The 144,179-nt window shown below is 44.4% G+C and overlaps 1 protein-coding gene across 2 annotated transcripts; it reads left to right on the top strand.

Moving 5' to 3' along the window:
* Window positions 1–35,711: 35,711 nt before the first annotated feature.
* ARRDC2 (arrestin domain containing 2) lies at window positions 35,712–130,315 on the top strand. Of its 2 annotated transcripts, none has more exons than XM_073596338.1 (8): window positions 35,712–36,135; window positions 121,687–121,753; window positions 122,357–122,504; window positions 124,124–124,226; window positions 124,664–124,920; window positions 125,019–125,181; window positions 126,219–126,373; window positions 127,788–130,315. In XM_073596338.1, exons 1-8 carry the CDS (start codon window positions 35,874–35,876, stop codon window positions 127,839–127,841), a joined length of 1,209 nt encoding a protein of 402 aa, XP_073452439.1. In that variant the 5' UTR covers window positions 35,712–35,873; the 3' UTR covers window positions 127,842–130,315. The 2 variants fall into 2 exon arrangements, with proteins under 2 accessions (XP_073452439.1, XP_073452429.1); XM_073596328.1 differs by lacking the exon at window positions 35,712–36,135 and adding an exon at window positions 116,659–116,975.
* Window positions 130,316–144,179: the final 13,864 nt, after the last annotated feature.

Here is a 144,179-nt window from a genome sequence, read left to right as displayed (position 1 = left end):
GCGGAGCTGAGGAGATGCACGTCCTCACTCCTCCATAGCCAGAACACGCCCCATACAAGTGATGTCTTAATATACAAGTAGCGAGTAAAAAAGAGAAGAGAGTGTAGCAATATGGTTACATTTAATGAAGGTACAACATTTAGAAACTCACATTGTTGATGATTAAAAGAGGCTCATCTAAGTATGCAGGCATCCGGGGTAAAGCTGTCCACAGAGACCATCCTCCGCAACGCCGTTGGCATCATCCCTTCTACGAGCGCTTCAAGCCACGCTTTCAGATCGCTCTACTGCAGGGTAATCTTCCCGGTCACGATTAGACTGACAGCAGTGAGAGCCGGCGGTAAGGAGGACGGTCTATGTGGACAGCTTTACCCCGGATGCCTGCATACTTAGATGAGCCTGTTTTAATCATCAACCATGAGTTGCTAAATGTTGTACCTTCATTAAATGTAACCATATTGCTACACTTAGAAGCGCCTCTCTTCTCTTTTATACTCTGTAGCTCCTGCTGGAATTAGCTTCTATTCCCCTTGTGGAGGCTTCCATTTGTGGATGGACATTTTATGGTTACACAACCTCACATCGCTAGAATCTTTTTTACATGGACTACAAACTGAAGGACTTGTGAATAAATGGTTGTGGAACAAATCATTTGAGTTTCGATTATTTCTTATGGGGAAATTTGCTTTGATATACAAGTGCTTTGGATTACAAGCATGTTTCCGGAACTGATTATACTCGCAATCCAAGGTTTTACTGTACTTACCTGCTTTGTGAAATGGTTTTGCACAGAGCAGCCCAGATCCTCCTCTTCTTGGGTCCCTCTTCGGCACGCTGGCCCCTCCCTCCTGTTGCGTGCCACCACAACAAGCTGCTTGCTATGGGGGCACCCGAGCCAAGTTAGAGCTCCCTATGTCCATTCAGACACAGAGTTGTGGCCTGGCCCCAACCTCTTTCTCTCCCCATTGGCTAACTGACTTTGATTGACAGCAGTGGGAGCCAATGGCGCCGCACTGCTGTCTCAGCCAATGAGGAAGGGAGTCCCGGAGGGCCGAAACAGACCTGCAACATCGCTGGATCTAGACGGGGCTCTGGTAAGTATTAGGGGGGCTGCTGCCTTTACAACCACTTTAAGGATTAACTTTTTAGTTCCACAAAAATACACAGTTCTAAAGAAACCATGTACTTCTCATGTAACACAAAATGTAACTCAAAATTAAGAACATTAATTTAAGAACTCACGGATGAGAATTGCATAGCATGTGAAAACTGTCTTTCTTGTTGCTATAGGACTTTGCATGACCATAATTGCAATCTGCTGTATATACAGTAGAAACCTTTTTGCAATATTTAAAGTAATTCTTAATGTTGCATGCAATTAAGTGTCTTGTGAAACAGTTTTTTTCAAAGTTAAAAATAAATAAATTAGGATTTAAATCTTTGGCTAGGATCTTTTGAGATTCCTTATTTTGCTAAACACACAGAGGGATATCATAAGCACATACTTGTTTTGCTCATTCTTCTGCTTTTTTTTTCAATGTTCTTTAAAGCTGAACTCAAAACAAGGCAATCATTCCAATCCTACTGCTCCTTCCCCTTAGGATAGTAATGTTCTCAGCACACAGTAGTATGAAGGGTAGCAAAACCAGAAATAACTACATTTGAAAGATATTCAAAGCGGTTGACATTTTAGCCCCTAATGTTGTGGATGCAGTTAAAGAGACAGTTAAAGAGTTTAAAGCAGTAGTAGACACCAAACCAGCTTACCAATCATTAGATGTGGTGACTGTACTAGTTTTCTTTTTTAGGCCTGGTGATCTGGCCAGTAACACACCCCTGTATTAAAATGCCTTCACTCTGGATGAAGGAGTACAGGGGGCACATTTTGGACAGCAGCATTCAGTCTGAAGTAGGGAGAGTGTTATATGTACTAACAGTTTAAAATATACGAACACATTGAAGCTAAACTCCACCTTTTACTTTATAAGCAGTTACAGCAAACAGTTTTGTGATTTTTGGGATAAAGGTTCTACATAACTACATAAAAGCTGACCATTTTAAGCACCCCTGTCAGTGGTAATTGGTTTGTCTCATTCCTGAAACTAATACATCTACAGGAGAGCTTGTTCTTTTGAAAAACAGACTTACTGGCTAAATTACCAGATGAAAACAGAGGAAAGAAGACCTAAATAAGCAAACGAATGCAGACACTACATCTAAGATTTGGTAAGTTGCAATATAATAAATGTTTGCTTTTAGGTTTAATACTGCTTTAATAATGCTCTAATTATGCTAAACTCTACATACCTAATGTCAGCATGTTGAGGACTAGGTAATACAATGATTTTAGCACTGTAACATTGGTCATCATCCTAATGCCCCGTGCACACGGTCAGACTTTGTTCGGACATTCCGACAACAAAATCCTAGGATTTTTTCCGACGGATGTTGGCTCAAACTTGTCTTGCATACACACGGTCACACAAAGTTGTCGGAAAATCCGATCGTTCTGAACGCGGTGACGTAAAACACGTACGTCGGAACTATAAACGGGGCAGTGACCAATAGCTTTCATCTCTTTATTTATTCTGAGCATGCGTGGCACTTTGTCCGTCGGATTTGTGTACACACGATAGGAATTTCCGACAACGGATTTTGTTGTCGGAAAATTTTATCTCCTGCTCTCCAACTTTGTGTGTCGGAAAATCCGATGGAAAATGTCCGATGGAGCCCACACACGGTCGGAATTTCCGACAACACGCTCCGATCGGACATTTTCCATCGGAAAATCCGACCGTGTGTACGGGGCATTATAGCGCTTAGTAACTCATCATGCTTAGCAACACTTGCTTGACCAGCTATGGGTGTGTGCAGTCAGCATTCTTTACTGGTATATACATTTTGGATCATGTTCACGAAGCACAAAAATCAGACAGTGTAATTTGTCTAAAAAGAGTTGAATAATTGTGTTCTGAATACTACTTAACTTATATCAACATCCTGAAGACTATGTAATTTAAAGTTTTCAGCTCTGTGCCATTGGCCATTATCATGAGACACTTGCTTGACAAATTACTGTGTGTAATTTTCCAGTACCTGTAATCGGTTTCTTTGCTGTTATACACATTTTGGCTGTTGTTCACTGAGCACAAACATTTGAATGAGATAATTTGTCTGAAAAGATTTGAAATGACTACATGAATAATATCAACATCTTGAGAACTGGGTAATATAATGTTTTGAGCATACAGTGTATATACAAAAGTTCCAAAAGGTAGGAATGCATAGTTACATAAGTTCAGCCAATAGAAGAAAAAACCTCCATAAAACAGTGGGAAATTAACACACCACTATAATGGGGTGTATCCAAATATAGCATCTTTATTATTTTTATAAAAAAAGAAAAAATAATCATCTCCATATAAATAAGATGCCTCGTACACACGATCGGATTGTTGGCCAACAAAACCTTTTTTGGCCGAAGGGCATTGGCTCAAACTTGTCTTGCATACACACGGCCACACAATTGTTGGCCAACAATTCCGAACGTAGTGACATACTAGACGTACTACGTGGTTTTTCAGCTCTTTGGCGCCACCCTTTGGGCTCCTTCTGCTAATTTCGTGTTAGTAAAAGTTTGGTGGGTGTTGATTTGCACTTTTCTTTTCTTTTTCATTTAGCACTTTTCAGTTCGCGCTTTTCATTTCGTGCTTTTCAGTTCATTTCTGAACGGCCGTTCGTCAACCAGCCATGTTGCGGAATCGGAGGAGATAACGTGTTATTTATTATTGGCCTTGGAGTTATTGCTTTGACATTATTTTTTTGGTTGAATAATGATTTGATTTGATATATTTTCTAGATTTTTGGATGCATAGAATGCACTTTTTGGTTAAGTTCTATTGGCAGATAGCATGTCTAATTGTATTTGTTTTCTTTTTTTAATGCACAATAAAAAAATTGTGGAGAATAATACTTGGCTATGTGTTTTACTTCAAATAACAGTTTGGGAGTAGGCAGTTACATTTAAAAAAATACAATGTAAAATTGACAAGGGACACCAACATAGTTGTATCTTTGATCTTAAAAACTACAGGATAATGGTGTTGTGGTAACTTGCCCAAATAAAAATAAAAAAACATAATAATATTATTCTTGATATCACTAGAAAAAAAAAGCCTTTGAAAATCCATTTGTAATAACTCCATCAGTATCACCAGCAAAGCAGCTTCATTATTATCATTATTATCCCATTAAAGAAGAAGAGAATGTGCGCTACATTTTGAGATTTCAGAATTTGCCACGTCACTAATGTTAATTCTCCATTACAACCGCTAGGTTTACAAGACCGACCGCTTCTGCTTTCGAGCATGCGTGTTAGTACTTTGGACTTTTGTCCGACTGACTTGTGTACACACGCTCGGACAATCTGACAACACACATTTGTTGACGGAAAACCTGCTAGCCAACAATTGTTGGCGGAAAGTCCAACAACAATTGTTTGATGGAGCATACACACGATCGGATTTACAGCCAACAGCCTGACATCCAACATTTCACGTTGGAAAGTCCGATCGTGTGTATGGGCCTTAAGACTGTCTCCATGTCTATGTAAATGTCCCACTAATATAACCACCAAGTGCAAACACTAAGGTAAAAACAATGATGTCAAAACAAGTATATTTGCATTAACCCATGGATTATACCTCCAAGGAGATATCCTACTTATAAACCTAGGTTGATAGATAATAAAGAAGGAATTCCTTTAAAAGATGTACAGTAGCAGGAGGCAAATCCAATCCTGAGAATTGAATGATGCAAGTTACGCCTCTACATGAATAGCCACAAAGGGGTCAGTTACAAACCATAGGACAGTGTTGGCGAACCTTTTTGAGCCTGAGTGCCCAAACTGCAACATAAAACCAACTTATTTATTTCAAAGTGCCAACATTCATCGCAATGCAGCACATCGCACATCTCCATCACACTGTAAACTTTTAGCACATATTATGTATTGGCCTTCAGCTCACACCTCTCTGTTGTCCGGCCACATCACATCAGTGAGCTACAGCATATTATACAACGCCATGTAACTCATAGCGCACCTCCTCACCATGCATCACACCCCTCCATTCAGCTCATGGCACACTTTCTTCTCCATCACACATCTGGTCCCCCCTCTGCAACTCACCACCCCCTCTGCTGTGGTACGGCAGTGGTGCAGTGACACTCATGTATCTTGTCTTGCTCCCTCTGCCCATATACACCTCTCCTGCTATCACCATAGCATAGAACATTGTCACGTGGCGCGGCTCATCACCGGCTGCTCCAGCCTTATCCCTGGGCTTTCTCACCAATGGAACGAAGCGGCTGCACACAGGCAACCCCCAGGCAAACCAACACCCACTTCTCCCATGCCAGTCAATTGGCTGTTCATTCCCAGGCTGAGGGAGGTGATTGGCCATCCTCCCTGCCAGTCGGTCCCGCAGCTCTTTCTCCAAAGGGTTGTGCGCTGAGTCAAAGTGCCGTGTGTGATCTGGAGGAGGTAGGCAGTGTGGGGACCCTGAGCTAAAAAAGCATTATTCTTGTATGACTCAATACATAATATCTCCCTGTAATATATGTATGTGCCACCCTAATACACTGTAGTTAACTCTAGAGTGTAAGCTCTAACGAGCAGGGCCCTCTGATCCCTTCTGTATTGATTTGTATTGTAAGTGTATTGTCTGCCCTCATGTTGTATAGCGCTGTGCAAACTGTTGGCGCTATATAAATCCTGTATAATAATGATAATAATAATAATAGTTAACAGATTAAATTGCACAATATCTCTCCCTCTCTAACCAACCAGGGCATGACCTGTGTCTTATTCATACACTCTGGAAGTAACCATTTCCTATGTACAGGTCAATGCAATTGCACTGGATCCACCTAAAACTGAATCTTGATTTTTCATTCCCAGCTGACGCTGACCTGGGAAGCTGTAATGAGCTAGCACCGAAATCAGCAGAGATTGTCATTCGTGCAGGAATAGTACAACTGGAGATCCTTCATAGAATACAGTTGTGCTCATAAGTTTACATACCCTGGCAGAATTTGCGATCGCCCATTTTTCAGAGAATATGAATGATAACACAAAAACGTTTGGCTGAAGCCATTTATTATCAATCAACTGTGTTTACTCTTTTTAAATCATAATCACAACAGAAACTACCCAAATGACCCTGATCAAAAGGTTACTTACCCCAGTTCTTAATACCCTGTATTGCCCCCTTTAACATCAATGACAGCTTGAAGTCTTTTGTGGTATTTATGGATGAGGCTCTTTATCTTCTCAGATGGTAAAGCTGCCCATTCCTCTTGGTAAAAAGCCTCCAGTTCCTGTAAAATCTTGGGCTGTCTTGCATGAACTGCACGCTTGAGATCTCCCCAGAGTGGTTCAACGATATTGAGATCAGGAGACTGAGGTGGCCACTCCAGGTCCTTCACTTTATTCTGCTGTAGCCAATGACAGGTCGACTTGGCCTGTGTTTTGGATCATTGTCATGTTGGAATGTCCAAATACGTTCCATGCTCAGCTTCCTGGCTGATGAATGCAAATGTTCCTCCAGTATTTTTTGATAACATACTGCATTCATCTTGCCATCAATTTTGACCAAATTTCCTGTGCCTTTGTAGCTCACACATCCCCAAAACATCAGTGATCCACCTCCTTGTTTCACAGTAGGAATGGTATACTTTTCATCATAGGCCTTGTTGACTCCTCTCCAAATGTAGCGTTTCTGGTTGTGGCCAAAAAGCTCAATTTTGGTCTCATCACTCCAAATGACTTTGTGCCAGAAGGTTTGAGGCTTGTCTCTGTGCTTTTTGGCATATTGTAAGCGGGATACTTTATGGCATTTGCGTAGTAATGGCTTTCTTCTGGCGACTCGACCATGCAGCCCATCCTTCTTCAAGTGCCTCCTTATTGTGCATCTTGAAACAGCCATACCACATGTTTTCAGAAAGTCCTGTATTTCACCTGAAGTTATTTGTGGGTTTTTCTTTGCATCCTGAACAATTTTCCTGGCAGTTGTGGATGAAATTTTAGTTGGTCTACCTGACCGTGGTGTGGTTTCAACAGAACCCCTCATTTTCTACTTCTTGATTAGCGTTTTAACACTGCTGATTGGCATTCTCAATTCCTTGGATATCTTTTTATATCCCTTTCCTGTTTTATTCAGTTCAACTACCTTTTCCTGCAGATCCTTTGACAATTCTTTTGCTTTCCCCATGACTCAGAATCCAGAAACGTCAGTGCAGCACTGGATGAAAGATGCAAGGGTCTGTCAGGAGTCCAGACATCTTTTGTGTCAACTTGTGTGCATCTTATCAGGCCAAAATCACCAGGGTATGTAAACATTTGGTCAGGGTCATTTTGGTAGTTTCTGTTGTCATTACGATTTCAAAAGAGTAAACACAGTTGATTGATAATAAATGGCTTCAGCCAAAAACTAACCCTGAGTGAAAGAAATGTTTTTGTGTTATCATTCATATTCTCTGAAAAATGGCCAAGAAATCATAAATTCTGCCAGGGTATGTAAACTTATGAGCACAACTCTAATTTTGGGGGTTTACAGAATTTTACATAATTTTACTCTAATCTGCTGGAATATAGTAAAAATATTATTCCAGAAAGGTGGGACACAGTCCTATATGACATTCTCTCCCCCATATCTCCAACAGGTATCTGGGCTAGACAATGTTATTTTATGTAATGTGGAGAAGCATCTGTATCATTTGGTAAGGAGTACAGAGTTGGAATACATAGTAAAAATAAATAAATAAATACTATCAATAAGCGGTTTTAAATTGGCATACAAACATATATTTGAAACAAAATCTTTATTATTTTGTGGAAATAACATGGTGTGGGCGGATTTCTGGCAGTCACAGGCTGTGTCACACCCCTCCAGCCTGTGTCGTACAATAAGAGGGAGGTGAAGCGACCCTTAATCTACATGTAATAGTCTGCCCCCCATTGTGTTTAGCTGGTTAGTGGTCATGGAGGAGGGAGGGAGTGGGCTGTCATTTACCACTGTGTATATGCCCACATGTGTAACTCTATAGTCACATGGGCTGCTCAGATGTGATAGGGGGAAATGCTTAGCATAGAAACTCACTGACTCACTCACAGCTTGAAAATCCCTAGCTGAATTGGGGACATGGACAGAAGGTGGAGATAGAGAACAGCAGCATCAACCAGGTTTTTGCAGAGTACAGAAAACAGCATTTATTGATAGTTTTCTATTATGTGGGTTTAGTGACAGAATATCAGAGAGAGTTTGTTCTTTTTTTGTAATATAGTAAAACCTTGCAAGAAAAAATAAAAAAGGAATAAACTGCAAAGTAACAAGATTACATGGGTCAGCCCATCAAATTGGTAAAGTGTCTCAAAAGGGGTCAAAGATCATGTCTGATGTAGAGAAGCCAAAATTATGAAGTTGGAAATACAGTAAACAATGTCCATCTAATGCAGAAGATGTGGGCAATAAGGATGTTAAAGGTTTCAGTTCCCTACTTCTAAGGCAGATAATACAGGTGAATGGCTCTGGAAGTTCTATAAAAATTGTTTAGTATTATGAATGCCTTGAGGAAAATCTGGGTTCCTGCTACCTCCAAAAGAGCCTCTAAACTGTTCTGTGATTTCTCTGCACACCCGAAGATGACACACCTCACTTACTGACACACTTTGAGGTATTTCAAATAATTTATTAGGCCAAGCATAGCTTAAAAGAAAAGTATAGCCAAAGCTTATTTGGCTATACTTCTCCTTTGGATTACAGGACGATGTCAGAGAGCAGGTCCAGCCCCTGAAAACATCCTGACCATATGGTATGGATCTGCCCAGAAGCCTGGACTGACAGCTGGCTCAACCTCTCATTGAGCCACTAAGAGCCTGAGCCAGCCGCTCCCTCCCCCTCCACAGCCCAGCACTCCAGTGAGCACTGGAGGGGCAAAGCAGAAAGGCAGTGAGTGATAGTCACCGGCTCTCTGTAGGCTGAGGAATGTCAGCTGAGCAATCAGTTCTCGGTCTTAGAGGCGGCGGGGGATAGCTGCAGCTGGGATTGGTGCTGCAGCCATCTAGGTGAGTATTTTTTCGATTCTGATACTTCTCTTTTAAAAGGAGAAATGATTAGCAATATACATATATAACCAGATATGGTTACACAACTGCAGTATTCTGACTAACAGTGCATTTACCTAACAACAGCATATAATGAAGGCCTCTTGAGCCCCCTAGGGAAAGAGAGCCTTGACTGATGGGGGCATGGCAAGGTGTGTGACAAGGGGAACGATTGGTTGGGACATTGGAATGGGATGGGCCTGAGCTCAGGAAATCATGTGCCCCAGGGAATTCTGGGTCTTTCGGAAGAGTCGTTGGAAGAGCTGCTGTGGACCCTGCACCTCTGCTTTGGACACTGAATTTCTGCTGGCCGGGGTCCACGAGCTGGCTCTCCAAGGACATGGTAACTGGTATTCTTACCCCTGAAATGTCCCACCTCCCCCGGGGGCCCCAGTGTGCTTGGCCAGGAGAAGTACCTGTCCCCCCCCATTCTTCCTCATCCCCAGTCCCTCGAGGCCTTCCTCATGTCATAACCCCCTCCCCCTGGAGATCCGGTTTTCCACGGCCCCTGCCCTCTCCCCCCTGCTTCCCCCCGCTTCCGGAGCACCCCCCGGCGGGTCCCCCCTCCCTATCTGTCCGCTCCGTGGGCCAGGATTCCTCTCGCCCGGCCTGTTCCAGGATCCCCAGAGTCACGCAGCGTTTTGTTTGGGCTCCGAAGCCTGTCTCCCCCCCTCTGGCTCCTGCTCATCGGGTCAGGCGGGTGCCGCTGTGCTCCCCGCATCTCATCTCCGGGAGCCACAGTCTGTTGCCATCCCTGGTCCCCCCCCGCTCCACCGGCGATCGGCACGGGGGGGGCGCACGTAGAGTGTCCTGGGGTATCAGATGTTGGGTACGCCAGCCCGGAGCTCTGGCACTAGCCGCCCGTCCTCCTCCTTCCTCCGTGCAGCATTCGGCCAGAGCGTCACAGCGTATCTCCCTGTGCCCAGCAGGGCGGGAGATTCAAATTCAACTCCAGGCATCACAGCCTCTGCCAGGTCCTCTGTGCATCCACATCCCCCTGCACCCGGCTGGGTGGGGGATGGTGGAGCTGCACAGGCCGCTCACACCCCGCTGACCCCTGCCTTCATGCATCCCCCTGCATCCAGCTGGGTGGGGGATGGTGGGTCGACGCATGCTGCTCACCCCTGCCGCTGACCTCTTCTATCCCGCATCCCCCTGCACCCGACTGGGTGGGGGATGGTGGTGCTGCACATGCCGCTCACCCCACAGCTGACCCCTGCCTTTATGCATCCCCCTGCATCCAGCTGGGTCGGGGATGGCGGGTCAGCGCATGCCGCTCACCCCCTACCGCTGACCCCTTACATCCCACATCCCCCTGCACCCGACTGGGTGGGGGATGGCAGTGCTTTTTAAACTTCTCGCCCCCTGCCTTGGACCCCTGCCGTCTCACATCTCTCTGCGCCCGGCTGGGTGGGGGATGGCCGACAGTCGCCGGCTCCCATCCCCATCATCACTGATCTCTAACCATCAGCTGCTCCCTGTGCCCGGCTGGGCTGGAGCTTCCTTCCCGACGCCCACTGCCACAGCCTTGCCCCACCATCTCCCTGCGCCCGGCAGGGCAGCAGATTCACATTGGGGGCCTGCCGATGCGACCTTGCACCTGCCAGCTGCGTGGCACCATCTCCCTGCGCCCGGCAGGTCGGGAGATGCGCACGCCACGCCGAGGATGGGGCTGCGCCCGCTGCAAGCTCTCCATCCTGGGTCTCCGGCTGCTCGGCTGCCGTCCTCGGCCCTTTGGGCTCCTCAAGGTCAGGGGCCGAACCACCCCCGTGGACCTATCCTTCCACCAGCATCCTTCGACCTCGCCAACCGTCAACATTCTTCAAGGTGATGGCCATCGCGGCCTCCTGACGGCTCCTCCCATGGACGATCCTGTACCGGGTGTTCCTCCTGGACCTGCTGTTGGTCGCCATTCTTCAGCTGCACACCCGCGACTCAGTGAGTATGATTGTGATTTGATTTGGGGTAGGTCCAGTGACGCTGCCGTATCGGGTCCACCGGATGAACGCATTGTCACGGTTGTAAAATCGGTCCTGTCTCACATGGGTGTGTCAGGTTCCGCATGTAGTCTGGCCTCTTCCGTGGGTGGTGCTTTGTGGGCGGTTTAGCCTACAGGCATGCACCTGTCAGATGACAATAAGAATAAAATCTGGCAACGCGAATTTATGGATTTCCTCACCTTAGTCCCCCCCGACCGTAAAACGATCGACAAATCCCCTTAGTCCCTCCCCAACCGTGAAACGATCGGAAAATCCCGTCGATTTGACGTGGCAGTGCGAAAAATCCAAGCAGCTTTCTGGACATTCAGGAACGGGCTGCCGGGGTTCTGTGCTTAGGCCGGAGTGCTTTGCGAGCATTTTCCAGAGTTGGTACATCAATTTTTGTTATCTTGATCTCATTTGGGGTGCCTACAAGGCGTACGGGGACCAGTGTTCCACTATAACACGCAGTTTCGCCAAAAAGAGGCTTCAAGGAAGGAGTTCTGCTTTGATTGCCAGGATGGTAGCCTGTGGTTATTGCTTATGCCTTTTCCCGGCCGGGGGCCAAGCTTGACATTTCTAAACCGGAAGACCCCAGTGATCGTCTCAGAGTGCTTCCCTAGTTAGACCGGTACCCCCCCTTTCATAGAGAAGCCTTGACTTTAAGGGATGGTTTAGACCGTGGTTTTTGGACCCCCCCCCCGTACTCCTTCGGGTGTGCCGACCATGGCACCCATTTTTAAACAAACAAACAAAAAAAATCGTCCGTTCTATTCGAGTCCGTGGTGGCCGAAAAACTCCAGAAGGAATTGGACTTGGGCCACATGGCGGGTCCGTTTGGCCTCCCCCCTTCCACATCCTGAGGGTTCCCCCCCCCCCGGTGTGGTCCCCAAGAGGGATAAAAAAAAAAAAATAAAAAAAAATTTTGCCTTATCCACCACTTGTCCTATCCTTCTGGCTCCTCAGTCTATGACGGCATCGACAAGGAGGAATCAAGGGTCCACTATGCCTCATTTGACAAGGTGCTCCACTTAATCAGGATGGCTTGTTCTTCGGCCTTGCTGGCTAAGGCGGTCATTGCGTCCGCCTTCCACCTCCTCCCGGTCCACCTGAAATGCTTCCATCTGCTGGGATGCTACTTTCAGGGAAGCTACTTTTTGCAATGTGCCTTCCCATGGGTTGTACCATTTCTTGTTATTTTTTTGAACTCTTCAGTAGTTTTCTTGAATGGGTAGTTGTCCAGGCGGGTGGATTGCAGTCCGTGTTACACTATTTGGATAATTTCCTCTTCGCAGGCCCATCTGACAGCTGTGAGTGCCATCCCACTGTCAGTGCCATCCCACTGTCAGTGTGACGGTTCTGGCCTTCTTGGGTATTGAAATTGACACCTCGGAGATGGTTTTTTCCAGCTGGCCAGGCTACTCTCCCTGGTGCGCTTGGCAATAGAAAAAAAAAAACTGTAGTTGAAACAACTTCAGTCTTTGCTGGGTCAATTGGTCTTTTCCTGCCGCGTCACCCGCATAGGACGGGCTTTCTGTAGATGTCTGGGATGGTCCACAAAGGAGGTGGCTGCCCTCCCCACCATTATATCCGTATCACCAAGCCCATGACTTGGGGAGGTGGCTGTCCTTCCTCCAGTCCTACAACGGCCAGTCATGTTGGTTGCTGGAGGTGGTACTGAACTCACAGCTGGAGCTATACACTGATGTGGCAGGCTTCTGTGGTTTCGGTGCTTTTTCCAAGGGGAGTGGTCTGCTGAATGTTGGCCGGCCTCATGGGCCCCCATGGATCTTTTGCGCAACCTCACACGGCTGGAGCGCTTTCCGATTATTGTCGCCATTGAGCTGTGTGGCGAGCGGTTGCGCAATCGATATGTGGGTTTTTCTGGTCCGATAACATGAGCATGGTGCAGGTGGTCAGCTGGTTCTGTGGCATAATGGATAGTGCATTGGACTTCTAGCAGTGTTATGATAGCATAGTGGTTAGAGTAACAGGCTTATAGTGTTGCAGGTTGTGGGTTCTAATCCAGTTTAGAGCATATTTTTAACGATGCTCCCTCTCGTTCACAGCTCCATCATTTCCACGCCCTCGCCCCATCGGCTTCCCCGGAGGGCCTCCCCTGTCCGGCCCACTTGTGGAACCTCGTTTTCAAGGTTTGCCAGTCCTCTGGGTGTCGCCTTCCCTTCGGACGTGGGTGTCGTACTGCTGCGTGTGGGACAAATGGGTTCAGGCGTTGGGCGGTCAGTTTGCCATCTCATCTTCACAGGTAATACGCGTGGCTTTATTTTCTTAACTTGTTTATTTACTACAAAAGGTTCTTCGGGTTTCCACGGTTTCGTCGGCCATGCCTTCTTTGTCCTTCTTGGTTTCAGCTCCTTGGGTGGGAGGACATCACAAAAGCGTTTCCGATCCGTCGGGTCCTGCGGGGTTGGAGGTGTGCGACTTATTCCCGGCGTCCGGTTTCCCTCCCTATTCTCTCCGGTATCCTTTCCCTGTTGCCGTCCGTTTGTTTCCCCGTTTGAGACCCTTCTCTTCTGGATCGTGGGAGATTCCTTCATTCACTGGGCCGCACGTCGGGCAGAGGTTCGGAGCTTCGGGAAGAATTGGGGTTTTACCTATGATCTCGACAGGATCCGCTGGCTTGGGCTTCACAGTTTACGCTGGCCTTGGGTCTTTCCAGAGTGTTTACGCATTCGGTCCCACGTGTCTGGCCCCATCATCTTGATTCTTCACGCTGGGGGGAATTATGTGGGTTATACACGTTCTGTGGACTTGATTTCTGCCATCAAGCGGGCCATTGCTCAATGCTATGTAGTTTACACCAATTTGGTGCCCAACTGGTCGCCAAGTTTGTTTGGCAAATAGGGGGGTTTCGTCATCAGTCACAAGGATCTGGAGGGTAATAATGATCAGTTGAGCCGGATGGCGTTCACCTTAATGACATTGGGTTGGATATATTCAACCTTGGCCTGCAGTGAGGTGTGGAACAGGTGCTGGCTGCGGTGGGGCGCTCGTCAGTTATTAACTGACTGACGTTTGGCTTTTTTCTTGACCTTGCCAGCAGTCAAAGTTGCTGTAATGCCGAACTTTTATGGTTTGGGGGGGCGTGGCCAGTGGCGGATGGAGGTGAGAGGAGTGGAGTGAGTGAGCGTGAGAACCCATCCCGCTCCATGAAGCCCAGGAAGCCTTGTGGTTAATTGATCCACCCTGTACCTGCAAGATACCTGCAAGATAGCACTGGACTTCTGTCCCCCCTGCTGGGCTATCCCGATCCCGGGTATACTCTGTGGGATCCCGAATCCTGGTCTGCTGAGACTGCTGGAGCGGCTGCTGGAGCGGCTGCTGGAGCGGCGGACGGGACGTTGTTCGGGACGCCGCTCGGGACGGTGTGGGGTCGAGGAGTGACACGGAGCTTAGCAGTGGCAGCACAAGTACCGCGAGAGATGAGAAAGTGAGTGAGAGCTCGGTCTGGCTGCCAGTGTGAGTGAGGGGACGGAGCCTCAGAGAGACTGCTGCAAGCAAGTAACAGGTACACAGTAAACGTATCCTGATTTGAACTGTGCTGTGGAAGGTTAGCTGAGCACTGATGAGCATTGACGGGGGAACCCTGAAGAAAGCCCCAGAAGTCTCCCCCTAGGCTTGATCTCTGTTTAAAAGTTGGGATTAAGGTTCCCCCCTGTAGTGTGGAAGGGAGGTACTGTGCTGACCCCCCCTGTTGCTTCTTGGGCTGTCCTGTCTTTTTACTGCTGGGTTAACAACAAGAACTGTGAAGGGGTACATTAAGGGACCCTAAGTGGACTGCAGTATAGGAGGGGGACTGTGAGTTCTGGGGGGAGACCTGATATGGTATACAAGAACACTGTATGACTTACTAATATCTGTTACTGAGGGGGTGTGAGGCCAGATACCAGACCAGGACTGTTGATGTGCAACTTTGAGCAAGCTTGATATTTAGTAAACGGCCAGGCTGGTGGAAAGGAGCAATTAAAAAGATATCAACAGCGGCGGCGCAAGTGTACAAGTATACAAGTGGTTTAAAAAGAACAAGATAACCCGGTGAAAATCAATATGACAGGGAGATGAGCACCCCAATCAGGAAAATATGGGAACTCAATCCTTGCGGTCAGCTAAGGACAAGGAGGCGGGGGCAACAGCAGCGGTGGTGGCAGCTTCCGCCAAACTAGAGAAACTGGTCCTTGCAGCGGAACATACCCCAAACAAGGGAGGGCAGCAAGCTCAGACCAAGTCAGCAATAGATAGGAAAAGCCAGGGACATGCGGGTCAGCCTATAGGTATCTCCAGTACAAAGAACTCTACCACGAAAAGCTCAGGAGCCGTCAGCAAGGAATCGGAGGCCTTGGCAGCTAAAATCTCCACGGTGGAAGGAGAACCCTCCCTAAAAGATATCTTTTTGGCAATAAGTGCATGCAACTACTCTTTGGGGGCACTGGGAGAGCAAATGAAGGACATTAAAGAGGAGCTGACCCTAGTACGTCAGGATCTTAAGATGACAACTGAAAGGGTGACGGAAGCGGAAAAGAGAATAAGTCTAATAGAGGATGATCTGCTCCCTATGAAACAAGAAGCAAAGATCTGGAGGGAAAAAATCGATAAGCTTGTGGGGAAATTCGATGAAATGGAAAATAGACTTCGCAGGGACAATGTGAGAGTGGCGGGAGTCCCTGAGGGGAGTGAAGGCCCGGACCCTATTGTATTTTTGGAGAACTGGATGTTGGGGGTATTTGGAGGAGAGACATTTACGCAGCAGTTTTCTATAGAAAGGGCGCATAGAGTTCCGTTTAGGCCCCCCCCACGGGAAACCCCCCAAGACCGTTTCTAGTAAAATTTTTAAACTATAAGGATAAAGTAAAACTCTTATGTAAAGCTCGTGAAATGGGGAAGATCTTATATAAAGATGCTAGGATATCAATATTCCTTGATTTCTCCCCGGACCTTCAGAAACGCAGAGCTGAGTTTCTGGGGGTTAGGCGTAGCCTCCAGAAATGTAATGTTTCATATGCCCTCCTTTACCCAGCTAAGTTACGGATAAATGCTTTAGGGGGTAGCCAGTTTTTTGAGTCCCCTGCTAGTGCGTTAGCATGGCTGGAGGACAAGAAGGATCAATTACCTAAGAAATAGAGGGGATATACTGCTGAAAATTAACATTTATTAACTGGGCATAATTTGAATTAATTAAATTGTATTAACATTTATATAAATGGAGTGGGGATGGTTTGGGGACACGGTAAATGGAAGTAGGTTTGAGATGGAGTGTGTTTATAATAAGGTTTTTTTTTTTTGAGTATAAGGGGGGAGGGAGGGAGAGGGGGTGGGGGAGGGATGGGTGGGGGGGGGAGGTACGGAAGGATAGGCGAATATGGGTCGGCCATTAAAAAAGCCCGGAGGGGTAACCTAGAGTGGTATGGGAAGGTTGGGAGGGAGGAAGGATGGGTAAATAAATTAGCATATGGGAGGGGTGGGGGGGGTGGGGGAGGGGCAGGGAGGGGGGCAGGGGGTAAAGAGCACAGGAAAATTAAAATGCAATACTAGGTACCAAGTAACACATTAAGCATAAGGTATGACACTTTGTATAAAGACACAAAGGACACGGATAATGATATTTGTAATGAGATAACTGATATTACGATTAAGCACCGAGGTAGATTTGATAGGGAATTAAGTATTTTTTCTTTTTTTTTTTTTTTTTTATGGGCACAATTTATTGAATATGGAGAATACTCCCATACTTGGTCATTGGGTGTTTTTTGGGGTTTTTTTCACAGTGATAATCTTACTCGCAAATAGCTAATGGGAATAAAGATTGGCTCATGGAATGTTAGGGGGTTGGGTACCCCCTCAAAAAGAGCGCAGGTATTTGATCTGTTAGACGCACTTAGAGTAGATATTGCTTGTCTGCAGGAAACGCACCTGACCAGGGAGACAAAAACATCTATAAGGAATAAAAAATTTCAGAGTCAGTACCATGCGGTGCACACCTCTTATTCGAGGGGTGTGGTGGTGCTGATTAGGAGGGAGGTTGTGTTTTCCTGCAGACAGAGCAAGATAGATGAAGGGGGCCGATATGTTTTTTTGCACTGTATGATAGGGAATCAGGAATGTATATTAGCAAATATCTATAACCCTCCAGCCTTTAAATTAGAAGTTTTGTATAGTTTGTTGGAGTTTGTTGTTGACAAACCGAGGATCCCTGTTATTGCAGTAGGGGATTTTAACGTTGTAATAAATAAAGAATTAGATAAATTTCCCCCAGGAAAAGCGGGACAGAGTCCGTGTGGGAGTCGAATGGGCCAGTTTCTTGAAGAGACTGGGCTGATGGACCTGTGGAGAGTGAGAAACCCCGGGGTACAACAGTTTTCGTGCCACTCTAGTACCCACTCCTCACTTTCAAGAATAGATTTTATTTTAGGTAATGATATGGCCGGTTTATTGGTCAGAGGTATAACCTATCATCCAAGAGGAATCTCTGATCATTCACCGGTGACAGTTATGATGGATATCGGGATAAGAAAACAATGGGGTATTTGGAAACTGAACCCAGTATGGCTCGAGATTCTTGAGGACCCGAAGGAGATCATAACTAAGTTGAGAGAATTTATAGACCTAAATGAGGACTCAGTAGCAAGAGGGGTGATGTGGGATGCGCTGAAAGCGTATCTGAGGGGAATATTGATCCAGCAGATTTCAAGAGCAAAAAGAGCATCAAAGGTTGAGGAAGAAAATGCTAGGGAGGAGGTCTGAGTAGCAGAAAGGGAGCTTGTGGAAAATCCATCCCCAGAAAGCTATCAAAGGTGGGAAAATAAGCAGTCAACATATAAAGAGGTAATGTTTAGGAAATCTGAAAGTAAAAGAGTATTCCAAAAACAAATAATATTTGGAGAAGGGGAAAGAGTAGGGAAGATATTAGCTCATATTGCTAAAGTAGATGCCCCCCCCCCCCAATAATTCCCGCCATTAGTATCAGGGAAGGTGAGATTACATCCCAACCAGATAAAATTAATGAAACATTCAAGAAATATTATGAAGAATTATATAAATCACAGGGGCCAGTGGTAGGAGAGGTAATGGAAAGATTCTTTAGGAAAATGGAGTTGCCCTCCCTTACGGAGCTGGATATCGAGGTCCTGGAGGCGCCAATTTCATTAGCAGAGGTTAAAACCGCCGCAAAACAACTGGCCAATCAGAAATCTCCGGGTCCTGATGGTCTCCCAGCAGAGATTTATAAAAAATATGGGGAGATACTGCTACCTGAACTTCTCAGGGTGTTTGAGTGGGCATATCAGGAAGGGAGGCTACCCGAATCAATGACTGGGGCCACAATTATAATGATACCTAAAGAGGGGAAAAATCCCTTGGAACCCGGATCGTATAGACCTATCTCTTTATTATGTTCAGACGCAAAAATCCTGGCAAAAATTCTGGCCACTAGGCTTCAAAAAATAATCCATAGCCTAGTCCATTCGGATCAAACAGGTTTTATTCCCCAAAGGTCAACAAGTGAAAATATAAGGAGGCTCTTTCTGAATCTGCAGATTCCAATAGAAAACATGGGTACTAGAGCTGTCATGATGTTGGATGTGGGGAAGGCTTTTGATAGTCTTGAATGGGGATTCATCTGGCAGGTTTTGAAGGTATATGGCTTTGGCCCCTCATTTAGGAGATGGGTGAAAATTCTATACAGTAATCCCATAGCAAGGGTCAGAACTAACAATGTACTCTCTAGTAAGTTTCAGTTGGAGAGAGGCACAAGACAGGGGTGTCCTTTATCACCCCTGATCTTTGCCTTAGCTATGGAACCAGTGGCCGCTGCGGTAAGACAAAATAGGATGGTGGAGGGGTTTCGGAGAAGGACCAGGGAGGAGAAGATCGCGTTATACGCGGATGATGTCCTTATTTTCCTGGGGAATACGGAGGGGTCATTAAGACAGGTGATGGGAGTCTTTTCAGACTTTGGGGAGGTCTCCGGCCTCACCATAAATTGGGAGAAATCTGTCCTGCTACCAATAGACCCCATCAAACAAGGTACTTTTCTGGAAGAAACCCCATTAAAAATAGTGGAGAAAACCAAATATCTAGGAATCCAGGTAACAAGGGATTTAGACCATTTCTTAAATAATAACATGGCTCCATTATTGGAGAAATTTTAAAAAAAGGTTAATATATGGAAAGGACTCCCATTGTCGGTAGCTGGAAGGTGCAACTTGGTTAAAATGCTGTGGATGCCCCAACTATTCACATATCTAATGCCACCAGTTGCCCGTCCACCTAGTGACAGAAGAGAGAAGTGCAGCAATTCCAGACTTAGGGTGAACTCAATTGATCCCCAACAATGAGCCAAGGTAACTACACCTAGCAGGTACATTTAGGAGCAACCCTGCCTAAACACCAGGGTGCTGAACATCTACTTATGTAAACACCTAGTAATAACGGTTAGCCACCTGGAAAAATAATTCAAAATAATTCAATAATTCAAAAGTATAATAGTGCCAGTGGCAGTGCAGAGGTCAGTAGTAATCACAACATAAAGGTTCCTTAATGTTGTGAAATGTTGGCATGAAGCCCTAGTTAGCTCCTCCGCTCCTCAGTCGGATAATTGCACATCCCTTTCACCAAATAGTTCAGATAATCAGAACATTACAGCTGTTCATTCGGCCTTCAAAGTACAGCTCGAGAAGGTCACTCATATAGATACTCATTAAAGTTCAAAGCAACACATAGAGGAAGATGTAAACCGCGGCAAAGATAGAAGCTCAACAAGACAGCAGGATTGGGCAGCCAAGTGATAGTGCTGGTAGCATACTGCTCATAGTCCATACAGTCAAGTAGGGCAAGAATCCTCCGATAAGTCCAATGAAAATGAATACTCTGATGTGGACTTTCTCATTCCAACGTCCAATGTTAAAGCAGTGCTAATGGAGCGGGTACAGTAAAATATATGTATCTCAGAACCATGTCACTCCTCTTACAACTCTCTTCATTCAATCGCTAAGCTTGGCAACCACTCAGGTAATTTTGGGAATTGTGTAGTAGACCGAAGGAATACAACAATTTAGAAAAGTAGTACTTTACAAAAGTAACAAAAGTAACAAAAGTCACTGTTTCTCTAGCTGCCACTTTGCCTTAGACTGGGGGTCAGTTCACAGCGTGGAGGAGAGCATGCGGTGTTGGGTGTAAAGGGGTCGATGACATAGCCCTACTCATTTATGAAAAAAATCTAAAAGGTTAAAAAAAAACATTGTAAGGGCAGGTTCACAGTGGTGTGTAGGCAGGTTGAAATGTGTGTATTTAGTCCAGCAGCTGGCCCGGGCTGTGGAAGGGGAATCATGTTCAGTTCAGTTCCCAGGCTTTTGGTTTTGGTGGGCCCACCTGTTATATATAGAGGGGGACCGCTAAGACCGGGGCCATTCCAGAACCAAAGCCAGGAGTCTGAGTGGAGTACGTAGAGCCAAGGGTATGGAGACCCACCTGTGAGCGATAGACGGCGCTGAAGATAGGAATCGTGGACAGTCATAGACAATGCCTGTATGGACTCTCACCTCATGGAGGTAAGACAAGGAAGAGAAGTGTAGTTGGTATGAGTAACCAAGTAAAGGAACAAGCTACAAGCAACCAGTCATTAAGCATGGTACCTGGTAAGGTGACAGGTCTTCCAGTAGAGAAGGGGTCGGTGTTCCAGCTCCCTCCCTAGCAATCAATCTCCATGGCAACCGGGAACAGACTAGCATTTCGGAGATTCATGGCCTGGTCATGTGGTACGGGAAGGAAAGTGAGAGAACACATGAGATCTGCGCTAGGTGCTTGGCAGGACCCCATTCTGTTACTGGCAGTGAGGTAACAGGGGTAAACTTGACAAGTGGAGTGGGTGCAGGCTCAACATGTCTCTCCCAATGCAAACATACAAGTTAAGTGTGTAATGACATTTATTATTGCACACAGTAAAGACTCATCTCTAAGTTGGAGAACTGCCTTAATGCTAGATGTTTCAGGTGGCCGCAGTCTCCATCTGATCCTGGGCATTAATGAGCGTGCTCCGTGTAAGAGGTGCCCCATGTGCACGGGCGCAGTGGATCCCATCTACAGCATTGCATTGAACATTATCTGCTTATTATTGTTCTCATGTATGCTGACATCTAATGGCTGTTTATGGACACTACAATGTGTTTATTTGTGATTTGGTACATCCCTTTGTTTCTACTCTTCTGTTTAGCGTTAGTTAGAATAGTCCTAGCTAGACCCACCCTGTTTTCTCTCATGTTCCCTTAGAGCCCTTTCACACTGAGGCGCTTCAAAAACGCCCTAAAACGCCTTAGCGTTTTTACCGCGTTTTCACAGCGTTTTTGGGGCACTAGCAGTAAAAGTACAGCAACGCCGGGCGTTTTAACTGCATCTTTCAAGGCGTTATTGAAGCATGGGCGTCTAATAACAACCCCACCTCCCTACATGTAGATGCTCTCTTTTCTGCTTGCATGTTTACCTTTTTGTGAGATCATGTGACTTTTCTACAGCTCAGGGCGGATTATAGGCGCCATTCAGGCATTTTTACAGTGCTTTCAATTCATTTCAATGGAGAGGGGCATTTTTGAAGCGTTTTTTTCAATGCCCAAAAGCTACTCCAAAAATCCTGCTTGCAGGGCTTTTCTCAACGCCCCGCCAGCGCAACGCCTCAGTGTGAAAGGGTCCATTGAGATGCATGGGGAGCGTTTTATGAGCGTTTTAATAGCGTTATTTTTAGCACTAAAACGCTGCAAAAATGCCTCAGTGTGAAAGGGGTCTTAATCAGCTTTAGACCCCTTTAACACTGAGCCGCCTATAGCGTCGGCGGTAAAACGCCGCTATTTTTAGCGGCGTTTTACCGTCGGATGTGCGGCACATTTCGGCCCCTAGCGGGGCACTTTTACCCCCCGCTAGCGGCCGAGAAAGGGTTAAAACCGCCCGCAATGCGCCGTAATAGCCGGCGGTATCCCAGCGCTGCCCCACTAATTTCAATGGGGAGCAGTGGTGGAGGAGCGGCAAACACACCGCTCCTTCACCGCTCCAAAGAAGCCGCTGGCAGGACTTTTCCTGACGTCCTGCCAGCGCACCGCTCCGGTGTGAAAGCCCTCGGGCTTTCACACTGGAAACAATAGAGCAGCTGTTTGAGGGCGGATTGCAGGCGCTATTTTTATCTGCAAAACGCCCTCGGTGTGAAAGGGGTCTTAGTTATTAATTGTAGAAAGCCATTGTCCACACCTGCTACTGCTATCACACTTCTTGGGAACCCTAAGGAGCTTCAGCCACACACACACTTGTGCCATGTTGTTGCTCTCCCCAGCTTTTTTTAAATGCTTTTTATTAAGTTCATTTGCAACACAAAAATATCAAACAACCCACACTTACTATTTTTACACACAGACAAGACAGGAAAAAACAAACTGATGGGAACATATTCAAATAACCCTTTACACCTTATTTAATCCAAGCTTCACTACTTATTGGCCTTTTTTTTTCCTTTTCGATCCCTTACTTTACTTACTAGGTTGATTATTCTTCACCACTTAATTTCTGTCCCCTCATACCCCCCCCCCCCCCCTTTCCCATCTTGTTGCCCACTTACTCACCTCCTCCCTTGTGTTAACCTGTGCCATTTTACAATCATTCCAAAGCCACTTGCACACCACCACGCATGTGCAGCCGCATAGCGGCCATCTTTGATCCGCTGCCGTTTGTCACGTCGGATATAAGCCTGACTCCTTTGCAAGCATGTGAGTGCATTTTTTATGTAATAAAATAACATTGGATTTAATGGTATCACGCTATTGGAATACTTTTATATTTCATATAAAGCTCGGAACAGGTGTGTAAGCAGAGGCGTAACTAGAACCTTCAGGGCCCCGGTGCAAGAAACCATGATGGGCCCTCCTGCCTCCCTTCCATCCGAGCTCCAGGCTTCCAATTTTGGGAGGGTGTCCATGGACATCCTACCAAAACTGTGCTTCCCGCATGACCCCTGGGACGTGCATCCAGCGCAATCACATCGGCCCTTTACCATGTGATCAGCTGATCACATGTAAACAGACTTGCTGCAGCCCTTTCCTCCCACGCTGTGTCTGCGTTAGGAAAGGACTGCCGTTAACTGTCAAGAATGTCAGTAAATTGTTTACACTGATAATTAGTGCCCCAATTATCAGTGCCATCTATCAGTGCCCATCAATGCTGCCTATCAGTGCTCATTAATGCTGCCTATTTGTGCCCATCAATTCTGCCTATCAGCACCACCTATCAGTGCTCAATAATGCCGCCTAACAGCATCCATCAGTGCCACCTATCAGTACTCTTCAATTCTGCACATCAAAGCCCATCAATACTGCCTGAGTTCTGCCTATCAGTGTTCCTCAGTGCCCATTAGTACCACCTATCAGTGCCCATCAATGCCACCTATCAGTGCACATTAGTGCCTCTTATCAGTGCTCATCAATGTGGCCTATCAGTGCTCATCAGTGCCTCCTATCAGTGCCCATTAGTTCCTCCTATCAGTGCCCATTAGTGCCTCCTATCAGTGTCCATCAGTGTCTTCTATCAGTGACCATTAGTGCCTCCTATCAGTGCCCATAAGTGCCTTATATCAGTGCCTTATATCAGTGCCCATTAGTGCCTTCAATCAGTGCCCATCAGTGCCTCCCATCAGTGCTCATTGGTGCCCATAAATTCCTCCTATCAGTGCCCATAAGTGCCTCCTATCAGTGCCCATAAATGCCCCCTATCAGTGCCCATAAATGCCTCCTATCAGTGCCCATAAATGCCTCCTATCAGTGCCCATAAGTGCCTCCTATCAGTGCCCATAAGTGCCTCCTATCAGTGCCCATGCAGGGTGCAGGGGGCGATCGATCGGCCTACACTCACTCGGCCTACACCCAGGACTGCTGCTTCTAGAGCTGACGGCTGTGGGCCCCAGATACCCGCGGCTTACAGCGGATCCGAGGCCTGGGAGGCCTACAAGACTACTGGACCTTGGGACCGCAATCGGAGGCACAGGAGCCATCCAGCAATCCATCCTATACGGTGGACACCCCTCCACTGCCCCAGAGACTAAGGTACAGGCTCTTTTATTATTTGGGGACATCCAGCACTGGCCGCCATCTTGCGACCTAACAGTGAAGTCGGGCCCACACTGTAAAGGGACAAGCCATATCCGGACTGTGCTCTCCTCCATGTGCATCTGCACACACAATATTTAAAAGAGTCACCCGCACTGACAGGGGGAATTGCTGCTTTCTCGGGCCTGCCCCCCCCCCCCAGACCCCCCCTTTTTATATGGAGGAGGGGGCTTTGATAGAGAGCAATAGACCATGGATGGCTGAAGCCGCATAGTGAGACCCGTGCCATCCCGACGGCCACAGGCTGATCCCGCAATACAGCGCACCTGCATTTTACATGGCGGCAGCTAGCTCACACTCTTCGGAACCTACTGACCCTCAACAAGGCACCATACAGAGGTATCTACTTAGAACAGTGCCGACTGATCCCCGAACTCCTAAAGACAAGATGGCGCCTGGCCGCAACCCAGGGAAGACCAAGCCACCCACCGCCACCCCAGTAACAGTTAACACGACTGGGGACGCAAATGAGAAACTCCAAGAACTCCAAGAATCCAGAGGAGAGACATCAGCCTCCTCTACAAGGTCAGTCACATTACAAGACACGGACGCCGGGGAACTATGGGCAACCCCTCACCCCCTGATGGGAGTGCCCATTAGAACGGAAGCTACAGCCCTATTGTCTTCAGAACTGATTTCGAATCTTGGGCAAGCAAGATAGAAGATTCCCTACAAGTAGAGCTGAACGCACTGAGACAAAAAGTTACAGCTAATGATGAAGCGGTATCAGCCTTACATACCGCTCAAGATGACCATGAGGCACGTATAACAGCCCTTGAATCTATATCCGCGACACATCTCCGTCGCCTACGCCAACAGCAGCTTCGCATTGAAGACAGCGAAAACCGCAGTCGCAGGAACAATATTAGACTGCAAGGTCTACCTGAAGCAACATCGGGAGCGGAGCTGAAACCCACTGTCATATCCATCCTCAATAAAGTGCTGGGCAGAGAGGCAACATCACCAATTGAATTGGATCGTGTTCACAGGGTGGGCGGACCGGGGGGAGCCCGGGAGGGTCGCCCCCGTGATGTCCTCTGTCGGGTCCACTATTATACCTTGAAGGAGGAGATCATGCGAAAAGCATGGAACGTGGGCCCAGTGGACTTCTTTGGAGCCTCTATTCATCTATACCCAGACTTGTCTCGCAATACGCTATACATGCGTTGAGTGGTGCGCCCTCTACTAGATCTTATACGACAAGCCGGTGCCTCTTACACATGGGGCCACCCCTTCAGCATCAAAGTGACACGGGGAGATAGCAGGTTCACGCTCTCTGATCCAGATCAACTGCCTGACTTTTTCATATTTCTTGAGCAAGAGCCGGTAGATGTTTTGAACTGGCTAGACCCTCCAGTCGACGGATTGAGACAGTTGGGACTTGGTTCACTCCCACAGCATTGCAGACGACCTAGGTCTAGGTCAGTCTCTTCTGGCCCAGGGATGAGACGACCTACCTCTCCAGAAGATTAACCCAGAAGTTTCCCGAGATCCCTAGATCACTTGGTAAATGATGAAGTGACAGCGGGGGTTGGACCTTCTGGCTCTTTTCCTGCTCTTTGCCAATTCATTATATGGCTGGGGTTCGGGAGAGAAGCCTATGGTCACCTTGAGACTCTCACTAAGAAGGGAGTCAAGTACTGGTACAATACAACAACAGTTTTATATAAAGTGTTTTGCTTCCTGTTAGATTGTTCCCTCTCATCTCCTCTCTCTGTGGCGTGCGTTGGGGGATGTGGGGCGGGAGTGGGGGAACCACACCGGAGGGAGGTTAGGCCACCAGCCTTAATTAACCCCCATTTTGGGAGACTGTAAGTTTAGAAGGCGCCATGCATGATGCGACTGGATGCCTCCCCGGGTGGGCCCCCCGTTTCCCCTTGCGCCCCTATGCGCATACTACAGCTGTGACCAACTGATTTACCTACAAGAGGGAACCAATGTAATTGTATTTTATTTTCTATATGATTCCGGGGTAACTACTTAAACCTACTGTTGATATTTAGTTAATTGTTCTCACCTGTTCTCGTTAAACTGCCTTATGTTTCACATATGTTCCACATACGTTTTACATGATTAGTGTGCCACATATACTATATACATGCCTGATTCACTGTCGGGATCACGGCTCAGGTTCACCCATTTCGACCTTCCCCCCACAGTAGGACAGGCACTGTTTGTGCCTAAAGCATGATATATCACGCAGTGTTTTGCGCTAGCAAACACATTAGTTTTCTGGACATATTTTTAGGTGTCCTTTTACTTACACCTTACCTTTTCTATTATCCTCATACTCTTTTTTCTCCTTTATTTCTTCTCCTTTTCTTTTCTCTTCCTCTTCTCCCACTTCTATATTTCACCTCTTCTCCCCACTCTACCCCGAATCGATCTCTGTATTTTTTTTTTTATATATCCTATTGTTTTTTCCCCTGCACGACCTTTAGCACCCCGACATGGCTCATACTGTAACCTCACGCCCCCAATTGAAATTCTGTTCATACAACGTCAATGGGCTGAACATTGCTTCAAAACGCGGGCAAATACTATATCAGATGCACAAAAGACGAGTTAACGTGCTTTTGTTGCAAGAGACCCACTTCCATTCTGAATCCACCCCTTCTTGCTCCAGTAGATATTTTAATAGATGGATCCACAGTACCAATCCAACACAAAAATCTAAGGGAGTATCTATTGCGTTTCATAAAACACTCCCTATTGAACTGCTTGATCATATGGCAGACCCCCAGGGCAGGTAGGTCTTTGTGAAAATCTCTCTATGGGGGACTAAATTTACAATAGCTAACTTATACTTACCTAACACACACCAAATCCCATCGGCCTTACAGTATTTTAAGATCTTATCGGGTTTCGCGGAGGGTAAGCTCATACTCGGAGGGGACTTCAATACACCTATGGATCCACTTTTGGATTCATCGACATCCCGTTCCTCTATATCCTTCCCTAAAATACGGGCCCTAAAACGTGCCATTTACAATATGCATCTTGTGGATATATGGCGGATATTGTACCCAGAATCACGAAACTACACACACTTTTCCAACGTGCGCCGATCGTACAGTCGTTTAGACTACTTTTTGGTCGACCACAGCTGTCTAGATTGGTCCCCAAATTGCGAAATAGACCCTATGGCTTGGTCCGACCACTCTCCTGTGTTCCTGTCACTTACAGTCCCCTCTACGCCAATAAAAGAATGGACATGGAGGTTGAATGACTCGCTTCTGACTGAGCCAGGGTTCGATACTCAGATAGCGGAGACTATTTCAAATTTTTTTACAGACCACGCCTCTGATGACACCTCACCACCCATTAAATGGGAGGCATTAAAGGCGGTCTTACGGGGTAGTTTCATCCAAATGGGTGCCCGCATGAAGAAAGAACGCTCGGCAGCGATAGCCACGGCTGTACACAAACTCAGGACACTAGAGACTACCCATAAACGCTCCCCGACTGTGGAGGTGCTTGCGGAGGTCTCTTCCGCTCGCTCTCAGCTTAGGGAATTATATGAGGCTTCAGCCCGTACATTTGCGAACAAACTAGCCTTTCACCAGTACAAATTCCGAAATAAATGTGGTAGATCAATAGCTCGCACCCTACATACCAAACAACCCAACACCTTTATACCCCATATACGGGACAGTTCTGGGAAAGTTGTCTCGTCACCCTCTGAGATGGGACAGGTTTTCCGGGACTTCTATCAATCCCTCTATAACATACCTGTAATAAGCCCCACTGATCCCCTTTATTCTAGAGCGGACACGCAAGCCTCATATATCGCACAAAACGCAGTACCTACTCTAGATGACTAAACGATAGAGGACTTGAAAGCTCCGATATCAGAAGATGAGGTTGCCCGTGCCATTGCATCTACCCCATCTGGTAAAAGTCCGGGCCCTGATGGCTTTACCCCGAAATTTTATAAACAATTTGCTCCCCTTCTCACCCCCTTCTTAACAAAAGTATTTAATTCAATCTCTGAGCGATCGGTATTCCCACCGCAAACTCTAGAGGCACATATCACTCTCATCCCAAAACCAAAGACATGACTATTTGTGCTAACTACCGACCCATTTCGCTTATAGGGGTTGATCTGAAAATATATGCGAAGGTGCTAGCTAATAGACTACAACCGTTGCTACCCCGAATCATACACTTAGATCAAGTGGGCTCTGTGAGTGGACGAGAGGCACGAGATAACACCCTGAAAACACTTCTCATTGCAGATTATGCTCGAACCCACAATGTCCCATTGTGCCTTCTCACGGTGGATGCGGAAAAGGCCTTCGACCGTGTCGACTGGCAATTTTTGCATCTATCACTACAACAACTGGGTCTGGGCCAAAATATGCTCTCAAGAATAATGTCCCTTTACACTTCTCCCTCTGGCAGGATTAGACTAAATGGATCTCTAGCTCCAAAATTCACTATCCACAATGGAACGAGACAGGGGTGCCCCTTGTCCCCCATTCTCTATGTTCTTGTTATGGAACACCTAGCCATTGCCCTTAGAAACAACCCGGCTGTCCACGGTGTTAGTATAGGCCCCATACATACTAAACTTGCCCTATTTGCAGATGACTTACTCATCTTTGTGACCCAACCGCAAGTCTCATTACCCTCCATTATGCAGGAGTTTCAGAGATACGGAGATGTTAGTAACTTTAAAGTTAATCACAGTAAGTCAGAAATACTCAACATTTCACTCCCAGAAACAGCTCTTAAACAACTTGCATCTTCCTTCCCTTTTAAGACAAATTCTACGTCTATTCGTTACTTAGGAATTCATATCCCAACAGACGCTTCCCAATTATTCATCAGCAACTTTACCCCCCTACTTCTTAGAACGCAAGCGGATCTGACCACATACGCATCTAAACAGCTCTCTTGGTTGGGTAGGGTGAATGTTTTAAAGATGGATGTCCTCCCACGATTCCTCTATCTTTTCCAAACCTTACCTATTCACATTCCCGCCCCGTTTTTCAAAAAGCTTCGCCAGATTTTTTCTAAATTTATATGGCAAGGAAACCGCCCCAGGATAAAATATGACACAATGATTCTTGGGAAGGCCCGGGGGGGGGGGGGGGGGGGGGGCGGGGGTCCCAGATGCTTCTTTCTACCACAGGGCAGCGGTTCTCACACGTATTGTGGATTGGTTTCACCATTCCTCCTCCAAGATCTGGGTTCAATTGGAGGAACATCTCAATGGAGCTGATCTTTGCGCCCTGCCGTGGACACCTACGGCTCGGCGTAAAGGTGGTACCCTCTCTACTGCCCTTACCCGTCAGACCCTGCAGATATGGGACCGACTGCTATTAACGAGCAAATTATCTAAACCCCGGGGCCCAATGACTCCTCTCTTTGGGACTCTGGCCTTCCCCCCGGCGGAGGTTGAGGAGAGATTTGGACCCTGGAATAGGGATAGTCATAGACGTTTAGCACAGGTACTACGCGCTGACCCATCTTTGAGACCGGACATACCTCCCCAGACGAGCACGGGGCCCCCAACCATGTGGTTACTAAGGAGTCAATTAATATCGTACATACGTACTTTCTCCCCCATCTCAGAAATCCTAGACGACCCGACAGACTTTAATGAGCTGCTCTTACAGTCAGATCCCCCAACACATGTAGTATCACTGATATACTCCCTTCTATTAAATGTATCTACCCCTGACCTTCCAACATACACGCGAAAATGGGAAACAGATCTACAGCATTCCATCTCCCCTGCTGATTGGCAAAAAAGTTTTATTTTAACACATAAGATCTCTTTGGCAACTAAGAATCAAGAAAAGGGATTTAAGCTATTAACAAGATGGTACAGATGCCCGGTGACTATCCAACGATTTAACCCCTCTATCTCAGGTACTTGTTGGAGATGCCTGTCCTCTAGTGGGACAATGCTCCACATATGGTGGGCATGCCCTCCAATTCGGAAATTTTGGCAAAAGGTCTTTGATCTTTACAGCAGGCTGATGGCGACCTCAATTAAGCCCACACCAGAGATAGCCCTACTATCTATGATTCCGGGCCCACTCAAGCTGATTAAAAAGGACATACTGCGCCACTTCTTGACCGCGGTCAGGACAGTGATCCCCAGACATTGGAGAACAATAGATGTGCCTTCCTTGGGAGATTGGGCTGTCGAGGTGGATCGGATAAGAGATCTGGAACGTTTGCTGGCGCAGGAGGCAGGGAAGGAGGAACAGTTCTCCATTACTTGGACCTCATGGTCGACGTTTCGATACTCTGATGACTTCCTTATATGGATCAGAGATGCCCCGTCTTTGCCCGCTGATTAGCCAAGTCGGGGTGCTCCCCAAGTCTGTTGTCATCCCCTATCTTTCCACATGCTCTTACTCATCCCTTTTTTTCTGTTATCTTTCCTTAAGTACTGATCCAGTCACTCAAATTGATATATAAAAGACTGTATTTCCAGAATTGCTCAACAACTTAAATATCTATAACAAATGATTGAATGACCTATACAGCGTATCAGCCCGACAAGGAGGAATTTCCTGATAACACAAACACGCAAAAGTTTAAAGGTGGTTATAGGTTGATTCCCCCACACTTGTTAGTGTACTAATACATTACAAACCACTATATCTAGTGTGCTAATACAACATTTTTCTTGTTATGTATATAATGTATACAATATTATACCATACGGTACTTTATCTTTCTGTTATATCTTTATTTTGAAATAAACTAAGATTGAAAAGAAATGAATGGTCTAGGCAGTGACAAGATCTCTTTAACCCCTTAAATTATAACTAACGGCAAACCTTTTGTTTGGCTATGGGACAGGAAATGAAGGGAAAGCTCCGCAATGGGACACAGATGGTGGGAAAAAGAAATCTGACAGGGGTTATAACCCTCCCTTACTCTATCCAAAATGGAAAAAAAATGTTTTGCTTATAGTTCTGCTTTAATTCTGGCCATATGCATATATATATGGCAGTGGGCTTAAGCCCCTAGCCACCACATATGTCAGCATCCCTTCTTTGTGCTGGGAGTGGGCTCTCTCAACACCTCCAGCACAGTGGCCACACTGTCACCGACAGCTTCTGATCACTATATACAATCAGGAGCCAGTGGGGCGAGATCCCAATCATGTGATCACTGTGACAGCCATTCACAGTGATCACATGACCAGTAAGCCCATGTAATGCATCCGGCATTGAAAACGGAAAATTGGCTAAAACACTTGCATAATTTTGCTTTCCTGACGGCAATCCATGGCTGCACACTTGATATAACTTCACCCCAATATCCATCGACAGGCCGTATAAATTTATAGGAAAAAAAAACAACAAAAAAGTGTAGCGCTAATATGAAAAGTGAAATGACCACATGATATATACCATAAAGATCACTAAATCATCAGATTTTAGAAAACAAAACCAAAAAACAGAAAAAGGACATAAAAAGTGAAATAATTAAAGTCCTCTATGCGTATGTGACTTCATACGTAGATTGTGACAATATACATGTGAAATCTTGAAATCAGAAGAACACCACCACCAACAATAGGGAGGCTTACCGGAAAGTTTGAACCCAAAGGAACATACGTTCGATGGGTCAGACAAGCTTGTGTGATAAGACAGCCGATAGGGTTCTGTGGAAGTTGCAAAGAGATCTAGCGATGATCTGTAAACCGGTGTGTCTCTCAGGAATGATACCCAGATTTCATGGCAGTTAAATTGGATATGAAGGAACAGAAAAAGGCCACATAGAGTGATTCCGTATAAAAATAACAAATTTATTTAAAAAAAGGAATTACACTAACATTGGAATGGATAAAACAGCGCTGTATTAGTAAAAATGGCGGCAGTGGGGTCCTACCCATTTTTACTCATACAGCGCTGTTTTATCCATTCCAATGTGAGTGCATTTCCTTTTTTTTTAATAAATTTGTTATTTTTATACGGAATCACACTATGTGGCCTTTTTCTGTTCTTTATGGTATATATTATGTGGTCATTTCACTTTTCATATTAGCGCTACACTTTCTTGGTTTTTCTCATTTGTGCACATATCCTACTGGCTGTGTTATCCTTTTGGGCAAGCGCAGAATTATTTGTTATACTTTGTCTGTATAAATTTATAAAAGGAAAGTTGGTGCAACCTCCCCCATTCTCTGTGAACTCAGCTGCAGGGCTGTGTCCTTGACATTATGCCCAGAGTCTGCTGGCAAAAACGACGCAAGCTATTGGCTACTGGCTATTGAACTACCTTTTTATAGTCCCGTCATACGTCTTCGCGTTCTAAACTATCAGACTTTGGTGTGATCGTGTGTAGGCAAGTCCGTTTCAGCGGAACTCCATCGGAAAGACCGTCGGAGTCTATTCTGACAAATTCCGGTTGTGTTTACGTGGCATTAGAGAGATCTCAGTGGCAATACCCACAGACATGTTAGTCTGGTATCATGTCCACACCTGTGTGGTACATTTTCTGTGCTTTGCTTTCTATGTGCGTTCTACATTCGTGTTCATGAAAGCACATCACAAAAGGAGCAAGCAGGGTTTTTTTCAATGCAACACCCCTAAAATACACATAAAATGCACAGGTGTGGATGTTGCCTTAGTTATATTTCAAAGCAACACCCTATCAATAAGGATGAGCTCAGGCGTGTTCGCAACCCACACGTGCAGAGCCCACCAGGATGTCGGCACTGCACATCGCTAATCACAGGCAGTGAGACATTTACCCGATCCACGGCTGCAAAGATCGAGAAATGTCAGTGGCCTGTGATTAGCGCTGTGCAGTGCAGAATTCCTGGCGGGCGCTACACGTGCGGGTTGCGAACACACCTGAGCTCATCCTTACCTATCAACAAGGCAGGATGGGGCGATGTAATCTCTGGGAGTTTTTCAGTCAGGCTTCATAAGGTATGTAAATGACCAACAGCTATAGCTAGGGCATTATTCATCTTTGGTCAAAGCTTTTTACCAGCAGGTCCCCTTTATCTGCATAGGCAGTTTTTTGGTAAAAGTGAACTTAAGTTGGGCATAAATTGACCGAAATTCGACTGGTTCAGCAGGGGCCCGGATGAATTTCGATCCATCTATGGCCATTCCCATTTAAGAGGAGTCAGTCTCATGATCAACTCCTCTCGAACGGGACTGCTGATAAATTTTCGTTCGATCGGTGCATGCACAGAATCAACTGCAATGTTGATCAGTGTATTCTGACAGCAGAGGAGTCCTGCTGTCAGAATAGAATAGCTCAGCGGGGAGGACTTCTGCATTCTTCTCGAGTGTGTGGATGGGAGTATGCGCTCAGCTTTTTTTCGATCTAGATGATTGAAAAAAACTGATCAATCTATAGGCAACCTAACCACTTATCTACTGGGCACTTTCACCCCCTTCCTGCCCAGGCCATTTTTCAGCTTTCAGCGCTGTCACACTTTGAATGACAATTGCGCGGTCATGCTACACTGTAACCATGTGAAATTTGTATCATTTTGTTCACACAAATAGAGCTTTCTTTTGGTGGTATTTAATCACTGCTGGGATTTTTATTTTTTTCCTAAAAAAAAAAAATATAAGCCCGAAAATGTTGAAAGAAAAAGTTTTTCTTAGTTTCTGTCAGTAAATTTTGTAAATAAGTAATTTTTCTCCTTCACTGATGTGCGCTGATGAGGCAGCACTGATGGGCACTAAAAGACTGCACTGATGGGCACTGATGAGGCTGCACTTATGGGCACTGATTAGGTGGCACTGATGAGGAGGCACTAATATTCTGCACTTATAGGCACTGATAGGTGGCATTGATGAGCACTGATAGGCAGCACTGATGAGTGGCACTGGTGGGCATTGATAGGTGGCACTGGTGGGCACAGATAGGTGGCAATAACAGGCCCTGATAGCCGGCACTGGTGGGCACTGATAGGCAGCATGGATAAGCGGCACTGATGGATGGCAATAATGGGCACTGCTGGGCATTAATGGGTGGCATTGATGGGCTTTACTGATGGGCATCACTGATAGGCGGAACTGAAAGCCAGCACTGACTGGCATCACTAATGGGCACTGATTTCTGGTTGTGGTGGGCACTGATTGTTGGCACTGGTGGACATTGATTGCTGGCACTGGTTAGCATGACATATTGGCACTGGTGGCGCTCTAATGTAATCAGGACACTGATCATCAGTGCCCTGATTACATCTCTCACTGTCCCCTGCGAGGAAATGCCGCTGATCGGCTCTCCTCACGACACACTCTGTCAGTGTGAGCCTTGTTTACATGTGACCGGCTGTGATTGGACACAGCTGATCACATGATCAAAGAGCCGCATTAGCAGCTCTTTACAGAGATTGGGGTCGCGCCGTGTCCTAGAAACACGGCGCGACCACAATCGCCACGTTGCGTACCCCCATTTGGGTATATGACGTCCACCCAAAACGAGAGCCGCACCGTTCCGCCATCATTTGACGGTGGGCAGGCGGCAAGTTTTTAAAGAGGTTGAAAAGGTGGAAGGTTTTTACCTTCATGTATTCTATGATGGAAGGTAAAAAACCTTCAGTGTGTAGCCCTCCCCCCCCTTCTTATACTCACCTGAGCATGATCCTGTTCCAGCGACGTGCAGAAGAGTAGAAGCTCTCCTGGGTCTCTCCCCCTTCATTGGCTGAGACACAGTCATTGGCTCTCGCTGCTGTCAATCACAGCCAGTGAGGAGGGGGCGGGGCAGAGCTCTGTGTGTCTCATAGACACACAGATTCAGCTCAGGAGCGAGCATGCATAAGTGTCCCCAGAGAAGGCGGCTTGCTATGGGGCACTCGGCAGGGGCCAAAAAGAGGAGGATCGGGGCTGCCCTGTGCAAAATTATTACACAGTGCAGGTAAGTATTGCATGTTTGTTATTTGTATAAAAAAAAATGTGAACCTTTACAAATGATTTAACCCTTTAAAATTCATTTTGTTGCAAGTTTATGAATAAAACAATCCAGTCAAAACTGCTATAACAGTCCTAGAAATGCAGCCCACTTCTCCGGGACAGTAGCAGTTTCTATTTCATTCTTTGACCTTCTCTTAGGAACCCACGAATGATAACAATGCATTGTGAACTATCTGACATTCATGTATATACAGAGCAGACCACGTTTTATTAACAATACAGGATTTTCCAGTTTTTTCTAACGTATGTTTTTTGCATTTTTTTTTTTCAGCAGTTCCAAACCTGCGTTGGCCAATAGCAGAGGAGAAATGTTTAAAGAGCACGCTAGGAAGGGGTGTTTTAGCAGAACCTCCCCTGTCTGGGTGGGTCTAAGACTTAAATTGCACTGCTGTCAGTTGCAGACACTGTGTGCTAGCTCCAGATAAAGCCTGCTAACAGCTGTGTTAATCCATGACTTGGCTTGCAAGTACTGACCCCCCCCCCCCCCCCTCCTATGAGGACTGCTCTTGGATGTCATACTAAATAAATGGTCTAAATAGGAAACTTGTCTCCGAGCTAAACACTCCCATCCCTGTGCTGGAGGAAGTGTTTAGTTGCAATCCACGTCTTGCAGGAAGCTCACAGTCCTGGGTGTAATTCCACAGATCTCTAGCATCGCCTTGAAATGCTGCATTTCAGTAAAATCACAGATTTCAGTGTGGAGTTGTCCCCTAGCTCCTATGGGGTGTACACTGCTGGGGAGCTGCTGAGCGGACAAGTGGTGGTGGAATTGTGCAAAGCCCTGAAGATCTCAGCCCTGGAGGTTTGTGCCAGGGGGCTGGCGACTGTCCACTGGCTGGAGACCCGAAGCATTGGCATGAACACTGTCTACAGCGACTTCACTGCTCATGAGACCTATTTGCGAAAGCGGCACCATTTGATAAGAGGTAGGAGAAGCACCAAGCTGGGCAGTTGGCTGTCCATTTTTTCTAAAGTATTTTTGTTATTTTTTATACCTGTTTGTTCACCTTAACATAGAAACTAAGGCAAAACGTTTAGAGTAAGAGCCCTTTCGCACTGGGGCTGCGGCTGCGTTAGCGCTCATTTGAGTAGGGCTTTAGCGCTGTTTAAGTGGCACTTTTCGGCCAGTAGCGGGTCGCTTTTAACCCCCGCTAGTGGCCAAAGAAGGGATTAAAAACGCAGTGTTGCGGCACTTCCGAAGCGCTTTTAATTTCAATGCTTGCAGGACTTTTTTTTTAACGCCCCGTTAGTGCACCAACCCAGTGTGAAAGCACTTGGGCTTCACATTCAGGCGGCAGGGGAGGCAGTTTTCAGGCACTTTACATGCGCTATTTCTAGTGCTAAAATGCCTCAGTATGAAAGTGGTCTAAGGGAGGGTTAGAACTCCTGACAACTGTGTCCCATTGAGGAGATCACCCTTCACTTCCTGTCCCATAAGCAAAACAGGAGGTGAGAGGAAATCCTGCCAAAGTGAGGGAATCCCTGGTTGTCACCAGAACTAGTGTCTCCCTATTGGAACATTTCCCCTCTATTGCTGTTCTGATGACAAACCAAAATTTGAGATTTTCTTTCTGTTTTGGTGATAACAGTAAACAGGACAAATTAGAGATGTTGAATCTTCCTTACTGGGGCACAAACCACAATAAAAATCAGACACTAATCACACTCCACACCATCCTAAACTTTTTTTTTTTTTTTTAATTTTTATCAATACTGTTAAGCCCCCATTCACACTCGAGGTAAGCATAGCCAGGCGATTCAGTGGTGGTTTTTATTTTTTTCATGTGACTTGTAGTGCAGAATCGTGTGCTTTTGGCCCCATAGACCAAGGGTCTTCAAACTATGGCCCTCCAGTTCAAGAACTACATTTCCCATCATGCCTAGCCATGTCTGTGAATGTCAGAGTTTTACAATGCTTCATGGGATGTGTAGTTCCGCAACAGCTGGAGGGCCGTAGTTTGAGGATCCATGCCATAGACCTAGTGCCTGAAAAACATGCATTAACACCGATATATTTTTTTTCTCCCAATGAAATCTATGAAACCCTAAAATGTGCCACAAATAAGCTCAAGTACTCTTTTTTTCAAGCTTCGTGGGACAGGTGACAAACAATATGATGCTCAGGTGTCAGCAGGCTCATTGAGAGTAATTGGTTTCTGCATCTTGATTGTCGGCATGCGTCGGGCATCATTCAAAAAAACACTGTGAAGATAGGCACTGCACCATTAAAAAGGTGTATGTGAAGAATAATAATAAAAAAAAAAAATTGATAGATATAAATTTGGGGTTTATTGTGTAGAATTATATTAGTGTTTATGTCTGTCACTAGCAATAACAGAGTCGTTTTTCTGATTCCCCTGTAACATACAGTCGGTTTTATTACCTGCGATCCTGCAGGAACATTCACTATTTTTCCAAATTATTTTTAATAGGATGACAACACTGTTTGTTCAGCGGTGAAAATGTGCAGCAGTGTTTTCACCCCGTGGACAGGGTGATCTTAATACAAGCTAAGATTTCCTGCGAGAGATTTCCTGAATGAGAGAAATCGCCAGATTTCCCCCATCCACGCTGAATAGAATAGCTGGATACCTCTGAAGTGCCAGCTATTGTATGCTTTGAGAATACTTGAGCAGTGCTTGCATTTTGATTGGGTGCAGGCGCTGTTCAGCCAAGAATTTACTGCCCTGCCAACAGGATAACTCGTGGAAGGAATTTCAGATAATTCAGCAGGAATTGGCCAAAGATTGATCTGTGTATGGCCAGCTTTAGGTGGACTTAAGGGCCCATGCATTGTAAAATACTGATATCTAGTCCCCATGCACACTGGTGGGTAAGCCCATACAGCATAAAAGCCAGTTGTTTTTGGGTGCTCAGGAGGCACGGTTGCAGCGTACAGCCAGCTAATATATGGGGCGGCTGTAGACCGTTCTTAGAGGTACTCGCTTTTAAGGTCATATGCCCTGATTACATCGTTCTTGAGTTCGGGGAATACATCCCTGAAATTATACTGCCCTAACACAATTACCTCTCAGAACCAGGGCTTTTTTTTTCAACGGGAACGCGGGGGAATGCAGTTCAGCCCTGAATGTATGTAATGGCAAGGGGTGCTGGATTATTTTACAGTGTCTATTGATGCTGGCTGCTGGGGGATTTATTATTACTGGAGGTGATATTTTTTTGCATGCGTTTATTGTTGCTGGGGGGGGGGTCTATTGTTGCTGCTGGGGGACCTATTGTCTCTGGAAGCAAGCAACTTTTGCAGGGGGAGGTCTGTTGTTGGCGGGTGATCTATTTTTGTTGGGGGGGGGGCGGAGGCAGTTGTTGGGCAGGATTTACTGTTGAGGGAGCAGTCTATTGTACCTGGCTGCTGGAGGGTCTATTCATGTTGTCTATGGGGGGAATCTGTTGTTGCTGCTGGGGGTCTATTGTTGCTGGAGGGGGGTATTTTTTGCAGGTGGTCTATTGGTGGCTGCAGGGGATCTTTTTTACTGCTTTTCTTGTTATCATTAACAAATTCCATCCAAATTACTTAGTACCACAAATGTTACTTGGTTCTGTATTTTCTAAAATGAGCAGTATTGGGAAGTGGGTAGGGGGTGGAACCAAGTAATGGTGCTCGGAGGTGGGTAGGAGCAGAGACAAGGGCTAACTCCGAAAGGCAGAGTTCCTGCACCTATTCTCTGAGGGGAAAAAAAGCCCTGCTCAGAACAGCATACAGCTGGCGCATATTTTGACCTGTCTTTATTTTGACAGGTTGCTAGCAGCAGGTTGTATGCTGCACCTCTGCCTGGGTGCAAGTAAACACTAAGATTTTACACTGTGCGAGCTTAGAAAACTATATGCACGAGACCCAAACCATATGAATAAAGCTGATTGTTATAAGCTCCCCTGCCAGTGCTATGACTTGGTCACTTTTGCTGGGCAGCTTGGTTTGCAAAGCACGTGAGTGACGTTCAGAAGGAATGGCAGTGCACCATGCATGCAGCGCAATTGTGTAAAGAGGCCCTTAGACTGGGTTTAAATTGTTACGATGCAGTAACACACAAGAGTGTGTTGGTGTACTGCAGTGCCAGTCATTCTTAATTGCAGATTGCCAACAGATTTGCAATGCACTGCAACACAATACCATGTGTTATGGTGCACTATATTAGAAAAGAAAAGTGCTTACACCTTCCTTGTTGTGTTTTTTTCTTTTTTTTTTTTTTTGTGCACAAAACACTTACCTGAGCCCGAACTCGATCTAGCTCTGTGCCTGAGAGCAGTGGCTCTCTCTGTTCACAGGACACTATAAGGGGCACTCAGTCAAAGAGAAGGAGCCAGGAGTGCTGGTAAGTGCCACTAGAAGAGGAGGATCAGGGCTGCTCTGTGCAAAGCCATTGCTCAGGGAGGTAAGTATGATGTTTATTATTTAAAAAAAAAAAATGAAGATTTAGAATTATTTTAATAAGATCACTGTGCAGTAACTCAAGACAATACATAAGAAATCAGTATACAGGAAGAGGTTTGTTTAATGGGATTTTTGGAGGTGCCTTAGACAAGTTGTATCAGAAAAGGAAGATTTAAAAAAAAAAAAAGCATTTAACACATTTTATTTTAACATCTTTAAAAAGTCGAGCAACATAAAAGTAATTGGCAGGTATATATTTATCACAGGTAGAAGGTAACATGATGTTACTATCCTGACATGTTTCGCCCTGGGCTTCCTCAGGGGATTGATTAACCACTTCAGCCCCAGAAGGATTTCCCCCCTTTCTTACCTGAGCATTTTTTGCGATTTGGCACTGCGTCGCTTTAGCTCACAATTGCATGGTGGTGCGACGTTGTACCCAAACAAAATTGACGTCCTTTTTTTCCCACAAATAGAGATTTCTTTTGGTGGTATTTGATTACCTCCTGTGTTTTTAATTTTTTGCGCTATAAACAAAAAAAGAGTGACAATTTTGAAAAAAAAAAAAGCAATGTTTTTTACTTTTTGCTATAATAAATATCCATAAAAAACGTTTTTTTTTTTTTTTCCTCAGTTTAGGCCGATATGTATTCTTCTACATATTTTTGGTAAAAAAAAAAAAAAAATCGCAATAAGTGTATATTGATTGGTTTGCGCAAAAGTTATAGCGTCTACAAAATGGGGGATAGATTTATGGCATTTTTATTTATTTTTTACTAGTAATGGCGGTGATCTGCGTTTTATTTATTTATATATATATATATATATATTTATTATTATTATTATTATTATTATTATTATTATTATTATTATTATATTTTTTTTTTTTTTTTTTTGTTATCAGGACTGTGACATGTCAGACACTTTTGACACTATTTTTGGGCCATTGTCATTTTATACAGAGATCAGTGCTATAAATAGCCACTGATTACTGTATAAATGACACTGGCAGGTAAGGGGTTAAACACTAGGGGGCGGTTAAGTGCGTCCTGGGGAGTGATGCTAACTGGGGGGGGGGCTACCACTGACATGACAGCACTCACTGCTCCCAATGACAGGGAACAGTAGATCCCTGCCATGTCACTAGGCAGAACAGGGAAATGCCTTGTTTACATAGGCATCTCCCCGTTCTGCCTCTCTCTCATGATCGTGGGCCGCCGGCAAACATCGAGTGTGGCAGGCAAGGTGGAAAATTCAAAGGGACGTACAGGTACACCCATTTGCCTGTACGAGCCATTCTGCCGACGTATATGTGTGCGGCGGTCGGCAAGTGGTTAAAATGTCACTATTTGAAGGATAAAGAAAAATGAGAACCATAATATAATCAACTAATACACAGTTAAGTGCCTAAAACGTGCAAAAACATACAGAAAAAGGGAACAGTTACACAATAGTGAAAACAATAATTATTTATGTACAACATTCGCCATGGACAGCCAGTTAGTAGCTTACCCAATGTGGTCTCTCAAACGTGCCGAGGCACCGCAAGCGACACAGAAAAAGCCGTGCGGCCACAGAGACCAAGCTATAATATGTGAATAGTCCTACATTAATTAGGCAACATCTAGGGGTGAACACCAAAAAAAGTTATATATATATATATATATATATATATATATATATATATATATTACAGTGGGGACGGAAAGTATTCAGACCCCCTTAAATTTTTCACTCTTTGTTATATTGCAGCCATTTGCTAAAATCATTTTAGTTCATTTTTTTTCCTCATTAATGTACACACAACACCCCATATTGACAGAAAAACACAGAATTGTTGACATTTTTGCAGATTTATTAAAAAAGAAAAACTGAAATATCACATGGTCCTAAGTATTCAGACCCTTTGCTCAGTATTTAGTAGAAGCACCGTTTTGATCTAATACAGCCATGAGTCTTTTTGGGAAAGATGCAACAAGTTTTTCACACCTGGATTTGGGGATCCTCTGCCATTCATCCTTGCAGATCCTCTCCAGTTCTGTCAGGTTGGATGGTAAACGTTGGTGGACAGCCATTTTTAGGTCTCTTCAGTGATGCTCCATTGGGTTTAAGTCAGGGCTCTGGCTGGGCCATTCAAGAACAGTCACGGAGTTGTTGTGAAGCCACTCCTTCGTTATTTTAGCTGTGTGCTTAGGGTCATTGTCTTGTTGGAAGGTAAACCTTCGGCCCAGTCTGAGGTCCTGAGCACTCTGGAGAAGGTTTTCGTCCAGGATATCCCTGTACTTGGCCGCATTCACCTTTCCCTCGATCGCAACCATTCGTCCTGTCCTTGCAGCTGAAAAACAGTCCCACAGCATGATGCTGCCACCACCATGCTTCACTGTTGGGACTGTATTGGACAGGTGATGAGCAGTGCCTGGTTTTCTCCACATGTACCGCTTAGAATTAAGGCCAAAAAGTTCTATCTTGGTCTCATCAGACCAGAGAATCTTATTTCTCACCATCTTGGAGTCCTTCAGGTGTTTTTTAGCAAACTCCATGTGGGCTTTCATGTGTTTTGCACTGAGGAGAGCCTTCCGTCGGGCCACTCTGCCATAAAGCCCCGACTGGTGGAGGGCTGCAGTGATGGTTGACTGTCTACAACTCTCTCCCATCTCCCGACTGCATCTCTGGAGCTCAGCCACAGTGATCTTTGGGTTCTTCTTTACCTCTCTCACCAAGGCTCTTCTCCCCCGATAGCTCAGTTTGGCCGGACGGCCAGCCCTAGGAAGGGTTCTGGTCGTCCCAAACGTCTTCCATTTAAGGATTATGGAGGCCACTGTGCTCTTAGGAACCTTAAGTGCAGCAGAATTTTTTTTGTAACCTTGGCCAGATCTGTGCCTTGCCACAATTCTGTCTCTGAGCTCTTTAGGCAGTTCCTTTGATCTCATGATTCTCATTTGCTCTGACATGCACTGTGAGCTGTAAAGTCTTATATAGACAGGTGTGTGGCTTTCCTAATCAAGTCCAATCAGTATAATCAAATACAGCTGGACTTAAATGAAGGTGTAGAACCATCTCAAGGATGATCAGAAGAAATGGACACCACCTGAGTTAAATATGAGTGTCACAGCAAAGGGTCTGAATACTTAGGACCATGTGATATTTCAGTTTTTCTTTTTTAATAAATCTGCAAAAATGTCAACAATTCTGTGTTTTTCTGTCAATATGGGGTGCTGTGTGTACATTGAGGAAAACAAATGAACTTAAATGATTTTAGCAAATGGTTGCAATATAACAGAGTGAAAAATTTAAGGGGGTCTAAATACTTTCCGTCCCCACTGTATGTATATGTGTGTGTGTGTATGTGTATATATATATATATATATGATAGATTTTTTTTTTTTTTTTTTTTTATATTATGTGTATGTATATATATTAATATTATTATGTGTATTATAATATACGAGGCGGAAGGTTTTCAAAGATTTATCATAATCTTTCTGTGCAAAAAAGAAAGATGGCAAACAATAGAAACATTTTTCTTTAAAAGACAGTGATTAAATGAATCGCTGATATCTAGTTTTACTTCCTCCATCAGCTCACCCCCCACAGCTATTACCTTTTGTATCAATGGACCCTTCCTATTTAGATTGTAAGCTCTCATGAGCAGGGCCCTCTGATTCCTCTTGTATCAAATTGTAATGTAACTGTAATGTCTGCCTTTATTTTGTTAAGCGATGCGCAAACTGTTGGCGCTATATAAATCCTGCATAATAATAATAGCAGCACAGTGACATTATGCCAAGATAAGGCTTCCTGTCGGCAGCAGTGTATTACCAAGAGATATGAATGTCCATGTAGTCAAATAAAAGCCCATATCGGGCAAAGCATCTCATAATAGAAAGGTTAATCAGAAACTAGGGTTGCATTGATATCACTTTTTTAATACCGAGTACAAGTACCGATCCTTTTTTTCCAAGTAGTCACCGGTATCGATTACTGTTACTTTTTTTTTTATGTCATGTGATAGTAGCACTGATAGGTGGCACTGCTGAGGTGTGGCCTGTCAGTAGTTTTTTTTTTTATTAATATTATTATTTTATTTTTTACAATTTATATATTTTTTGTTATTTTTGCAATGCTTTCTTTTTTTTTTTTTTTTCTTTTGGGAGGGGCGGGGAGGTTCCGTGTCAGTGTGGTGTGTTTTTTTTGTTTGTTTTGTTTTTTTTTTTTTAATTGCTTAAATATTTATTACAATTATTTTTCCTCTTCTCAAAAACTGAAGCATTGTTAACAGTTTACTCTGCTCAGTTATGAATGGACAGAGTCATTGTGCATTCGGAAAATAAAGCAGCTGAAAGCTGCGGAAGGGTGAGGAGGAAAAGCGACTGTCATCTGCTTTTATTGAAATCTATACAGGGAGATTGGTGCTTGTAACAGCCCCCACCCCAACACCGATCATCCCCCTGACTGCCCAGGTATCGGATTAAGCATCAGAGCATTTGTCCAAGTGCTTGTGCAAATACTAGTATCGGTATCGGTGCAACCCTAGCAGAAACTGACCACCTTCTCCGCGATGGCGAAAGAGTTCCACACATTTTACCATGACCTTTATAATCTTGGCCACTCCCCCGCAGCAGACCCACCTTTGACTGCAGTGTCGGCCAAAACCAGTCTTATATAGCCTCAACGGGTATGCCTCCTGAGGTCAGAGAGGAGCTGGAGGAACCTATTGCAGCAGAGGAGCTAGAGGTGGCTTTGACCAATTCCAAACCTAAAAAGCCCCTGGCCCCGATTAGGCTTACTACAAGACTTTTTATGAGGTTCTGTCCCCACATTTTGTATCCGCATTTAACTCTCTCACAGGGGGCAAGCCTATGCCTCTGGATGCCCTGAGGGAATATATTTCTCTGGTCCCCAAGGATGGGAAAGATCTTTCTCAGTGTGGAAGCTATCGCCCACTTGCTCTTTTAAACGTGGACTTAAAGCTGTTTGCCAAAATGTTGGCGTATAGGCTACTTCCTCACATCCCCCACCTGATTCACCGAGATTAGGCGGGTTTTGTGATTTTTTTTCGCCCATCGTGATTTTCCCCCATCGTGATTTTCCCCCATGAAATAACACCATTCGGATTGTGAACTTGATCCATGCTACCAAAACCGCTTGGCATCCCCTTCTCTTCCTATCTATGGATGCAGAGAAGGCCTGAGCCTTTTTTATGCACAATACAGGGAGATCCTGGAATTACGGGCTACCGAAAGGCTTCCGGGGACCATAAAGTGACCACATTTGCGGACGATCTGATCTTTTTCTTAACGGACCTGCTGGTGTCTTTGCCCAAATTTCTCCAATCATTGCATACGTATGGCTCCCTTTCCTTTTTTTTTAAATTAACTTGTCTAAGTCCTCTGCCCTCTCTATTTCGCTAGATCGGCCCACGGTTGATGGTCTCCGCCCCTCTTTCCCCTTTCGATGGGCGTCCAATGCCATTTATTATTTGGGAGTTTGATATAATTTCAGACCCTGCTGCCCTCTATGTGGCCAATTTCAACCCCCTGCTTCTTTGGTTGCTGACAGATCTACTTCATTGGCACATGCTCACTTTGACCTGGTTTGGTCGTTGCAGTGCTCTCAAGATGACGTTACTGCCCAGGATCCTCTATTTGATGCAGGCTCTCCCTATCCACTTGCCCACCTCTTTCTTCAAATGCATAAACGCCCTGTTTTAAGAAATGATATGGTCCCATCGGGGGCCGCATCTTCAACTTCAGCTTCTTCATCTCCCTAAAATTCGGTAAGGGGTAGGCCTTCTAGATGTGCAGGGTTATTATAGAGCAGCTCACCTCACCAGGCTGGTTGACTGGCATTGTCATGCTGAGGGGCAAAGCATCGGGTGGCCATGGAGATTAAGGACTCGGGCGGCACGGCAAGGAGCTGGCTGTGGATTGCCTCCCCTCTGCTGAAGGCACTCAGTGATCATCCTACCATGGGAAGTACCTTACTAGTGACTAGGGATGCCTTCCGCTGCTTCTTGATCTCCCCATTGCCTTCCCCCATGGTCCCTATTTTGGGTAATCTAGAATTTGAGCCTGAACCCCCAGTTTCTCTGCTTGGTGTCGGGCAGCCGTCTTCATCTTTGGGACTTCCTGGGGTCAGATGCGCCGTGGGGCCCCCCCCCCCCCAGACTTCTTGAGTGGTCTGCAGCTCTGGCACTTTCTTCGCCAGTGCTCCTATACCCTGGGTATCTTTCTTCAGTTCACGGAGCCGGAGAGTATGTGCCATAAGAGGGAACCAATTCGCCACAGTCTCTCTACCATATACGCTGCCCTGATTCAGCCAGCGTCAGATTTTACCCCCTCTTTCGTTCCGCGGTGGGAATCCGATCTTGCTATGCAGTTTACTGACTCTCAAAAGGAGAAGATTTTCCACTTTGCCCAGAAATCTTCCATAACCACTAAGGTCCAAGGGACCAGTTACAATATCCTGACAAGGTGGTATAGGGTGCACCAGTGGACTTGTCATGGGGCTCTGGGTCAGAGAACTCGCTTCTCTGGTTCTTAGTTTTGCTTAACAGCCTTTCTTGTTACTTCCATTCTTCTTTTACTTTGTGCTTGCGCCCCCAATTCGTTTTCTGCTATGTGTGTCTCCCTTTTCCCTTTCTTGTTCCTCTTTCCCATTTCCTCCCATTCTACTGTTTCCCTTTTATATGTCACAGCATTCAGTTTGGAAATTTATTCCTGCAGTTTTCTTTTTACTGCTATAATATACTTCATCAGATCTTTTAGACTCTATACCCTTTTTGGGTTATACTGGCCACCAGTGATCTCTTTTCACCCCGGTATTTTTACTTTCTATATCCCATAAGGTTGCATTACTAAGTTGGGGCTCCTCTATTTATGTTGGGATTCTTAGAGATGTTTTTTCCACTGCGCTCTGAGTTATGTTTACAGCTGTCCAACTTAGAACTTGTTGTCTTGTATATGAACTGTTGGGGTCCAAAAAAGGGGGGACGCCGAACCCCGGTTATCTTTGATCTCTTACATGTTGTTCAGGTAGAAGGATAAGTTCACCTTTCATTAACATGTTACACCTATATTCAGGGCGTAATATGTTATGACTGCATCAGTCCCTGCGCCATACCCCCCTCCCCCCCCATCAATCCCCGGTCACATCACTCATTCACAGTCCTCTGTAAATAACGCTGTGTTCGTTCATTGAGTCTTCCTGTCAGAATGTATCGGCTTGTTTACTGCCAGATCTGCAGGAGACCTGCATGACACCAGCGATCTGCTAGTGTAATGCTTTAGAGGCTCCTGGCAACAAAAAGTAATACATTTTTTTTTTTTTTTTTACCCTCAAGAAAATGTGCATGTATTTTATTTTTTTTAAAGTGAACTTATTTAAGAAAGTTATGGCTTTAGATACATGTTTGCCTTAAAAAAAAAAAAAAAAAAAAAAGTGTAAACAGGAAGGGTTTTTTTTTTTTTTTTTTTTTTTTTTTTAAATTCCAGAGGATACTTCCAACAATAACATCTTAACTTCCAGCTTACAAACTGCTTTAGAGTGTATGCTGATATGAGCATACACAGCTCAGTGTACATTCTCAGCATGCCCTATGCTGGGATCAGTTAACTTCCACACACATTTTAGCTAAGATCTGATTGCACCATTTGTGTGGGGAAAATTGACTGGTATCATGAAGTTCACTAATTTGTTTAGGAAGGGATGTGCTTCTGCATGGGTCTGATGCACAGATCACAACACAGACAGATTGTGTTCTGATCCATGCATTGGACCTGCACAGATAGGTACTCCGGGATGCACATGGAGATCCTTGCAACCGACTGCCTGTCATTGATTTTAACAGGATGTCTGCATGGGTCTGCACAGAAAACCTGTGCATCCTGCGTGGGTGAAGACATTCCCTTCACGTGGGTGTCTGTATCTGCACGCCCTTGCGAATGAGGCCTAAGTAGTGCACAGTACAGGGGTCAGTAGTAAGTAACAGAGTTTAAAGGCCAGTAGTAAGTAATGCAAGTAACAAAGATTCTGTTTTACTGAAATGGGCATGCACATAACTGTCTCTCAATGCAAATATTTGTATTAGTACAAAAAGAAGTTCCAGTCAGGTTTGGCAGCTAATATAAATAATACATAGTTAATAGTGGCTGAGCCAGCTCCTGGCTCCATGTATTGTTTCCTCTGCTGGCATATCATCATTGTCATGTATACACAGTGACTGGTATGACAGCACTAGTAATACCTTATGCTCCTCCATAGACATGGGCTGATCGGTCCTTACTAGAGCTGGGTGCCGCACATAAGAGGTGACAGCACCTCTCCTCCGCCACATCTGGGGGAGCTACCAATGACACTTCAGGAGCCAGGGGTTTCCACAGCAACACTTATCCCCTATGCGATAGGCAGACACTATACCTAGCAGGGCATGCAGAAAGGAGTCAAACTAATAAAGGGATGAATTGGTGAGATGCATGGTTGGGGACAGCTGCGATCTGCTCACTTGGACTTCTGGTAGCTCCAACACATAGTTCCGAACAAACCTCCATCCCAATGGGCACATGGCTGCAGAGCTGCTGTCCTGCACACAATGTGTTGGCTCCTGCTCATTGGGGGTGAGCAGGGGGTTTGTGAGGGCACGCAACAATATGGTTAAATTTGTCCTCGATCAGCTCGGCCTGAGTAGTGGAGCCCGAAGCCCTCAAAGCAAAGTAAGCAACCCAGTTGCCACTTATACTGTATATAGCAAACCGAACACAGCTTCAGTTTCTGTATATCAGTTTATGTCCAAGTGACAATAACTTATTTTTTATGTCCAGCTTCAAAAAAATGTAACTGAAGTGCAACTTTTATTAACCAATGTCTCTGGGGACCATATGAGGGCCACTTCCTGGGACCCCTCCAAAATTGGGACTGCCCTGGGGTACCTGGGATGAATGGCACCATTACACTAATCTGCTTTAGTACAATGCTCAGATTGGCTGGCCTTAGTCCATGTTTGAAAATTTTTTAATCCTGTTGTATACTGGATTTATTTCAGAGAAGGAGGAATGACTGAAAACCGCAAAGAACATGTATAGTGGCAATGTTGTTTCCGTGTGATATTTTTTATCATACAAATTTTATATAGCACCAGCAGTTTGTGCAGCGCATTACAAAATGAAGGCAGACAATACAGTTACAATACAATTCAACACAAGAGGAACCAGAGGGCCTTGCTCGTTAGAGCTTGCAATCTAAAAGGAAGTGTCAAGTAATACAAAAGTTAATAACCGTGGATAATGAGTTGATGGAGAAAGTAAAAGTTCAGTTAGAGGCAGGATAGACCTCTCTGAAGAGATGGATTCTTAGGGATTGCCTAAAAGTTGGATAGAGTAGTAGTAGACAGATTGGGTAGGGAGTTTCAGAGGATGAGAGAGGGTCTCAAGACATCCTGGAAGTGAGCAAAGGAGGAGGAGACAAGGGAGCTAGAGAGCAGTAGTTCTTGGAAGGTGCGAAGAACTGTTTGGCTGAGAGGAAGCCAGTGGATAGATTAGCAGAGAGGGGTATCAAACAAAAGTAATAGTGGGCTCCCTATTTTATTTGCCAGATATAAAGGGATATCTGGGAAGGGAGATGTTGGTTACTGCAGAAAGATTATTATTATTGTTCTACTTTCTCTTTCATTACTCTTCTCTAGTCTTCAGTTCAAAATTAATACTAAACTATTGTAGTATATTTTGTAAAGGAAACCCGTACTGACAGAAATTTTTAGGATGCTATTCTTGACTTCATCTTTGCAAAATGCTATTTGACTTTGATTGCATACTTGTTCCAAGTCAGTACTGAAACCATGGGGCCAAACTTGATGCCCAGTTCCAGCTTGGGTGACACACATAATATGTGGCCCCCCAGCAGTTTATAAAAAAAATAAAGCAGCTCTGGCTGATATACTTGTATAGAAAAAAAAAACACAGGCTTTGGCACTGTCCCCCACAAAATCAGTGATCCAGCAATGCTGCGCAGCCCTTCTTCCAGGTTGAATATTACCCAAAGTTGTTTAGCCCATTTCCTACAAGCTCAGGGCTTCAAGGCTCCACCTCCTGCCCTGGACGCATAGGAACAATACAATTTGTCAACAGCTGGAGGAAGATGGATGTGTACAGGATTGTTATTAAACTGGTACTGGGGTGCACCAAAGAGAATAGGGACTAGAAGTGGGATCCCGAACCAGAAATTGAACCTTATTGGACACTGTCTTCATTGTCAGAGCAGTGAAAGCAGAATACCAAGAATAGTGCTGGTATTACACCTGTGCAACTTTTTATACCACTTTTGTTGTATTTTATTGATTCCATTGATTTTATTGTATACGGATCATTGTAATCCTATTTCACAACTGTGCATGTTACATTGTACAAGGAAATGCTATGTTGTTTTGTTTGTTTTTTTTTTTGTTTTTTTTGTTTTTTCCTGATCTATCTTTTTTTCATAAGTTTTGCTTACTCATACTGGTAGCACTTATTACCTTTTGTAGAGATTACATTTTAACTGATGACTCTTGCACACCTAGAAATTTTTCCACTTTAGATTCTTATAGGTTGAGGTTCAGCATAAAGTCTCGTTGGCATTTTTAAGAGAAAATATACAGTACTAAACTACACTGTTCTTGGCAAAACTGCTTCCAAAATTGCATTACCTTGATAAGTTTTTATGACTAGCATGACAGTTGAGCTGGCTGCATTTCAGGACCACTAGAGATGTCAAACTTTTGAAGTCCTTGGGCTTTGCTCATTACAAGGCCCTGTGACTTACAAACATTTCTGTTTTAGAAGAGGAGTAGGAAGAGGGCTTAATGTTCCCCTTCAGTTCTAGAGGAAACTGGAAAACAGAGATGATAAACCGTGCCAATATAATGTTCTTGCCAGAGGAGATGACATTTATGCTAGACTTTTTATAAGACTCTTTAGATCTCTTCATGATATGCATAAGGTTTGCAGGAAAAAAAAAAATAATGGACACTTCTTGTTCATCAGAAGTGAACCTGCCCTGTGTCCATGTACTGTAAACAACTATGCACTAGCATATCCATACCAACTTTTTGGGATGGGAATGAGGGACACCTATTAGTAAAAGTATGTAGGCATAGGACAACACCTGTGTGACTCTTTTGACCCTCTTGTTCCCCACATTCTTAGTGGGGATCACTTTATGTTTATATATGCCTTCTGGGTCAGAGTGACACTACCACACATGGTTAACAGTGTAGTTAATAGGTCATTTTCACATGCTTAATTGCTTTTTCCCTCAATTCTTTGTGTGTACATAGGACAACACCCCCTGACATTCAGCCTTAAAGGAGAAATGTACAAAAACATTATTCAACCCACAAGTGCACTTTTTTTTAACCACAAATATTACTTTATACTGGCTTTTGAAATTTAAATAGTGCATTTTATAAACGATATAGATTAGACCAAAATTAAGAACAAATAAGGAGGAACGCAGGACAGAGGGACTTTGTTCCAAATCGGGGACAGTCCCTCGAAATCAGGGACAGTTTGGAGCTGTGGCATATCCCAAATGCGGCAGTGTGTGCTGTGCACATGGGCCTCAAGGAGGATGGGGGCCACTGTACACTCACTGCACACAATTCCAGCTCTGTTATTGGCTGACTGGAGTAGCAATAGCATTATTCTGTCAGCTATAAGTGGGAAGCTGGCACTATGGAGAAATAAAATGCTGGGATGAGGTACAGGGTGTATGTTCTTCAGTTCCTCCCTCTGATCAGCCTAGCATCCAGCAGCTCCCCACGCTTGTCCTTTCGCAACATGCTGGCTACCATGTTAGTGTTGATTCTCCACCTCTACTGCCTCTGGGGCAGCAGCAGGGTCACTCCAGAGGGGCCTCACTGCCCACTGTTGCGCCATTTACCTTTGCTGCACCCTATGCACTCTGCTGTGTGACACTGCTCCCCAGGACGTTACCTGAGCCAGAACACCCCAGACAGGTAAACACCTGCCAGGGCCACTCATGGATTTCTCAGCCCTTTTAGTCTAACTGAATGGGTTCTAAATATTGGTACAGCCCAGTAGGCACCTTGGGGTTGGGGCGGGGTAAACTGAACACAACGATTTGGTTGCACAGCAAGGCTTCTTATATGTTTGGAAGTGAAAGGGGGGTAGTCTGTGAGTATATCAAAAAGACAAATAATATCCTTCTGTTTTTTTTATAGATAAATGTATCAGTGGTTTTGATCTCGGGTTTTTCCCATTACTGAGAGGCCTTCAGTTGCTGACATTATAGTAGTGTCTCATTACTGAGATATGCCAACTGCTGACAATATAGTAGACAACGCTGTATCCTGGCCTAGGCCGACAAGGCCCAGGCCTAGAGCAGCACTTTGCAGGGGGGCAGCATGGAAAGAGTCCCCACCAGCTTGCGCTACACTGTAAGTGAAGCGCCAATCTTATGGGGCGGACTGGGCTGGGAGGCAAATTAGTCTAGCACCCCCATAAAGTGGCAGCACTGCTTCCGGTATGTTGGCGGCCGGCTTTCTGCAACTATTGGCAAATGGTAAACTATTTTATAAGCATATTTTCCTCAAATTATATATGCAGTGTATGTGTTTATGGAATGGTTTGTGATATATACATTATTTCTCACATTTCGTCCATGAGATAAAAAAAAAAAAAAAAAAAAAGATACCTCTTAGAATTTTTGGAGATATGACTACCAAATGGTATGAAGATAGAGAGAAAAAAACAGAATGCAGGGGTCAGGAGTGCGCTACATAAAGAATGCAGGGCTCAGGAGTGCCCATCAATGCAGCCTCACCAGTGCCCATCAATGCAGCCTCACCAGTGCAGGGGATCAGAGAGGAGAGGAAAAGGAGATCTGGCCGGATCATCACACAGCTGGCGTTGCACACTTACCCCATTCACAATCACGGCCTCTGCTTTTCACGGTGGCCGAGAAGGAGGGGAGCAGCCAGGTGGCCAGAGCCAGGCCGTGGCACGTTTTAATGACAGAAATCACCATCTTTCTTCTCCCAGTTCAGCTGCACAACGTCACTGCCGCAGGCTGCATGCTCATTGGCTCCTGCCAGCGCCCTCCTCCTCCGCTCCTCTACTCCTCCTCTCTGGCCAACCACCACGCACACATCACACAATTCGGTGGGCACTGTGCCCTGAGCCCACCCTTTTTTTAATCCATTCAGAGCCTCGGGCTCTAATCATGTGCATCAAAAAAACCCTCGTTGAAATCCATGTGTCTGGCGCCCTGCATGTAAATTAGGGGGGTGGCGCCCCTTATGCAGCAGCCGCCACTGGATAAGCCATAGTCTCATTGCAGAGGTTAGACCTACTATATAGCTCAGCAATCGGCAAAGCTTCATGCTCTCTGCTGATTGGTAAGCTCTGACGTTGACTCGACAGGGGCGTTAGACCTCAGGAAGTAGTGATCTCTTTTTAAAAAGAAGGCAAAGGTCCCACTCAGCGCCATGAGACAGGCTTTTCTACTTGGACTGTGGCTGATTTTTTTAGTCCGAAGTCACACTTTTGTGTCGTGGTTCATTTTAAATGGGTGCTCATTTAACACGTGCACTTTATTGTATCACAACTCACGCAGGGTGGATTTGATTTAAATCAAGTCGATTTTAAATCACGATTTAAATCGGGAATTAAATCACTAGTAAAAAGGCTTGATTTAAATCAACTCGATTTAAATCATAATTTCTAAAGAGGAACTGTTATCTCTGTCCTGCACGGCTCCTCCTCTGATTCGCTGTTGACTCACCAACAGTCTCATTCACTTTAATGGGACGGCTGGTGATGCAGCAATGACGCAACAAGGTGAGGGAACGTGGCGGCAGCAGGTGAGTGGATGCCCACTAACAGGCGCTGCCGTGATGAATATGAAATGACAGGTGCTCTTTAAATGTAAGGACTTATTTTTGCTGGTAGTTAGAATCTTTAAGGCCCCTTTCACACTGGGGAGGGGCGGCGGTAAAGCGTTGCTATTTTTAGCAGCGCTTTACCGTCGGTATTTGGCCGCTAAAGGCTGAGAAAGGGTTAAAAACCACAGCAAAGCAGAGGCGCTATGCCGGCGGTATAGCCGCGCTGTCCCACACCGCTCCGAAGATGCTGCTAGCAGGACTTTTTTTCCCATCCTGCTAGCGCACCGCTCCAGTGTGAAAGCCCCTGAGGCTTTCACACTGGAGAGAGAGCAGTGGCTGTTTCGGGTCAGTTTTTTAGCGCAATAGCGCCTGCAAACTGCCCCAGTGTGAAAGGGGCCTAATATTTACAAACAAAATGAAGGTTTCCTATTTAGAATAATAAGCTGTCAGGCTGTTGGCGATATCAGAACCGATTCAGTCATACAGTTTGTACAATGGGATAAAGGAATATCTTATGGTTTATCTCATGGTTACTGTGAAATTGTGTGACTGCATCAATGTTGTGCATGTTATCTCCGCTTGCAGAGTTTGGATTCACTTAAATTAGTTTACCAAAAATGAAAATATTGCAGAATATACAGCCTCATGCTACATAACTAAGCTCCATTTCATGCTGAATAAACTAAATTATTAATGTATCTCAATAGAAAACCATCTTTAGATTTTTACTCCAAAAGCATTTTATTAAAATAAATGTAATAAAAAAAATCTTCACTTCCTGATTCCCTTACTGAAGATGCCGGCGCCTGCACCCTGGGAGCCGAGGGACATATCTGCTTTGGGTGAGGACATCGTGGGCGCCCTAGACAGGTAAGTGTCCTAATAATAATAAAAGTCAGCAGCTGCAGTATTTGTAGCTGCTGACTTTATAATTTTTTTTCGGCAGGACTCTGCTTTAACGAATTAAAGCATAATATTCACTTTAAAGGGGTTGTAAAGCCTAATTTTTTTTTTCACCTTAATGCATTCTATGTATTAGTGAAAAACCGCCTGTTTTACCAGCAACGAGGATGAGCACACCAGCTCCAGCCGGTGTCTCGTGTCCAGATTGGATAGATTGATAGCAACGCAGCCATTGGCTACCGCTGCTGTCAATCCAATGACGCGGAAGCCGGGGGCGGGGCCGAGTCCTGCTGTCTGTGTCAATGGACGCAGCAGCAGGCCATGGGAGCACGTCCGCAAGAGTGCCTCGAGGAAGAGCGGCTCTCCAACAGGGGGCACTCGAGAAGGGGAGGAGCCAGGAGCGCCACTGAGGGACCCCAGAAGAAGAGGGTCGGGGCATTTCTAAACCCAAAAGCAAAAACTTTATATAATTTGCAGTGTACCAAACCTTATATGTGGTAACTGCATGAGTTCTCCTTTTTTTTTCACCTGGTAAAACTGTGAATAACAGAATTCCTGTATTGGGAGGTTAGGTTACCTTAACCACTTCAATACCAGGCAGTTTCGCCCCTTCCTGCCCAGGACAATTTTCAGCTTTCAGCGCTGTCGCACTTTGAATGGCAATTGCGCGGTCATACTACACTGTACCCAAACTAAATTATTATCATTTTCTTCCCACAAATAGAGCTTTCTTTTAGTGGTATTTTGATCACCTCTGTGGTTTTTATTTAAACAAACTAAAAAAGACCGAAATTTTTGAAAAAAAAAAAGTTTTTCTTAGTTTTGGTTATAAAATATTTTGTTTTCTCCTTCACTGATGGGCACTGATGAGTTGGCACTGATATGTAGGATGGATGGGCACTGATAGGCGGTACTGATTGGCACTGATGGGCAGCACTGATGAGGTACTGATAGGTGTTACTGTAGGGCACTGACTGGCACTGTGGTGGGCACTAATTGGCACTATGGGCACTGGCACTGTGATGGGCACCTACAGCTGTTTCTGATGGGGCACTGACTGGCAGCTGATGGGGACCTTTTTGGCAGGTGTGGTGGCACATCTGATGGGGCTGTGCTGATAATTTTGGGTGGAACCCTGCTTTAATTACTCTACTGCATCTATGAAGGGAGCCATGGTTGCCACCCATTCCAGACTTCAAACATATTTTTCTCTCTTTATCCCCAATACAAAGGGGGTGGAGGGATTAGTATGTTACAGAAGGAAGATGACGTGTTTTCAGGTTGATCTCCTGATAGGTGTTACTGTACTGTAAGATCAAGAAGTATTTTCTGTACTTGCTGAGAATGTACTTTAAAATGGTTATAAACCCTCACATATACCCAGTAAAGTGACTGGCCTCAGGTGATACACAGAGATGAAACCAATCCTCCTATATAAGTTTTACCTGTTTATCTGCAGCCTTCTCTTCTCTACATCTGTTCAAAGTCCAGAATTTAAAAAAGCTTGTCTGAGGTGTCTGAAAATGAAGCGGGGAACTGAAGTAATGCATTGGAGAGCTCTGAGTGTTGATTGGATGGGTGGCACATACTCCCTGCACACAGGAACCGAGCCCAAACTGTCAATCGCAGGCTGTGTGCTGGAGGTCCCTCCCATGTCACCTTTTTTTTCTCTTTGTGTCAGACATGATTCATGCTGATAGCAGAGGAACAAAGCAGCAGACAGAAATTACACTTAGTGCTCTTAATTGTGACAAGTACACACTATAGAGGGATATGCTTTGCTCATATTTCATGTCTGAAGTTTACAACTACTTTAACCTGAAAAATAAAAAGAAATGCAACGCCACATCTAAAGACCGGTAGGCTGCAGTATCCACTTGACGACCGAATTAAGTACATATACGTTGCGGTTTTATGGGGCTATGGCTGAAAAGGTATGTGATGTGTATTCATAACCCCCGGTTTTTATTTTTATTTTTTTCTGCCGGTGAGTAGCTTTCTCATGAAAGTTGTCCGAGTGGCTAATTGGCCTGCCCGCTGATGTTTCTCGGTTTTACCGGTGCACCGTCTTTGAGGACCAGAGCGATGTCACTTCCCGCCTAGGGTGGAAGTAAATCAAATACATGTTTTGCTTTTAAAGGTAGAGGAGAGATTTGGGGTCTTATTGACCCCCAGATCTATACATAAAGATATTTCTATTACAAGGGATTTTTATATTCCTTGTACTAAGAATAAAAGTGATCAAAAGTGATATGTAAACAGTGTTCGCACCACAAGTGAGGTATTGCTGCGAACATTAGCACAACAACAATAATTCTAGTGCTAGACTGCCTCAGTAACTCTCTAAACAGGTAACCTGTAACCATTTTTAAAGTGTCGCCTACGTAGATTTTTACATATTGTAGTTTGTTGACATTCCACGAGCGTGCGCAATTTTAAAACGTGACATGTTAGGTATCAATTTATTTGGCATAACATCATCTTTTATATTTTATAATTGTGGTGATCTTTGCATTAAAACTCATTAAAGTGCATTTTTTTTCCCCAAAAAATTGCATTTGAAAAACCACTGCGCAAATATCGTATGGCATAAAATATTGCAACATTTGCCATTTTATTCTCTAGAGTCTCTACTAAAAATATATTTTAATATATAATGTTTGGGGGTTCTTAGTAATTTTCTAGCAAAAAATACTGATTTAAACTTGTACACAAAAAGTACAGAAAATACTTGGTCGGCAAGTGGCTATATTACATTTTTCTCCTAGGGTATAGATGTTCATTGCTACTTTTTCCTTATTAGTGTGTAAAAAAAAAAAAATAAATAAATAAATAAAAATGCAGTAATCCTATAGGATAGATGAAAAGCATAGTGGTTATGATAATAAACACTTCCTAAAGAAAGAAATAGTGGCAACAGATGCAAGAACAATGTCCAATTTATGCTGGGATTGTTGACTACAGAAGTCTGTATACGTACTCCTGTCTATCACAGGGTGGCACAGTGACATAGACATCTGTGATACACATTTTGTTTTTTAACTGCGACATAAACAGAAGACTTTCAGTTTGTGCTTCATTGCACATCAGTGTCATCAATCTTCCCCAGACAGCTGCAAGTAATCTGACAGTTCTTTACTAGATTGCACCACCAAGTCAAATCTCATAATGAATGCACAACTCGATTTAATTAAAGAGACAGGTTTTAAATGCCTAGAAACTTATTATAAGTTTATTTTTCAATGCTTTTATGTATGTTTACTTGGAAAAACATTCTAGTTTACAAAGCCCTTAGGTTAGATTAAATCTTTGTACTCTTTGTACCCCCAGCTGTTCTTTTGGCTTCTTGCATTAGCCTGACAAAAATAGCATAGCAGCTTAAATATGTGTGATAACAACTATTGAAGGGAACCTGTCCATAGGAGAAAGAACTGAGCTGCCATTCCCGGTGTTCTGTTCGGTGCATAAGGACCCCCCTCTACTGCGCAGGCGCAGCGATTGCACAGTAGGAACAACAAGGGAGCCACCGAAAAGAGCCGAAGCTGAACACCTTAATCAGCTGTACACGGCGCCTACGTGCGAACGCTATTTTAATAAAAACAAATTATAACAGGCCCCTTGCGGGATCGCTACGCTCGCCACGCTTCGGGCACGGCCTCGCTGTGCTCGGCATATTATTATTCTAACTCTATGTCCACTTGGATGGTGGGGCTTTAACATGGACATAGGGTAGAATGTAGTGCGCAGGCGCTGTGTACAGCTGACTCAGGTGTTCAGCTTCGGCTCTTTTCGGCGGCTCCCTTGTTCCTACTGCGCAGCGCTGCGCCTGCGCAGTCGAGGAGGGGTCCTTATCCGCCGGGGGAACTTTCTCGGCAAGACACCGGCCCATTTTGGAAAATGCTTGGTGTTCATTCTGATCCTTAGTTTTAAGCAAGTCACTGACCTGAAGCAAGTATACAACTGGTGAAACAGAAATTCCCAAACTTTGTTCTCATTCTAAATTCCTAACTAAGCAGGACTAATAAAAGAACTAGCTTCCATTTGAAACATTGGCTGGAATGGCAGCCCATGCATCTTTCATTGTCTTATGACCTTGAATTTTAGATGATGTTATTGGTTGTATCATTTCATGTTTGTAGATCTGATTATTAAAGAGAACCTGTTTTGAGGGAGAAAATGAAAATAATGGAGCTCTGCAGTGTAGTGCTCATTGATGTCCTGTGAACAAAAAAAGTTAATTGTGAAATCACCGCACACACAAAAATGATCAAGGGTGCCTTGGCCAACTTCCAAAGAGGAAGGGGCTCAATCTTTGAAACCACCGGGCTAAGGCTTTTGAAAAGGTATGCTAATCCACCTGGCTGAAACCAGACAAACTCTGCTCATTAAAGGAGAAGTCCAGCCTAAACTGATTTGGCTGTACTTCTCCTATGTATCATAGGAGTGCAATTCGTTTTGCACTCCTGTGACCCATTTTCAGCAGAAAGCGGGCTGGAGTTGGCTCTTTGCTGACATCACAGAAGTCGGTCCAGGCTCTGAGTCTTCGACAATGGAGTCTGGATCCACCAGATGCCTGGACTGACACCCGGCTCAGCCTCTCAGTGCGCTGGGAGGCTGAGCCGGCTGCCCCGCCTCCTCCACAGCCCAGCCCTCCAATAAGCGAGGAGAGAGCATAGCAGAGAGCTGTGACTGATAGTCAGCAGCTCTCTGCTCAGTGACCTGTCAGAACCGAGTGATCGGCAGTGTTCGATTGCTCGGTTCTCAGTGCAGAGGCACCGGCGTCCGATGCTGCATCCACCTAGGTAAGTATTAATCTAAAACGAAGCCCAAACCCATACTTCTTTTAAGCCCAGTACATGCCACCAGTTTTTTTTTTTTATCCTTCCACCCAGCAAAAAACTGACAGCTCGGGTCGGAATCGTTGTACTAACAATCCGATGTCCGTACATCGATCCCCCCCACTGAGTAGTTGTCGTCAGCCCCCCCACCAGAACGCTCCAGTCAGCGCTCTCAGTCATTGGCTGAGAGTGCTAATTGGAAGGTGGTCGGCTGCTGGTTTTCCAGCATGCACATCCTACAGAAGCCAGCCAAACGACCGGCTTCTGATGGACCGCCTGCCATACACATGGGCCAAATGTTTGCTGATTTTTATTGAACTGGCCGATGTCACCCGACATTTGGCCTGTGTGTAGTGTGCTAACCTACCTAAGTTAGTCTGTCAAATACTTGGCAAGGGCTCTCCTGAAAAGAGACAATAGCCATAGCAGACCAAGTAGGGGCTCTTGAGTAAACCTAGAAAACCTGTGTGCGTGTAAAGATCCCATAAATCCAGTACGGTAAAAGGCCAGTCACCAAACTAGTGTGAATTGGTCCTTTAAACTTATAGTTAGTGTTCAAGGTACAGTATTATTGACTTTGTTTCCGTTTCCTTCACCTTTCTTGTTACCACTCCCCATTCTCAAATCCAAGCTCTATCTCGCATCACACCTTCTACTATGGAAACTTTCACTCACTCATACTTTCTGCTAATCTTTTAAAGAAAACAAAAAAAAACATACCAGGTATAAAGTGCAGAGATTTCTTCACTGCAGTCCTTGGCCTGATCTAGCATAGTACTGCTCTTTTTTTATTTTTATTTTGCTGGTTGTAATGAAGTTTGCCCACCCTCTTTTGTCTCGCACACATTCCTGCTGGCAAGTAAGCCAGGCCATCACATTGGCATGCAAGTAAACATGTCTGCACTTTATACCTGGAATCATTTTTAATTTTTTTAAGTGACGGTCACTTTTATATTTTAGAGTGCTCAATAAAAACACAACTCAATGGAGAAATATCATATTCTGCATTGCTGATGTGAATGTTTGTTTGTTTCGGACTTGCATATTATGTTCATGCTACATAAATGTGGGTAAACCAAGAAAATGGTATCCATCATTACTGGGTACTGTTGCCTGTGGTCTTTCTTTCAAAGTAAACCTCAGTGCCAAAAGTCTTGCGGGTTGTTTTTGTTTGTACCCTTGCCATGGGTAAATGTAGCGCTTTACGAATCTCCCTAGTTACTCATTGCACTTTCATCGTTTAAATGCACTGATTTTTCAGTTCAGCCTGGCATATTTCCAAAAAGAATTCAGTGGGTACATGTTACATTCATACATTCATGGGTTACAGCAAGCATCTCTACCAACTGGAGAAGAGATGTTGGTCAATGTTACTTACCTCGTATAATGTGCTTTACAAATAGTAAAATATGTCTCCTGGCTTTATTTAACATGGCAAAATAAAGCAGCCCCTAGTAATCAGACAATGTCCTTCTATGAATCAGAAATCTGACTGGCTGCCATGGCTTTCTGCCCCACACTTCAATTTTGCACGTCCTCCATGAATAATCCAAACACGTTATTATCAGAAATCACTATAACATTTTACTGTGAATGATATGTAAAATTAATGTTTTGTATAAAAAGGTACCTGCACTAGCTAGCTAAATATTTTTGGACTTATGCACATGGTAGGGTTGCCATCTGTTCGGGATTCACCCGGACAGTCCGGGTTTTGAATCATGTGTTCGGGTTTCAGGCAGACTGAAACACGGGCACTTTATTCAGATTGGGCTGTGACTCCCCAAGTAACCAAGATAGTCGCACACAAATCTGTTGCCACCAGGGAGCTGCGAGCAGCTGTCAAAGGGCAGGTTTGGGATCACTGGGGGGGGGGGGGCAGGGCAATGATGTCAGCAACAGAAATTTGGCCACACCCACTGTTCGCTGCAGCACGCTATGCGCACCACATTGCTACTCTCCTTGGGCCACTCAAAGGTGTCCGCTAAAGTGTTCGGGTTTGGCTTGAAGAAAAGGTGGCAACCCTAGCACATAGGCATCTGGGGTCGTAAAAAACAAGTGCTGGTTACAGCTATCCATAAATATCAATGGCTGTACATGGGTATACATCAGTACTGGCATAAACATGTGCATGGGTACAAACATACACTCCTGGATGCAGACTCTTTGTACAAACAAACATAATCCTGAATGCATAAGGAATTCTAGCAACTACGTGGAAAACCACATTCTGATGGCTGTTTATTTCCGTTCTTTATGGATTATTGATGTCCTAGCAATGAATTATTCCCAACATTGCATTTGTACATTGAAAACATTTCACTCTAAACCCTATATGTAAAACACGTAATTGAAGTTTATTTGCTCACATCCTATGTTGTGAAAACCTTGTGAGAAATATAACATATGTCCATTTTGCGTTGGCGAAAAAAAGCTTTATTTTCTGGGTGAGTTCAGTGTCGGTTCACACTGCTGCGCTGCGAATTTGTTCTGTTTTTTTGTCCTGTGTGAGGTGCGATTTTACCGCGAATTTACCGCGATTTTAACGCGATTTTACCGCAAATTTCAGGAGTTGGTCATAGCTGCGATTGATGTTCTAGCCAATGGAATCATAATGGAAAAAGAAAAAAGGTGTTAACTTCCTGTGTATTTCCTGGTTTTTGTGGAGAGTAGTGTGGTGGAATTCGCACATATCTGAACCAACAATGCGATTCCAGAACGATTTACATTGATGTCTATGGAGGCTAAATTTGCAACGCAACGCAGTAAACTCGCACAAGACCCTTTTTTTTATCGCATCGCATTCGTAGGGGAATCGCAACGCATGTATGTGAACGACGGTCATTGAAAACAATGACTTTATGGATGACATGCGAATTTAGAATGTTTTTGACGCATCAAATTCGTCATGAACTCGCATCAGTGTGAACCGGCACTTAAGGTACAAGGCAAGGTTTTGTTGTAACAGAATTAAGGACCAGATCCTAATTACAGGATTTTACAATTTTTATTGAGAAACAATGCATGTGGTTAACGCAAATAGAGTTGACTTGAACCTGTAGTAAAAACATAAGGGTTGTTCGATACTTTTTAAACCTGATCATAAAAGACTGAAAATTACACTTCGATAGCCCATCTGAAATCATCACTAAAGAAAACCTATACTGCACAAAACAGCTCTTCAAAAAAGACAATGAACATGCAGATTGGTGAGACATTGAACTTTGTCAACAACAGTTGATTGTATTCTGGAAGAACATCTGTTGACAACCTTTGTTAAATGTTAAGTCCCAAAGCTTATGACACTTGAGCAATTGCTGATCAGACGGAATTGCCAAACAACAATCTTTTACTATTTGAATCCAAACCAGACAAATTTCTGCAATTTTATACCAGTGAAAAAAAGTGTGGGTTCTTTAGCTTACCCAATAGTCAAAACATTGGAAGCTTGCTTGCTACTTACCCACATAACATGAAATCTGTTGGAAAGGTGGTGGCAAAAGTTTTGTGAGATATGCATGGCCCCTGCTTACACGCATCTTGTATTTTTGCGACCAAGATAGGTTTAGCACTGGGAAACCCATTTTGAAAGATAAATAGTGCATTTTATATACAACTATATAGATCAGACCAAGATGAGGAACAAAGGAGGAAAGAGAGACAGAAAGACTTTGTTCCAAATCGGGGACAGTCCCTCAAAATCAGGAACAGTTGGGAGCTATGCCCTTAGTGCTGGTGGGAGACCTTTAACATGGTCCTTCCCCTGACCTGGATAGATTTTGTACCGACTCTAGCTGTTCCTCTCCTTTGGCTAATTGTGTGCTAAAATATAACTTGGTAGATTGTTGGCACTCGAAGTACCCTCATATCCGAGAATATTCTTGCTACTTCCCCAGCTACAATTCCCTTTCCCGTCTGGATATGTGTCTGATGTCTCCTGATCTTCTTCACCCGGGTAGTGGTAAAGTTAAAATTAGCCTTTTGGCCTCTATAGGATATACTCTGATGGGTATATGTAGCCCTTTGCTTAGAAACTTTTGAGATCCCTATTCTAACCCTTTCCCACACTACCTAAAACTGAAAAAAAGTTGAACTTTGAAGGCTTCTTCTCCTTTTTGTTTTTTTAAACATTTTTAAAAATTCCCCTATAGGAGATCGCTCCCACCCACCTCTGCGCATACATACAATCAATGTCGAGGAACAACATTCTCACTGAATACACAGCCTTAGATCCATCAACTATGTAGTGCAAGAGCCTGTGTGTTCGGATACAGTGTGATTTGATAGATGGTGTGTCCTCCTATTATATAGTTTTGGTAAATCTAAAGGAGATTATACAATTAGATTGTATAGTGTATGGACACCTTTTAGACACCTAAAATGAACTAGTTGCGCTTTTGGTGCTATTAACCACTTCAGCCCGGAAGTTTTGGCTGCTGAATGACCAGGCTATTTTTTGCGATTCGGCACTGCGTCGCTTTAACCGACAATTGCGTGGTTGTGCGGCGCTGCACCCAAACAAAATTGACGTCCTTTTTTTTTTTTTTTCCCACAAACAGAGCTTTCTTTTGGTGGTATTTGATCCATCTCTGCGGTTTTTATTTCTTTGCGCTATAAACAAAAAAAGAGCGACAATTTTGAAAGAAAAACCCACAATATTTTGTACTTTTTTCTATAATAAATATCCCAATTTAAAAAAAAAAAAATGCTAATTTTTTCTTAGTCTAGGCCCATATGTATTCTTCTACATATTTTTGGTAATAAAAATCGCAATAAGCGTATATTGATTGGTTTGCGCAAAAGTTATAGCGTCTACAAAATAGGGGATAGATTTATAGCATTTTTATTATTAATTTTTTTTATTTTACTAGTAATGGCGATCTGCAGTTTTCGGGACTGCGACATTATGGCGGACACATATTTGGGACCATTGGCATTTATACAGCGATCAGTGCTATAAAAATGCACTGATTACTGTAAAAATGTCACTGGCAGGGAAGGGGTTAACACTAGGGGGCGATCAAGGGGTTAATTGTATTCCCTGTGTGTGTTTCTAACTGTGGGGTAAGGGGACTGACCTAGTGGAAATGACAGAGATCGTGATTCCTAGCTATTAGGAACTCACGATCTGTCTCTCCTCACAGAACAGGGATTTGTGTGTTTACACACACACGTCCCTGTTCTGCTTCTCGTGCCCACGATTGCTCGTGGCAAGTGGTCATTGTGACCATCAGCCACGAGCTTCGGCACCCCCGCAGTGCAGCGGGCGCATGCTAACCCGCTTAAAGGAGCCGACGTTTAGCTACGATGGCTCGCCGGATCGTGCCGACCTGCCGCAGTATAATGATGGGGGCTGGTCGGCAAGTGGTTAACTGTTAATGGCACCCCAAATGCAGAGGCAAACGCATATTTTGCCACATGAAAAAAAGGCATGCATGAAAGCCTTTTGAAAGCTCAAAATTGTCCTGGGCAGGAAGGGGCGAAAGTGCCTGGTATTGAAGTGGGTTAATTAAGGCTTGACTCTTGTACAGTATAGGATTTCATGCCATCTGTGCCCAGTCTTGCCACAAAGAGTTAATCCAGCTCTGAGCAGTCCTCTTATCTTTTTTTCAGTGCAATAAAAACCGACAGAGAAATAGGAGTCCCTTTCTCCTCCTCCTTGCTGTGAGTGATAGGGGATTTACATATCTCATGCTCTGTGTACTTCAGATCCCTTCTTCCTTTCTTCTCCAGCTCTCCCAGGATTGGCTGCGCCACACCTCAGCATGATTGGGCATGCTGAAGTCATGTGGTGACTTTTCTGGGTTTTGACTGGATGTTAGAGATCATAGCAGAAGTTCAGTGTAAGAAATACACAGGAGAAATGCATATTGACAAGGGGAGTGTAGAGGTGGGCGGGGAGTCTACTGACATCACGACTCCACCCACCGAGCTCCAGACAACAGACCCACCCACAGAATATGCAGTTTTTCGGGTCTAATAACAGACAGAGGGGAGACATTTGACAGGTAAAGATACATGCAGGAGGCACGTATATCCTTATAGATAACCACTATGGAAGTAATTTAGAAAGGATGACTTTGGGTTTACATCCATTTTAAGTACAAATTTTAGGAACTGCAACCATTTTTATACACAGGGGCTCCAATGTAATTGTACATATGAATATAATCATAAATGTTCATTTTTAATATTTTGTTGAGAATCCTTTACAGACGATGACTGCCTGAAGTCTGGAACCCATGGACTGGGTTTCCTCCTTTCCGATGCTTTGCCAGGCTCTAACTGCAGCTGTCTTGAGTTGTTCTTTCTTTGTTTATGGGTCTTTCAGCCTTCATTTTTGCCATCAGCAAGTGAAATGCATGCTCAATTGTGTTGAGATCAGGTGATTGCCTCGGCCATTGCAGAATATTCCACTTCTTTTTTTTCAAAAGCTCCTGGGTTGCTTTTGCAGTGTGTTTTTTGAATCATTGTCCATCTGTACTGTGAAGTGCCGTCCAATCATCTTTGCTGCATTTGGATAAATCTGGGCTGACAGTATATCTCTAAACACTGCAGAATTCATCCGACTGCTTCTGTCTTCTGTCACATCATTGATAAACACCAATGCCCCTGTGCCACTGGAAGACATGCATGCCCATGCCATCACACTGCCTCCACCATGCTTTACAGATGACGTTGTGTGCTTTGGATTATGAGCTGTTCCAAGCCTTCTAAACACTGTTTTTTCTTCCCGTCATTCTGGTACGGATTAATCTTAGTTTCATCCATCCAAAGAATGCTTTTGCAGAACTGGTCTGGCTTTTTTAGATGTTTTTTGGCAAAGTCTAATCTGACTTTTCTATTCTTCAGGCTTATGAATGGTTTGCACCTTGTGGTGAACCCTCTGTATTTGCTCTTGTAAAGTCTTCTCTTGATTTGTAGACTTTGACAATGATACGCCCACCTCCTGGAGAATGTCCTTCACTTGTCTGGATGTTGTGAATGGGTTTTTCTTTACCATAGAGAGGATCCTGCGATCATCCACCACTGTTATCTTCCGTGGATGTCTAGGCCTTTTTGTGTTGCTAAACTCCCCAGTGCATTCTTCTTTCCTCAGAATGTACCAAACTGTTTATTTTAGCCACTCCTAATGTTGCTTCTATCTCTGATATATTTGTTTCATTTTTGAAGCCTTACAATGGCCTGTTTTACTTGCATGGACAGCTCCTTTGAACCCATGATGTAGGTTCACAGAAATAGATTCCAAATTGAAATACCACACTTAGAATCAACGCCAGACCTTTTACCTGCTTAATTGATGATGAAATAACAATGTAGTAGCCCATGCCTGGCCATGAAACAGCTTTTGATTCAATTGACCAATTACTTTTGGGAGGGATAGCTATTCTTAAGAGCTGTAATTTCTAAACCGTCCTCCGATTTGGATGTACATTGAGCAGGCAGGTGACAGGTCTGTGTCTGCTCTGCTTATGCAAAGCAGACAAGGTCAAAGTCCGCTCTCCTCTATTGGCAGTTGGATATAAATGGACCACCTGTGCGTTTACACCCGACTGCCATCCAATCCGCTGAACAGAAGGGGAACTGATGCTCTTCCATCTGTTTAGCGGATCAGAACAGATGTCGGTGGGTGTAAACACACAGCTTCATAGTGGAGACTGGAGGTCCTGATCGGGTCCGCCTAAACACAGGCGGACCTGATCGGAACGTTCGTGTGAAAGGGGCCTAAATCTTGGAAGACCATGTATTAGGGTGATAATGCAGGCACACAATTTGACCTTTATATGAGATTTTAGTGATTTAGGTTTACATACATTTCAACAAACTTGCACACAACAGCTTGCATTACAATTGATTTTAAAGGTTTTAAAGACCAGTCATTTGCTTGAAAAATACAAATTGGACATGGTAAAAACACAAGTCATTTTTGTTGACCATTCAGTGATGTTACTGTTCTAGTAGATAAATGATTCCAGACTGCCTGTGAATCCCTGGTGTACTGCCAGAAGTGGAGCGTAGCACTATGTATGCTGAGGTCAATGAGTTTGTTACAAAAAAAAAAAAGTGAAATTCCGCAAGCTGTCAACTTTATGTATATGTGTGGGTTGGTTTAAAGTAGTTCCCAGCTGCACTGAAAAGCAGAAAACAGAGGAGGGGAGCATGGGAGGAAAGAGAAATGTTTGTGCAGTCTTGTGAAATGACAGGAATGTTTTCCTGACTTGCCAGTTCTTCCTTTTTTATTATCCTCTTGGGACGTTCTGAAAGGAAAAAAAAAGTTGGAAAATGTGACAAAAACATGTTTATTATATGTGATGTCTGCTGAAGCAAACAGTTCAATCACAAACACAGCATACATCTTTGTAAAGTCTTTGAGGACAGGACACGATAGGCATCCATGGAGAGAATGTAAATTTGATTTCATTCAGGCTGTAAAGCTACATTTACATGGCAGTTAAGATGCAGACAGCTTGCTGCATTCAGAGGCAGCAAAATGCCAAATTTTGTTTTTTTTGGCATGACATATGAAGTCTCTTCTACCAACTCAACCTTCTAGCAATTTTATTTATTTTTTTTTTAAAACTACAGTTCAGCTAAAAGCTCTGGTTCTCGACCTGCGGCCCAGAGGCCGCATGCAGTTTATCACTTTTTTTGGCCCTTGGGACCTCTGCAGGCCCTAAGCTGTATTTCCTTCTAGCCCTGTTATAGCATTGATTTCTAGCAATCTCATGTAATATGTCTGCAGTCTCTGACCAGCTCTCGTATCCCGTCTGCAGTCTCTGACCAGCTCTCGTATCCCGTTTGCAGTCTCTGACCAGCTCTCGTATCCCGTCTGCAGTCTCTGACCAGCTCTCGTATCCCGTCTGCAGTCTCTGACCAGCTCTCGTATCCCGTCTGCAGTCTCTGACCAGCTCTCGTATCCCGTCTGCAGTCTCTGACCAGCTCTCGTATCCCGTCTGCAGTCTCTGACCAGCTCTCGTATCCCGTCTGCAGTCTCTGACCAGCTCTCGTATCCCGTCTGCAGTCTCTGACCAGCTCTCGTATCCCGTCTGCAGTCTCTGACCAGCTCTCGTATCCCGTCTGCAGTCTCTGACCAGCTCTCGTATCCCGTCTGCAGTCTCTGACCAGCTCTCGTATCCCGTCTGCAGTCTCTGACCAGCTCTCGTATCCCGTCTGCAGTCTCTGACCAGCTCTCGTATCCCGTCTGCAGTCTCCTGTCTCTGTCACTGAATCTTATGTTCAGCCCTTTGGTGATATCAAGGGCCCCATATCAACAAAGTTGACCACTGCTGTTTTAAAGTGTTACAAAACCCAAAACAAAACATTTTTATATTGTAGCTTACCAGTCTTTAGGCTAGGTTCTCACTATTGCGGGAACGCATGTAAATTGCACGCGTTCCCACAGCCAAACACCGTGCTCTTTAGCTATCCTTAATGGTAGCCCCACACGTCTGAAAACGCAGCTCTATTATGGGTGCGTGAAACTGCATGGTTTCACAGTACCATGCGAGTGTATTTTGGGAAAAGGGTTGGGGACCTTTTTTCCAGCATTTACACAGGTACAGCAGCCCATTCAAAAGAGTGGGCTACTGTGTCCACACAAAAATGGCACGCAGGAAATGCGGAGATGTGAACCTAGCCTTAGGTGTGGCAACTACGTCCCTGTTCTTTTCTTCAAGCTGTTTACTTTATTTTCACCTGCTGATCCATTCAGTATTATACTTACTATCCTAGGCTGACAACAGCCTCTCACTGCATCTATAACCAAACAGTGTTGTCACTCCAGGACAGGGACGATGTTGGGGGTACAGAACTCCTATACCCTCTCAACTTCTTCATAACATAGGTAGGTGAAAGAGTTCAGAGAAGTTAACTGTGCAGAAAGATAAGACTGCCTTTTTTGCTGCTCGGTCATGCTTCCTCATGCATGTTGTAGCTAAATGGCTGGTACTTTTACCACGGCTAATATGCTGCAGGTCACAGATACAGTGAGGGGAAAAAGTATTTGATCTCCTGCTAATTTTGTACGTTTGCCCACTGACAAAGAAATGATCAGTCTATAATTTTAATGGTAGGTTTAGTTTAACAGTGAGAGACAGAATAACAAAAAAATCAAGAAAAACGCATTTCAAAAAAGTTCTAAATTGATTTGCATTTTTTTTTTTTTTTTGTATAATCTTTATTTAATTTTGTAGTTTTGTAAAGAGACATATGTAGCAATTACCCCCGAAGGAGCTGCTGATTTTGATCGGGCCTGTTCTCTAATATCTTTCACCCCTTGAACCAGTTCAATCCCCTTGACACAGCTGTAGTGCAGTGTTGTAATTATGCTAATACAAATTATAGTTCAATATATGTATTCACTACAAATATATATATTCTCTCTCTATCTCTCTATCTCTCTCTCCACCTACAGGAGAAAAACACTGCACACAAGAATTTATGGTTAACCAGAATTACTTCTTTTACTGAAGTGATATTAAAAGTAATTACAACAACTATGCGGTCACACAAACATAGTGTGAAAGCACAGTGGATATTCACAACAATCTTAGTACACAAATATATGCTTATATATAATTTTCTTGAATAGATCCCCTATTAGTGTGTCTCCAGGTGGGACTAGTGTTCAAAGCGAAATTGTCTTAACTCCGGACACCTTCCCACCTCCAGCACACTGTAGCAGGCGCAAAGACACAGGAATATAAATGCCCCACAATATAGACACTAGGGAGCTCCCCCTGCTTTGACAGTACAGTCATTCTCTTTATTGACTAAATGCGGAGCCCCGCGATGAAAGAAATAGTCCTGTCGTCTTCATTTTTCTGCTAGCTAAGAAAATCAATGCTTGTAATCCACAGGGTTTCCCTTTGGCCAAATGCTCAGTGCAAGGTGGTGCACAAAAGTAATTAGAATCAGGCAAATGGATTGAATACTCTTACTTGAAAAGAACAAACATCCAGTATCAATTTCTGTATGTTGAAATCTGATTGTAAGTCTGTGCAAATGTGATTTGTAAATGTTCCGTGGGACTACTAGTCCCAGCAACACTCTGTAATAACTCTGAATGTGTGTAGGATGGAACAAACTTCTGGGCGTTAACCCTCTCACCACACTGGATCCGGACAGATGGGTGTCTCCACTCTGTAAGTTCTCAGTCTGTATGGAGCTGCAATCACGCTGTTGCACTGTTCCGCTTGTTGATGACCGGGAGTCCTCAGTTACCTCCCTCACGGGTCTCCGGAACGATCACTTCTGCTGCTTCAGCACACTGTGATCGGTGGCAGGATGGCTGGCTGCTGTTCCGCTTCTTCACAGGATAGGCCGCAACCCTGTGGGACACACACACCCACAGAGCCCTGCTGCCGGCCACGCGTACCAGGAACGAGAGACCTAAGATGGCCGCTCCCAGCCTTTTTATAGTCTCCCCACAATGCAGTTCTTCACTCTGAGATTTGTGGGAGTCCTTGAGCATTGTGGGTAGGTCAAGTTAATGTCCAGATGTAAACAAACAAGATACTACCATGTCAAACTTCTGAATTATAAAGAAATATAAATGTGCTGTAATTATATATTTTGGCTGCTAGATGGCACCATATACCAACTTATTAACCTTACAGCATTGCAAATATTTAAAAACAAATATTGTCAGGGCTACGTACTCCCCCTGCTTTGAGTCTTTGGTCCCCAAAGATATGCAAGACCCTACTTCGGTTACACATTTTGGCCTCTAGGCGAGCGCACAAAACCGACAGGAGCTTCCCACCAATTCTCAGGTGTTGGGAAGCTATGTGTACCCACAACTGTCACCTCAATATCAGATACAGATGTGCCAAGGGGTGAAACGGGCCTCTCTCCTTCTAAATTGACAGAGGGAGAACTAATCCCTTCAACATTCCTTTTACTGGTGACTTCAGCTACTTCAGAACACTTTAATCATATTTGGATTTTTTCATTTTTATTTTTTACGTTTTATAATATGAAGATTTGTCAATAAAATTTTTTTTTTTACCTACTACACTATGGGAGCCTTATATTCCTTTTTTACGAGGGAGCTATCATGAATATAATTTAATCAACAATACGGAGATCGGAGACTACCCTGGGCGCCCTACATGATCGTGGTGGTGAGGAGATCGTGGATGATACAATCACATGCTGTATGCCCCTTTGGGGTTGTTGGATCCGGTGAGTGGGGACCCTTGAGGGGGAGCACAAAAGTTACTAAGAACATTTGAAAGCACCCCAGTCACGGTTTTGTTTGAAGAAAATTTGAACACGTTTTATGCAGAAATTTATCACCCTATGGACTATGACTACTATTTATAATTTGTTTGGTGTTTTTTGTATATATTTGTACGATTAGGCAGAGGTGCATTTTTATATCTCTGATTAATGCTAAGTCACTATACTATATGGTGGTCTCTTTTTGAAATTGCATCACTATTAATTATAGGTGTCTAGCTCACACCTTTTACACTCATGAGTTCACTATTTATTATGATTTTTCTTATCACATAAGACTGTTACTATTTTGGCACAATCTATTGGTGGTCTCCGTGACCACCACTAGGGTTTATGTGGTTTTTGCAAATTTCACTTAGATATTTAATATAGTTGGTACTATCACGCAATCAGGACACAAGGGGAAATACCCCCCCCCCTCTCCCCAAGCTGTAGCTGCTCTTCCCATATAATCCTATAGGGAGCGCCATACCCCATTGTGGATAATTTGAAAATACTTCAGAACACTCGCCCAGTGTATCATACATTAGTCTTTTCGGTGGGCGAATGTCCCTCTTTCCTCTTTGTTTTTTCGGTGGGTCCACTACTTCTGGGCAGACACTATTTTCTTCTATTACAGCACTCTGTTCCTCAAAGTCAGTGGGAGACAAAAATTCTTTAGAATGTTCAGACAATGGTACAAACTCTCTGGAGCTTCTGGCCTAAGGGCCTCACTATCCTCTCTGTCTGGAATGTCCACTCAAGTCAGATTCTAGACACAAGAAATCTATACAGACTAAGACTGGCCATACACCTATAGATTATCTGCAGATTTTCTATGGTCAGATCGAAAAAGTGGAACAGATTCCTCCATCTACGCTGAACTGTGTGGATGGAAGAATCTCCCACTGGCCCCCAAGCTTCCATATCTTGCTAGTAGGCCCCACTGGCTCTCACCTGAACATTCTGATTGGGTGCAGGCATTGTTAAGGTTAAGAGCCAGCAGGGCCAACTAGCAAGATACTGAAGCTTGGCCCAGTGGGAGATTCCTCCATCCACACAGTTTAGTATACATGGAGAAATCTGTTGCACTTTTTCCATCTAACCATAGAAAATCTGCAGATAATCTATAGGTGTATGGCCAGCTTTAATCCATTGGACCCTGGCTTGATAGATGACCCATTGGAGCAGCTCGCTGAGGCAAAGTCTTTCTCTAGTAATGAAATATGAGTGGTGTATCCGCGCAACGGAACAGAAAATTAAAAAAGTGTATTAATCTTGGTGACCAGGTGCTCCAGTTGATGTCCCTATGACGAAACGCGTAGGGCATGGCCTATTTTGACGCTTTTGCATCATCTCCCAGAGGATCACCAACTTAAATCTGACGCTCTCCTGTTTTAATGACATTAGGTTGCCTGTTATAAACTGCTTAAATGTGAGTACCATTCTGTCATCTGCGTTCAATAAAGAGTGTTTTATGGTTTTACGCTATGGAATCTCCTCTTTCTTCTCTTATGCCTAAAACGTCACCGTGACCCTGAAACAGCCTGTGGATTGCCGCACAGTGGCATACACTGTGACTGCGCATTACCCCCGCAGGGGTTAAAGAAGCTGGTGAGTGTCCGCATGATCACAAGACCCGAGCACCTGGTCACCAAGATTAATACAAATACCTGCCTTGTTTTACAAAGATGTCAAGTTTTTCACTTAAGTTGCACTGAGCACTAGTCACGATTTAACCTATGTAATTATTCAGCAATGTTATGTTTGTCAAAGACTTTTAAATCAATCATTATATGGGGTTTTTATGCAGACGGAATAGTTTTGGCTAAAGTCATTTTTTGATTTCATCCCCTGTTCCCCTTCCCCCTCCCCCAATTCAAAGGGGGCCAACCTAGCCGTTAAATTTGCTATATGCGATTTTGTTTATATTTTGTTTATAATTTACATGCGACTTTACATGTGGGATTTGGCTACACACGACTTACAAAGTATTTTTTAAACTAGGACAACGTTACACCTACACACTCCAAAGGGGGTCACTTTGCTGTTTTATGTTTGGTTTTATTTTATTTTCATTGAATTTTTTATTTGCAATTTTGGTCTATACTTTATATGCGACTTTACATATGGGATTTGGCTACACACGATTTACCAAGTATTTCTATGAATTAGGACAGCGCCACACCCACACACTAACCCTTCACTAAAAGTCTTTCTCTTTATACACCTATGGCAGGAGTGACGGTAACTCTCCACTTCTGTCCTCATGTAAGGCCAATAGAATCTGTCCCTTATTAGTTGAAGAGTTCTTTCTGATGCCAGATGGCCATGATGATCATGCAGAGCAATTAGCACTTTCTCCCTATGTTTCTCTGGCAGAAACAGTTGCCATTTCTCCTCAAGATCTTCAGAGGGGCCCCTTCGGTAGACCACCCCTTGTTGTAACTGCAACCGACTCCACTCCTTATGCAGCAAGTGACCTTCTCTTCAAGTGCTCTTGAGAAGTAGGTCAAGGCACTGACTCTCCAAAGCCTCCAGTACCAATCTACATAGTGGATCTTCCTGTTGATCTCTCTGAAGGTCTTTCCTTGATAACTTGGGTAAACCTTGCTCTGCAATCTGAGAGACATTACAATAACACTTGGGTACCCCTGCTGTAGTCACTCCAACCTCTTCAGCTCTGGCTCCACCCTTGTCCTGCTGCTCCGCTCCTTCACAAAGGGCTCGTACCCCTTCTGGGGCAAGCTGAGTCCAATCTTCTTGAGGGCTCAGGTGACAGTGGGGTCTTCTGGACAGCGCATCTGCATCTCTGTTACCTACCCCTGGTCTGTATTTCAGGCTGAAGGTAAATGTTGAAAGGGCAGCCAACCACCTATGGCCTGTGGCATCCAATTTTGCAGTGGAGAGCAAGTATGTGAGGGGGTTGTCTGTTTTGACCACAAATTCCGCACCATACAAGTAGTCTCTTAGCTTGTCCACCACCACCCACTTCAAGGCCAGAAATTCAAGTTTGTGAGTGGGGTAGTTCTTTTCAGCAGGGGCTATACTTCTGCTCACATAAGCAATGGGCCTTAAGTGCCCATCATGCTCCTGGTAAAGCACCCCACCAAGCCCATCTCGGCTGGCATCCACGTGCAGTTCATAGGGCTTAGCAGGATCCGCATAAGCCAAAAACGGAGCAGTGGTAAGGCTCCACTTCAACTGTCTGAATGTCTCTTCGCACTGTGGAGTCCACTGATTCTGAATAGACTCCTTCATCCTGGGCCCTTCTTTCCGCTTCCCAAGTTTATCTGAACCGACATCAGCCTCTTCTTGGTTCTTCAATAGTTCCATAAGGGGGTGAGCTATTTTTGCAAACCCCTCCACAAATCTCCGATAGTAGCAGCAGAAACCCAGAAATGACCGGGGCTCAGTCACCTTTGTGGGCCTGTGCCAAGAGGTAACGGCTTCTAATTTTTTAGGGTCAGTTGCCACTCCTTCTTCAGATACTATGTCCTAAATAATTCACTGAGGGCTGATAGAACTGACACTTTTCCATTGAAAGCTTCAGGCCTTCATCATGTAGTCTCCTCAGGACTTTTTCCAATCGCTCTTCGTGCTCAAGTGTTCGGCCAAACACTATGATATCATCCAGATAAACTAGCACTTTAATCAAGTTCATGTCGCCTACCGTCTTCTCCATTAACGGCTGAAAAGTGGCTGGGGCCCCAGACAGGCCTTGTGGCATCCGGTTGAATTCATAGAACCCCACGGGGGTGATGAAGGCAGTTTTTTCTTTACCTTCAGGGCTCATGGGGATCTGATAATAGCCACTCTTCAAGTCTAACGCACTGAACCACTTCGCCCCTGACAGGCTCTGTAAGGCATCCTCTATACGAGGGGTAGTGTATTGATCGGGAATGGTCCAATCGGTTCAGTGTCCTATAGTCGATACACAGCCGTAACGACCCATTCTTTTTTCCCAATACCACTATCGGGGAGGCGTATGGACTCCTGGGTTCCCTGATGATCCCAGTCCTCTTCAGCTCAGCCAGCTGCTCTCGGAGGTCCTCAAGATCTCCCAATGAGATCCTCCTGATCCTTTCTCGAAAAGGTTTGTCTTCCTCCAGTCGGATCCTGTGTTCAGCACTCTTGGCATACCCCACATCAAACTCACTTTTGGAAAAAGCCTCTCTCCATCTCATGAGCTGGGCTTTGGCCCTCTCCATCCAAGCTGGGGGAAGAGAGGTGTTTTTCGGATAGAAATCTTCAAGGGGAATCCCCCCCTCTGGTTCTCTTTCAATATCACATGGCGAGACCGGGGTCACTTGATTTGCCTGTCCAAGCAACATCCTTGCTTGTATCTTCACAGGCAAAGCTGTCTTGTTTCGAACATTGACCGAGACCCTCCCTCTGCTTCTCTTGAGCGCCTTGGTTGATAACACTCTTGGAATTATTTCTAGACTGATATCTTCTTCTTGAGTGTCTGTCTCCAAGACAAAAAGGACCAGGGTGTCTCCAGCTCAACTTGACAGAAACTTTAAAACATATCACTTCACCCGGTAGTAGCAGCTCTTCACTTCGGTCTAAACGCCAAATCTTTCACACTCCTTCAGGTGGGGCCTTCTGCTCGTGTGCTATGTTCTTGTACACTTGGGTTAACATGAGGTGTACCTTCATGGTCGGGGTACTTTCCTTCTGCACAAGCGGTTTCAGAAGCCTTCTGACCAGATCAGTTTTGTTTCGATGATAAGGGAGGCTTTTGTGAGCCCCTGGGGGGCGAGGACACACTACCGTCAGGGTGTCAAAGGTCTCTGCCTTTCCTCGGGTCAAAGGTGAGATTGATAGGGATATACCCCTTGTATGGGAAGTTCTGGGTACCCAGGCCCCATATCTCCAATTCTTCTAACTTTTGCAGGGGCAAATGTTTGAGATGCTTCTCATAAAAATCTTTGTATAATAAGGTCACTTGGGCTCCAGTATCCAGAAGTGCTTTGGTATAGATTCCTTCCACTGGATTGGGATGATCGGGGAGGGTCCTACTAGCTTGGGAGGAAATCCACAAGGAGTGTTTTTCTTACTCTGCTTGCTAGTGCGTATCTTGATTCCTCGTTTCCATGGGCATTTGCCCAACTTCGTTCTCTCTCTTATCCTCAGAACTTGGTGTGTCTGGGTTTTGTTGGAGTTGGCAGTTACAGGGCACCCAGTTGACTCCTTCACTGGGGCCCTTTGAAGTTTTCCGCCGGCTTTTGACGTCTCACTGCTGCCCTTGGGCTTGGGCACACTCTCCTATAGTGTCCAGCCCCTCCACAGTTGAAACAGAGTCCAGATTTCCTCTCAAGGGTAGAGTCTGACACATTTTCAGGTTTTCTAGCCCCTCTGTCAGGCGGAGTAAGGGATTTTTCGGTCAACTGAGCCATCATCTCCATTAACTGTGCCACCTGAGTCTTTAGGACCTCGATCTGAGGATCATCATCCATTATGCTAACGGTCCTGACTCCAACAGCGTGTTTCGCCTATTGAGTCTTTTCCTTCTTCCTTTCCAGGATAGCTTCTTCTTCCCGTACAATCCGAATCAGATCGGGATATTTCAGCGATGTCCCACTCATCCAGAGCTTGCGTGGTCTGCTCTAACCACTCTTCGAAGGTGTCCTCCTCTGGGGGTACAGGCCATCGACCCGAGAAAATACCCAGTTTTCGGTACCCACTCCCTAAGTATGTTGGGTTTCCTTTTTGGCATTGAGACACAAAGTTCCCCAGGGCTGTGAAAAGTTCTGGTTCAATTGCAGCCGGAACTGACTGTGAGGGAACCTTAACTTTAGCTGATCTCATCTGTGGAAGGGGTGGTAGGACTTGACACAGCTGTAGTGCTGTGTTGTAATGATGCTAATACAAATTATAGCTCAATATATGTTTTTATATATATATATATATATATATATATATATATATATATATATATATATATATATATATATATATATATATATATATATATATATATATATATAGTCTGGATCATGCTATGATGTGCAAGGTAAGATCACACACCGCTGCTGCCAAGGGGAGCGCATCTTCATCATAGATCTCCGTATGACCTGGAAAAATTCCCACCACCAGGAAAATGCTTCCAGAAAACACTACAGAGGACCTTATCCTGCAGCAACACGGCCACCAACCAGTCCCTAGGCAAACAGGTATGTGTCGGCTCAACCACATCTTCCACCGTTAACTGAAATTGGGATTTGCTTGCTGTCTCTGTGTGTGTGTCTTGGTATGTGGCCTTCTCTATCAGTTGCCCTGTGTGCACAACCATGACGTTGTTATTTGTTGCTCTGGACTGTCTTACCTTAGTTTTATGTGTTGATCTTATCTTGGCCTCTGGCCTCTTGCTATTCTGACTTTAGAAGCAAAAAGTCCACTTTGATTGTTAGGCATTCTTATAGTCACTCATGATTAATTAATGAACTTCAACCCCACCCTTATAACAGTATAAATTTGAGCATCCTTAAGGGGTGAGCACATTGCTGGGGGAGCACATTGCAATGGCTTCTATCCTTAAGGCTTCTATCTCTAAGTGATTCTTTCTACAAGTGATATGCACTTCAATCTCTGCACTTCAGCGATTGCACAAAGCAAACAAATACAGCAATCTGCACTGGAAAGCAGCTAACAGACTGCAGGTGACCCGTCTCTCTAATAAGCTCTCCTTCCACTCTGTAACATGCACTCTCTACCACTGCTTCTGACACTCCTGTCCTCTCTCCTCAAACTCTCTTACCTTCTCCACCCGCCTGCTTATACATATCACCCTGCCTTCTGTCTTCTCCCTACTACTGCTCCTACCAACTCTTGCTCATTCTACATCCATACACTGATAAAACCTCCAGTACTCTGAGACATGCCCCTTCACATAAATCACATTCCCACATTACCTCCCTCACCCTCCTGCTTCTCCTAATCTCTGGTGACATATCCCCAAACCCTGAGCCACCATCATCTGTCTTTGCCCAACGCTCCCATCCCCCTACACCCTCTGGCAGGAGCCAGAACTTGGTCTCTCTTCCTCTTTCCAAAACCAGCCCCCCCTTTTCCTGTGCCCTGTGGAATGCACATTCTGTCTGCAACAAACTCACCGCCCTTCACGACCTCTTTATCACAAATTCCTTTAACCTACTTGCCATTACTGAAACCTGGCTTCATAAATCGGATACTATTTCTCCTGCTTCCCTCTCCCATGGGGGCCTTCTCTGGACTCACTCCCCCAGACCAAGTGGACGGAAGGGAGGTGGAGTGGGAATCCTTCTAGCCCCATGCAGCACCTATCAGGTACTTCACCCACCTCCCTCTCTGACACTCTCCTCTTTTGAGGCACATTGCATTCGTCTATTCTCTCCCATTTCTCTAAGAATTGCTGTCATCTACCGGCCCCCTGGACCAGTATCAGCCTTTCTTGATGACTTCTCTGCCTGGCTACCCTACTTTCTCTCTTCTGAAATCCCCACAATTATTCTTGGGGACTTCAACATCCCTGTTAACACTAACACTACTATTACTTCTAAACTTCTCAGTCTAACCTCATCACTTGACCTGAAGCAATGGATACAGGCTCCTACCCACTCCAACTGCAACACCCTTGACCTTGCCTTCTCCTATCTCTGCACTCCGTGCAATCTTTCCAACAATCCACTCCCACTCTCTGATCACCACCTTATTAGTTTTGCTCTCTCCCTGTCTTCCACCTCTTCTCCCTCCAACCGCCTAACAGTTACACGTAGGAACCTTCGCCACCTCAACCCTTCTCTTCTCTACTCTGCTACTGATCACCTCTATGACAAAATCTCACCTCTGTCCTGCCCCAACCTAGCTACTTTCATCTACAACAGCTCACTGTCTTCCTCCCTAGACAAGCTTGCCCCCCTCACTACACGCAGAATTAGGCCCCGACTGCTACAACCCTGGCAAACAGATGACACCAGAAGTCTCAGAAAATGTAGCCGTGCTCTTGAGCGCCTGTGGCATAAGACTAAGACCCAGGAAGACTTCACACAATATAAATCTGCCCTCCTAAAATACTACTCTTGCCTTCACACTGCCAAACAGACCTACTTTATCACACTCATTAACACCTTCTCATCCAGTCCACGTCAACTCTTCTCTACCTTCAACACTCTTCTCTGTCCTCCACTGCCTCCACCCACCAACTCACTCACTGCCCAGGAGATTGCCAATCACTTCAAAACTAAGATTGATACAATTCATGAGGAGATCACCAATGCGCAAAAACCTCCCCCATGCAAAACCCCATGTCCACAGACACAATCATTACTTCCCTCATTCAACCCTGCTACTATTACTGAGGTTGCTAAACTTTTATCTAGCACTCGTCTAACCACTTGCCCCCTGGATCCTGTTCCCTCGCAAATGCTACGCTCACCCTCTGACTCGATTCTACACTCTCTAACTCACATTTTCAACCTCTCCCTCTCTTGTGGCATATTCCCAAACTCTCTAAAACATGTGCTAGTCAGCCCCATACTAAAAAAGCCCTCACTGGATCCCACCAATCTCAACAACTTACGTCCCATCTCCTTACTCTCCTTCTCCTCCAAACTTCTTGAAAGACTGGCCTACAACCGACTAAGCGGCCATCTGACCATGAATAAACTTCTTGATCCCCTTCAGTCCGGTTTTCGCCCTCAACACTCCACGGAAACTACTCTCCTTAAACTCTCAAATGACCTACTAATAGCTAAAGCCAATGGACACTATTCTGTACTACTTCTCCTGGATCTCTCTGCTGCCTTTGACACAGTGGACCACCCCCTCCTCCTCAAAAAACTCCACTCCTTTGGTCTCCGTGACTGTACTCTTCGCTGGTTCTCATCCTACCTATCCCACCGCTCCTTCAGTGTCACTTACAACTCTACTTCCTCCTCTCCTCTTCCTTTTTCTGTTGGGGTCCCCCAAGGTTCTGTTCTTGGACCTCTCCTTTTCTCAATCTACACCACCTCCTTGGGTCAGTTGATTGCATCCCACGGCTTTAAATATCATCTCTACGCTGATGACACCCAAATCTATCTCTCCACCCCCCCAGCTCTCTCCATCTGGCTCCTCACGCATTACCAACTTACTAGCAGACATATCAGCCTGGATGTCGCACCACTTCCTCAAACATAACCTATCCAAAACCGAGCTCATGATATTTCCTTCCTCAGGTGCCACTTCCCCTGATTTCCCTGTCAATATCAACGGCTCAACTATCATCTACCATCTCCCCATGCCAAGGTCCTAGGTGTAATCCTGGACTCTGAACTAACCTTTCGACCCCACATTCTATCACTATCCAAAGCTTGCCGCCTCAATCTCCGCAACATCTCCAAGATACGCCCCTTCCTAACCAATGTCACCACAAAGCTTCTAATCCACTCCCTGGTCATCTCCCGCCTCGACTACTGCAACTCCCTCCTTATTGGTTTACCTCTAAATAGGCTATCCCCACTTCAGTTCGTCATGAACGCTGCTGCCAGGCTCATCCACCACACAAACCGCTCAGCGTCTGCTACACCCCTCTGCCAATCCCTCCATTGGCTGCCACTCTGTCACCGAATTAAATTCAAGATACTAACTATAACTTACAAAGCCATCCACAACCTGGCCCCCAGCTACATCTCTAACCTAGTCACAAAATACCAACCTAACCGTTCTCTTCGCTCCTCCCAAGACCTCCTGCTCTCAAACTCCCTTGTCACCTCATCCCATGCTCACCTTCAGGACTTCTCCAGAGCCTCCCCCATCCTCTGGAATGCTCTACCCCGATCCGTCCCATTTTCTCCTACTTTATCCACTTTCAGATGATCCCTGAAAACTCATCTCTTCAGAGAAGCCTATCTGGCCCCCACCTAACAACTGTACATTTATCTTCTCAATCAGCACATCAACCACAGTTATTACCTCTTGTATCTCTTGACCTTCCCTCTTAGATTGTAAGCTCTAAGGAGCAGGGCCCTCTGATTCCTACTGTATCAAAGTGTATTGTATTTGTACTGTCTACCCTCAAGTTGTAAAGCGCTACGTAAACTGTTGGCGTCATATAAATACTGTATAATAAAATATATATAGTGTGTGTATGTGTATATATATAATTATATAAAATCTGGGTGTTTGGTGCTCCACCTACAGGAGAAAAACAACACTGCACACAATTTATGGTTAACCAGAATTACTTCTTTTACTGAAGTGATACTAAAAGTAATTACAACAACTATGCGGTCACACAAACGTAGTGTGAAAGCACAGTGGATATTCACAACAATCTTAGTACACTTAACTCCGGACACCTTCCCACCTCCAGCACACTGTAGCAGGCACAAAGACACAGGAATATAAATGCCCCACAATATAGACACTAGGGAGCTCCCCCTGCTTTGACAGTACAGTCACTCTATTGACTAAATGCGGAGCCCCGCGATGAAAGAAATAGCCCTGTCTTCAGTCTTCTGCTAGCTAAGAAAATCAATGCTTGTAATCCACAGGGTTTCCCTTCGGCCAAATTCTCGGTGCAAGGTGGTGCACAAAAGTAATTAGAATCAGGCAAGTGGATTGAATACTCTTACTTGAAAAGAACAAACATCCAGTAACAATTCCTGTATGTTGAAATCTGATTGTAAGTCTGTGCAAATGTGATTTGTAAATGTTCCATGGGACTACCAGTCCCAGCAACACTCTGTAATAACTCTGAGTGTGTGTAGGATGGAACAAACTTCTGGGCGTTAACCCTCTCACCGCACTGGATCCGGACAGATGAGTGTCTCCACTCCGTAAGTTCTTAGTCTGTATGGAGCTGCAATCACGCTGTTGCGCTGTTCCCCTTGTTGATGACCGGGAGTTCTCAGTTACCTCCCTCACTGGTCTCTGGAACGATCACTTCTGCTGCTCCAGTACACTGTGATCGATGGCAGGATGGCTGGCTGCTGTTCCGCTTCTTCACAGGATAGGCCGCAACCCTGTGGGACACACACACCCACAGAGCCCTGCTGCCGGCCACGCGTCCCAGGAACAAGAGACCTAAGTTGGCCGCTCCCAGCCTTTTTATAGTCTCCCCACAATGCAGTTCTAAACTCTTTAGATTTGTGGGAGTCCTTGAGCATTGTGGGTAGGTCCAGATGTAAACAAACCAAGCACACCACCTCCTAACAGGGCCATCAGTTTAGATGAATTCCAGTAGCTGCTGTGCGTCAGGGGATTGGGTCCTGCGTCAGGGGTTTTTGACTGCCTGCGGGTTTTAAGGAGTGCCTGTAGGTTTTAACGAGCCTTTACAACCCCTTTAGGGTCTGGAGACTGGCTAGGCCACTCCAGGACCTTTAATGTGTGTTGTGTTGTTTTTTTTTTTTTTTTTTTTTTGAGCCACTCCTTTTGTTGCCTTGGCTGTGTGTTTTGGGTCATTGTCATGCTGGAATATCCATCCATGGCCCATTTTCAATGCCCTGGCTGAGGGAAGGAGGTTCTAACCCAAGATTTAACGGTACATGGCCCCATCCATTGTCCCCATGATGCGGTGAAGTTGTCCTTTCCTATTCGCAGAAAAACACCCCCAAAGTATAATGTTTCCACCTCCCATGTTTGACGGTGGGGATGGTGTTCTTTGGGTCATAGGCAGCATTCCTCCTCCTCCAAACACGGCGAGTTGAGTTGATGCCAAAGAGCTCAATTTAGGTCTCATCTGACCACAACACTTTCACCCAGTTCTCCTTTGAATCATTCAGATGTTCACTGGCAAACTTCAGACGGGCCTGTACATGTGCTTTCTTGAGCATGGGGACCTTGCAGGCGCTGGAGGATTTCAATCCTTAACGACATTGTGTGTTACCAATTGTTTCCCAGCGCAAGAAGGGGGGCTTCCATCATGACAAATATGGAGTGTGGTGGTCCCATCCCTTACGTAATAAATCGTTGAACAAAGAATCCCCCTAGGATTGGGACTTTAACAGACCACCAGACCCATTCAAGTAAAAAAATGTTTTATTGATCTACTTTAAAAAAGACGTAAAAGCGTTTATATTATACAGTATATTAAAAAATCAGAAAAACAAAAAAAAATAAATGTAAAAAAATCAAAAAAATCATTCCATACAGCATAGAGACAGAATCAAGAACAGAGAAAAACTACAAGGTGACAAGGTGCTAGCACCCACAGAGGCAGGCACCCCCTCGTGAGTTCCACATATTAGAAGGATTTGGCCTTGAGCCAACCATCATGGGACTGTTCCTGGATATTTCTCCTTCCGGCATGCAGCCGGCAAACAACAGGCTCCTATGAATGGTTCACCCCTAGCTGGCTCGCTTATTACTCGGTTTGACATCATTTTTTCAACATATATACTATCCTTATATAATTTCGGTCTGGCACAAATGAAAATCTAATATTTGATCTGAGGGGCCATGAGTGCTACATGAACACAAGGTCATTCTTAGAGAATCCATACATGTACACAACATGTTCAACTCTCAAAAATCCCTGATGAAGGTACCAGAGTTACCGGAAACGCGTTTTGTGTTTCTTCCATTTGCGAATAATCGCACCAACTGTTGTCACCCTCTCACCAAGCTGTTTCGAGATGGTCTTGTAGCCCATTCCAGCCTTAGGTAGGTCTACAATCTTGTCCCTGACATCCTTGGCTCTTTGGTCTTGGCCATGGTGGAGAGATTGGAATCTGATTGCTTCTGTGGACAGGTGTCTTTTATGCAGGTAACAAGCTGAGATTAGGAGCACTCCCTTTAAGAGAGCGCTCCTAATCTCAAGCTCATTACCTGTATAGAAGACACCTGGGAGCCACAAATCTTTCTGATAGGGGATCAAATACTTATTTCACTCATTAAAATGCAAATCAATTTATAACTTTTTTGAAATGCGTTTTTCTGGATATTTTTGTTCTGCCTCTAGCTGTTAAAATAAGCCTACCATTAAAATTATAGACTGATCATTTCTTTGTCACTGGGCAATCTTTTTCTATTTGCTGCCTAAGTGCTTGCATAGGCGGAGCTACAGGGGTTGCAATAGTGACCTCGCCCATGCTCCAGGGGGCCAGTGCGGCCTCTCCGTCCATCACGATCTACCCGTCAATCGCAGGTAGGTGACGAGTAGATCATGTCTTTCTTGCGGCCCCATAAAACTTGGACAGGAGCAGATCGAGGGCTGTGTCCTCAATCTCTTATTTCTGTGTCAAAAGTGAGACATCAGAGTTCTGTTAGACCCTTCATTGTTCACCAAAGCCCCCAACAGGGCTGTTAAAAAAAATTGTAAAAAAAAAAAAAAATTGCTAAATAAATAAAATAACAAAAATAAACTACTGACCCTGTCCACTGCCCTACTGACAGCAGATCTCCACCTCTAAAAGGTTAACTACCTATTTTACACTGTGTTACTGGAGAAAAGCACTTGTCACGTCATCCCGCGTAGGTAATTCAGTAAACTCTGAGGGCCTGGGTCAGCTGGGCAGAGGCCCGCCCAGGCCCATGGAGTTTTCGGTTTCACTTACACAGGGTGACTGGGCAAGCCCTTTCCCCCAGCAGCGCACTTTATGCTCAGCCCCTCCGCCCAGTACAGCCCCTCCCTTTTTTTTAAATTATGTTTTTACATTTTAATAAACATTTCAAATAATGCAGTGTGGTACTGAAATAAAATAGGCTCACAAACTATACAAGAAACTATTTTGAGACTACCCAATTGGTATGAAGTTGAAAGGTTTTATTTTTCTTAAGAGGGTACACTTTTTTCTGTACCTTTTTTAGATCTGTTCTGACTGCTACTTTAACTGCTCAATCCAGGTCTATTGCCTTCTGGATAAAAAAAATAGTTCAATCAGGTTTCACAGTCAAATTTACCTTAAAAAAAAAAAAAAAAAAAAAAAGCCACCCCCCCAACAAGGTAAAATTAATCCAATTGGGATACTGCTGCTGTATTTAAACTAACCAACAATGTAAATATGTAAATAATGCAATAATAAATGCTAAGTATTTGATGCCAAAATCCATCCACTGATAATCTTACTGTTCTCTAACAACACATAAAGCTTCTCCCGAATTTGTAATTGAAAGGATTTAAAAGAAACACCCTCTCCCTGCTGTGCCTTTTTATAAAATTACCTTGCCTATTAGACCTAAAAATGGCCAAGATTTATTTTCAAGATCGGTTTGATGAATGGCCTGTGAACTGAAAGGTGTTGTAAAGGTTCGTTTTTTTTTTTTTTTTTTTTTTTTTTTTTCACCTTAATGTATCCTATGCATTAAGGTGAAAAAACACCTGGCAGTCACCGGCCCCCTAGCCCCCCTGTTTTACTTACCTGAACCCCTTCATTCAGTCGGCGGGGACATGCTGTCTCTCTCTCCATGGGCTCCCAGGTCTTGATTGGATAGATTGATAGCAGCGCAGCCATTGGCTTCCACTGCTGTCAATCCAATCAAATGACACGGGGGGGGGGGGGCAGAGTCCTGTATTCGGCCTCTATGGACGCCGAATGCTGGACTCGGGAGTGCGCCCACAAGGTAATCCCCCGGGAGAGCGCTTCTCCTAGGGGGTTATCTGATGTGGGGAGGAGCCACAAGAGCTGCCGGGGGACCCCAGAAGAGCAGGTTCGAGGCCACTCTGTGCAAAACGAGCTGCACAGTGGAGGCAAGTATGATATGTTTATTAAAGAAAAAGAAATTGCGCTAGGTGCATAAAAAAGTTGTGAAAACAATGAAAAAAAAATCCTGCTGCTGTACACTATAACCCCGATATGAGGGCACAAAAAACAAAATATAATTTAGAAAGTGCAGCGCTGGACATGTGAGGTGAATTATGAAATTTGATAAACAAATTAATAAATTAATAAAGAAAATTAATCTAAAAAACAGTGATACAGTCATACGTGTTGATTATGTGAAATGTTTCTTGAAACATGAACATATATACAAAAAAGGAGTCTTTCCTTATAAAAAACTTTAAGAAAACACATAAACGTCCACAACAGTGTATTCGATACAAGTGTAGATTTCAGGGGTACATTCTTCAATGTTCCATGTTGCCCACCACCGAATAGAAGAATAAAAGGCTTACCAGAAAGCCTGTGACCGCCCTTACTCAGGGGGGTCAAAACAGGCTTAGTAGATATGCTGAAACCACTGCAGGGATACTCCACGGGCCACCGATGGATAGGTGCGTCAGGAATCCTCGCCAGATAGCCGGCCAGCCAACAACCGTTGTAGATGTTCTCCTGAGTACTATCCTCTCATGGGGCAAGCTTGAGATTTTCCACAGATCCAATGCAAAAAGGGGGTAGTTATCATGCCAAAAGAAACAAAAAAGGAGATGCTCCGCTGGTGCAGATAACTTTTGGTTTTCTTTTTATTGGCAAAATAGCGTTAAAATAACAAAAAAGAAGAGCAAAGTAAAAAAACGACACTACCGCCGTTTATTTTAAAATCGCGCATGCGCGGTGCGTGCAATGTTGTACATTGGATCTGTGGAAAATCTCAAGCTTGCCCCATGAGAGGATAGTACTCAGGAGAACATCTCTTCTATCCATCGGTGGCCCGTGGAGTATCCCTGCAGTGGTTTCAGCATATCTACTAAGCCTGTTTTGACCCCCCTGAGTAAGGGCGGTCACAGGCTTTCTGGTAAGCCTTTTATTCTTCTATTCGGTGGTGGGCAACATGGAACATTGAAGAATGTACCCCTGAAATCTACACTTGTATCGAATACACTGTTGTGGACGTTTATGTGTTTTCTTAAAGTTTTTTTATAAGGAAAGACTCCTTTTTTGTTTATATGTTCATGTTTCAAGAAACATTTCACATAATCAACACGTATGACTGTATCACTGTTTTTTAGATTAATTTTCTTTATTAATTTATTAATTTGTTTATCAAATTTCATAATTCACCTCACATGTCCAGCGCTGCACTTTCTAAATTATATAAGTATGATATGTTTATTTAAAAAAATAAATACCCTTACAATCACTTGCGCACACACACACATTTGCTCATCCCTAATCATCAGCTGTAAGCTGTGTAATTACCAAACACTCCACTAGATGGTATAACTCACCTAGCTTTAGTGTAATGCTGCAGAAAAGGTAAAAGGCTCTTGACTATATCAGCGCTTACCTGCTGCTTTACTTGTAAGGCTATGTACAGTACATATTTTACAGCAATATCTCTAGTAAACTTCAAAGAGTTCCCTTGAATAAATAATATATAACATTTTTTATATGTGTGTGTATATGTATAGATATATATAGATATAGATAGATAGATAGATAGATAGATAGATATATATATATATATATATATATATATATATATATATATATATATATATATATATATATATATATATATATATATATATATATATATATACATACATACACACACACCCCCTTTTCCTCTAAACTCCTTGAACGCCTGGTTTACAACCAACCGAGTGACCACCTCATTGATCCCCTTCAATCTGGATTCCGCCCTCAACACTCCACAGAAACTGCTCTTTTAAAACTCACAAATGACCTACTAACTGCAAAAACCAACGGACACTATTCTGTACTCCTACTTCTGGATCTTTCAGCTGCCTTTGACACAGTTGACCACCCCCTCCTCCTCAAAAAACTTTACTCCCTCGGTCTCTGTGACTGTGCTCTTCAGTGGCTCTCATCCTACCTATCCCAACGCACCTTCAGTGTCACTTACAATTCTACTTCCTCCACTCCTCTTCTCTTCTCTGTCGGGGTCCCCCAAGGTTCTGTTCTTGGACCTCTTTTATTTTCAATCTACACCTCTTACCTGGGTCAGTTGATAGCCTCTCACGGCTTTCAATATCATTTCTATGCTGATGACACACAAATCTATCTCTCCACCCCTCAACTCACTCCATCAGTCTCCTCACGCATCACTAACTTACTAACCGACATATCTGTATGGATGTCACACCACTTCCTCAAACTCAACTTGTCCAAAACCGAGCTTATAATATTTCCTCCCTTACTTGCCTCTTCCCCTGACTTGTCTGTCAAGAGCAATGGCACAACCATCCACCCGTCCCCACATGTCAGGGTACTAGGTGTTATCCTGGATTCTGAACTCTCCTTTCAGCCCCACATCCAATCACTTTCCAAAGCTTGCCGCCTCAACCTCTGCAACATCTCTAAACTACGTCCCTTTCTAACCAACGAAACCACAAAGCTCCTGATTCACTCCCTGGTTATCTCTCGCCTCGACTACTGCAACTCCCTCCTCATTGGCTTGCCTTTAAATAGACTATCCCCCCTTCAGTCCATCATGAATGCTGCTGCCAGACTCATCCACCTTACAAACCGCTCAGTGTCTGCTACCCCTCTCTGCCAATCCCTCCATTGGGTTCCACTCGCCCAACGAATTAAATTCAAAATACTAACAATAAGTTACAAAGCCATCCACAACTCTGCCCCCAGCTACATCACTAGCCTAGTCTCAAAATACCAACCTAATCGCCCTCTTCGTTCCTCCCAGGACCTCCTGCTCTCTAGCTCCCTCATCACCTCCTCCCATATCCACCTCCAGGACTTCTCCCGAGCCGAGCCCATCCTCTGGAATTCCCTACCCCAATCTGTCAGACTGTCTCCAAATTTATCCAGTTTTAGGCGATCCCTGAAAACTTTCCTCTTCAGAGAAGCCTATCCTGCCTCCATCTAACAACTGCACTATTTTCTTCATTAGCTCATCCCCCACAGCTATTACCCTTTTGTATAACTTGACCCTCCCTCCTAGATTGTAAGCTCTAACGAGCAGGGCCCTCTGATTCCTCCTGTACTGAATTGCATTGTACTTGTACTGTCCTCCCTAATGTTGTAAAGCGCTGCGTAAACTGTTGGCGCTATATAAATCCTGTATTATAATAATAATAGTAGTGTGTGTGTGTGTGTATGTGTGTGTGTATATATATATATATATATATATATATATATATATATATATATATAATTTTACACACACTTGAACTACTCTGTCCACATGTTGTGGGAAACCCTATGGTCCTTTTTACATAAGCATGTTCTGCTCCATTCAACTGTGGAACTGTGCAGATCCCCCTACTGATTTGAAGAAAAATGGGAAGGGTACCACTAGTCTACGCCCTTCAGTTATTTGTCTGAATTTTGACTGAAGATGTTTGCAGACCCGTGTTAGATCTATGGGCTGTCAGGTAAAAACTGACTTGTTTCCATTTATATTAGGTTTAATGGTCTCTTTCCTCCTCTACTTTAGATTTAAACTGCAAGTTCAACCAAGCCAGTCATGCACACCTGTGGCATTCTCCACTCTCATGCCTTAGCTTAGGACAGTCACACTTACTGAACTCTTGAAGCCATGCAAGCAGTTAAATATAATCGAAATACAGATACAGGAACTGTTTTACTTGCCTAAATACTGTGCATCCATTTCCTGTGATCCATGCACGGTGCACCCCTACTAGATACTGAACCTCCAATGCAGCTTCAGCTCAGCTTGTTCAAGAAGCTGGTCAAAACACACCCCTAGCTTTATGACTGGACAGCTAAGCAGCTGCATGCTACTGATGAGATTATCCCTCTATTACTTCCTTTTTATATAGCGCTGTCAATTTATGCAGCGCTTTACATATACATTGTACATTCACATCGGTCTCTACCCTCAAGGAGCTTACAATCCAAGGTCCCTAACTCACATTCATATACTAGGGCCAATTTAGACAGAAGCCAATTAACCTAACAGCATGTCTTTGGAGTGTGGGAGGAAACCGGAGTACCCGGAGGAAACCAGGCACAGGGAAAACATGCAAACTCCAGGCAGGTAGTGTCGTGGTTGGGATTCGCACCCTTTTTACTGCTAGGCAAGAGTGCTATCCATTACACCACTGTGCCGCCCACTCTTGTCCCCCTACCCTTTTATTTTGCCTTGATATACACTGTAAAGTAGTTCACTTATTTTTTCAGAGGAGGGTTAGCTAGATAGAGAAAAATAATACACGGTATCAGATTTTTATTGCTGTGTGTGTTCCCTTTGGGGGAATTTCTCTAACTTCCTGTTCTAGTGGGACAAGTTTTGAAATTTGAACATAGACAGCTAAAAAATGCTTCTTTTTTTTCTTTAGCAGAGAAGGTTTAGAACATGTAAAAGTCTATAGGCATAACTCCATTCGCTATCTACTGTTACTGGGTACAGAAAGTAGTATAATTTCTCCAGCAGCAGTCAGTGATAAAACCTAGAGTATTCTAACAATTGTTTAGAAACTGTTAATTTGATGCTACAGACAAGATTTAAAGGAGAGTTTTTCCACTGTCTATCTTGCTACATTCTGAAACAAAATAAGTGTTTGTTTCAGGATAATATTACTGCAGACTGCAAAGAACATGAAGAGCATGCCAAGCTGAATCACATGAGTTTCCAAAAAGAAGTCTACCAAGAAACCAATAAGAGAAAAACATGTCTTGTTAACACTGTAATGCTGCCTTTACATAAAACTGTATTTTATTTCTTTTTTAAATAATTAAAGAATTCTAAGTATGGGATTGGCCCAACTTGGACCAGTGTAACTATGCACATACCAACCCTCCACCACGCCCGATCAGAGAGCGCTTTGCATTCACTGAGAGAATGCAAAGCATTCTCTAAATGGTGCCCATGCCAAACGACTGACCTCCTGTGTTCACATTGTAGCAAGCCAGCTGCTCGGCACAAGACCCAGAAGCTAGTGGAAATCATAGGAGTAGCAGTGTCTAGTTTAGTGATTCCCAGCTTCTAAGCTGGACCAATGTAACTATGTTAAGAAATGCCACACCTGGAATTCTTCTTGAACCTAAAGGTGGTCCATCTCTCTAGAAGTGATTGTAAAGCTTCATTTTTTCAATAACCCGGTTTATACTTACCTGCTCTGTGCAACGGTATTGCAAAGAGCGGCCCCGAACCTCCTCTTCAGTCCCTCGTCGGCGCTCGCATTCCTCCCCTCCAGTGAGTGCCCCCATAGAAAGCTGCTTTCTATGGGAGCACTTGTGTGGTCTCGGTACCGAGCCTCGCTGCCTGCATCTATTGACATAGACAGCAGGGCTTGGCCTTCTCTCTCATCCAGGGACGTTGCTAGGTGACAAAAAGACCAGGGGCTTCAGCCCGAAGTCCGATGTTGGCACCGATGGGGGGGGGGGGGTCGTGAGTGGTCATGGCACGGGGTTTTTTGGCTGAGCGCTGGGGTTGTGTGGCGGGGGGGTAAGCTTACTTGCTGGTTGCTGCCTGGGGCTTAGCAGTGCCCATCAATTTTGACCACTAATCTCAGCTACCTGACACACGGACCTACCGAACATACACTGACCTGACATACATACATACATACATACATACATACACCTACCTAACATACACTGACCTGACATACATACATACATACATACACCTACCTAACATACACTGACCTGACATACATACACCTACCTAACATACACTGACCTGACATACATACATACATACACCTACCTAACATACACTGACCTGACATACATACACCTACCTAACATACACTGACCTGACATACATACATACATACACCTACCTAACATACACTGACCTGACATACATACACCTACCTAACATACACTGACCTGACATACATACATACACCTACCTAACATACACTGACCTGACATACATACATACACCTACCTAACATACACTGACCTGACATACATACATACACCTACCTAACATACACTGACCTGACATACATACATACACCTACCTAACATACACTGACCTGACATACATACATACACCTACCTAACATACACTGACCTGACATACATACATACACCTAACATACACTGACCTACCTAACATACACTGACCTGACATACATACATACACCTACCTAACATACACTGACCTGACATACATACACTGACATACACTGACCTACCTAACATACACTGACCTGACATACATACACTGACATACACTGACCTACCTAACATACACTGACCTGACATACATACACTGACATACATTGACCTACCTAACATACACTGACCTGACATACATACACTGACATACACTGACCTACCTAACATACACTGACCTGACATACACTGATCTGACATACACTGACCTACCTAACATACCGTGACATACATACACTGACCTCCCCTACCTGACCAGGAGACAGACTTCATGTGTCCAGGTGTCCTGCAGTTCAGTTCAGCTGTAGTGTGCGGTGAGCAGCCCACGCATCATGTGGCACAGCAGGCAGCCAGAGGAGAGGAGACTGCTTGAATTTCATCGCCTGGACCTTGGAGCTCCAGGCTTTGTCCTGCACGTAGATATACAAAGTAGAGCCTGCCTCCCAGTCCCAGCATGGCCAGCAGGCACAAGGCGGTATGGAGAAGACTCTTCTGCCTCCTGCTGCACACTCCGGTGCCCATGATCAGACACACCGAGATCCGGAGATCTTCACTCTGCCATCCGCCCCCAGCACAGCTCCTCTTCAGGTTATCCTCATCCCCGCCTCCTCTACAATAATCGGTGCAGTCACTGGCACATCTCGCCAGATCGCTCCTCCGCTGCCCTGATCTATCTGAGCGGGGAGCCCAGTGATGTGGCGCGGCGGATTGTAATTCCCGCCTTCTGGAGCGTGCAGCGCCTATGATGGACGTCACACGTCCCGCGGTCCCAGCATTGGACCAGTGGGATGTCCATCATAGCTCCAGAAGGCGGGACCTGTATGTCATTCGGCCACACTCGGCCGCACTCGGCGGATCAGATCGGTCCCCGCTCGTCAGCGGCCGGCGGCGCTCGGGGCTAACAATTAAACGGTGCCTTCTTGACACTCGGGGCTTTTCGGGGACCAATTCGGGGCTTCAGCCCCCCCTAGCCATCCCCTCCCGACGCCCCTGCTCTCATCACTGGCTTTCATTGACAGCAACGGGAGCTAATGGCTCCCACTGCCTTAGCAAGGCCTGTGAGACCAGGAAATGAAAGGAGAGGAAAGCTGCATACCGATACAGTGCTGGATCGATTGAGGACTCGGGTAAGTAAAAGGGGGGGTGAGGAATACTGATGCCTAAACATTTTTACCTTTATTTCAAAGAATGCATTAAGGTAAAAAATATTTAGGCTTTATAACCATTTTAATGCTGCCAGTCCTACCACTATAGAAGATGATTAGCTGTTCATCTCTGCTTGTTCTAAGACTATAGTTACACACGATACTGAGTTAGTGTAAACACTTTTGTGTAAGCTTATGGAATGAAATGCACAGTAGAGCTAAGGGGGCATCTTGTGTCGATAGCAAATGATTGTGAGCAACTCTTTTGCTGCGTACACACGATCGAGATTTTGGTCGGAAAAAGATATGATGGCTTTTCCGACGGGATTCCGCTCAAGCTTGCCTTGCATACACACGGTCACACAAAAGTTCTCTGAAATTTCGACCGTCAAGAATGCGGTGACGTACAACACTACGAGGAGCAGATAAAATTAAGTTCAATGCTTCCGAGCATGCGTTGAAATGTTTCCGAGCATGCGTAGGAATTTTGCGCATTGGAAATGCTACAGACGATCGCATTTTTGGATAGGAAGTTTTTCCGACCGAAAAATTGAAAACATGCTCTCAATCTTTTGCTGGATGGAAGTCTGATGTAGCATACACACAATCTCATTTTGTGAGTGCAGCCTAAGGAAAGCGTGATATCAAAACGCTTGATGAGAAACCAGTTAGAAATTAGTGTTTGTAATAAAACGACTCTCCACTATAGAATTGTTATAGTAGTGCCATCTTACTTCTCAGGGATACCTATTTGGTTCCCTATACTCTTCGTGCCGGTTCACACTAGACGCGGCACGACTTGCAGGTCGCCTCACCGACTGCCGGGGCGACTTGCAAGACGACTTCTGTATAGAAGTCTATGCAAGTCGCCCCCAAAGTAGTACAGGAACCTTTCTTCTAAGTCGGAGCGACTTGCGTCGCTCCGATTAGAACGGTTCCATTGTACAGAACGGGAGGCGACTTGTCAGGCGGCTAGGTCGCCTGACACGTCGCCCCCGTGTGAACCGGCTCTTTAAGCTGGCCATACAATTTTTTTTTTTTTTTTTTTTCAGCCAGAGACGTATTCTACAGCGGCACCTGCTGCTGTAGGAATACATTGATCAGTGGCTGTAGTCACTAATGTTCCTGTGGGACTGGCCAAACTTCAAACCGTGTATGGCCAATTGTGAATTAAAGAAGAAAAAAATCTCTACAGTGCTTATAGATAAGGAAGTTAATAAGGGCTTGTATTAAACTGATTTTAAAGCAGCCCCTTAAATCCCACCCCTGCTTGATAAACTGTCTGTGCTAAAACAATATTTTTAAGGGAAACCAATAAACCTACAAATAGGGGTAATAAAAGAAACTTGTACCTTTCTCAGCATCCTGCGTCGCCATTTAAAAATACAAAGCAAAAAAAACCTCAATAGGCTCCTTCATCTTCTTCCTCAATATTTCCCAGTCCACCGAATAGGTCTGCACTCAATCTTGTGCATGTGCTGTACAAGATCTGGCACCGCTTATCATTCATTGAGCTATGCCAAATCTTGTCTATCTGCCCACCGGACTGTAGTGACACAATACACTGCACCCGGTTATACACCTGTAAATGCTGGTATGGTACTCCCCTAATGTGGACGTTACACCCATACACCTCTATTTGCGCTTGCATGCATGAGCCCTTTTGGGCACCTACAACTACACATTGAGCCTACATAATACTGTTCTAAAAAGAAAACCAGCACATGCCAGTATCTCTGGACTATCGCTGGACTAGTTAAAAGCAGCATTTCAGATTAGCACAAATAATTACTGGCCCTCTTAAGTAGGTGGAAGAGCTTACATCCTATGTACATCTGGCTGATCCATCTCAAGCATTTCTTTAAAAATATACAGACTTTTAATGTGATAGCAAGTAATATAAAACAAAGTAGAGACTACATCTTACTAGGTTTGAGAGAGCATAAAAGAGGTATTGGATATGGAAAGATGTCTATTTTATATCTCTGCCTCATGCCAAGTCTAATATGAAATCTGCTATCTGATGTGATGATGGAGCACCTGTTTCATGACCTTTTGCTTAATTAAGAGAACATACAATATAAGGTTGTTTGTGCATTACTTGTCTTGCAGGTAAAGCAGCTTTGGGCTCCCATGGTCACCAGTCACCTGAAACAAATGCTTAGGTATTAGAAACATCTGATCTGATAAAGGAAAAGATCAGCATTTAGGCAGAGCTGGCGACTGACTGACTCTGCTTTAGAAGGAAAGTAAAGCTGAAACCTTTTTCTGAATTCTTGTACACAGTCACATAATACACGTGTCCTATATAGATTGAGAACTCAACATCTCTATGTGCATGAAAAATGTACATTCTCAAAACTTTCCACCTCCAAGATACAAAGAGGTTATGCTGAAGATCAGGGTAATGTTCTCAGCTACAGCAGGCACTGATAATTAACCTGATACTGGATTACGTAGCAGGAGAGCAGTGGCGGCTGGTGGGGGGGGGGCACAAAACAGACCTGGCCCCCTCACTCGCACCCTACCTAAGGTTGCCACCTAATTCCTTTAAAACCGAACACATTAATTACACAGGTTCTGTGGCTGATTAAGGTGGTAATTAAACTCTGTGCCTTATTTGCACTAAATTACCCTCATAACCTGTGTAATTCATGTTTTTGGGTTTAAAGGGATGAGGTGGCAACTCTAACCCCCCCCGGAAGGCTCTAGAATTGTCAGATCTATAGGAGATTGCACAGACTGCAACCTGTTGAAAAAGGGGATTGGACAGAGTATGAGCTTTAGGACAATGCCAAGAAATAAATTGCTTTCATATAGGAAAGAGGAGGGATAGCCGGGATATACACAACCAGCAGGAAGGGGTGTGCAGGGATAGATGGCTAGGTGGATGGATGAGTGAGTGAGTGGATGGATGTGTGGATGGGTGGATGAATGTGTGGATCGATGGGTGGATGAATGTGTGGGTGGATGGAGACGTGGCTGGCTGGATGGATGGATGAATGTGTGGATGGATCCTCTTCCTCCCTGTTGGGGTACCCCAAGGCACAGTCCTATTCTCGCTCTATACCTCTTCCCTGGGCCAGTTGATAACCTCCCATGGCTTCCAATACCACCTCTACGCCGATGACACCCAGATCTATCTCTCCAATCCTCAACTCACCCCCTTCACCTCACGGATCTCAAACTTACTGAATGACATATCGGTATGTCATTCAGATGTCACACCACTTTCTCAAACTCAATCTTTCTAAAACTGAGCTTGTTATATTTCCTCCTTCCCGGTCCCCCCCCCCCCCCATGACTTTACCATTAAGATCAACAGCACAACCATGGGTCCCTCCATACATGCCAGGGTGCTGGGTGCAATCCTTGACTCTGACCTCTCCTTCAGCCCCCACATCCAATCACTTGCTAAATCCTGCCGCCTTAACCTCCGCAACATCTCCAGAATTCGACCCTTCCTGAATAATGACACCACAAAGAAACGTATTCACTCCTTGATTATTTCCCGCCTTGACTACTGCAACTCTCTCCTTAATGGCCTACCCTTACTTCAGTCTATTATGAATGCTGCTGCTAGACTAATACACCTCACTAATCGATCTGTGACTGCTGCCCCTCTCTGCCAATCCCTTCACTGGCTTCCCCTACCCCACCGTATAAAATGCAAAATGCTAACCACAACATACAAGGCCATCCACAACATCGCCCCCAGCAACATCACCAACCTCATCTGCAGATATTGCGCTAATCATCCCCTCCGCTCCGCCCAGGACTTCCTGCTCTCTAGCTCCCTTGTTACCTCCTCTTATGCTCGCCTTCAGGACTTCTCAGGAGCCTCTCCCATCCTCTGGAACTCCCTGCCCCGGTATATCTGATCAGCCCCTAACCTGTCCACCTTTAGGAGATCCCTGAATACTCACCTATTCAGGGAAGCCTATCCCACACCAACCTAAGAACTGTCCCCAAGCCACCCCCATCAAATCATTCCCCCATCTATTACCTTTTGTACCACCACCCCCTCCCTTTAGAATGTAAGCTCTACGAGCAGGGCCCTCCTGTCCCTTCTGTATGAACTGTACTGTAATTGTGCTGTCCCTCCTCTACATTGTAAAGCGCTGTGTAAACTGTTGGCGCTATATAAATCGCGTGTAATAATAATAGATGTGGGGGTGGGTGGGTGGGTGGATGGATGGATAGTTGTATAGATGGATGGAGACATGGGTGGATGTGTGGATGGATGGATGGATAGTTGTGTGGGGGTGGATGTGTAGAGACATGGGTGGATGGATGATGGGGTGGATGTGTGGGTGGATGGATGCAGCGAGGAAGGAGACCTTTAATGATCACTGTCAGTGTCCTGATTAAGGATGGGCTTGTGCGTGTTCGCACACTCCATGTGCAGAGCCCGCCAGGAAGTCGGCACGGCACGGCGCTGCGCTAATCACAGGCAGTGAGACATTTCCTGATCTCTGCAGCCGCACATCGGGAAAATGTCTCACTGCCTGTGATTAGCGCAGCGCCGTGCCGATTACCTGGCGGGCTCTGCACGTGGAGTGTGTGAACACACCTGACCCAACACAGATCGGTATGCAGTGAAGGAAGCTTGTCTCCCCCTCCTGCTGTCATCTCCTGTCCTCCCAGCACTGTCACCATGCCATCCATTATTATCAGATCCCCATTCATCCATCCCCCCTGCCAGGAACAGATCAGATGTCATCAGGCCCATTTTACATGGTCTGGCTGTCCATGGGCAGGGGAGAAGCTCTGGTCTCTGCTCTCAGACTGGGAGTAAATGCAGCCAGAGGAGATGAGATGAGAGGAGAGGACAGCCCCTACAACTAGCATAACATTACCCACTGCCTGGCTGCCCCTCCCCCTACCTGCCACACATTTAACACTAGCAAAATTATCTCATTGCCAGCATTAAACATGGATGTTTTACCAGAAATCAGTTAAGGTGGCTCCCACTGCCCCACTTCCTGAAACCTCTGGCATGAGCTCCACTCACCAGAAGGGACATAGGCAGATGTGACATCAGTCAATAGCCCTACCCAAAGCGTTTAGTCTCCACCAGATGTCAGGGACAGATGAGCACTCTGGGGCATTAACAGCTTGAAGGAGGTGTTCTGTAGTTCACAAATTTTAAGAAAATATTTTGATTCAACAGCACTTGGGATAAAGGGCCTTTCCTGCCATTCACAGTATTTATTGATGAAGTAAACCCTTATTTAAGAACACTGGAATTTGAGAGACTGCATATACAATGGACACCGTTTCAAAGACCTTTTTATAATTTTTTGCATTGGTTACAAATTCTTTATTGGTTTGTCACATCGTCACTAATAATCATAATATTGTTAATTTTTGTTGATGAATTACTTAATTGATGGGATATACCGTTGAGTATGTTAGTTTATGAATAGCGCAGCAGTTATTTCTTTAATTTGTGTTATAATAACTGTTGGCCTTATAAGATAACAGGAGAAACATGGTTATTTGGTGCCAGCAGCCTCCCTAATTTCAATAACTATATCACTCCAATAAGCGCAGGTTTCTTATTATTAATAATCTTAGTTGGTAACAAGACTGGCTAGCATTGAAGCCTGAAGTGGCATTTTCTGCACTGCATATATTTTAGGACTTCACATCTAAGTAGAACTTTAGACACCTTAACTCATCTTTTTGAGATGGTTAGATGAGAAGTCTTGGATAGTATGGACTAAGTTCGCCATAGATGGTTGCAATCTCGGCCGGTTTAGCAGGAACCGGCCAAGACTCGAACTGTGTATGGGCAGGCTGAATGTACCCAAGTTGATGATTGATCAACTTGGGTACAACCAGCCTGTCCGATTTTACATGTGATTATTGCTAGTGGCTGTTATAGCCGCTAGCAGTAATCGGTGTGTTCTCCCAGGGGGGACAGCTCCCGTGCCCCCCCCCCCCCCCACTGGGAGAACACAATGACCCCGCAGGCGGAAGTCCCCATGGTCGCAAAAGTGAAAATCTCTCCATCTGTAGCCGGCTGTAGGGTTAGAATCAACCGTTTTTTTTTGCTTTTTTTTCTGTCTCCTTTCCTGCTGGGTAAATGTCTTCCTGTCCCAAAGATGACAGAAAGTGAAATTCACTCTCCCCAAAGTGAGAAATCGCACCTTTGCCAACTGTCCCCAGAACAGATGTCCTTATTTCACTTTTACTTTCCTCTGGTGACAAATGTAGAATGAGTACATCTTCCCCAGAAAAGACATAAATAAAAACCTGACAGATGTGTCACCCAGCAAAAACAGCAAAATAATTTTGTCTACAGTTCTAATTTAAAAGTGTAGGGCACAAGAGGCCTGGCCTGCTATAGTATCACACTCAACTGTCAACACAAGTCATTTGACAATTACTTTGTTATACGATTCTTTTAGCGGTTTTAAAATGATGTACAAAAAAGTTATTATTTTAATATCTGGAATAGTTGAAATTGATATAACTGAACTGTCTTGTTTAGACTAAGGATGGGTTCAGATGTGTTCGCAGCTCCACATGCCTGCGCCCGCCAGGAAGCTTACACTGCACAGCGCTAATCACAGGCAGTGAGACATTTCCCGATCCGCACCTGCACAGATCAGGGAATGTCTCGCTGCCTGTGATTAGCGCTGCACAGTGTCAGCTTCCTGGCGGTCACGTGGAGCTGCGAAATACGCCTGAGCCCATCCTTGGTTTAGACTTGTTCATTTAGGCCTACCATACACGGTTTGAACTGTTAATGGGCAGGCTGAATGTATCAAGTTTATTGATCAACTTGGGTACAAGCAGCCTGCCGTATTCTCTTGTGATTATCACTAGTGGCTGCTATAGCTGCTAGCAATAAGCACTGTCTTCTCCCGGAGGAGATGGCTTCCCCATCCTGTCCCTGTTGGGAGAAGACAGTTGCCGATTCCCCTGTCAACTCTGTGCAAATTTCTTTCCTACAACCCGTGGTTGCAGGAAACAAATTTGCACCGTGTATGGCCAGCCTTAGTTATGTGCCTCATATATGGGCAAAATGAATTGTGTTGAATAGGAAGGCTCTGATTTGGAAGGCCTGTCCCTCTTTTGGAACAAAATCCATCTTTCCTTCTAATTTGTCACTAATTTTGGTCTGATGCGCACAATACATGTATAAAAAGGCACAGTTTATCTATCCAAAATACTTTTTTACAGTGCTAAACGTTTCATCCAAATACTAAATTGCAGCATTTTTAAATTTTAAAAGCCAGTAAAAAAGAATATCAATAGTAAAAAAAAAAAAAAAAAAAAAAGCACGTGCGGGTTTAATCAATTATTTTTTTGTCTAATAATTATCCATGTAATGGGGGTGTGGCCCTTGCCTACATATTTTTAGCTAATAGATGTCCTCCTTTCCCAAAAAGTTGAGAGGTATGTTATTGGCCCGCTTTTATTTTACAATAGTTTTATAGTGGTGATGTTATTCTCACAAAGGTGTAGCATAATTACACAATAGTGATGACCTATAACATGAGTCATTAAAGACATAACTTCAGTGTGCAGTGCAGGTCTTTGTGCTTCTATATATAGCTATTCAAGGAAATGGTAATTATATCTTGCAGTATTTCTTTCAGGTGAAATTCATACAGGAAACATTAAAATTCATGCAAAAGGACTTGTATTGAAATGGCAGCAATCTAACAGCTACCTGAACTAATTCTTACATAATCCTGTAAAAACCGCACAGCCATGAATTCTTAACTGAGATGACATGGATACACTAAACAGGAAGAACTTTCGGTAGAGACTTCCCTAAAAAAAAAAAAAAAAAAAAAAAAGTCAGGAAGCCAATAAATTCTCTTGGCAAATGAAGTACTGGCCTTATATAGACAATATAAAACCAAAGGCACAATTTGTCTAACATACTAATAGTATCTATCTATCTTTAAATGGAGAGGTTCTACACATATACAGTTGTGCTCATAAGTTTACATACCCTGGCAGAATTTATGATTTCTTGGCCATTTTTCAGAGAATATAAATAACACAAAAACTTTTCTTTCACTCGTGGTTACTGTTTTGCTGAAGCCATTTATTCTCAATCAACTGTGTTTACTCTTTTTAAATCATAATCACAACAGAAACTACCCAAATGACCCTGATCAAAAGTTTACATACCCTGGTGATTATGGCCTGATAACATGCACAGAAGTTGACACAATGGGGTTTGAATGGCTATTAAACACTTCAATACAGGGCACTTACACCCCCTTCCTGCCCAAGCCAATTTTTAGCTTTCGCACGTTGCTGTCGCACTTTGAGTGACAATTGCGCGGTCATGCTACACTGTATCCAAACAAATTTTTTATAATTTTGTGCCCACAAATAGAGCTTTCTTTTGGTGATATTTGATCACTGTGGGGGGTTTTATTTTTTGTGCAACAAATAAAGATCGAAAATTTTGAAAAAAAAAAACATTTTTCTTTGTTTCTGTTATAACATTTTGTAAATAAGTATGTTTTCTCCTTCAATGACGGGGACTGATGAGACTGCACTGACGGGCACTGATGAGGTGGCACTGATGGGCACTGATGATGTTTACTGATAGGCGGTACTGGTATGCAGCACTGATGGGCACTCATAGGTGGCACTGATAGGTAGCACTGAAAGGGGGCACTGGTATGCGGCACTGATGGGCACTCATAGGTGGCACTGATAGGTAGCACTGAAAGGGGGCACTGGTATGCGGCACTGATGGGTACTTATGGGTGGCACTGATAGGTGGCACGGATGGGGACTGATGGATGGGCACTGGGTGGCACTGCTGGGCATCACTGTGGCATCCCTGGTGGCCATGGGGGGCATACCTGGGCATCCATGTGTTGGAGGCTTCCCTGGTGGTCCTGGCGGCATCCCTGGTGGTCCAGTGTGGGCATCCATGGGGGGGCTGCACTGATAAACAATCAACGCAGACCCCCCCTGTAAGGAGAGCCGCCGATCGGCTCTCCTCTACTCGAGCCTGTTAGACGCGAGTGAGGAAAAGCCGATAAACGTCTCTTCCTGTTTACATCGTGATCAGCTGTGATTTTACATGGCTGACCACGTGGTAAAGAGCCTCCATCAGAGGCTCTTCACTGAGATCCATGTAGCAGTGTGTCAGACTGACACGCCACACCACCGATCGCCACGATGCGTGCTCCCACCGGCGCGCACCTGCAGTTATCCTGCTGGCCGTCATATGATGCCCAGTCAGGATAACTGAATTACCGCCCAGCTGTCATTCTGCTATAGGTCTGGCGGGAAGTGGTTAACGGTAACCATCCTCACCTGTGATCTGTTTGCTTCTAATTGGTGTCGGTATAAAAGGTCAATGAGTTTGTGGACTCTTGACAGACCGTTGCATTTTATATCCAGTGCTGCACTGACGTTTCTGGATTCTGAGTCATGGGGAAAGCAAAAGAATTGTCAAAGGATCTGCGGGAAAAGGTAGTTGAACTGTATAAAACAGGAAAGGGATATAAAAAGATATCCAAGGAATTGAGAATGCCAATCAGCAGTGATTCAAACTCTAATCAAGAAGTGGAAAATGAGGGGTTCTGTTGAAACCAAACCACGGTCAGGTAGACCAACAAAAATTTCAGCCACAACTGCCAGGAAAATTGTTCGGCATGCAAAGAAAAACTAACAAATAACTTCAGGTGAAATACAGGAGTCTCTGAAAACATGCGGTGTGGCTGTTTCAAGATGCACAATAAGGAGGCACTTGAAGAAAGATGGACTGCATGGTCGAGTCACCAGAAGAAAGCCATTTTACGCAAATGCCATAAAGTATCCCGCTTACAATACGCCAAACAGCTCAGAGACAAGCCTCAAACCTTCTGGCACAAAGTCATTTGGAGTGATGAGACCAAAATTGAGCTTTTTGGCCACAACCATAAACGCTACATTTGGAGAGGAGTCAACAAGGCCTTTGATGAAAGGTACAGAGGTGGATCGCTGATGTTTTGGGGATGTGTGAGCTACAAAGGCACAGAAAATTTGGTCAAAATTGTTGGCAAGATGAAAGCAGTATGTTATCAAAAAATACTGGAGGAACATTTGTATTCATCAGCCATGAAGCTGCACATGGCATGTACTTGGACATTCCAAAATGACAATGATCCAAAACACAAGGCCAAGTGGACCTGTCATTGGCTACAGCAGAATAAAGTGAAGGTTCTGGAGTGGCCATCCTGACCTCAATATCGTATTACAATACAATATTGAACCACTCTGGGGAGATCTCAAACGTGCAGTTCATGCAAGACAGCCTAAGAATTTTCAGGAACTGGAGGCTTTTTGCCAAGAGGAATGGGCAGCTTTACCATCTGAGAAGATAAAGAGCCTCATCCACAAATACCACAAAAGACTTCAAGCTGTTGTTGTTAAAGGGGGCAATAAACGGTATTCAGAACTGGGGTATGGGGTACTTTACAAATCATTCATCAATTCATACAAATCTACTTTGTGTGCAACAAATGTCTTTGCTAACCCAGATATTATCTTTAGGGCCTCTGATAAGGTTGTAAAACTAGTCCTGTTGTACTGAGCCCCTCATCAGCTAAACAGGGGGGCCCAGGGCAACTTTATTGTTATGCCCCGTACACACGGTCGGATTTTCCAACGGAAAATGTTCGTTGGGAGGCGTTTGTCGGAAATTCCAACCGTGTGTAGGCTCCATCCGACAGTTTCCATCGGAATTTCCGTCGCACAAAATTTGAGCTTTGGTTCTCAGATTTTGCGACAACAAAATGCGTTTGCGTAAATTCCGATTGTGTGTACACAATTCCGACGCACAAAGTGCCACGCATGCTCGGAATCAAGCAGAAGAGCCGCACTGGCTATTGAACTTCATTTTTCTCGGCTCGTTGTACATAACCGCATTCTTGATGTTCGGAATTTCCGACCAACTTTGTGTGACTGTGTGTATGCAAGACAAGTTTGAGCCAACATCCGTCGGAAAAAAAAACATGGATTTTGTCGGAATGTCCGATCGTGTGTATAGGGCATTAATTTCAGCCTAAATGAATAAGTGGACTTTACTAGACCACGCCCCCACTCCTACTTGCTTACCAGAGCCTAAGACTACTTTCACATGCGGCCGCGTATGGCGGTAAAGCGCCGCTCGTTTTAGCGGCACTTTTCAGCCACTAGCGGGGAGCTTTTAACCCCCGCAAGTGGATGCAGAAGGGGTTAAAAGCACCCGTGTTGCGGTGCTTCCTAAGAGCTTTCGGAAGTGCTGCCTATTCATTCCAATGGGCAGGGGCGATTTAGGAGCGTTGTATACAGTGCTCCCAAACCACCCCAAAGATATTGCTTGCAGAACTTTTTTTTTTTTTTTTTTCCCCCATCCTACAAGTGCACCACCCCAGTGTGAAAGCACTCAGGCTTTCACACTGGGGTGGCGTGGCAGGCAGTTACCAGGCGCTAACAGAGGGGCCTGGGAGGTGGGGACATTTTTTCTTCATTTTTTGGGGGCGTAGGGGAATAAAGTTAGTGCCACTGTTTTACTGCACTGGGGGTGTGAATGGGGTTTAGGCGGGGCTTGGAGGGCCCTTTCAGGAAGGCTGTATGGGGCCCCATGATTTCTAACAGCAGCCCTGATTACCTTGTAACTGTAGCAATGACATCATCATTGTGCTGCTCATAGCCTCTGCAAAGGGCAAAGCTGTGGGTGGGACCCAAAAGGTCCACCCACTACAGACTATCTGCAGAAAACTACAGGAGCGGCAGATACAAGACCAGTCACCCTGCAGAAGGACAGAGAGCAGCGTTGACTGGTCTTTATTATAAGAATCTCTATCACAGAGGTAAACTTTCACACTGGATTACAAGACCGCTTTATATATCATTAAAGCGGAGTTCCGCCAGAAAAAAAGTAATTAAGTCAGCAGCTACAAATACTGCAGCTGCTGACTTTTAAAATAAGGACACTCACCTGTCCAGGGCGCCCGAGATGTCCTCGCCCGAAGCCGACCCGTCCCTCAGCTCTGGGTGCAGGCTCCGGCATTTTCAGTAAGGAAATCAGGAAGTGAAGCCTCGCGGCTTCACAGCCTGGCTCCTACTGTGCATGCGCGAGCCGCGCTGCACGTTCTGAATGGTCCCTGCTGTCTTCTGGGACCTGTGTGTCTCCTAGAAGTAGATTGCTGTGGATTCTGCGGCACTCTTTCGCCAGAAGTGGGAGCAAATACCTGCATTAGACAGGTATCTGTCCCCCCCCCCCCCCCCCCTCCCCCCTCAAAGGTGCCAAATGTGACACCGGAGGGGGGGAGGAACCGGATCAGTGGAAGTTCCATTTCGGGGTGGAACTCTGCTGTAATGTAAAAAAAAAAAGCAAATATTTATTGTTCATAATGTTAATGCATATAAAATCACCACTCTCCTGTGTAAGCTTTAGAGAACCAAACGTGCAGAATGTGCACATCATTGTATAGATATTTACTTCTTTGAACTGTTGCTTTCAAGGATTTTCTTCAAGGATATGAACAGTCATGTGCCCACTGCACTACTAATTGTTATTTTAGTATTGTAATACTCGTGTACAGGTAGGCACTTGCTGTTCTTTCCTAATACTAGGATCTGTTTCCTGTAAATAGAGCCCAAAAAAAATGCTAATTGCCAGACTTGATTTGGAGCATTTGTATTTTTCGACAGACATGTGATATTATTTAGCAGCTCCTATTAAAAAAAAAAAAAAAAAAAGTGCTGGCAAGTGTGTTGGTATTGTTAATATCTACAGGCCCTAATCCAAGTCCAAATGTTGTGCATGTCTGTAGAGTGATTTATGCCGCGTACACACGACCGGTTTTGCCGTCGGAATAAACTCCGAAGATTTCTCCGACGGAACTCCGACGGAATTCCATTCAAGCGGTCTTGCCTATACACGGTCACACCAAAGTCCGACAGTCCAGAACGCGGTGACGTACAAAACTTACGACGGGACTAGAAAAAGGAAGTTCAGTAGCCAAATGCTTCCATCTCGTACTTGCTTCAGAACATGCGTTGTTTTTGGTCCGTCGGAACAGCATACAGAGGAGCGGTTTTCCTGATAGGAATTGGTTCTGTCGGAAATATTTAGAACATGTTCCGTTCCTAGGTCCGTCAGAATTTTCGAAGAAAAAAAAAAAAAAAGTTCGCTGAGGCATACACACGATCGGAATAGACGAAAAGATTCCGTCTGACTTTTTCTGTCGGACATTCCGCTCGTGTGTACGCGGCTTTAGGCCTCATGCACACTGGTTTCTTGCAACCGCTGTTTATCCTGGCAGGAGAAAATCAGCATTATAAGCTCGCCTAAGCTGCATTTTTTTTAAAACAGTCTAGGTGAGTTTATCTGAGTTTAACAAAGTTTGGAGTTTGGGAGTTTATTTCATTGGTCAGAATGTTAATATTTCCTGGCCATTGAAATAAACAAACGCTGAAGTGCTAAATGTGCCTAGAGTTTATGAATGTTAGACAGCATTGTGTTTTTTGTGGTCAGACTTCCCACTCCTGGACGCGAATTTAGAGCGTTTAGAAAACCGCCTATAAACTCTTCTGCCGATGAACTGCTAAAAACGTCCATGTGTGAATAAACACATAGGGTAACATAGAAGGGAGTTTAATGGCAGAAAAAAATGCCTAAACTCACAAAAACGTGAGTTTAACAGCAGCAATGTGCATGAGGCCTTATGATCAATATTCTGCCACCATATTGTACAAACTTAGGCACAATCATTGACAGGAACGTGAAATGGTTTGGGGTCAATTTTATGTAGCACAACCCCCGCAAGGGCTGCTGGTAACTGTCTCCCCTATTCCTGCACAGCCAGGCAACAAGCATTTTTCACTTGCATCTGGACACAAGAAGTCAGTCTCTGTATTTTTTTTTTATTAGGGATAATAACTTGGATGAGGTAGAGGGGTTATGGGATGCCCAACTTGACAAACAATGGATGGGGTCAACCTCCTTCCTCTGTAAAAAAGTAAGGATCCTAGACTGCTCTCCCTCCTAGACACCTTCAGTCCTTCAGGATTAGTGGCAAAAAGTCCTTTGAGGACTAGGAGCTTTTAGCCCCCTTTAGAAAAATAGCACAGTCTGTAAACTCCTGCATTCAGTATCTCCTCTTTGTAGAACTGCTCCCAGCTCCACTGCCTGCAGAAACTACCAGCCCACCTGGCTGCTCCGAAGGGCAAGGACTAAAAAGGGTTAAGCACAGCGCTGTCCTTCAGAAATCTCGCTACATATGGCAGACTTTCCACTGGGTGTGCTAATGTACTCTCTGTCTTCCTCGGGCAAGATTTCTTCTCAAACTGTGATGCTGATAAGATCTTCCCAAGCCAGCCTGGAAGCAGAGCTCCCCAGACTCACGGGTCCCCTCCTAGGCCACTGACAACCTCCTCAGCACTCCATCTTCCACCTGACTGCCCTGCTGGCATGGCTTTACCATATTTAAGGGTTGGCCTAGCCACCCTGCCAGGACATATTGCCTGGGGATTGGCCAAGTTCCCTCAAGTATGCAGATCAGAACCTCCTGACCTCCGCCCACTAACTTACAGAAGCTTCTACCAGCTTCTGGATCCAGGGAGAGGTACCAGGGACCTGCCTCTGTAGAGCCATCCAGCCTGACCTGCAGTAACATAACTGACTCGTACAACTTAACCATGAGTCATAACTATAAATTTGCCTGTACTAACACTAGTAGCACACTAGAGGGTGCTACATTTACATTGTAACTTTTTTAGTTTGTTATGTAAAATAATTTATAGATTTATTTTTCTCTTTGCATCAACAATAAATACATGTTCTATCCATCTGTTGTCTAAAGTGAAAGCACAGAAGCTCTTGGCTTTCAATATCATGCTCTAATTAAAAGACCTTTGTGGTCCCATCTGAATAGAGCAGACAGGGAGTGGAAGAGCGAGAGAGAGAGGACAAGCCAGTTGTAAGTGTATCTTTGAGTTTGAACTCTATCCTTGATCTTTTAACTAATACACACTGCCTGTAGTGTATGCACAGTGCAGAGTGCACTCTTGGCACCTGTAAGAAGCTGAACATTTGGATATTACAACTCCAGCACACATGCAGTGCATCATCACTGACCTGCCCAATGGCCTAAGAAAGAAGGCTCTGGTCCAGGTGAAAAATCTGAGATTGTGGCGACAGCAGTGAAAGGAGGAGGGCAAACCAATAGGCAAATTGCAACTTGCTCATTATGGCAAATGATCCTTGGTTCAGTTCTAGAGGGTTTCGACTTTATGATGGCACCAGCAGCCTCCTGTAGGGTTCACAGTCTTGTCATAGAAATACTGCCTAACTTCCTATGGGAAGTTGGTGTACAGGTGTGGGCGGCATCCAATAAGTTTTCTGTAATGGGGCTGTAGTTTGCTTTTGAAGTGCTATTTAAAACAAATGGCATTATAATGCACCACACAGAGTGCCGTGCGTTACTGTACCAAATAGGTGTAATGCCAATCTTAGTGCAGTATAACATGTTTGGAAGTCATATGTATGGCTTTTGGGGGTCTTTTTCTTCTATAAATCCTCCTCTCCTCCCAGCGGTCACAGTCCTTTTTGGGCAGTCGGTTGTGTCATTCTGGAGTTTCAATTTTTAATACAATTTTTTTATAGAAGTCTATACGTTCAGGAGAGGGCTAGGGGGCATTTTCTCCCTGGGCTAGTACTATATGTTCGGCTTGTAGCCTTGAATGGAGATACTTCATCACTCAGAAATTAAGTGAGATTCAGTCAGTGACACGTTAGGCACAATATAGCTACTTGCTTCCTAATCAGTGTCTGGCAGAAGGAAGTCTTTTAGCATCCACTTACAGTACTTTGCAGAAGCGGCTAGCGGCCGAATACCGATGGTAAAGCGCCGCTTACAATATTGGCGTATTACCATCGACGCCGCCCCCGCCCCAGAGTGAAAGTGCCCTAAGTCTGCTGGCTGAATTAAAAGTACCGGTAATTCTAAAGTCTACATGATTTTTTTACCTTTGGTCTCACAGGAGACACAGAACAGAGGGAGCCATAGGCAATTTGAGGAAGGGGGTGTGGCTTACCAGTGCTGTGTGTGTCTATGGATCCACACAGCCTGGCGTGAGAGCATGCCTGCACCTGTGCCCCCATAGCACACAGTTTGCTGTGGGGGCACTCGGAGAAAATTAATAGCAGATAGCGCCTGCAATTGACTGGCAAAGAGAAGGCAAGGGACCGCTCTGTGCAATATCTTTGCACAAAGTAAGGAAGTATAATTTTTTTTATTTAAGGAAATAAAAGCCTTTATTATCACTCATCTATGGCCAGCTTTAGGCTTTAAAGGATAAGTTTGCTTTTTAGAAAGAAATAAATGCACATTTTCTTACAGGTAAAAATGCGTATTTATTTTTGGAGCCTGTAGAGCGTGGCACCAGCAAACAGCAGATCACTGGTGCCATGCAGGTCTCCTGCAGATCTGTCGGAGTATCTGTGTGCCCATACATCCCGTACAGGTAAGCAGATACAATCTGACAGGAAGAATCAATGAACTATCGTGGCGCTCCAAAGCACCATGGTACTTCATTGAGAACTGTAATGCTGACAGCCACAAAGGATAACGGGGCTTGTAGTTCATTCACACACACAGTTGTGTGAATGGATGATGCGGCCTTGTGGGCGGAGCTCCACGCGACTGCACAGTTTTTAAAAAGGGACAGCTACTACAGGGAATTTCTCCCCATACCGCTGTCACGATGGGGATTGGGCAGCGGCTGCAGCATTGGAAACATGTTACATGTTCCACCCTAAAAAAGGGTGGAGCATGTAACATTTTCCCAAAGGTTAACTTATCCTTTAACATTGGCAGTGAAGATGGGAGGGGGGGGGGCACTGCAAGGGTAGCTTTTGCCTAATTCTTGGCGTTCAGCCTGAATTTTAGATTGTAAGCTCTAGCGAGCAGGACCCTCTGATCCTTCTTGTACTGAATCATATTGTAACTGTACTGTCTCCCTACTTTTTGTAAAGTGCTGTGTGAACTGTTGGCGCTATATGGGCTAGGTTTACATTTTTGCGTCTCTGTGTGGGTGCGTTTGCGCAAGCACAGCGGCCCATTCCTTTGAACGGGCTGCTATACCTGTAGAGAAAAGGTCACTGACCCTTTTTCTATAATGTAGCTGCACTGAAACGCACGGTTTCTTGCACCACAAAATATAGCTTATGAAGATGGAAGGGGCTGCTATTACGAAGGGTGCCCACACGTGTCTACTAAAGAGCAAACTGCACGCGATTTCCACGCGTTCTTGGACCTGTGTATGTTTGATACTAAAGGACAGTAAGGAGCCATGCATAAACTTTGGCTCCAGTTTGTAATATTTGGAAGAAATTGCTCAAGCTTGCATTAACCACTTGCCGACCGTATAACATAGATATACCACGGCAAGGTGGCTCTGCTGCACCAGATCATGTACTAGCTACGTGATCTAGCACTTCCAGGTAGGGGGCAAGCACACGCCGCCAGCGACCCGGCCATGCCGTGATGTCGATCAGCGAGTGCCGGCAAATGGACTACCTCTGGCACCCATCGATCGTCATGAATTTACACAGGACAGGGCTCCGCCTATGTAAAAAAGGCAGAGCCGAGCCCTGTCCTGTCAGCAGGGAAGCAATAGATTTTCTTTCCCTGCAAAGCGGGTAATAAAATCCATTACTTGCCTTAGTAAAAGCACCTAACACAGTACACCAAAACATTGGCTAGGTACACGGTTAAAGCGAAGCTCCAGGCTCCTTCAGAAAAAATTTAAGTCAGCCGCTACAAATTCTGTAGCAGCTGACTTTAATATTAGGACACTTGCCTGTCCACGATCGAGTGGTGTCTTCACCCGAGAGTCGATTTTCAATCAGCTTTTGGGTGCTGCTGCTGCCATCTCAGCTAAGGGAAACCGCAAGGCTTCACTGCCGATTCCCTACTGCGCATGCGCTAAGTGCGCTGCTCTTTGTGAATGGCCCGGTGGGGGAAGGAGGCCAAACTTCCCGCTGAGTTTTTGCTGCAGCAAAGTCAGGCGGAAGTAAGTGGGAGCGGGTACCTGTCAAAACCAGATACCCATTCCCCCCCGAAAGGTTCCAAATGTGGCAGCGGAGGGGGAAGGAGGCAAACAAGCAGAGCTTCCCCTTTTGGGTCGACCTCCGCTTTAACCCTTTCATCGCCCTAGATGTTTAACCCCTTCCCAACCAGTGCTATTAGTACAGTGACAGTGCATATTTATAGCACTAATCACTGTATTGGTGTCACTGGTCCCCAAAAAGTGTTAGTGTCAGAATGTCCACCGCAATATTGCATTCCCACTATAAGTCACTGATCGCTGCCATTACTAGTAAGAAAATAAGTAAAAATTCCCATAGTTTGGTTTGCGCAAAAGTTATAGCATCTACAATCAATATATGCTTATTGGGATTTTTTTTTTACCAAAAATTTGTAGCAGAATATATATTGGCCTAAATTTATGAAGAAATTAGATTTTTTACAATTTGTTTTTTAGTGGATATGTTTTTTATAGCAGAAAATAAAATATATTGTTTTTTTAAAAATGGTCGGCCTATTTTTGTTTATAGCGCAAAAAATAAACGCAGGATTGATCAAATACCACCAAAGGAAAGCACTATTTGTGGGAAAAAAAAAACTAATTTCATTTAGGTACAGGGTCGCACAACCGCCCAATTATTATTATAATACGCAATTTATATAGCGCCAACAGTTTGCGCAGCGCTTTACAATGTAGAGGAGGGGGAACAGCACAATTTCAATACAGAAGGTACAGGAGGACCCTGCTCATGGACCTTACATTTTAAAGAGAGGGGGAGGTGGTACAAAAGGTAATAGCTGCGGGGGGATGATTGATGGGGGTGGCTCGGGGACAGTTGTTAGGTGGGTGTGGGATAGGCTTCCCTGAATAAATCAGTTTCCAGGGATCTCCTAAAGGTGGACAAGGTAGGGGCTGATCGGACATACCGGGTCAGGGCGTTCCAGAGGATGGAAGAGGCCTCTTCTAGTGTAGTCCTGTAGGAGAGCATGGGAGGAGGTAACAAGGGAGCTAGAGAGCAGGTCCTGGGAACAGCGGAGGGGATGATTTGGGCGATATCTGCAGATGAGGTTGGTGATGTAGCTGGGGGCAATGTTGTGGATGGCTTTGTATGTTGTGGTTAGTATTTTGAATTTTATACGGTGGGGTAGTGGAAGCCAGTGAAGGGATTGGCAGAGAGGGGCAGCAGTCACTGACTGGTTAGTGAGGTGTATGAGTCTATCAGCAGCATTCATAATAGACTGAAGGGGGATAGCCTGTGTAAGGGTAGGCCATTAAGGAGAGAGTTGCAGTAGTCGAGGTGGAAAATAACCATGGAGTGAATAAGTTGCTTTGTGGCGTCAGTCAGGAAGGGGCGAATTCTGGAGATGTTACTGAGGTAAAGGAGGCATGATTTAGCCAGTGATTGGATGTGGGGGCTGAAGGAGAGGTCAGAGTCAAGGATTACACCCAGCACCCTGGCATGTGTGGAGGGACCCATGGTTTTGCTGTTGATCTTAATGGTAGGGGAGGGGACCGGGAAGGAGGAAATAACAAGCTCAGTTTTAGAAAGATTGAGTTTGAGAAAGTGGTGTGACATCCATACCGATATTTCATTCAGTAAGTTTGTGATCTGTGAGGAGATCGAGGGGGTGAGTTGAGTGGAGAGATAGATCTGGGTGTCTTCAGCATAGAGGTGGTATTGGAAGCCATGGGAGGCTATCAACTTGCCCAGGCAATAGGTATAGAGAGAGAATAGGACAGGCCTTGGGGTACCCCAACAGGAAGAGGAGCGGAGGAGATGGAGTTGTAAGTGATACTGAAAGAGTGCTGAGATAGGTAGGAGGAGAACCAGGATAAAGCAGAATCATGGAGGCCAAGAAAGTAGAGTTTGCTGAGGAGGAGCAGGTGGTCAACGGTGTCGAAGGCAGCAGAGAGGTCCAAGAGTATGAGTATGGAGAACTGGCCGTTGGTTTTAGCAGTTAGTAGGTCATTGGTAAGTTTTAGTAGGGCAGTTTAAGTGGAATGTTGTGGGCGGAAGCCAGACTTTAATGGGATTGAGAAGGTTGTTAGTGAGGTAGCAACTCATTCAATCGTGGACAAGGCGTTTGATGAGCTTGCAGGCAAACGGGAGCAGGGAGATGGGTCTTAAGCTATTCAAACAGGTGGGGTCTAGTGAGGATTTTTTTTTTAAGTATTGGGGTAACCAGTGCATGTTTGAGCGAAGAGGTAGAGGTTGAAGATGTGGGTTAGAGAGTTTAAGATCAGGAAGGCAGTCACAGTAATTGTGAGGGGACAGGGTCTAGGGGACAGGTGATGATATGGGCCATGGAGAGGAGTTTGTCAACTTCCTCACTAGTAACAGGGCTGAAGAAGGAGAGTATTGAGTGCGGTGTTGAACCTGATGTGTTGGTTAAGGTGGGAAGTTGGATGCTGGATATCTCCTTGCGATTTGTGTCGATTTTGCTTTTGAAATGGTTGGCAATCTCCTAAGCGGTAAACAAGTTGGTGGGTGAGGGGTAAAGTAAGGAAATAAGGGTAGAAAAGAGTTGACGAGGTTTGGATGAGAGGGTTTTGATGAGTGTTGCGGTAGCTTTGTTTAGCAGTTTGAGGAAGGAGTTGTATTTGAGAAGGGTAGATTTGTAGAGGGTAAAGTCTTGCAGGGATTTAGATTTACGCCACGCTCACTCAAGAGCACGGCTGCGTCTCTTGAGACTTCTGGTGTTGTCTGTTTGCCAGGGTTTTGGCAGATGGGGCCTGTTTCTGTGTGTAGAAAGAGGAGCAAGTGCGTCCAGGGAGGATGACGGTGTGTTGTTGTAGATGGAAGTGGTTAGGTCTGAGCAGGAAAGGGGTGCGATTTTGTTGTAAAAACCGTCAGTAGCAGAATGAAGGAGGGACCGAGGAAAGGCAATTGGTTAACTGCTTGCCAACCAGCCACCGTCAAACTGCAACAGGTTGGCTTGGCTGCATGAATCTCCGTAGGTGTACGTCGGCCGCTTTCAGAGCAATAGCAGGCGCGCGTGTTGCCGGAGCCGATGCATGTGGCCAGCGGCTGTGATGTCCGCTGGCCACCCGCGATCGCTCCACTGAGAACCAGAACGTGGATCTGTCAATGTAAACAAACAGATCCCCATTTTGACAGGGAAGTAGAGAGAGCTTGTCTGTTCCTAGTGATCAGGAACAGCGATCTCTCTCCTCCACCAGTCAGCCCCCCACAGTTAGAAACCCCTCCATAGGGAACACTTAACCCCTTGATCGCCCCCTAGTGTTAACCCCTTCCCTGCCAGTGACATTTATACAGTAATCGGTGGTTATTTTTTAGCTCTGATCGCTGTATGTCACTGGTCCCAAAAAAGTGTCAAAAGTGTCCGATCTGTCCGCTTGCAATGTCGCAGTCCTGCTAAATATCGCTGATCACCGCCATTACTAGTAAAAAAAAAATGTATAATAAAAATGATATAAAAACGTGAGCAGCGCTAAAAAAACAAAAAGTGAAAAATATATATTGAAAGTAAGTAAATAAATAAGGTCAAAGGATCCGTGATGGATCCAAAGAGGTATTACAAAACAAGCAATATTAGTGCCAAAAACCATAAAAGGGTTACTTAAGCTTGCCTTCTGGTAAGCGTGTAATTCATACAGTGGTGGATCTCCTCACATGTTGGTGTCTGTGTGATCGATTAACCTCATTTTTCACTTTCTTTGAATACGTTTGGATGTTTTATTCACTGACTTTTTATTATTACACCTACATTTCCAATTGTTGGGACTATTTTTTTTTTACCACCCTTTTATGGTTTTTGGCACTAATATTGCTTGTTTTGTAATACCTCTTTGGGTCCATCACGGATCCTTTGACCTTATTTATTTACTTATTTTCAATATATATTTTTCACTTTTTTAGTGCCACTCACGTTTTTATATTTACTGTATTTGTGTATATCTCACAATTTTTGAGCTGCAGCTTTTTTATAATTATTCTAATCAGGTGGCGCGGTAAATATTTTTTTTCTATAATAAAAATGTCATACATATATCCCCTATTTTGTAGACGCTATAACTTTTGTGCAAACCAATTAATATATGCTTATTGCGTTTTGTTTTTTTTTCTTTTACCAAAAAATATGTATAATACATATTGGCCTAAACTGATGAAGTATGTTTATTTTATTTATTTTTTGGGATATTTATTATAGCAAAAGGTAAAAAATTGGTTTTTTTTTTTCAAAATTGTTGGTCTTTTTTTGTTTATAGCGCAAAAAGTAAAAACTGCAGAGGTGATCAAATACCACCAAAAGAAATCTCTATTTGTGGGGAAAAAAGGACGTCAATTTTGTTTGGGTACAATGTCGCATGACCACACAATTGTCAGTTAAAGCGACGCAAAAAATTGGCCTGGTCATTAAGGGGGTTCTGTGGCTGAAGTGGTTAAAGTAACGTAGTGCTGTATAGCAAACAATGGCCTGTCACGATTGGGGGGGGGTGTGTAAATGTTCCGGAGGTGAAGTGGTTAAATAAAGTAGATGTGATGAATGCAGGGAGTAATGAGGACATGGAAGGCCCATGGATGGTCAGCACCCAGCGTTGTCTAATTTCTATAGAGGAGGATGGTTATTTCCCCATCATGTGTCTCAGAGCTCCTCTTCCAGGAAAGCCTGTGTGCTCTGGGAATAGTGCTCTGAGATTAGTGCTGAGCTCACACTTCCTTACATTGCCCTGTCTGGAGACAAACCAGTTTCGTATCCTGCAGTTTCAGGCGGACTCGGGGATTCCCCTGCTCTCCACACACTATTGCATAGAATTGCAGCACCCTGTCAGTTGACCTATTTTCCCTTCCAACCTCCTACAGTTACTATTGTTATACGCGTGTACCAGAGCCTCTCCCTGAGATATAGTTATCGTCTGTACATGACCGGGCGTGTCCCACACAAGGGGGTAACCTGCCCGACCGTGGCGCATGCGCCTTGAGCTTGTTTTGCACAAGGCGACTTGAAGTTCCCCAGCTCCTGACAGGCCGCGCCCACTTTGATACCGACCACGACTGGCGAGGGTTGCTATTGGCTCCGACGCTCATGTTGTTTCCCTAAGCCGCGCCCACTGAGCAACTTTCCGTATAAAAGCGAAGTTGGAGCCAGTCTCGGCTTTATAGACGTTTTTTGATCTCAGTATGATTTTTGACAAGGTGAAGAAGTTGATGGTGGTGCTGGAGTCCTCCGAGGACGTAGTTCCTCCGGTGTTCGGCAGCGGGGACACGGTGTCCGGGAAGGTGCTCCTGGAACTGGTGGCTGACACCAAGGTGGAGTCGGTGAAGCTGCACGCTGGAGGCTACGCTAAGGTGCACTGGACTGAGTCCCGGAGTGCAGGCTCCAGCACCGCGTACACCCAGAACTACGGTGATGAGGTGGAGTACATCAACCTGAGGGAGACGCTACTGAGCACAGGTGAGAGGGGCACATCACCTATACAGGGCACATCACCCATGGAGGGGGGCACATCACCTATGGAGGGGGGCATATCACTATGTGGGCTCATCACCCATGGAGGGGGGCATATCACTATGTGGGCTCATCACCCATGGAGGGGGGCACATCACCTATACAGGGCACATCACCCATGGAGGGGGGGCACATCACCTATACAGGGCATATCACTATGGGGGCTCATCACCCATGGAGGGGGGCACATCACCCATGGAGGGGGGCATATCACTATGGGGGCTCATCACCCATGGAGGGGGGCACATCACCTATACAGGGCACATCACCCATGGAGGGGGGCACATCACCTATACAGGGCACATCACCCATGGAGGGGGGCACATCACCTTTACAGGGCACATCACCCATGGAGAGGGGGGCACATCACTATGGAGGCTCATCACCCATGGAGGGGGGCACATCACCTATACAGGGCACATCACTATGGGGGCTCATCACCCATGGAGGGGGGCACATCACCTATACAGGGCATATCGCCCATGGAGAGGGGGGCACATCACTATGGGGGCCCGTCACCCATGGAGAGGGGGGCTCGTCACTATGGGGGCTCATCATCCATGGAGGGTGGCACATCACCTATACAGGGCACACACCCATGGAGAGGGGGGCTCATCACCCATAGAGGAGCACATCCTTTCTAACTTCCATTATGGATGGGGGTACAACTGCTGTCACTTTTGTGTCTCCTTAGAGAGATTGCCCTTTCACTTCCTGTCCTGTAGACCCAACAGCAAGTGAGAGTAGTTTTTATTGATAGGACTCATTTGCACAGCACCCAGATCAGCATATTTTTGCAATGTGTACAGCCAGGTGTTTATAGATACAAATCGATGACAGGCTGATGTTCAGTGTAAACGCTCAGGGAATGACTACATGCAGAGTGATGAGTGGCTCTGTAAGCAGGCTGTTTGTATCTAGGGTCACCCATCTTTTCCTAACCACAGCTGTTCACTCCTTTTTCTTTGTTTTTTTTTTTTCCCTTTTTTCGTTGCCTGCAGACAGCCTGTCATTGATTTGTACTTCAGCTGCTAAACCTGGCCCTGCCTTCTGCAGAAATACACTGATCTGGGCAATGTAAGGCCAGGAACAACCCTTGGCTGTCCCCATTAGGGCTGGGGTCACACTATTGCGATTTGCATGTGGGTTCCTCGCATCCAGTTCGCAATAGCGGGAGATTTTGGCCAGCTCTCTATGGAGCCGGTTCACATATCTCCAGTGCGGATTTGTACAAGAGTCCTGTGCATCTTTTGGTCCATTTCAGGTCTGACTTCAGCCAAAAATTCAGTCTGAAGCGGTGAACGGGGATGCACCGGATCCCTGCTGTGAGCCGCAGCCTCAGATTTCCCCTCTGTTCTTGTGATCTCACAATTTTTTGTATTTCCTGCCACTTTAATTCCTGCTGATCAGGACAGTTGGGGCTCATTTGCACTGCCTGGAGTGGTAAAAATAGGCAGTTGAGCTGTAGACTTGCTACTCGCCCAACCCCCCCTCATAACCGAAACAGAGCTTTGTGCCTGTAGCTAAAATTATAACCTGGTCACAATCGTCCGATAATACCACCAGCAAATATGACCCATTCAAGTGAATAGGGCTACATTGGAGTCCTGCCTGCTCAGCGGGGGAATCTGTCCACTGATCAGATGGGTGGCTTGTCCATGTCTGCTCCACTTGTGCAGAGCAGACACAGCCTGCTTTCCTCTATGCCATAAATGCCGCATATCTTTATACACCTAACTACTGTCCAATCTGATTCCCCAGACAGATGGGGAACGAATCGCCATCCAATTTTAGTTGATCGGATGTTGGCGGGTATCAGTAGACGCATGTCCATTGACACCCGCAGCTCCAAAAAGGAGAATAGAGGCCTGAAAAACTGACAGGTGGACCCGATTGGTTCGCTGGTGTGAAGAGGCCCCCATCTGCTAACTGGCCTCTGAAAAACAATCCACCACAGATCTGTTTTCCAAGGGCAGCAAGGGCTGTGGTCAGTGTCAACAAGCCTTTAGAGTAAATCTCCCTATTGGGGACACAGGCAGTAATAAAAGCTTGAAAGGGGTTCTAGCCCCTCACCACACCTTCCAGATTAAAAAAAAAAAGTTGTTTAGTCATAATTTTACACTATTCCACAATAAACGTATTCCTCGATAATATACACTAAAAGGTTAATGCTGCACAGATGTTGGAGAGATGGGAAACTTTCTGTTAGATGACTCTTGATTTGGTTTCGATTCAAGTATGACGAGGATCAGGATTTCAGAGCTGCTGGATGAACACAGCTCCTGATGTAAACAAGACACCCCGTGACTGGCAAACTGCTGCCACTTGCGGAAAAGCACCTCATGGACTTGGCTGGCATTCCCTGCCTGTCCCCAGTTCAACTACACGGATGTCAACATGTGTCCTGGACTGCTCTTGGGCTCCTTCTTTTTTAGGCTGCATTCACACCTGAGTGTTTTCAGTTCGTAAAACGCTCATCTCAAAAGTTCCAAAACGCCCAACAAGCAATTTTACATGGCCCCTGTTCACATCCGAGCGTTGTCGCCTGAAGCTCAAAGTACATGAGCTTCTTTTTAGGCAGATTACAGGAGTTTTTCTGCTTTTTACATTGGTGATGTTTTTCAACTGTACAAAATTGCGGTAAAAGCTTACGACTTTCAGCCTGAAAACGATACTCAGGTGTGAATGCAGCCTTAATGATCTGTTCTATGTACCTGCTCATCGTGTGCGATCAATCCCATCTTCTGTGTTGTGCTATGTAACACTTGTTTGTGCTGGGTCAGAAAGTTCTTGGTATGTGGAAGCATATTTGTACCTCTTATGCATTCTTGCATACTTTCTTTAATATGGGAGGATTCATGTCCCATCAGCAAGCAGAACGTATTGAAGTCACCATATGGACAGAGGCAGACTAAGCCTGGCCATAGATGGTTCGAATCTCAGCCAGTTCCTGCTGAATTCAAACCATGTATGGGCAGGCTGAATATACCAAGTTGATTGATCAATGTTGATCTTGCATGCGATTATCGCTAGTGGCTGATATAGCTAGTAATATACAATGACTCGCAGGAGGGCTTCCCCTGTCAATACCGTCCGTGTTGATTGGAGAATCAAGCAAATTTCTTTCCTGCAACCCGTGGTTGGAGTAAAGAAATTTGCACTGTCTATGCCCCCCCCAAAAGATGCCACATGTGGCACTGGAGGAGGGGAGGAAGCAGATAAGCGGAGGTTCCACTTTTGGGTGGAACTCCGCTTTAAGCTATCATTCACTCCTGAGCATTTTGTAGCTCCAAGCGCTCAGCAAGCCAGATTTCATGTTTTTAAACACTATGTTCACATTTGGGTGCCTGTAGCTCAACGGCTGAAGTTTCAAAAGATAAACTAGCTACTTTTGAAGCAGAAAGGAGCATTTTTGGCCCTATTGACTTACATCTGAACACTGCGGGAAACTCCTGGTTTTTGCATGTTTTTTGCACCACGTTCAAAATTCATTGCAGTTGAGATTTGCAGCGGATGTCAATATTAAGGTAATGACACCCCAAATGCAGATCGCAAATACAGCGCATTTGCCTGCACCAGACCGCTTGGCAAAGAAGTACCTTGCGATCCGGTTTGCAGTGAGTTTCCAAAAGTAGTATATGCACTACTCCTGGTGCGGTACAATTTCAGCCCATTCAAATGAACGGACTGAAATCGCACTGCACAGAACTAACATTCCTACGATTACCAGTGTGAACCAGCCCTTAAATAGGAGCAGAAAAACACATGTTTCACACATTTTTCGAAAATTCCCATCAAAAGTCTAAGGCCAAAAATGCACTCTCCTTCATCAAAGAAGTTCCTGTGCAGCACTTCACCCCTGAAAGCATGCGAAAAACCACACAAAGAGAAGCTCAGACTTATACATGATACACTCAAGTGTGAATGGGGACTAAGACAGAATAGGCAGTTGCCCAGGGGAAGGGGGACTTGGCCCTGGTTCACACAATGCGATTTGTCATGCGGTTTGACAGTTCAAAATCGCATGACAAGTCGCAGCCTATTTGTGGCAATGGAATTGTTCAAATTGTTGCGACACAAGTTTAAGTTTCACTGCACTGTAGTTTTTGATAGGGAATTTTTTATGAGCCCATTCACACCTACGCGTGTTACTATGTGCGCTGCATCAAACATGGAACAGTGTGAATCTAGCCTTAGAAATGCTTCACAAACGCATGTTAGAAGCAGAATACAAATGCCTGTGTGCGCTGATACCAGTAAACTAGTGGGGGAAGGGGCTCATGAGTTAGAGCCTGGAGCCCACGGTACAGTGAACCCACTGCTGCTTTTATGTAAGAACAAACTTCGGAAGTGGCGTGATCTACTGTAGCACTGCTTTTTGGCTGAACTAAATGTTACTATTCAGCTCTTTGCAGTACTCTTTAAAAGTCTGCGGTTTTCCTTTTTCCTTTTTACCCTGTACCATTTAAATGTCTCACATGTGACTAACCACACATTTAAAGGTACCTTCTATATGCTGCTTTTTTTTTTTTTTTTTTCTTTCTTTAAACAGGAAGTAAAGTAGCTGAGAAAAGCATAATTTGCAGCAGGAACTACTGCTAGATCCTTGTCTTGCAGCTCACAATTACATGTATTTTTCTTTCATTTTCTCCTACAGACAATGGCACTCTTAATGTTCTGCCAGCAGGAAGACACGAGTTTCCTTTCACCTTTCAACTGCCTGAGTAAGTAGATAAACATCATTTTTACCAACACAGTAATCACTTTTACATCTTAAAGTGCACGTTTGGGCAAAATCAAAAACTTACATATATGATGAAGTCTGTCAGTCAAGTGATAAATCATGTAAATGCATGTAATGATTTTAAATTGTTTAAATTGCACACAGCATTTGCTTTCATGCAGGTGCATTTAGTTTAGTCGCATGTTGAAAAAATGGCAATCTGTGTGTCTATGGGCAGATTTGACTATATGAATGCAAGAGAATTGAGTGGGAAGTATAACATTTGATTCCACTTCCCAGATCAATTTTCATAGGAGGATCCCAGTGAATGAAAGCCAATTCCATTTTTCCAAACACACTACTAAAATTAAAAAATAGCGACACATGTAATCTAAATATCAAATTTTCCAAGTCCTAATTTAAAAGCTCCATTTTGCTTGGGGGAAGTGTAAATTGTAGTACTTGTGTAGATGATGTAGTCTGTTAAAAGACTTTTGTCCTGGGTGAGATATGTCTGTAGAATTCCTAAAGTAGATCTAGGATAGTATAATCACTAACATCTGGTTTGGCTTAAAGGATAACTTAAGTCTGACATTTCTTTCAGGAACCTGGTGACTTCTTTTGAAGGCAAGCATGGGTGTGTTCGCTACTGGGTCAAAGCAAAGCTGCACCGTCCATGGTCCACAGTTAAAAAAGCAAAGAAGGAGTTTACTGTGCTTGAACCTATTGATATCAACACACCTGATTTGCTGGTAAGACCTGCATTGTAAAGTGCACTGGATGCTAGCATGAACATGGGTTTTGCCTGTATAGCCAGCCTTTCTGGGAACTTTACTATGTTAAAACACAAAAATGCAAAAATTGACTAGATTATTGGATCAATTAAATATAAACTTTAATTTTGTAATTTGTAGCCTTGATCTTGGCAAAACTTGACATTTACTTTTGTAGTTATCCTGGTCATGGGCAATTTAAAGCGGGGGTCCACCTATCTATCCTTTTTTTTTTTTTTTTTTTTTTTTTTTTTTTTTTTTTTGTGAGTTCACAAACTTTTCTTCTCAGCATTACATACTCACATATTGTGTGTAATATGTCCGCCTGTGTCAGATTTCGTCGGAAAGAATAACTTATATTATTCACTGCAGGCGGTTTCCATCTTCATTGTGGGCATTTGAAGCCCACAAGCATTTATTTCCTGGATGTGGTGAATGCTGTGCTCCCAGCATTCACCGCTCGCTCCCGCACATGCTCAGTGGCATCCTGGGAAGCCTGAGACTAGCTCCCAGGAGTCTAGGAGAGGCTAGAAACACGCCTACTCCCATGGGAGGAGAACCAGGAAGTGCAAAGAAAAATAGAAAAATAAAAGGTAATTACGGCGATTTAAATTTTTTTAAACAGCATGTCAGTATCTAGGCAAGGAAGAGAATGCATACAGATATTGTTAAAAATTTGGGTGGAACCCCGCTGTAAAGTGTATGGTTAACAAAAAACAAACGCATATACTCCACCTCTATGCTGCAGCACCGGCATGATGCTGCTGCTGTCCCATGTTAGCTCTAAGTCCAAGAACTGACTGCTGATTGCTCAGTCCTCTGTCCACTTGGAGTGGAGAGCAGTGACTTTCAGTCACCGCTCTATACTCTGCCTCTCCAGCCCTTATGGAGCCCCAGGCTGGGGAGGGGGCAGTCACATCTGGTTCCAGCTCTCAGCTGCTCGCTGAGAGCCGGTTGTCAATCAGGCAGCTGGTGGATCCTGACAATGTTATCGGAACCCTTCCAGAGCCTGGAGTGGCTCTGCCACGTCGGCTGATAGTGATGACCGGGGAGCAAAAAGTCAGTGCTCTCCTGTGATCCACGGGAAGTATGGCAGGGAAAGCTTTGGCCATACTTCTCTTTTTAAGTTTTTTTCAACCAGGTTTATGTTGCAAAAAGCAGACAAATCGATCAAGGCAACCTACAGACAAAGCCTCTGTTGAAACCCCGATATGAACAAAACTAGTAATGTTAAACTGCCTTACTCTTCCTGGCTGTTTCTGAGATGGGAAGGTGGTTTTAAAGTAGTTCTTCTTTAGTAACAGGTTACACCCTTAATGTGGGTGTCACATGTTACTAAAGATGAACTTATTGTTTAAAGTATATCTAAAGGCAGAACTTTTTTTTTTTTTTTTTTTTTGTGTGAAAGGATTAGAAGCCCAATTAGGTTTAGTCTGTGTCCCTGCTAGGAGAGATTCACTTTCTATTTGTGGTGCTCATAGTCACTGGGACTGAAAATGAGGGACAGTGTGAAAGTTGTTGCAGACAGAATGATGAACTGTGTATGAATTAGTTTAGACAGCTATAAAAATTCTAATGGAAACATTTTTTTTTTCTAGGCTCCCCAAGCTGGTACCAAAGAGAAGATTGCACATGCGTGGTACTGTAACTTAGGGCAGGTGTCTGTCACTGCGAAAATTGACAGAAAGGGATATACACCTGGTAAGTGGGTTTATCCACCTGCCATTATTTGCATTTAAAGGAAGCATGGCCTAAGAGAAATGCTAGGGTGTTAATGTTTTCCTCTAAACATGTTGGCCAATACCTGGTTGTCATGCTGATTGAATTGCTTCAGTACCTCTTGGGTAGTGCCCTAGAACATGTATGCTAATTAGGGTATTTTTTATTTTACTTCGCTGTCCTACAGCTTGTTCTGATTCCATAAAGTGCTGAAGTTGGAGAATCAGCAAGACAGCCAGATAGCTAGTGTTCCCAGGAGGAGTTCAACAACGGCCTTTTATATATTTTTCAGCTCAATTTTTGATTAAATATCACACTTACCTGTGTCTGTACATCAGTCTTGTTTTATTATAGGCATATATTGAATATGAAAAAAAACGTTGGCATTGAACGCTGATCTTCTCCAACCTAACCTACAGGTGAAGTCATACCCATCTTTGCTGAGATTGACAATTGTACCAGTCGCAATGTGGTGCCTAAAGCAGCCATCATCCAGTCTCAGACCTTTATTGCTCGTGGTACCTTGAAACACAAGAAATCTGTGGTAGCTACCCTGGCAGGAGACACTATACCTGCAGGGAAAAGAGAGACCTGGCATGGACGAGCTCTAAAAATACCTCCACTTGGACCTTCTATCCTACAGTGTCGCATTATTCGTGTTGAATATGCTTTGAAGGTATTTTTGCTAACCTTGCTACATTGGTATGGGCTAGATTTTATTTATTTATTTTGCTTCCATAAAGTATAACTTAGTTGCTCTTCTTACATTTTTAGATATGTGTAGAGATCCCTGGTTGCTCAAAGCTACTCTTGGAGCTCCCTCTGGTGATTGGTACCATTCCACTTCATCCATTTGGAAGCAGAACATCCAGTGTGGGTAGTCAGTACAGTGTCAGTCTTGACTGGCTACATGCAACTGTTCCAGAAAATCCTGAGCGTAAGTATCTGAGAAATCTTGGTCCTTTTCAGGCATTTTCTAAAATCAAATTAGGAGCCTGCGTGAAAGAGTTTTGGTCCCTTCAAATGGGTTTTGGGTCCCTGTATAAGTCTATGGTATGCAAAACCCATTTGAAGCAGTTCAGATAAGATCAGAAGGATGTCACCTGCAGATCAAATGCATCCCTCAATGAATTCTGAGAGTCAGTAATGTCTCAAATGAATGCCAATGAAATCCAAAGCCGTTGACACACACCCTTAAAGTGGTTGTAAAAGCAGAAGGTTTTTTTATCCTAATAAAAAACCTGTGTGCATCAGCCCCCACTACCAATACTTACCTGAGCCCCATCTAGATCCAGTGATGTTGCAGCAGTGTCTCGGCTGCCTAGGACTCTCCTCCTTCGGCTGATACAGCAGCGTGGCACCATTGGCTCCCGCTGCTGTCAATTAAAATCAGTCAGCCAATGAAAAAAGGCGGTGGTGGGGCTGGGCCACAGCTCTGCGTCTGAATGGACACATGGAGTTGTGACTCGGCACGGGTGCCCCCATAGCAAGCTGCTTGCTGTGGGGGCACTAAACAGGAGGAAGGGGCCAGGAGCACCAAAGAGGGATCCAAGAGGAGGATCTGGGTTGCTCTGCAAAACCATGGCACAGAGCAGGTAAGTATAAAATGTTTGTTATTTTTAACTAAAGTAAAACCAAGTATTTACCATCACTTTAAGAAGCTTTGTCTATAGCATACAATCAGCTTTCAGCTATCGTTGCCTTAGATATAGTTAGTAGCTATAGGAAGCAAAAACCATTTTTGTTTTCAAGCTTTTATGAATGGGCTCCAGAGTTGTGTTTTTTTTTTTTTAAAAAAAACCACACATGATTAAATGTGTCCCTTTTTTATAGTAGGTTGGCTGATTGTAAAACCATTGCCATTTGAAATGCTTATGTGAAGGCATGTTGTTTTTTTGTTTTTGTTTTGTTTTTTGGGATTAAGAGGCCGACTATTGTAGTATTCTAATATTGGGGATCTTTTTCCTTATTTAGCTCCTCCAGAATACTCCTCAATAGTTTCTGAAGAAGAGATCCGAAACAACATTATTTCTCCTCCACGTCATGCCAGTATGGGTTGTATCCTAGAAGGGCCATTTTATGCCTACATTCAGGAGTTCAGAAACAGACCCCCTCCACTGTATTCAGAGGTAAAGCAATGCAGAGTATTTCTATACCTTAACTTTTTTTTTTTTTTTTTTTTTTTTTTTTGTGGATCATATACAGTATTTCTATAGTATAATGACCATGGAAGTAAATTTCATCCTATTTAAGCCTTAAAGTGGAATTCCAGTTTACATAGGTTGAAAAAAGACCATCCAGTTCAACCAATACAAGGGGAAAAAAAAAAGCTTAAACGTACTACTCTTACAACTCTCTTCCCACCTCCTAACACCTAGGCCAGTGATGGCAAACCTTGGCACCCCAGATGTTTTGGAACTACATTTCCCATAATGCTCATGCACTCTGCAGTATACTTGAGCATCATGGGACATGTAGTTCCAAAATATCCGGGGTGCCAAGGTTCGCCATCACTGACCTATGCCAAATAACCTGTTTAAGAAAGATGTATAAGCTTGCTCCTCTTGTCATGTGATTTCCCCTGTGTCAGCCAAGGGTGGCTGCAGGGGAGAGGAGAGAGTGCTCAGACAATGGCTAGTAATGCCTGGAGTGGTAACTTGCCCATAGCCTTCAATTGCCCATCAGTTGTCAGTGCTCCTCCTCCCCTGAAGTCTCACAGGGTGACACGGGGACCTTTATTGATTCATGCAGAAGTGCAGTGCAGTCCTGTGTTCTCTACAGTGCCCTTTCAAACATGTTATCTAGTGTGTTAGGACTGAAGATCACCTCCCCTATGGTATAGGGAGGAGAGTGTTCCTACAGTGACCGTGCTGCTTTTCTATTGATATAATTCAGTGAATAAGTGTCCCCCCCACTAGGAAAGGAAGTGTTACTGTCAGGATCACTAGGCCAAATTAAACAAAATGGTTTTGCACAGAGCAGCCCTGATCCTATTCTCGGGTCCCCTGCCAGCACTCCTGCTCCTTCCCCCGTGACCAGTGCCACCAATAGCAAGCCACTTGCTATGGGGGGGTACTGGTGCGTACTTGCTCCCGAGCCCTACTTTATGCGTTCATAAGACACATAGAGCTGCGTCTAGATCTGCCCCTGCTCTCTCCTCATTGGCTCACTGGCTGTGATTGACAGCAGTGGGGGCCAATGACTCCCACTGCTGTCTCAACCAATGAGGGGAGGGAGTCCGGGGGGGGGGGGGGGCTGTGCAGGGAGCAGCACACAGGTTTTTAACCTTCACATTAAGCATGCCAATGAGAGAGCATGTGTTATCCTTTTTGAAAAGGATTTTAAAATTGCTACCTATGTATTTGAATGGTGCCATTTGCTTGGAATTCAGTTTTATTAAACAGTGGCTCCATACCAATTTTAGGTGCTCACACTAGAATTTAATATTTTTACCTTTTTTATATTTTTTATTTTTTTTTAATGTAATGTACAGTAGGTTTCTTCCCAAAGTCTAGTTCTCATGGCTTTTCTAACTATTTTCAGGTTGATCCTAACCCACCTGAAGCAGAAATCCGTCCACGTTGCATGACGTGTTGAAGGACTATCGAGATATCGAGAATCTGAATTTTTATCTACATTTCACTGAAAGCAGATAATTCTTGCTAAAGACTGAATGTGTCCCTTACCTTTAGCAAACTGGAATGGTTTGCGCTGTACCAGAGATGGGGATTGGAGGGACTGGAGACCATCTCTACAGAGAGGGATGGGGTAGGTCCTCTTGCTGAGACATTTATGTGGAAAAAGGAGATTAGAAGAACCATTATTGATGATATAGCAAATGTCTCAGACTGTTTCAGAACACAGGGGGACAAGAAGGGTCTGTTCATTGTGTTGAAATTGTGCATATCGGGAAGTTCCTTGCACAGTTATAATGTTTGAAAAGAAATTGTATCTAAAAGAGGGCTACATATGATCCTATTAATAGTAAAATGTGAATATTACTGTACAGAGGCATATTGTTTCTTGCACTTTATAGATTTATACAGCTTAATGCCCAACAACTTTTGTGAAGAGTACTAGTTGGATGTGCTTACCATCTTGCTTCGTTCGTGACCTAAGTGACTTTTGATCTTATTCTGCCAAAGTATTCTGCAAAGCATTGCTACATATTAACACTTTCTGTAGCTTTTAATGAATACACAACGTTGGTGTTGTAAGTTATTATAATAGACTTCTATGCACTGTTAGGCTTTTATATACAGTGTAAAACTTAGTAATAAGCCACTGCTTAGCTACAATCAGAGTGTAAAGGTGTTTGATTAAAGAGGTAGTCCACCTAGAAAAAAATATTAAAAGCCAGCAGCTACAAATACTGCAGCTGCTGACTTTTAATAAATGGTCACTTACCTGTCCTGGAGTCCAGCGATGTTGGCAGCCAATCAGTCGGACAGCTCTCGGCTGCTGCCGCTGCCATTCTCTGTGAGGGAATCAGGAAGTGAAGCATTGCGGCTGTGCGTTCTAAGTGGTCCCCGCTATCTCCTGGGACCTGTGTGGGGGGGGGGGGGGTGCGGGAAGGGGATGTGACTCCCACGGGAGTCTATTCCAGGAAGTGGGTGCAAATACCTGTAGTAGACAGATATCTGCACCCCCCCCCCCCCCCGAAAGGTGCCAATTGTGGCACCGAAGGGGGGGGGGGGGTCAGATGAGCGGAAGTTCCACTTTTGGGTGGAACTCCGCTTTAAGGCCTCTTTCACACTGTCGGAGCGTTCAGGTCCGCCTGTCAGTTTTGACGGCGGACCTGAAAGGGCGCTAAAAGCAGACTAATGCCCCTGCATTTGCATCCGTCCCGACATGCTGTCCGTTTTTTTCTTCCGATCTCTCCATAGGAAGCAGCGGTGCTCGACAGGCCCCTCCCTGCTCAGTGAGCAGAGGGACCTGTCATCAGCCGGATCAGCGGAGATCAACGGAGAGATCTCCCGCTGAGCTGGCGGACTCCGAAGCAGCGGATCCGCCTTGTGAGAATGCCTTAGAAACCTATTGCTTTGTCCTTCGTTAAAAAAAAAAAAAAAAAAAGAATTCCTGTTTATGGATAATAACCTAGCCTGACACTCTACAAAAAAACACCTGCAGTCTGCTTCTGTCCACTTTACTTTATTTAGTGGCCTTAATGAAAACCACACAGAATTCTTAAAAGGGAATAGAATTTAAACTGTATTACTAATATATAAGGAAAAAAAATTTTTGTATTCAAAATGCATACTTTCCATACTTAAAAATTTCCAGTTTATCCTCCAAGGCTCCGTTGAGATGTTTCCAAGCAATGTAGATTGTGATTGGGTTTGAATAGCCATGCTTTACACTTTTTCAGGGTTGTTTAAGGGCCAGGTTGTGGACTGTTGCAGAAGATTCCTGGAAAAAGGTTCCTGACGAGTAGTTCCTCATTTTGACCACATTGCAGTATTATTGGGACAGGATTGCGGGTCACTGATATACCTATAATTTCTCATGTCTTGGTGCTAAAGTGCCTTTAAACTAAAACATACAGGACCTCATGTTTCTATTTGAGTAATATATATTTTCTGAAAGATGTTGCTGTTTTAATAAATATTCTTGCATTATGGCTTTTGCTGTATTGCCTTTTATGTAGTGTTTCCCAAGCTTGGCCTTGAATCCCACCATTGGTGTATATTTTGTATGCACATTACATGGGAAATATAGCCACAACACTTAAACCATTGACGGTATTCAAGGATGGATTTGGGAAATACTGCTCTTATGGGTAAAATATTTTCACTGTTTCACAAACTTTGCAATGATTAATGCATGCCAATGACTAATATCATTCCAAAATGAAGTTTGCAGAATGGATGCTGAATTTAATGTTACAGAATACTGCTGTGCTAGTGTTTATGCCAAATGTTACAGCAGAAAGATTTGTATCTATTGTTTCAGAGTTTTTGTCATTGTTTGTTTTTTTTTTGAGCCAAAAATGCATGTAATTTTGTAAGCTTTTGTACTGACCAGTGTACATTTATTTTTTTTTTTTCTAATAAAAACACATTCATGGTCTACATAGTGAGTCTTAATTTTCATAATCAGGCTGGAAAACATTCTTTGCACAAAATACACACATTGATAAAAATGGACCAGTACTCAATGGAGACACTTTTATACAAAATAGTTATGACTACTCAACCTGTAAAACTATGAAGCCTTTGAGTTGGGGGCAGTGCATATCCCTGCCCCTGTAGCATTAAGCCCCTGTTCACACTGAATGTGACTTCGAAATCGTGCTACTTCACTTGAAGTAGCATGATTTCAGGTGCGACTTGCCTGACTGTGACTTCATGCATAGATGTCTATACAAGTCGCACCTGAAATCGCAAAAAAAAGTGGAACCTTTTTTTCAAATCAAAGCAGCACCGCAAAGGTGGAGTCGCACCAATTTGAACTGTTCCATTGCAGACAATAGGATGCAATTTTTAAAACTGTCAAATTGCATGACAAGTTACACTGGTGTGAATGGGGGGCTAATACAAGAAAGTAACCTAACTACACTAAAGTGTAGTGTGCTAAATAAAACATTAGACTCTTGCAAACAATTCCTCAGGTGTCGGTGCAGCCTAAGCCCCGGTTCACACAGGGGCGACTTGTCAGGCGACTTAGCCGCCTGACAAGTCGCGTCCCGTTCTGTACTACGGAACCGTTCTAATAGGAGCGACGCAAGTCGCTCCGACTTAGAAAAAGGTTCCTGTAGTATTTTTGGGGCGACTTCAGGCGACTTGCATTGACTTCTATACAGAAGTCGTTTTGCAAGTCGCTGCTGAAGTCGTGTGCAGGTCGCCTCGGTGAGTCGACCTGCAAGTCGTGCCACCCCTGTGTGAACCGACACTTAGGCTTTATCTAGAGGCATCAACAGCTTGATTGATTTGTATCTAATTATACGAGAACTTGTACTATATGCTTACCCATAAATGATATTTGTAATTCTTTAGGCTGCTTTGCACAAACTGCAAGCCTCAATTGTCAGTCCACCTTCACGGATATAAGCCTATTGTGCTGATCTGTAGCAGTAATATTTAATTTCCTGTATACTGCATTTGTTTCAAGTAGAACTATTGGCAAAGTGTATTTTATTTTAATTTTGGATGAAGTCAGGGTTTTGGCTCGTTTTGAGGGTTTATTTTTGCCATTTTTGCCACTTGTGTTCCATTGGGGAGATTTACCTTCACTTCCTGTTCCATTACCAAATCGGAAGTGAGGGAAATTAAGGGAATCTCTTGGGGACCCCTGTCACCAGAACTGATGTCCTCATTGGAAGATTTTCCCCTCTAACTTTTTGGACAACCCAAAATGTGAGATTTTCTTTTAAATGATAATGGTAAACAAAACAAGTAGAGGGTGAATCTCCCTAACGGCCACAGACAACAATAAAAATTTACAGGGGTTCTAATCCCTCTCCACTCTAGCCAAACCTAAAAAGTTTTGCCTTTTAGTTTTATCTCTAACCGCTTCCGAACCCCCCCACGTACACTTACTGGGGCGGTGCCTGGGTGCACAAAATGACGTACCTGTATGTGATTTCGTGCATGCTGCTTTGGGGGCATGCCGCTCCTGCTGTGATTGGACACAGTGGAAGCCAGTCAATCACTGATTGTCACAGGAGAGATGGAACAGCGGTGTGCCGATGTAAACAAAGCACACTGCTGATCTGTCAGGGAGGAAAAGTGAGATCATGTTTCAGCTAAGCTTTATATTAAAATTGGCCTAAATTGATAAAGAAATTTTTATTTTATTTTTTTCAAAATTGTGTTTTTTTTTTTAAATAGCGCAAAAAAATAAAAGCTGTGATCAAGTACCACCAAAAGAAAGCTCCATTTGTGGGGAAAAAAGGACATCAATTTTATTTGTGTACTGCGTCGCACAATTGTCAGTTAAAGCGCCTCAGCGCCTCAGTGCCGTATTGCAAAAAATGGTTTGGTCAGGAAGTGGGTAAAGCTTTCCAGGGCTGAAGTGGTTAAGCATACCCACTGAAATGATCAACAAATTACTACCTACAGTAGTATCAATTGCATTGTACTATTATACCAGCTGATTCCATAAACCTTTCCTCCTCTATGTAGTAGTGACACATACATTGCTGAACACCATATTTGTGACGGCTATCCAAGCTAATAAGCATCTGCTACACTCCCTAGTCCAGTGATGGCGAACCTTGGCACCCCAGATGTTTTGGAACTACATTTCCCATGATGCTCCACTACACTGCAGAGTGCAAGAGCATCATTGGCACCTCAGATATTTTGGAACTACATTTCCCATGATGCCCAACTACACTGCAGAGTGCATGAGCACCATGGAAAATGTAGTCCCAAAATATCTGGGGTGCCAAGGTTCGCCATCACTGCCCTAGCGACTCACATTCTGATAGAGATTGTGCATGTGTTTGGCTGCAAATATATTTGGTGAAAAGGCATTCCCAAAATTATTCAAAAGACCTATGCATAGGTGTACTTTTAATAGTGTCTTAGAATAGATAGTATGCTCATGATTATTATTATTTTTTTTTTTTAAAGAGCGAAATGCAAGCAAATGCAGAATCTTATATATTTATTTTTTTGTAAATTTATTTTTATTTTTCACAGTGGATACATACAAAAAAAAAAAAAACAACACATTAACAGCCTGACAAGCAGGCGACACAAAGCAAAAGCAAGACATCAGCACTAGGCCACCAGTATAACTCCAAGGCTAATACAGAACCTTTTCAACATCTTTCAGTGAATGTGTGCCAAAAGTCATAGCATTTTCTATTTGCCAGCACACATACCCTGTGAAAAAAAGAATAGTTTATATAGAATGTAAGAGACTTAAAATGGCAGCTACCGTATTTGTGTGATCAATATGTACAGTATATGCATATATGGAGCCAGTCATCATAGCGCTACACTTTTAATATCTAGTTAATGTGCACAAATGTAGTCGTTTTGTAGTGTTGGCTGCTGTTTTGACTTGTTGGATTGGCGCGGTATTTCACTTATCCATATATGGAGCCAGTGTTCCTGTAGAACCACCAAGGATCCTAGACCCAGGCTATACATTGGACCTTTTAAATGTCAAAAGCCAGAATGTCAGTGGGCAACAGAGGCACTGACATTTGACATTTTGAGGACTTTGGTGGGTATTAGGCTAGATTAGGTGTGTGGCTAAATTGACATAACTCTTAAAAGCAATCCATGTGCAAATTGGTTTTCAGAGGGGTCTGACATGCAGTGAGTGGTTGTGGGCTGTCCCCATTTGCTTGAATGGGTCTCATTCAGTAGTGGTACCCCTGATGAATGCCACTTGGGGGGGGGGGGGGGGGGGGTAATTTTTGCTGAGGGTGCAAAGCACTGTGACCTGTGAACATCCATTTGCTGCCTTTGTAGGTTAAGGAGTTGGGGGGGTGTAAAAATGCAGCAAAACCGTGTGATAAAGCCCCCTGACCATAAGTCTAAATGAGCACTTGGTGCCTAGAAAGGGGTGGGGTTTTATTCTTGTGCTAATATGCAATACCAGAGTAGAACCTGGACCTAGATTAAAAGGGGAGCTACATGGATTGGTTTAATAACCAATACATCTTAAAAATTCCATACAGCTGGTAGAGGTTTTCCTTAATGCAAAATGGTAAAAAAAAACAGTATATTAATTAACACGCCAGGGAGATGCCTATAACCACTTGCCTACCGGGCATTTCCTGCTAAGGCCAATTTCCAGCTTTCATCACTGTCGTACTTTGAAATTATGTGGTCATGCAACACTACCCAGATGAAATTTTTTCGGGACAGATAGAACTTTCCTTTGGTGGTATTTAATCGCCACTGAGTTTTTTATTTTTTGCTAAACAAATGAAAAATTTGTAAAAAAAAAAAAAAAAAAGTTTTCTTCGTCTCTGTTATAAAATTTTGAAACTAAGTAATTTTTCTCCCCTCGTCTTTCAGGACAGCACCTGGAGAGAGCGCAGCTCCACCCACTTTTCCCAGGAAACACTGCAGTCAGTTTTTTCTATAAAGACCGGACATTTCCACCATGGCCTCAGTTGTAGTGTTTCCCCCGCCATGGTGGAAGCGCTGCAGGGAGCCAGGGGTGTGCTGCGCTGTCTCCAGGTGGAGAGAGTTTGGGGCATACCGGTATTTGTTTTTCTTTCTGTTTCACAGGCCAGCCCAGCTTCCTCCCTCTACGTGCGGGGGTTGCTCCGGCGTCCTCCCCTCTTCATACCCGGCGAGGGTCAGGCTGCTGGGGGTCCCCGCTCCTTCAGACCGGCGGCTAGCTTGGGAGGAGCGGCGTCTCCTCTTCATCCCCAAAGCTCAGCCTTCCGGGTTCCGGTGGCAAGCGTGTCACTACGGCCGGGGGCGGGACCTCTAGCGACGTGGCTTCCGGTTCCGGCCGCTGGAACGCAGGAGGGGAGGGCAGGTCTCTTCTGGCTGACGTCATTTCCGGCCCTCGCAGCGTCGAGTGGACCGGGAAACTTTAAAAACAAGCACCAAACACCATTGCAAATCCTGACAGTATGGAGGAGGAACAATCGGTGGTGGCAGGAGCAGGAGCCACACAAGTCAGCCAGGCCCAGGTAAGCGGGGACAGCGTGTCTCTGTAACTTACTCTATGGGCATGTTTTAGTTCCCTCTTTGTTAAATTCTAGAAATTTTAAAGAGCCTGCAACACTCTTCCTGTGTATTGAAGCAGGAAGTAAGTGTGTTTTAAGATTGTGAAGTGAATCTGTGGGGGGATTTACTGGCTGGGTGAAGGAGAGGGGTTAAAGTGTTAGCTCCTCCATTTCTTTTTCAGCATGCAGTTTGTTTATGGGTTTATCTGCTTATGTATTTCAGAAGGCAAAAGAAAAGACCAAACATTCTTCTTTTTCTGTTAAAAGAAAATGCCCATCTTGTAAAAATGTGCTTAAAGAGTCCTGGGCAAAAGTGTTATGCAAAGGATGTATTGCAGACTTAGTGAAGGAGGAAACCACTCCTAGTGCACCTGTGATTCAGCAGGATTTACTGAGCTCTTTTAGAAAGGATTTGGCTGATACTTTTGAGTCATTTAAATCTTACTTTGACAAACGTCCAGCTGCAGGCAGCTCAGTACCTTGTTCCCAGTCTTCTGTTTCTGCATACAGAGGTGACAGTGACTCGGAGGAGGAAAATCGTAGCGTGGCTACGGAATCTGAGGAAGAAGCAGAGGAAGAGAAAGAATCTTCTTCTTCTCGATATAAATTGTCTCTAGAGGAGGTGGATGATCTGCTAAAAACTATCCACACTACTCTAAATATTACAGAGGATAAAACCCTGCTGTCGTTACACAACAAAATGTTTCAAGGCATGGGTGAAGTGAAACACAGGGTGTTTCCGGTGCATAAGTTTCTGTCAGAAACAATTAAAAGAGAATGGAAGGACCCAGAGAGGGCCCCTTTCTTTTCTAAGTCCCTCAAACGCAGGTTTCACTTTGAGAAAGATAGCACACAGGTCTGGAACAAAAAGCCTAGACTGGATGCGGCCTTCTCTCAGGTGTCGAGAAACACCGACCTTGCGTTCGAGGACATGGGTATCCTCAAAGATCCCATGGATAAGAGGGCTGACTCCCTGCTGAAGAAAGCTTGGGACTCCCCCCTAGCAAATCTAAAGCTAGCTATGGCCTCAACAGTGGTGGCCAGAAACCTGGAGCACTGGCTGGAACAACTGAAAGCTCATATCGAGGCAGGTACACCTCGTAAGGATCTTTTGGAGACATTACCGGTGCTTCCAAAAGCAGTTGGATATATAGCAGATGCTACAGCTGAATCAGTGAGGATGTCGGCCAGATCATCTGCGCTAATCAATTCAACGCGCAGAGCTCTATGGGTCAAGACTTGGACCGGGGATACAGCCTCTAAGACCAAGTTGTGTGGTCTACCCTTTAAAGGGGATTTGGTTTTTGGCCCAGGTCTAGAAGCCATTCTGGAAAGAACGGCTGATTAGAAAAAGGCCTTCCCCATTAAGAAAAAGGTGATCCCTCAGGGCAGTAAAAATTTTCGTCCTTTTCGGAAAACCTCAGATACGAAGGAGACAGGCTATAAGAGACCTTGGAGGTCTCAGAGAGGCAGGGGCAAGTCAGGAGTGCTATTTCGCCCCCCTACCCCGAATACAAAGAGCCAGTGACTGGCCTCCGTCTGTGGGAGCAAGGTTACAGGCCTTCTTCCCACAGTGGCAGAGGATAACAGACAGTCCGTTTATCCTCAAGACAATAAGGGAGGGTTACGGACTGAAGTTTGCCCAACCCCCTCCGGTTCGGTTTTATATAACTCAGGCTCCCAGAGACCCAGAAAAGCTTACAGCAATGTCGGCAATTCTTCAGGAGTTAATTCAGCAGAAGGTGATAATAAATGTTCCCCCCAAAGAAGTGGAACAGGGGTGCTATTCGCACATCTTTCTGGTAAAGAAGCCTTCAGGCAAGTTCAGATTAATCCTGAACCTGAAGATTCTCAACAGAGCGGTCTGGTACAAGAAGTTCAAGATGGATACGATCTTTTCGGTAAAGGGTCTCCTGACCCTAGACTGTTTTATGGTATCCATAGACCTGAGAGATGCATATCTCCATGTGCCTATAGCCCCAGCATCACAAAAGCACCTCATATTTGCAATCAGGATGGAAGGGTCTATCATACATCTGCAATTCAGAGCTCTCCCTTTCGGGCTGTCATCCTCTCCGAGGATATTCACAAAGATACTGGCAGAGGCCTTAGCCCCTCTCAGAATAGAGGGAATCTCGATTGTCCCATATTTAGACGATCTTCTATTATTTGCCAAAACAAGGCACATATTAGAGAAGGATCTACAAAGGACAAGGAGTCATCTGGAGAGCCTGGGGTGGTTAATAAACAAGGAAAAATCGAACATGATCCCATCACAGGCAATAACGTTTCTAGGTTACACTATCGATTCCATACAGGAGAGAATCTACCTCCCAGAGGAGAAGATAGTAAAACTTCAGAATGCGGTAAAAAAGACCCAGACAAACCTTCCAATTTCTATCAGGTCAGCGATGTCCGTCTTGGGGCTCCTTACCGCAACAACATCAGCAGTACAGTGGGCACGTTTACACGCAAGGGATCTTCAACAGACAATTTTGAAAAATTGGTCCTATGGAGAGTCCCTAGAAAAAATGATAACAATATCCCCCCAAGTCCAGAGGAAGCTCTGGTGGTGGAGGAGTCACTCCAATCTGGACAAGGGCCTGCTCTGGTGTTTTCCCCAGGAGAGGAGATTAACAACGGATGCGAGTTCCTGGGGTTGGGGCGCCCACCTGGAAGGACAGATGGCTCAGGGGAATTGGACGAACAAGGAGGCCAGGAGATCCTCCAATTGGAGGGAGCTAAGGCCTATTCTCTTAGGACTATGGGCTTTCGAGAAAATAGTCCAGGGTCACCATGTTCAAGTGCTATCAGACAATGCCACAGCAGTGGCATATGTTACAAGACAGGGTGGCACGAGAAGCAGGGTCTTGCTAGCCTTGTCCGTTCAGATGCTATCTTGGGCGGAAAGCAACTTAAAGTCCCTAACAGCTGTACACTTAAAAGGAGAGCTGAATCTAGTAGCCGACTTTCTAAGCAGAGAAAGGATACTAGAGGCAGAGTGGAGTCTAAACAAGGAGGTATTCCAGAAATTAACAGAGAAATGGGGAACTCCTCAGATAGACCTGTTCGCATCCCACAAGAATTCAAAGGTGAAGGCCTATTACTCACTAAACAGGCAAGATCAGGCGAAAGGATTGGATGCGCTGGCACAACCATGGAACTTCCACTTGTGCTATGCCTTTCCCCCCTTTCAAATGATCCCTTTGGTGTTAAAAAAACGAGAGACCACAAGTATGATCCTAGTGGCTCCTTCTTGGCCCAAGAGGCCCTGGTTTGCAACCATACAGAGGATGGCAGTGGAACCACATTGGTTTCTTCCACTTCGAAAGGATCTATTAACCCAGGGACCCCTTCAGCATCCAAATATCAACCAGCTCAAGCTGACGGGGTGGTTACTGAAGAGCAGCTTCTAAAAAGAAGGGGCTTCTCAGATAAGCTGCTGTCAACCCTGCTAAGTAGCCGAAAAAAGGTTACCAGGGGTATTTATTTTAAGACATGGAAGCGGTTTAATTCCTGGTGCATGACTAAAAAATGTTCACCACAGGAATTGCCCTCAATATTAGAGTTTCTCAATGAGGGCATGGAGATGGGGCTGGCAGCCAGTACCCTGAAGGTCCAGGTGGCTGCCTTGTCGGTGTTTCTCCAGAGAAAGTTATCTCAAGAACCATTTATAGTTAGATTCTTCACAGCATTGGCCAGGCTTAGGTGCTACAGGGGTTGATCAAAACACCTTTTGAGCCCCCACAGGAAGCGACTTTAAAATTATGGACGCTCAAGCTAGTTCTTTTGGTAGCAATTACCTCAGCCAGAAGAATAAGTGAGTTGCAAGCTCTGTCTATAATAGAACCTTTTTGTTTGATATTTCCAGACCGGGTAGTGCTGAAAACTGACCCGGGTTTCTTGCCGAAAGTCGCAACCTTCTTTCATAGGGCACAAGAAATAGTTTTACCTACTTTTTGTCCTACACCATCCAACTCTAAAGAGGAGGCTTTTCATACCCTGGATGTGAGAAGATGTTTACTTCATTATTTAGAGATCACGAGAGAGTTTAGGAAGGCAAATTCTCTTTTTATTCTTTTTTCTGGATCACGTAAGGGTCATTGTGCTTCCAAAAGCACTATAGGCAGATGGCTAAGAATGGCGATCAGTGAAGCCTATAAAGCTTCAGGGGCTGATCCTCCAACAGGGGTAATGGCCCATTCAACAAGGGCAGTAGCAACGTCCTGGGCGGAAAGAGCAGGGGCTTCTCCAGGCTGGATCTGTAAAGCGGCCACGTGGACAAACTTCTCCACCTTCACCTGCCACTACAGGTTGGACTTGCTATCAGCAGCGGAACAATCGTTTGGCAGGAAGGTCCTGCAGGCGGTGGTCCCACCCTAGATTAAGTACTCTTTTATCATCTCCAGGTGCTGTCCTGAAAGACGAGGGGAGAAAAACCCTAGTTAGACTTACCGGTAACGTTATTTCTACGAGTCTTTCAGGACAGCACCGATGACCCGCCCTAATTGTTTGTGTAACATGTGGTGTTATTGCTATGTTCTGCTTATCTAATTTCAGCATGGCTGGAGGTACTCTATGAACAACTGAGGCCATGGTGGAAGTGTCCGGTCTTTATAGAAAAAACTGACTGCAGTCTTTCCTGGGAAAAGTGGGTGGAGCTGCGCTCTCTCCAGGTGCTGTCCTGAAAGACTCGTAGAAATACCGTTACTGGTAAGTCTAACTAGGGTTTTTCTTCTTCACTGATGAGGCGGCACTGGTGACCAGTTCCCCGATTATCAGTGTTAAACGTGTATTGTCACAGGATAGCCGGTTATCAGCTTTCCTTTCCTTATGCGGTGACAGTGCAGAGGAAAGGAAATGATGGCATTTGTTTACATGGGATCAGCTGTGATTGGACACAGCTGATCACATGGTAAAGGGTGGTTGTGATTGGCCCTTTACCTTGATCTGTGATCAGCTGTGTCCAAAGTACAGAGCGCACCCTGGGTGGTGTGCAAGAGGTGGGCTTCTGGGAGGATGTCAGTAGACACCCTCCCAGAATTGGAGGACCGCGCTGAGCTGTCTTTCGGCTATAGCGTGGTTGGCAAGTGTTGAAGCTGTGTGTGGTGTTACAGAACAGTAAGATTTTCAAGGACAGACTCGGTGACACCATATTCTGGCTTCACATATTTTGGATCTGTACATTTTTTAAAATATTTTCCAATTATCTGCAGCACCTTAATGTGATTAATTTCAAGTTGAATAAAAGGTAGATCGTTTTGGTTGCAATAACTGAGAATTTATATATATTTTTTTTATTAATACAAACATCTGAAAAAGCCAATCTGGAGAAGGGCATCCATTGTCATAGACTGGAGTTTGTGTATGTTCTGTTTGTGGCAGGTATATACAAACCTTTTGCACATTTTTTACATATTTACTACATTTGGAATTTTTTTTTTTTTTTTAGGTGTACAACAAAAATAGCCAGCACTATACACCTATCTCACAGCTGCTGGCAATAAGGTGATATATATATAAAACTGCAGCGTTAAAAAGTTAATAAACTATGATTCTTATATTGGGCAAACGGTTTCAAAATCCTCCCAAAATAGCTGAATCTCTCACTCACCAGAAATCCTGGCTACTCACTTAGGTACAGTAATATAACGCATGTCTCCATAACCTCCAGGATAACTGGAACTTCTTTATGGTATTTTAGGACTCTGGATATGGCATAGGAAGAAAGAGAGAGACTATATAGTGTAATACTGTATGAAATTACCATATGTACCACAACCGTGCATGCAGTGTCACATCGCCCACATGTAGTGCGCACTCACCATCACGTATGATGCCCAAACGTTAAGCAGCAATAAGGCTTCTGTGAATTAACCATGCAGGTGTCACTGATGTCCTTTCAATCACAATGCAGGTCATGCTAGTATTCTTCCAATATTATGAAGACGCACTCTAGTGTGAAACGTGCGTAGGTCAGCTAGGCACTCTTGACACGTGCGCCACGATGGGTGTCTCAGTGGCGGCGATATATGTGAGCGTTTTGTGCCATATGTTTTTATTACTTTTTTGTCATTTTTGGATATGTTTTTATAAGGCTCTTACTGCATTGGACCTTGTCAGTTTTTCAAGAAATACTACACTATATGGCACCTTTTTGTCTGTTTTATGACATGTGATGGATAAGCGTTTTTGTGCTGTGCTCCCTGGAGAATATTAGAAGGATACTAGCATGACCTCTAATGGTTAACCCATTCATGACCGTAGAAAACATTTTTGTGACAATGATCTTCATTGTAATAAAAAATAAAATCCCTGATCACCCCTCCAGATAAGTTACTATGGTGACACTGAACTACTCTGATGACAGGATGTAAAAAAAAAATAGTAAAAAATGAAAAACAAATTTGAATAAAAAAAAATAAATGTATTTTTATTTTTTTAACATACTATCACCAGTCCGTGTCCCTGATCACCGCCACATCAGTCATATGATGACGTTGTTCTGTGTTGGTGACTGTATGTAAAAAAAAAAAAAAAAAATGTGAAAAGAGATCAATTTTATTCAATATCTTAATTTTTGTGACAAAAAAATGACCACTTTAAAAAGCTCACCATGCCTCTTACTAAATGCCTCATACTGTCTACTTTCCAAAAAGGGATTATTTTGGCGGGGGGGTTGGATTTGTACTGCCCTGGCATTTTTGGGTCTTAAGAAATGAGATAGGCAGTCAGTTCATCAGAATTGATCAATTTCCAAATATATATATATATCTATACCATGGTTTCTAGACTCTATAACTTTCACACAAAACAATTAATATACACTTTATCAGACTTCTTTGTGTCAAAGACATGTAGCAGAATACATTTTGGCCTAAATTTATGAAAAAATTTGATTTTATTGGATATGTTTTATGACAAAGTAGAAAATGCCATTTGTTTGTCAAACTTTTTTTTAAAAATTTCATTTATATCTCAAAAAATAACAAACCCAGTGGTAATTAAGTACCACCAGAAAGCTCTATTTGTGTGGGAAAAAAAAGGATAATTTCATTTGCGTACAGTGTTGCATGACTGAGGATTGGCCAGTTAAAATAGCGCAGCGTTGCCCTAGTCATGAAGGGAGTTAAAACCTTTTAAAGCTCAAGTGGTTAACTACACTATTGACTCATTGTCTCAAATCTACAACATAGAGAGTAAGGCCCCTGTCACGTGATAAGCATGCTCGGATTCGCCTGTCCGTTTTTCAGGCGGATCCAAGCGGGCCACGCATTGACTCTTATGGGCAGACGGATGTCAGCGGAGATGTGTCCGCTGATACCCGTCTGCCATCTGATCCGACAAGATCCGCTCAAAACAGACGTATGGCAATACGTTCACCATCCGTCTGGTGGATCGGATGGGATCTGATGAAAGTAGACATGCTGTTTTTGTACGATCTCCCCATAGAAATCAGCGGGGCTCTGACAGGTCCCTCCCCATTCAGTGAGCAGAGAAGAAGGACCTGCCATCCGTCGGCTCTGCCAGGGATCAACGGAGCGATGCCCCACTGAGCTGGTGGAGTCCGCTGAGCAGATCTGCCCCGTGTGAAAGGGGCCTAAAGCCTCATACACACGATCAGATTGTTGGCCAACAAAACCGTGGAATTTTGTCCGAAGAGTGTTGGCCCAAACATGTCTTGCATACACACGGCCACACAATTGTTGCCCAACAAATACGAACGTAGTGACGTATTACGTTGTTTTTCAGCTCTTTAGCGCCACCCTTTGGGATCCTTCTGCTAATTTTGTGTTAGTAGAAGTTTGGTGAGTGTTGATTCGCACTTTTCATTTTGCGCTTTTCAGTTCATTTCTGAATGGCCGTTCATCAATCAGCCATGTTGCGTAATCGGAGGAGATAACGTGTTATTTATTATTGGCCTTGGAGTTATTGCTTTGACATTGTTTTTTATTGTGCACAATAAAACAATTGTAGAGAATAATACTTGGCTATGTGTTTTACTTCAAATAACATTTTGGGAGTAGGCAGTTACATTTAAAAAAAATACAATGTAAAATTAACAAGCGACACCAACATAGATGTATCTTTGATCTTAAAAACGATGGGATAATGGTGTTGTGGTACATGCGTGTTTGTACTTTGGACTTTTGTCCGACGGACTTGTGTACACACGCTTGGAAAATCCGAGAACACACATTTGTCCGGGGAAATTTTAAAACCTGCCATCCAACATTTGTCTGCGGAAAATCCAACAACAATTGTCCGATGGAGCATACATGCGGTCGGATTTACCGGCAACAGCCTGTCATCACACATTTTCTGTCGGAAAGTCTGATCATGTGTACGCGGCTTTAGGCTGGCCATACATAGTTCGAATCTGAACCGGGCGGAGATTCGAAACATTAGGCCTAATGCACACTGGACATTATAAAAAAGACAGTAATGTTAGCTGTAGAGTGAGTTTTTCAGCGTTTTTTGGGCATTTTTTAGCTGTAGCGTTTTCTATCAAAACTATATTCCTATAAAAGCTCATGGCTCAAAAACATTGATAAATGCTAAATAGCCACTTTTTTTTTTTTTGCGTTTTTCAGCTTTTTTCAACTTTTATTAGAGTTATGCCCCATACACACGATAGGATTTTCCGATAGAAAATGTTCTATGGGGGCTTGTTGTCAGGAATTCCGACCGTGTGTAGGCTCCATCAGACGTTTTTCATTGGAATTTCAGTTACACAAAATTTGAGATCTGGATCTCAAATTTTCTGACAACAAAATCCGTTGTCCTAAATTCCGATCGTGTGTACACAATTCCAACGCACAAAGTTCCACACATGCTATGAATCAAGCAGAAGAGCCGCGCTGGCTATTGAACATCATTTTTCTCGGCTCGTCGTACGTGTTGTACGTCACCGCGTTCTTGATGTTCAGAATTTCCGACGATTTGTGTGACCGTGTGTATGCAAGGCAGCTGAAAAACTCCTCTCAAAAACCACAGGTTCTGGGGGGTTTTCCAGTCAGAAAACGCTCCTACCAAAAACTGCTCATAACGGCCTATGTGTATATGGACACATAGGATAACATGCTGCAGAAAAAAACATCTGACGCCAAAAACAGCAGCTGTTAAAACGTCTAGTGTGCACAAGGCCTAAATGAGCAGGCTGAATGCACCAAGTGGATCGGAAGCCTGCCGGATTCGGTTCCGATTATCGCAAGCGGCTGCTATAGCCGCTAGCGATTAATCACTGTCTTCTCCCAGCGGGGGTGGCTTCCCCCCAGGCACCTGGCGGA

Source organism: Aquarana catesbeiana, linkage group LG01 (assembly GCF_042186555.1).
Source record: "Aquarana catesbeiana isolate 2022-GZ linkage group LG01, ASM4218655v1, whole genome shotgun sequence".
Lineage (NCBI taxonomy): Eukaryota > Metazoa > Chordata > Amphibia > Anura > Ranidae > Aquarana > Aquarana catesbeiana.
Note: the sequence above shows the minus strand (reverse complement) of the source record. Positions and strands in the feature narration are given on the sequence as shown.

Bases quoted from the DNA above. Each gene is read 5' to 3' on its own strand.
- ARRDC2 (XM_073596328.1), top strand. From the start codon at position 116,702: ATGATTTTTGACAAGGTGAAGAAGTTGATGGTGGTGCTGGAGTCCTCC. The intron at 116,976-121,686 runs GTGAGAGGGGCA...TTTCTCCTACAG, and splicing joins GGAGACGCTACTGAGCACAG to ACAATGGCACTCTTAATGTT. The intron at 124,921-125,018 runs GTATTTTTGCTA...TTACATTTTTAG, and splicing joins GTGTTGAATATGCTTTGAAG to ATATGTGTAGAGATCCCTGG.